The following is a 144,179-nucleotide window of genomic DNA, read 5'->3' on the forward strand; positions in this document are numbered from 1 at the left end:
TGGAAATTAGTGAGTGTTTATAATTACTTTTGACCAAATCAATATGAATTTCCACCAAGTATAAGAACTGAATCAATTGAATACAAATAAACATGGCATAAAAAATTATTGAAAAATAAAAAAGATATATTATATGAAAATTGAACTTTTTTTCAAATAACAATAATCCTCTGACTGCTTTACTTTATGTAATTTGAAATTCCTAATTTTTATATTACTTAAATGTGGTCCTACCTCTAAAATGAAACAAATATTTAAAGGTTATTCAAATTAAACGGGTTTATTCGACGAATATGATGTAAATGAAGCTGTAACTCCCAAATTATGACATTTAGGTTTAAGGAACATTAAATGAAAAACATTCAGCAGGGGCAGGCTGCTAGTCCTTATTAATTAATGGCAAGTATTTTGAACCAAAAACAAATAGTTTTACCATTTTCAAATGATATTTGACAGTACCTACATGTACTGAAACAAACAGCCCAGCAGAAAACTCCGAATTTCTTGTGAAATATTAAAAGAACCGGTACCAATACGTTGAGATCGTTCAGATAGAAAATTCAAACTCAAATGCAGAGCCATCTGTGACGATTCGTGAAGAATTGTTCGTACAAAATTTTTGTATTCATTGCCTTAAAATACGAGTCTGCAATAAAAAACAGGGGTTCCCATTTGACATTCCAAACTTGACACAATGGATCAATTTTTAAATAAGTCCTGATAATAGTGCGCCACTGACCAGTTACTATGATAGATAGGTACTTATACTGTTGTTGACCTTGAATACGTATTCAATCCATTCAGTTGAATATATTGTGAAATTTCATTCGAACGTGATAATGACATCCGACGAACAAAACAAATTAGTTTTTTGGCTAGATGGTATCTTCAAAAAAGATGGTTTCAGTGATCTCCATTATGATTTTCCAAATTATGATACGACAGGGGGTTACTCAGCTAACGTTATTTTCGTAAGCATTAAAGCACACAAGAACAATAAGAAAAAGGAGTTCGAAATCTTTGTCAAAGAAAGTAGAGATAAGGACATAATTCTGAACGACGATCAATTGAAATTGGTGTATTCCACTGAAATCAATTTCTATTCCAAGGTGGTGCCATATTATAAAAAATTTGCATTAGAGAGGAATACTTCACCATTTAACAATATTCCCCATTGTTTCGGTACTATTAGTGATAACAACAAATATATACTGTTTTTGGAAAACCTAAAGCCAAAAGGTTTCAAGATAAATGATCTAGAAAGATTGATTGATTTGGATCAAGCAAAGTTGGTACTCCAAGCATATGGCAGATGGCATGCTTTCAGTCTAGCCTGTAAAGACCAAGAACCTGAAATGTTCAAACATTATTATGAGTTGATGTCCCCTTCAAAAGCTGAATCAATGTGTGAACTTTTCATATGCAGCATGTTAAAGGAAATCGAAGTTGCTATTGATTTATTCAGGGAGAAGAATTGCTTGGAAATAATGAAGAGATTGGAATTTTTGAAAGAAGAATATCCGAAGATGTTTAGAGATTGCTTTTTCAATAAAAATGAAGATTTTTTGGTGGTGAGACATGCCGACTGTTGGAACAACAATTTTTTATTTCATTATGTGAGTGAAGACAATTACTGCATTTCTAATTCAACATTCGGGGAATCATTTCAATTGATCACTTTCAATCAATTGGTATCAATTCTGAAGAAGTTGGTAATGGAAGGAGCTGCACAAATTCTAGTTGTTGTTTCATCTTCAATTCTCCATTAAAGTTAATACCTACTTTTGTTGCTCATATTAATTTCAAATTGTTTATGGTATGTTCGTACTTCGTAATATAATATTTTGCGAACATAATATAAACAATTTGAAAATGGTATGAATAGAAAGATCGAAAAAAGATTCGAGAAAATACCTCTCGAAAAAAATCATTGCAGCACTTCGTCAAGTTGAGAGTAACTATTCGGTGGTACCTACTGTTCAGCAGTAAACTATATAATAAAACTGATCTAATAATTAGTAAGTAGATAGCGCATAGAGAGAGGAATCAAGTCTAACAAAAAGATGAGACGCACGATGTTTACACCGCGAGACCAGAGGCCCAGTCAACCTATGTGTTGATTGGTTCTCCATCGTGATCACGTGACATGAGGCTCAGTCCGTCTTTATGTAATATTGAATTCAATACTCCTCACTGCACAGTTGCGTGGCTAAGGGGTTACGAGGACCTTCCTAAATTTTTGTTTCCCCGCACCTCCCTGAAATAACGGACAAGCAAAATAAATACCATATGAATTTAACCTTATCTAGATGGATCTAGAAATTTAACGTAAACTAATTGGATCTAGAAATCTTGTCCCCTTGAAAAATCCTGGCACAATCTTGCCCTCCCCCCTATTCTTGAAACCTGGTGTCGCAACACCACTCAAGGGCGTATCCATACAGGGTGTTAGTATCAAGATCTTCTTTTTCTTTCGGGAGGTTATCGAAAAAAAAAATTTGACGACAACGTTTACTCATCTGTAATGTGAGAAAAAGAAGTTTGATAACGAAGTTTGAACCAAATTACTGTAAATAATTTGTTCTATTACCAATTCGGTTGTTCTTACCTTATACTGGATGTTCCTAAGGAACATGAGGAAAATGAGAGATTCCTTGGATAATTTCAAGGATAAAAAGGTCCCATAAACATGAGACCGCAAACGCTTTGTTTTCGAGATACAGGGTGATTCTAGTGTGTCGTACATTTCAGTGATGCTTATGTCAGTTTATATAAAATCTTCGCTACAGAGTGGGTAAATGAGTACCAAAACTTATAATTAATTCATTTATTATAGCTTTCTAGCTGGATTTTCCTGAGGATTACTAGAGAGCCGTTTCTATGCTATAGAAAATAGAAGAAATTGCAGGCGTAAGATTCATATATATTATAAAATTTAAAATAAATAAAATTCAACACCCCTTATCTCGGAATACGAAGCATTTGCGAACTAAAGTTATATGACAACATGTCATTATTTTTTTTATGTAGAATCCACCCCCTGAAGTTTGTCGCTCATATTTAATAACACCCTGTATATTATTAGATCATTGGTTCACACCATTTGGACCATTAGCTCCCAACCTGCAAATCACCTCAATCTTCAATGTGCCGACCGCTCTCCTCCAGTGTAACGTGTAACCGCTACTTAAACACCAGGGTACATATTTATCAGATTTTAACATGGTTATCAATTCTGATACATTTTTTCATTTTTAACATAACTGATCACTTTAACATTTTCACCTAAATAAATTTTTGTCAAACTTGTGAAATGAAAGGAAAAAATATCATATTGAAACACTCGGGGATCGCTCAAATTCAGACCACACAAATCAAAACAAAATTAGACTACACTCCGTGTCTTCTAAATGAACCATAGTTACTTACGTACATACATATGAACACAGAACATACGTACCGGATTTTTCACCATAATTTGACCCCCCTTTAACTTTGTTACTAAAAGAGGTACAAAAAAATGTTTTCTACAAAAGTTTCACGAAATCGACTAGTGTTTCTTAAAATGATTTCACAAAACGAAATATATACAGAGTGGGCAACATATTGATTTGCAACTTCATTTTTTCAAATGGAACACCCTGTATATTTTTCTATATTTGACTAGCTCTTTTTCCCCTGATTTCGAAAATATAACATATGTTTGGCCTATCTCTCTTATTCTGAGTACCACAGAGTTTCAAATTTTAAGAACCACCTGGCTTGCTCAGTAATCAGTTTTCAAGTGGTGGGCTGAACAACTCAAAATGCCCTTTTCTGAGTTATCTCGTTGGCAACAATATGACATATAGTCAAATTGGCAACGAGATAACTCAAAAAAGGTCATTTTGAGTTATCGCAGCCTCTACCACTTGAAAACTGATTACTGAGCATGCCAGGAGGTTCTTAAAATGGCCTTTTTTGAGTTATCTCGTTTTTTGATTTGACTATATGTCATATCGTTGCCAACGAGATAACTCAGAAAAGGGCATTTTGAGTTATCGCAGCCTACCACTTGAAAACTGATTACTGAGCATGCCAGGTGGTTCTTAAAATTTGAAACTCTGTGGTACTCAGAATAAGAGAGATAGGCCAAACATATGTTATATATTCGAAATCAGGAGAAAAAGAGCTAGTCAAATATAGAAAAATATACAGGGTGTTCCATTTGAAAAAATGAAGTTGCAAATCAATATGTTGCCCATTCTGTATATATTTCGTTTTGTGAAATCATTTTAAGAACAGTAGTCGATTTCGTGAAACTTTTGTAGGAAACATTTTTTTGTACCTCTTTTAGTAACAAAGTTAAAGGGGGGGTCAAATTATGGTGAAAAACCCGGTAATTTCCGATACTTGGTAGTTCCCCAAGCATTTTAAATAAACCAGTGAAACATATAATAGCGAATATTTTAATTTATTTATAACATATAACTTTATGAATTTTTTCTTTATATAGAATTTTTTCAAATTTTTCTTATATGTTGCTATAGTTCATCCATTTTTTTATAATATATTTCCCTATTTTTGTCAGTTTCAGTTTACCTATTTGTTTATTTTCCAAGACAATCTTTTCGTTCATTCACTTCTCATAATCAGTCCATTTAAAATTTTAATATAATTTCTAGTGAAATCTTATAATTTTGGCAACGTGCTAACATAATTTCTCGCCAACACACCGTCGAGATTTGTGGTTATTTAAATAAAATGAAGCAAAATTTTATCAAATTACTTAAATGTCCGTGAAATTTTGTCAATTTGCAATAAATGACGTTGCACGTGCGACAAAAAGAATAAGAGGGGAAGCGGGAAAAACACCACACATATTTAGCAATCAACAAAGGTTTCCTGGTACGGCTAACATTTTCCCACACTCTTTTATTGACGCAAATGCATCGAATAGTTTGAATGGTATGTGTATCTTCGGGAACAAATAAAAATACTAAATTATTCAACTGACTCATTTCAATGTAAAATGCTCCCTTTATCACTGACGACACTGCTTATTTTATAGATCCACAACATTTTGAATGACTCCATTGTCCACGTTCCACGTGTCGAATTCAACTGATGGGAGAAACTAAATTTGTGAGAACTGCATTTATTATAAAATAAGAAGTTTATGGAAAACTGATCGCAGTTTGGTGCTGAAAATTTGCTTTTTGGGGTTTGAGACAGTTAGGGATTCATCAAGCCAAGTAAAGCTTGATATTTTAAGAAACTACTTGGCTTGAAAATCAAGCTCGTGAAAAATTACATACTTGAACTTGACTTGATTTGAGTTATTTATTGCTTGACTTGATATCAAACTACTTGATATTACTTGAGCAACCCATTTCCGAAATGGCAACAAGTTATCGGCGCATATTTGACCTGAATCGAATCATTCTAACTGTGATGATTAAAGCCTTGTTTTTCATAAAAAATAATGGTTTTCTTTTTATTGCACCTTATCTTAAGCAACGCAATTTTCGATAATAGTACAATTAAAGGGGAAAATGCATGGGTGTGTTCTTGGATCTAGCGAAGGCGTTCGATACCGTTTCGCACAAAATATTACTGGATAGACTAGAAACGGTGGGTATGAGGGGTAACTGTTTGAAACTGTTGGAGGATTATTTGCATGACAGAGTACTTAGGGTCTCACTGAATGGGCAGCTGAGTGATCGAGGAATTTTGGGTATGGGTATTCCACAGGGTACTGTTCAGGGGCCGGTTCTGTTCCTCGTTTACGTCAATCAGCTACTTTTTTTGAATATCCCAAACTGTAAGATTTTGTCATATGCTGACGATACAATGTTGCTGTTCAGTGGGAAAACATGGGATGAGGTGTACAGAGGAGCCGAAGAAGGTATGGGGTTGATTAATATTTGGTTTCGATGAGCTTACTAAGTCTCCACACTACCAAATCTCGGTTCATTACGTTTTCCCTCATGAAGAACGGACAGCCTGATATATCATTATTAACTGTACATAGAGCTGACTGTAATAATTCTAACTGCACCTGTCCAACAATTGATACGGTTTCAAGTATTAAATATTTAGGGGTTTTCTTGGACCAACATATGAGATGGGATGCGCATGTGGAGTATTTGAGGACTCGACTTAAGTGCTTGGCATATATTTTTTACAATCTTCGCGATGTAGCAAATACTTCCACTTTACTGGAAGTTTATTATTCCTTGGTTGAGTCGGTGTTGAAGTATGCGTTGGTTATATGGGGTGGTTTATACGATAATGCTCTGGCGGGATTGCAGATCATTCAGAAGTATATTTTGAAAATTATCTTGAGGGTGGATAGAACGTATAGTACAGAGTTATTGTTTAGTGATTGCAACAAAATGAACATAAGACAATTATATATTTTTGAGTGGATAGTGCATCAGATAAAAAGTAATAGTAATTACTTAGACCATAGCTTCTCCACTAGATATCGATGTATGGAATCATTACGTGTTCCTTTTGTTTGCAAAAGTCATTTACAGCGTTGTTTGGAATATTTGGGACCAAAGTTTTTCAATGTTTTGCCTCCTGCTCTGAAGAATGTTGATTTAAAAAAGAAATGCAACAGACATAAATTGGCGGAATATATCGGGCAGAATTATGAAGAATTTTTGAAAGTGTTGAAATAGGATGCGTGTGTTTTTTATATTCGTTTATCGTTCTCTCCTTACTGGATCGAGTGTGAGAGTATGTATGAGATGAGTGATATGGTGGCTGAGTTATTTTTTACAGTTGATGTGTTCGGTAATTGTGAAACTCTGTGCAACACACAAGCTTCAGCTTAGGTTGTACAGATTTCTAAAATTTACATTTAATTTGATTGTAACTTTTAGACCGAATAAAATTATTGTTATTGTTATACATTTCACGGTTGGAAAAACTCCAGTGTTAGGCCAGGGGTGGCATAGCATAGCCAAATCGAAAAAAATGGTAAAGGAAAAAGTGTTCCTTTTCAACTCAAGAATCTACTGTTAGAAAATATGTACAAGTCAAAGACCCACCCTGTAGAGAAGTATTGTAATTTCAACAAAATTAAATCATTTTTGCTAGACGTTTTGTTTTACTTTTGAGGGCTCTTTCATTGTATTAATAAGCACAGCAAATACTTAATCTAGAAATCAAATATGCCCTCCGTGTCTCTCCTAAACATCTTTTTTATGATGTGCTTTTCTGGGAGAAAAACCTGACAATTCGCCTAAACTTTCAGAGAGACAATTGTAAGTTCCCTCCCAAAAATATCGGATATTGTGGCTTCAACATCATAAAGGAAGCTCATAATTTTTTTTTATGGATATGCTAAAAATCTCCTGATTTTATTTCTTATGAAATAATGGAATTTTTCATTTCCCTTCCCCGATATTGTTTCTGCACATATTTAACATTTGGTGGTACTTTTCATTTTTTTTTTCAATTATTCCTTTGAAGAGAGCATTAAACTTCTTATCACTCATCAATGCCAACGAAACATTTTTTAATTAATTCAAGAGGAAGAAGGGCACTGGCTTGAAGTTCAGAGCTTTTGTATGCTTATTCAAAGTAGTATTCATGTAATTTTTTCGAAATTTCGCATTTACAATTCAACCAATCGACTTATTTAGCATTATTGAAAAAAGCAGTTTTCCAAATTTCGTTTATATAGTTCACTCAAAATTTGAAAGTTATTGCCAGTTCTATTTTCGGATTCGGATTAATCAGGAGAAAGAAAGAACTTAAAATTGTGCACTCCATGATTTTCCAACTTCGATAATTCAGAATTTTGCACATACCAAGTGCATTAAATGCAGTTTTCCGAACACAAATATGAAGTCATTTGCGGTAGATGTGGATATTTTGTGTTGAATGCTCGGCATGTTTTTCCGAGTACTCAGCTGTTTTCAACATAACTTCTTGACCTGTGGTGACATCTGACATTCCATTATAACATGGAAGCACGTGATACTTAGGTACGCCATTAAGCTTTTTGGAACAAATTTTCCAAATTATGGATATTCTGTATTCAAATTCTTTGTCTAGTGAAAATATCTCGAAAACTATTTGAACCTAGAAGAAAACGAAATTTGCCCCTATTACGGATGATATAATGTTTTCTTGAAATTTAGTTTATTGAAAATTAATGCCGCATCTCTTGTCAATCTTAGCATGAACTCTACACCATACGTGAATTCCGTCGTTATTTTATACCGAAAAAATTCTAATCAAATCTGTCCATTCTCTGAAATTATTTCCTTGTAAAAACTATATGGCTGAATTTTTAGATAACTCATTTCATCAATGAATTTTATATGAACACAAAATTTCAATGCAATCTTACGTATAGATACTGTGGTATAGAAATTTTACAAAAAAAAAAAAAATTCAATCTCCCAATGATACGATTTCCACAAAATTTTGCATGAATATTCGTTTTACTATTTTGCAACTGATATCTGAATCTCATTTCATATCCAAATTTCAGATGGATTTCTTCTATTATGGAGAAAGTAAAATTTCATATGGGCATAACTCATCTGGAACCATAAAACGAATTTTGCTCATTAAACTTAACCGAGATATTTGGACCCTGAACCTACCTAGGCTGTTTTTTTTTCCGGAACAAGCGTGCAAAAATAAGCTTCAAGAGTCAGATTTATAAACTTTCGAAATTTTGACATAGTTAAAAAAGCCAAAAGGTTTTAATGACCAAAAATATTCTTTGACCCAAAAATAATGTTCTTCCATCTGCAGTCATATCGAGGCAAATCTAAAAATAAATTGATAATTAATTATTTTCAGGATGATCAATCGAGAGCAGACCAAGCAATTCTAATAGATTGGCAGATTAGTTTTATTGGATCTCCCTTGGCTGATGTTACTCAATTTTTATTATACTCTTGTCATAAAGAAACCTTAGAGAAAATAGATGATCTATTGAGGTTTTATTACCAATCCTTATCGGAAAAGCTTTTAGAATTGGGAAGTAATCCAAAGAAATGCTTGCCATGGAACACTTGCCAGAAATCTTTTAAAAAATATGTTCAATTAGCAGTAGGAGGAGTGCCTCTAAATATAAGATTCAGACATAAAACTGATCCAGATGAACAAAATCTTGCACAACATGTGAACGATGGAAGTTTCAATGTTTGGTGTGGAAATGAAATAAGAAATTCTGAAGAATATTTTGAAACAATGAAGGAAATTCTTGAACTTTGTATTGAAAGAAACTTCATGTAGTACTTCTTCCTCTTAGTGTGGCTAATATAGTGAGTACAATTTAAAAGAAGGATGTTCTATTCAATTGTACTGGCCCTAGAGAAAGTTCATAAATTACTCATGCAAGCCTTTACAATCATTTTGAAAAGTTAATCAATGACGTCACACCTATTGAGATTATTCTACCAAACAAAAACTTCTTACAGCTTGAAGCATTCTCAAATCTGGAAATATTTGCTCGCCTTACTGTTGCCATCAATTCACGATGTTGCCGATGTGTAATTCTGTTTATAATTCAAATTTGACATTATCATTTAATTCTTTCAAAATTGTTTGATAACTCGATTAGTATGCAATACCGTACAAATTCCACAGATACTAAATCGAACACAGAATTCTAAGAATGAGAATATTTTGACAAACAATTATTGATGTTGATTCAATTGTAAAACTTGCAAAGAATCCAGTCTGGCCGGAATGCTTCAAAAATTTTTTATGACGTAATTTCCCTGCTAGTATGAATTCACTATAAATGTTTGTCGTACTGATATCTTTGAACAGAAAAACTAACTTCTACCTATGTTTAAATGAGTGAAAACTAATTCTTGATATAGTATTAAGTAAAATTCAATCTTGGGATCTCTTCATTTACCTTTACTCTAATAGATTTGGAGGATTAATTTCACAAGATCATCAAAAAATATGGAAAGTTCATTTCTCAATTTAATAACAAAAAAAACCTGTATTCAATTTTATAATTTAAATGTATTTATTTTGGAATCAGAAATAAACTGTACAAATTATACATCATTTTTGTTTATATTTGAATATTCTCTTTTTTCATTCAAACAGACTATCTCATTTCCAATAAATAATATTTTAGTGTACTCAATTTATTCAGAGTACTGTTAACTTAAATTTAGTAACAGTATTATACAAATAAAACAACTAATAAAAATATCACTAAATTAAAATATATTATAAGAAGTACTTAGGAAATGATTATTGCACTAAAGTACCTCAAAAATATGATAACTCAAATTGTATTCAATTAAGCTATAAAATATTTATAGGAATTGAATTGATTATCAGAATACTAAATGCATAGAACTAAGTAAAAATCTCATATTTTCAGACTTTGAGGAATAGATATTAAGTTTGTAAAACATAGAAAACGGAGATAAGAGCTTAATTTCAGTAGGAAAAGATACACCAAACTATCACTGTTTCTTGAAAATATGAAAGATATCGATTTATGTACTCTCAAAATAGAAGTATATGAATTTTAAATATCGTTAGGACTCATTCACACTTCTTAGATTTTCTATATTTACATCTGAAATTTTTCAAAAAGTGCCTTGAGTTCACAATTGACCTATCACAATCAAATCATTCACTTTCGAGTTGCTTGAATTTTGAACGAAGGGAATTATATACCAAATATAAAATAATTCAAATTGAAATCAAAAATAGTAAAATTGTCTACTGCTACTCAACTCGTTTACATTTCTTTTCTTGAATTGATGAATGGATTAATGACATATTTTTCCCTTTTTATATTCATATAAGTATTGTATAAAATAAAATATTTCACATTCAACAGCCTAAAAACCTAAAAAAGCTACAATATAATGAAAACATATATTTACATAAGCAATCACATAATACAAGTGTATAGATAAGATCCCTGAAGATATTTCAAATAAATTACATATCTTCAATTGAGTAATATGATAAGAGATGTAAAATTTCTTAAGGTACATTTTTTTATAATAGAATGGACAGAATAATGTGTACTCCAAAAAGTTTGAAGGAAAACAAATCAATCAACTCCAGCAAATCCTTGAGATCCTTCTATTGCTTTCACTAATTTGTCTTTCAAAGTTGCATAACTTTCGTATGGAGGTAAGTCCAAACGATTAAAACTGAAAATAAGTTTTAAAAATGTCAATAAGCCATAATCTCCTGTCAATTATCAAGAAAGTAATAGAGACGGAAGTAACGCAAATTCAATTGCACAAAAGATGAAACTAATAGGAATGATGAAGATCACACTATGATTATAAAGCGACATAATGATAAATAAGAAAATCGGACTGGCTACAAGTTAACCGTAGAATGTGAGTAGCGTTAGATCAATTTTGCCCTTATCAGTATAGCATACTGATGCTATACTGTATATAGCAATATACAGTACTGCTTTGGTTGTGAAAATAAATGAAAAAAAGGGGCTTTTGACTTCAGGAGTAGCAACAACGCATACAAAGATAAATGCTACTGCCGGCTTTCAACCAAATAGCTTCTGTGCACAGTTTCTTTAGCAAACTCAGATTACACTGAATAGTAAAAATTCACAAGAAAGGCTTACGATGAAGCCATTTGAGACATGAAACGTCAACACTGTGGCAAAAGAATAAAATTATAAATCTAAAGAATAATAAAGACTAATACATCTAAAGAGACATGGAAGATTAAAGTTGAACAAAATAATAAAAAATGAAAGCGTAAATTTTTTATTTGAAGTGACTGAGAGTGGACTACAGCTAAATACTGTTAAGAATTTAAAAATGGAGGATCGTTTGGTCACAAGAATATTTCTATGAACATAATAAAAAAATTTATACATGCATTTGTAAATGCTATTATGTCCCATTATAAATAACATTGAATATAGGTGCTTTTCCCGATTGGTTAAAACTATTAAAAAACAATAATCAAAAAGGGTGATAAGGACATAATTGATAGTTTTCAACGTATCATTGTTTTGTTATAATTCTAAAAGATAATTAAAAAATACATGCAACTCGAATTATAGGATTTTTTAGAAAGTTCCTCCAAAGTTATCTGACAAATCAAATATAATGATAACGATTGATTCAGAACTTATTCATTCTTCATAAAGAATCATTAATAAAATAGGTGAATAAGAAACAAAAATGGAGGAAAAATATCATTCGAACAGCTTGTGGGAACATAATGTCGCGAAATTCCAAAAACAGCGAAATGAAACAACACAAAATAGATATATGAGCGTTATCAGAAACCAATCGCAAAGGTAAGGAAAAGGACTAGTCGAAAGAACTGCCCAGCGGCTGCGACATCATGAGCGTGCTCCATCCGCCAATTAGTACCCACATTTAGAATGGATGTCATCAGATATAAAAAGGAGGTGATAACTACAGAACCGTAAGGATTACTTAAAGTAAACAATTACATAAGTGTAATGAATTTGGCGGAAGACTATGGACGTAGGGGATGGAGAGATTATAGTAAGAACACAACTTTAATGTATGTTGTGAATAGAATGAACAAAAAAAAAACCTTTTCTTCCTACAAAGTACAGGATAAAATATCATTTGGCTTATTAGAAAAAATCAAACATAAAAATCAATTCTAAGCATGAGATGTGGTTTGCACATGAGTCATATGAGAATTAACGATTATATGGAGTTGAAAAAATTGAGGAATTTACATAACAGATTCATGGAAGGAAAATTACATTCAAATACATACTGAAATGAGAAATATCGCAACAGAAAAATGTTTTATTATTTTATAATATGATAGAAATCGACAATCGATTCGGCCCATTCTGATGATCCAACAGAAACTGAACTAAATATTTAATTTAACAAAGGTGGTCGAGTATCATGATGCCAACAAGAATGATACAGAGATAATGATGAACTTTATCAGACATGCTGTAGCCTGTGACAGTTTTTATAAATTCATAGATTGGACTGAATTGCTGAAGAGAACAGTGTGGCTTTAAACAAATTTGCTTTTTGAATTAAACAAACCAACTGTTATTATTATTGCAATTTAATTATGTAAATACCGAAGATGTGCACAACGTTCGTATTTCAATAGTTACCAACAAAATACCTCTTTGTACATTCCATATTTCATTATTGAGTTATTAATCTGTTTAGATAAAAATCACTTCATTATGATCTACTCAAATGGGAATGAAATATAAATGTCAATTTTTCAAGGAATTATAATATTTCGTATATTACATACAGAAAATTTGAACTAAATTGTCTTATAAAGAAAATATTTTGGGCCAAAATGATACATTGCTTGTTATTACTTATTGTTCAAAAACCGTAAATATTCAAATATAGAAATTACTTACCATGTATGTGCCCTTGGAAAGTTATCTGTTGTTCCCCACCTTTCTATTGTGAACAACTGAGGACCATTACTACCGTAAAGCTCTTTGAATCCATTCATTGGCACTCTTGACGTACCTGTTACAAATTGTAGTAACCTGGATCGCATTTCATTGCTAAACGATAAGACAGCCTACAAAAACAACAATTTAAAGATATGAAATAATCAAAGAATTAAGTTTGTTCAAAAAAAGATCGTTCCTTGATTAGAGCACTCTAAAATTTCGTGAATATGTCTGTAATTTTCGAATTTTGAGCCGAGGAAGGTCTCAAACGATAATATTCACTGAACTCACTGATGACAAATACGTGGTCAAACTCAAGTATGTCCGTCTGGTCGTAATCTTGAAATTCTCAGACAGAATAGGATCGCGAATGCCGCGGTTTAGTTCGGTAATGGCCAAAATCCGACTAGGGATGTCGAATGAATATGGCCGTTGGAAATTTTGTAATCCTGATCATTTCTAAACTAACGATTCGATAGGAATTAAATGTTGCATTTAGATGTGAAATAACAATTTCAAACTTCATGCAAAATATGTTGATCGCATTACCATTATCAGGAAAAATTCAAGAAGCCTATCGAAAAAAATACCAAATATTAGCATAGTATAAGGAATTTATTCTTTATACCATGATATTAGCTATAAGAGTGTATTTCAACATATTAAAACGGCAGCTTTCCTAAAATACTTTTTAGTTCATAAAATGTTCACACCTGTCCCTCCTGATAATTGCTGAGGTCACCGCAACCGCGCTTAGCATGGTCGGTAGGTACAACAGATTCACTGAGAAAATTTTAGGCTTTCCTAAAATATGTGTGATCTACCGTCCACTGGCTCTTAGACTATAAGAATTTCAATGCCTAGACCGACTCATCTCGAACACGTCTACTTGTACCCCCTTCTCTCAAAGCGATGTTGGAAAGGGGATTATTCAAATAACTTAATAATGTCATCTGTATTCGATTAATTGAATCCCATTTCATTAAAATCGAAACTTACCCGCCAAAACCATAATATCACAACATGGTGGGCATGATAATCTCCTTTGTATACAGTATTGTATTTCCAATCTTTCACATCAATATGTTGAATACCACACATCAATAATTCCAGTTCATTTTCATCGAAAATTTTTATGATGTTCAAAGGCACCAATTCACTGAAACCTTCCAAAAACGAGTTCATCTGTTCTTGTACTCTTCCAACAAATCGCCATTGTATGATACATCTGAAAAATTAGAAGAGTTTGTAAGAATGGGAAAAAAGATTCATTCGAGGAAGTTCCCAATTTCAATTATATTAATTTCAATCTGAAAGTAATAAGGATAGTTCATTTTCGTTTTTTATTGTAAATAACGAATCTTTGGAATTATCAGTTCATTTTTTTAGCTTCAGTAATTAGTAGATAAATACATTTTACCTGGAAAAAATTCCGAACTTAATGAAACTTCTACAAGTTGTGCTGTGGCATGACTCTGTCAAGTTATCCACCACGAGGAACCTGTCCTAACTTGTGGAATCACTAAGAACCTCCACCATTAAATTCTCTACAATTTTGTATTCACAGACTTTTTCGTAAACCCAATATCAATTGAGATACAGTCGATCAAAATAATAGTCCAGGGACAAAGCAAAAAAGTGGGGTCTGCTGGAAAAAATTCTGAACTTAATGAACCTTCTACAGGTTGTTCGGGGGTGTTGTGGGATGACTCTGTCAAGTTATCCAACATCAGGACAATGTGCTAACATGAGGAGGGACTGAAGAACCTCAACAATTTCGTTCATTTTTTGGTTTTTTGCTTATAACTTTCAACTCAATTTTCAAAAAAACCTTTATTTTCAAAGTTGTAGATAATTGAATTTCTTATAATTTTATTTCTCGAAACTTTTTTCTAAACCTTATATCAACCGGGATACAGCCGATCAAAATCAGAGGAATTTTCTCAAAATGTCAAAAAACGAAGGTTTTGACCCTCTAACTAACAATTACCAGCCGTTCTATGGTAATTATAGTAATTAATAATCAATATCGACATATTGAACATAGGAAGGGTGAAGTTTCATTTCGGAATTTTTTCCAGCAGACCCAATTTTTTGTATTTGTCTACTGGACTAGAAAGGAGGACAAACTCATTAATTCTAATCAAATGGTTATCAACCTGAATCTTTCTACCAGTTACATACATAATAATGACAAAAAATTGATATTATCCTAAACTCCACAGATGTTAAAAAAATAGTAGATAGTGCTGGTAATTTGGCATTTGATATGCTTTCTAGATCGTAATGTTGAATCAGTGAATTCCCAATGAATGTAAGCCCAGTTTCTGTATTCTTCTGAATATTGGATCAACTTCTGTTGACTAATAAAATAATCGGGTTTCGATAGAAAGGTTACACAATTTTCATTATTATTACGGAAAAAGGAAAAATTCGACAAAAATGTATACAACCATAATGTCGGCCATATCACAAGATCATTGCACATCAAAATTTATAAAAATCGTAAATGAGGTGTTCCATACTCAAAAATCACTCTATATACATAGTTATGATTTACGTAATGGCGTTAATGAATGTATTGTTACATTTTTAAAATTGTCTGAAAACGACAAATTCATTCGTTCATTTTGCTTTCTATTCGAAAAAAAAAATATATTTTTGCGAAAATGAAAGCATTACGAAAATTTCGAAACCGTCATCAAACAGAAGTGTAGAAATGTGTTTTTTCAAGAGCGTACCCACAATAATGGGAAATTCATAGATATTAATAGAAATAGACATAATTTTAAAATCGTCTTGTGCTTAGAAACTAAACGCCGTAGCATTTTCGGCACCATATAAAACTATTTCTGTTTTTCGAAAAAAGAATACATAAACTGTACAGATATAACTTTTTCTGTATATCTTATAGTGAAGGAGTAGTATTATGGGATGATCGAAATCTGGCCATTCTATACATGAGTAAATTCATAATTTTGAGATTGAGACAAAAACAACACTCACTTAATGTACTCGTCTTTATTGGAGTTATCTAGAGGAACGTTAGCACCACCTGGAATGAGTTCATGAAGAGAGGTCTGTCCAAAGGAATCTTCATCTACTGAAAAAGTCAAATCTAAATCCGATGGATCATTTTCTTTTATCCACAACAGCGATTTGTAATACTCAGAGTCCACTGATTCCATATCTTTCAAGTCAATAGCTTTTGCCAACATCATCTTGTAAAATGGTCTAATGAAAAAGGCTGAAAATATAAATTTTTATATCTCAAAATGAATAACAACACAGAGAAAATATCACCCTGTGGATTTGCTATCGAAATTGGCATGTCACATGGTGTGAACTATCAATGATAATATTTATGCCAAATTTCAGTTGAATATCTTGTGAAGTGTAGATACTTTAAGAGAAAAACTTGAAAAAAATTCCAACTTTAACACCCTGTATCTCGAAAACAAATGAGAATCGTATAAGAACATACGAGTTTTTTTGAATTATTTTCACGTGTACAATACGCTCCTGGAGTTCGGCCTGTTACTCCCAACTCACCCTGTATATTTGAAATATATTCCACCAGGTATCCATAGTTCACACATAAATCTCATCAAAATATTATTTGAAAACTTTGGAGCAAAAACTACTTCATCAGAATGAAGACTATCAAAAATACATCAATGTTACACCGGGTGGAGCTCTGTGGAACTGAGACATAATGTCCTAAGTCCAAATCCACTTGTCAAGAAAGAGATTTTCTGACTCATAGATGCCGTTTCACTATTTTTCAGTTGAGTAAAAAATTAATAGTGCTATAATTAAGATGGCGGTGGGAAGAAGTGATTTCACAACATACAATTGATTTTAACTTCCACAAGCCCTGAACTTGTAAGAGTCGGCATTAAAAACATCAAACTTAAGATATATCAACATGAGTACACAGTGATCACTTCAACAAGGCCAATATCACAGTGTTCACATAAGACTCTGGATAACAAAGAAACATCAATATGAAATGGAATGAGATAAATTACTTCGACTTCTATAACTTACAACTGTTACAGCGACCCGAATTTTGTAGTTCTAACTACATTTTCAAACTGGTGTATTACAATTTCATTTCATATACAATCTGAATAAGATTCTTTGATTTGAGAACTTCAAAAAATGGGGAATTCCAAAAGTCGATTTGTCGGTTCAGAAGATTTATGGACAGATTATGTTTGAAAATTTTAATGGACAAAAAGATGTCTAGTTTTCGTCATTTTGAAAACATAAATCATAAAATACATATACATTTTTCCCATAATTAAAAATCTAAAAATCCTACACCTGGATCGAAAAGGTCGAAAACTGGGACCATATTCTCGACAAGTGATCTTTCAAAACGTATACGCACAGTCAATGTTCAGAGCACTGAAAGAACGTATACGTTTTGAAAGATCACTTGTCGAGAATACGGTCCCTGGTCATGTTAAAATTCAATGAAAAATTAGAAGAAAAAAAAAGTGTTTTCGAACATATCAATATTCCAAAAAACCTTCTGAACAATCTGTAGGATTTCCTGCTTTTCAAAACTTTTCAAATCGATGAACCTCCCTCAAATTGTATGAAACCATTGAACACAAATTATAATTTAATAAATAAGTGATAACCATAATTTTTTATACGAATTATTACAAAGCAACGGATTACTCCAAGCAATATAACAGAAATATGTAATTTTCCTTATGTCTAGGAAAGTAAACTAAGCAAGTTGAAGTAGGAGAATCTCGTTCTCATTTCGATCATAATTTATTTCACTTACCATCTAGCAACTTTCCATGGTATACAGCCATACCAGCAACTCTTCCAATAAATTTGAAATAACTAAGATGTTCTTCATTGCACAGACCAGAAAATGGATTGATTTGAAGTGTGTAATTATCCCTGAGAATAAAACAAAATCATATTGAGTAATGAATCTCAAAAATAATAATATTTATTTCAAGGAATTCATCTCATTATGTTGTATACTCACATTGCAGAATATTCAAATAACCCATAATAAGGATTGAACATTTCTTTTGATATTAAATAGAACCATTCTCTAGCTAGACCACCGTAATCCAAACCAACCTCTCCTTCAAATTCAATCCATAATTTTGTTTTCAAAAGATCCACTTTTGGTAAATTGGTCATAATAGCACGATATGAGTCTTCTAATATACATCTCCGTCTCACCTTGATCTCATACTTATTAGGCACGTTTGTCTATGACCAACATAAAGTATACTGTTAAATTAATGTAAATATAATATTTTATGCTATGAAACAGATAAGCATATTTACGGACAATATAAACTGCATGAGATATAACACAGAATATTTTTCTCACCATTATTTCTCAAAATGTATTTTGAGCATGTCTTGTACAGGATATATTCATAGATTTTTGAAAATTCGATAACCTTTTATTTTAGTTTGTTTTTTCCAATTAAGCCAGTCTTTCACAATGGTTCAAACAAAAATTATGAATTCATTGATAGGATTCTTGAGAAAGGAGAAAAGGATGGTAAAGCAACCATATTCATGCACTTAGGTTTTTCGGTTAATTATTTTCGAAAATTCATCTACAGAATAGTCTTTGATAAGTAGGTGACAATACATTCAATTTAGTGGCATTTAAGCACTCCATTTCTACTAAATTTAATTTTAGTTTCTCAAATTTGCCGTGTGTATTTTTCCCTTGCATAGAGTAGACTTTTTTCACATATCTCAAAATAATTTAAAAAATTACCGAAATTTCTATCTGAACTTATTGATTTCACAAAAATATTGAATCTAACTTAATAACAGGATGTTATACACAGTGTATCATCACAGTATAGAAACTTGTTTCTATACTGTGGTATCATGAATGATTGACCATAGCCTAGTGGTGATTAGGCCACATTAAACGTCATTTTAAAGATGGTGCAAGAGAAGTCATAAAGTAACCAATGTTTAAATTTTTAATCAATGTTTAGGCAAACGGTGCTACTGGCCATTAGTTTCGGAGATACAGGGGAATGCATGAAAATTGGCCTTATTTCTGATATCCATAACTGTACGACTGTACGATTTTGTTTGAATTTTGAGGGTTTGTTCAACTCATACAACCCTTCAAAACTTTTCATGTAATTTTTATATTTCCATTGCAGTACTCAGATTATTGAGATTTTTTGTTTCGAAATCTATATTTTTAAAACATTTGAGGGGATTGTCGTTATTGCCATGAACATTCAGTGTAATGAATTCAATTTTTACTTTGAATGGCAAATTTTTTTTAAAAGAGTAGCAAATGAAATAATTTATGTTTTATGTAACTTTTTTTAAATAAAGTCCTTTTTTTATTTCTTTCGTGATAATATTAGATGTTATTAGCTGAGATTTTGTATTTTATTGCTTTTTGTTCAAGTCTTCTTCATTCTAAAACCCTAAAAACCTACTGAATGTGGAACAAGTTGCGTAAAATATGTGGCATGGCCACCAAGATCGCCATTCCTAACTCCTTTCGATTATTTCCTGTGCAGTTGTTTGAAAGATAAGAAAACATTTCTCTTCTATACTAGGAGAAAATATACGTGTGAATATCTCCTATGATGCAATTTTCCCCCTCAGAAATCCTTGAAAATAACTTATCTGCCACAATGTTATTTGACTGTATTCTCAATTGTTATGAATTGTTTCAAGTTTAGAATAGAATACAAGCAACTTGACTTACGGGTCTTTTAAGCTGATTCTTCATATATTCGTATTTCCGTTTGTAATCCCTAGAGTAAGGTATAGCTGGTCCTGCTATCTCTGGGTTTGATAATCTTGGATCTTCCCATTGAGTTGTTCGAGTGTCTGAAAAATAAAGACATGAGTCAATAAAGAGCCAATTTTCCATTACAAGAAACAACGCTATTCAGTAGTTATATCCCGAGTACTTGCTTCTCCAAATTTCAATTTTTTACTCCTTGCTATACTATGTATGTTTCACCAAAAAAAAGTCAATTTAAACAACTCCTTCTGGGTGTTGCAGTTTCTTTGTCAGTTAGTATAATTTTAAGAACAGTTGATTGATTACATAAAAATGAGTGAATGTACAAAGAGTATTGCAAATGAATTTTCAGCATTTTTGGTTTATTACAAGTTTTTCGTCTTTCTTTGAGTCCTTAACTTGAACTCAACTCAAAGCTGTTGCAGTTTTCTTTCGAAATATAGCAAAAGTCATATACTGCATACTAAAAAGAAAATATGCATACGAGTTAAATCGAAATCATGGTGTTCTCTAGATCATAAAACCATTCGAAAATGAAAGACTAATGGTAGCGTTCTTTCGAACCAATCTGAGTCATCTAATTAAGCGGAACTTATAGGTTACCAATTCATTCGTTTGAGATTGGTTCCCCACTTTCATTCTGACATCATCTTTCTTATACAAACTAACCTACCCCGCGAGGTAGTTTATATTACATGAGTTTAAGAAATCTCAGATTACTTTGATTAGTTTCCAAAAACACTACTAATGTAATAAGGACAACAGAATCTGAGTTCCCCAGCGATGATTTGAGGACAAGCCTTGAAGCGCATGTATTTTAAAGGATTATATCTTCAAATTTATCCGAGCAATGTGCGCATTCATATGTTTTTATAGAAAAACCTTCAGTTCAAAATTATCTCATTTAAGTACTCACTATGATCAATAAAAAATATTCTTCCATCACTGTGAACTCTCTCTTCCCAACCTTCTGGTAGAGGACCAAGATCATCATCTGGTTTTTTGTTGTATACTGGTACCTGAGGTTGATTAGGCATGGGACTCGCCCTTCCTGTTCTTGGATCTACCCACGAGGTAGTTCTGGTATTGTGATCAATAAAGAACAACCTCCCATTTGGCGCAACCTGTACGGACCATCCTGGAGGAAGGCCTTGCCCCAAAGCTTCTAGTGTAGCTCGTCGAGTATTGCTGGTCTGGGAATCTGTTGACTCTCTGCGAGATGAATTGGTCGAACCACTATCTGTCAAATCTTCACTCTGAAACATTCGAGTTTTTCATTTAATTTTGAAAACTTCAAGATAAATATGTCTTGTTTCAACGTCAAAATGTGCAAAAATTAATGATATACAAAAAAAACACTGACAATTTTACAAAATCATTTTTTATTTTAATCTATCTCGATGAATATTCCAAGCCCAGATTTCAATAAAGAGATACATATTTATAAAATGAAAATAAGTATTACTAAGCCAGTGTGTAACAAACTAAGCTATTAAGGCAGAAACATACTTAGTCGACGCAGAGCAGACCGACGTTGCGCACGAAAATATGTGTGCCGATGTTGCTTGGCCCTTCACCCGAAAATATTTCCTGATCAAAATAGCGGGGCGCTCCGATTATTTTTGAATTATTCTCCGTTCCGACTGTCCTGGCCTCCAACAATTGGCATCTTTGTGTCAAAGTACGAGGGTGAATCAAATATAAACAAGACTTTTTTTTGTGATTTATTTTTATTTCAAACGAAAAAAAGAATATAGTTTATTTTTCTACATAATCTCCTGTATTGAAAACACATTTTTCCCAGCGGATAGGCAGCTTTCCAATTCCTTCCACGTAGAAAGATGCATGTCGTGTCTGCAGCCAATTGCGCACGTAGGCTTCAACCTCATCATCACTATCGCTCCCCGCACATGGAAGTCACAGGGTGACAGGTCTGGAGAGTCAGGAGGGTGTTCCAATGTTTTCCACCCCAGTTGCTCCAATTTTTTTCATATTCAAGGCTGCTGTATGGGGGCGAGCATTGTCATGGAGAAGAACCACTTCCCTAATCGATAGGTCTCGTCTTTTGCTGCGATATGCAAGTCGGAACTCACTCAAAACATAGTAGTGAGACGCACTTATTGTCCTGCGCTCGTGCAAAAAGAATCGAAATACATCAATCCAATCACTTGGTACAAAAAAAACGGTAGCCAAAACCTTGCCGAAAAACGTGGCTTAGCTTTCACTGGTCCAGGTTCTCCTTGTTTTCTGCACTATATACTCGCTTGTTTAGACTCTGGGGTGTAGAGGTGCACCCATGTTTCATCACAGGTGATAATGTGAGTGAGAAATTGATCTCTTTGTTCCTGAAATCGTGCAAGAAGACACGTTGCGCAATTGACGGAGGTATTTCTTCCTCCGACATCGTCTCGGTGGACACTGAGAGAGTTGAGGAGGTAAGCCCATGTGCTTCCCTCATTCCTGACAAATCTACCCAACAACAAACAAAGCTGGAACGTTCTCCCTCCACTATCGTGTCTGTCAGGCGAAAAGTATCGTTTATATTTGATTCACCCTCGTCATAACCATGTTTATTACCCTGAGCTTGTCTTGTACTGAAATCCAAAGCTTTTCCGCATTGCTCTGCATCGAAATCCGAAATTCTCCGACCGCCCTCCCCAAATCAACTGATGTGAATGCACCTTAAAGCAGTCGGGAAAAAAATTCCGCCCTGCAAAATTTCTGTGCCGGATAAATTGAACGCAAATAGTTGACAAGGTCAGAGCGGAGAATAATTCTAAATGTGGCTTCACTCGAGCCACAAACTTTTCGCCTCGGGATTAAAAAACTAATTTAGTCTTTACATTTATAACATATTATTATTACCATTGTATTGACGTCGAAAACTTCACTGCGTCGTTCTGACCTAATGAGAAGGCATCGAAATCAGAAATTCTCCAACCGATCTGGTGTGAATGCACCTTCAAGATGCATTGCCTGGCCCTTCATGCCGAAAATACATCCATGTCAAAACAGCGGAGCGCTCCTCCGATTCCCTTCGAATTATTCTCCGCCCAGACTGAAAGGCTTCAACTATTCACGTTCAATTTATCGGACAGAGAAATTTCGCGGGGCGGGAATTCTCTTCCACTGGTGTGAATGCACTTTAATAAATAAAAAGTCATCTACCTCTTTTCCGAGTGTACAATGAAGGTAGATAGCTGACTTTTCAAACTGTGATGTGCTATTATATTATTAATTAATTTAGTATCTTTTCATATCAGCAACATTTATATACAAGGAGTTGTCTTGATATTGATGATGGACTATATGTTAGATAGATATTTGGGCTGTTTCCATCATCTATGCGGTTCTATCTATTCCGCATAGATGATGGAAACAGTCCAAATAACTATCTAACATTTATATACAAGGACCTTAGGTGTAATATACGATTCTACACTATAAATAGTCTCTTGCATTCTATGGAGTTTACCCACCATAATCAAATCGCTGTAGACTCATTAAGAGCAGTGAATTTCTAATACGACATATTGCACAGAATGAGAAGTTATAGAATGGATTGTGATCTCAGTTAAAGATTAATATTTGAAATGTTAATAGTCGACAGGTCGATAGACTCATTGAAGAATATCCAATAGTATATGTCATCTACCTTATTGTTGAGGATATCTGAAAGAGTGAATAGTTCTGAAAGTGAAATAAGAGCTAATTTTCTTCAACCGGTTAAAGTAACAAAATACTTATATTTTATCATTATTATTATTATTATACAGGGTGTAACTAAATAAGTGTAAACCGTTTGAGGTGATTCCTTATCGAAAAAAAGATAGGATCTTTCATACAAAGAAACTTCATTGGAGCATCCCTTGTTAAGATACAGCCCCTTAAAGGGGGTACATAAAATTTGTATAACAATTTTTTTCACAAGCACTAAAAAAGTAACAATATTGAAATTAACCTGACGTTTTCTACTACCAAAAAGACACTTAGCCAGTAATTTATTTGGTTTACCCCATGGTTGTAAAGGGTGGAAAACGCAACCCCTATAATGTATTTCCAATGTAGCTTTTTGTCTTATTATTTGTTTACCATTTAAAAATTTATTTCCGATAGCCTGTTTCATTTTAAACAAAAAATATCTCTTGGGTTTTTTTGCCCAAAATAAACCGGTTTGCAGCAAAAAATTATTTTACTTTTATTTTATTTTGGGGAAAAAACCCAAAAGACATTTTTGTTTAGAATGAAACAGGCTATCGGAAATAAATTTTTAAATGGTAAACAGATAAGACAAAAAGTTAGATTGGAAATAAATTTTAGGGGTTGCGTTTTCCACCCCTTACAACTATGGGGTAAACCAAATAAATTATTGGCTAAATGTCTTTTTGGTAGTAGAAAACGTCAGGATAATTTCAATAGTTACTTTTTTAGTGCTTGTGAAAAAAATTGTTATACAAATTTTATGTACCCCCTTTAAAGGGCTGTATCTTAACAGCTTAATTGGGATGCTCCAATGAAATTTCTTTAAATGAAAGATCCTATATTTTTTTCGATGAGGAATCACCTCCTCAAATGTTTTACTTATTTAACCGTGAATTAGCCTTTTTACATTTTTAATTTTCATTCGAAAATTTAGATCATAATCCAATTCACCTAACTTTTCCACTTAAGACCAACATTTTCATAATTTTTATCAAAATAACGAAGCTGGTTATTTTATGTATAAAAGTACAGTTGATGGAGATTGAGTTACAAAAAAAATTCACAGAGAAGTCTTGTGCTTTTTTTATATCTTTTTTAAGATGGTCAAGTCGAAAATTCTCGTTCATAAAAAAATTCATAACTCGAGAGAAACTCACGAAAACCGTGAAAAATCGCATAACATACATGGGGGTGATTCGAATAGCCCATGACACGAGTTGTATTTATATGATTACCATTTGAAAAAAAACAAGTTTGTGTTATAACTTCCAAACTATTTGCAATAAAAAAAAAATCACACTAATTGATTTTATCAAAAGAGTGCCTGTAGAATGTTTTTGTTTCATGTTGATAGCACCAGAAATAAGAAAGTTATGAGAACTTTTCATTTCACGCACTTTTCTCTTATAGCATGAAAAAAGTTGAATTTATGAGGTTGCGGTTATCACCAAATTAATTCTCTCAAAAATACCGATCCCGAAAATGTGCCATTCATTTTTTTTCTAGCTCAAAGGAATTCTGAGATCTCCTCACTAGCCAATGAATTTGGGACAACCGATACATTGTGGAAGTTCATTATTGATTTTTCTCTGAATAATCTTGAATCCTGTTTGCTATCTTCTTGACAGATTTTTCAATAAACATGTGTACCAGAAATATTTATCCTGAAAAGTTCAACTTTCAGGACACTGAGGTCATGATTAATAGTGCAGTTATATTCTTAGGAGTGGTACTGGACAGGAATATGAATTGGCTACCACACATCGAATACATAAAAAAAAGCTCAACTCTAACATCTATACCTTTTTGAGACTAAGGAATCAAGTTGATGAAGATATACTCAAGGTCCTATATTTTTCAAATTTTCAGTCAATATTGTCATACGGCTTTATTTTCTGGGGAAATTCCCCCTTCAGCAACCGGATATTTGTTACCCAAAAATGGGCTTTGAGAACAATATAGACTGACCTACAGGCAATCCTGCCGTGGAGAATTTAAGAAAAATGGTATCATGACAGTGTACGGATTGCTTATTTACAGGTTGCTGCTATTCATTAGAAAACACCATGGCTACTTCTCAACATGTGATAATACAAATACCACAAGAGTGCATCCTTATATTTATCCGATTCACAGGACAACGGCGATGGAGAAGACTGCATTCTACAGTGCAATTAGACTCTACAATACCCTACCTAGAAAATTCCAAAGTGAAATAAACTACAACACTTATAAAAAGTCAATTTTCAATTTCATTGTTCAATGTGAACCATATAGTATTGATGAATTCATTCAATTTTGTAGTACAAAGGATTATTGAGTTTTCTTTTTTTTCTTCAATTTGACTTGTTTCACTATTTGATCATAGTTCACTGTGGTGTAATTGCTGAAATCAATTAATTCTATTTCTATTCAAATATTTTTGTTTGTATTCATTTTATTGTCGTCAAGTAAACAAAAATTTAAACGTGTAAATAGTTTTAAAAGAATAATAGATGAATTTTTGATTATTCGATAAAGAGTGAAATTAGCCCAATATTACCAATAATCAATGATATAAAATTATTGAACGATAACTTATGTAAAATGATGAAAATCATGATGTTCGTTTCAAGAAATTGAATCAATATATTCCAGTCAAAATTTAAGCCACATACAAAAAGCCACAAGAAATTGAACTAAAATGGTGGATGTTTCAAACCAAGCACATATCCATGTTGGTACGCAACAAAACAATGGAAGCGTGGCACACAAATATTTACGCACCTCTGTGTTGCTTCCCATTTCCCCACCATCGTCCGTATTCAACTGTATCCTAAACTCTGGATATTCAACGGAACCCCGCCTGGTACTAGCGTTGCTCTCTGCAGATGCATTGTATTCAGAATCGCTGTGCTGTTCATAAGTAACAGGATTTGTGGCTTCTTCATGTTCGCAATTTTCCATCGCGTTTAAATTGGGATCAGTCTCTCCATTGGTCAGATTATCGACCTGTCCATGATGGAGTTACATGCAAAACAAAATGCCCACATGCATGATTGATGATTGGGTGGCTGATCGGCATGTTGTTTTAGGGGATATATGTTTAATAGTTAAAAACAATAGCTAACCAAGAGCGTTTATGAAACGAATGTTGTCATTTAGTTAGTCTACTCCATTTAATTTAGTATAAAAAAACAAATTTTCGTACCAGTATTCTAGTCACCATAAATAATTTTTAGGTTTCAACATTTGAGATCATTACATCCCATTCAGATCAATCGTGTTAAATTGAATGTCCAAAGAAGTTTTATTATTCAATTATTAGTAGGAAGTGGTTTTTAGTACTGACCTAATAATCTGAATATGAAGTTGTCCGAGTTCAAAGAGGACATAATCTTATTACTTATAGAGGTCAATTCTACTGATATTGTAGCATCCACAGAATCCTTATGACCATTTAACGTATGTTTTGACAACAAAGTTGTTATCTTCATGAACAAAATACTTACCAATTTACATGAATACCAACAGAGGGATCTCAAATTACTGGAACTAATGTATCCGAAAGTTCGTTTAAACTGATTTATTAAAATGGACAATTAGGCACGATGGAAAGTAGTGAAATGTTCACAAGAACAGATAGAGGGGTTTTTTCCAACCTAACATACATCAACAACCTCTTAGTAGAGGCGTATTGAGTGATGTAATTGGAGGTATTATTTAGCTGTAATGGGGGCAGGGGTAGTTTGCAACCACTCGGTAGATGTTTATGTAAATTTGGTATAACTAAATATGTTTCTGAGCATCATTGTCAAAAGGTTCGTTAAATATTCTGTGGATTAGATTGTGATTACAATAATATCTCTAGTCCCAAAAATCTATTGTGATCCTCTGGTAAATTGACTGAGATTCAATATTTTTGTTTGGATGAAGATTGATAGAATAATTGTAGTGGACCGTAAACCTTTCCCTAGAATACATACTCTCATTGAAATAAGAATATACATATTCAGAAAATTAAGTTGAGGCAAGAAATCAGTATTGTTTTATTGAACCAAGCAAACATATGGCAAAAATAAACCTGAAATTGTTAAAAATTTTCAATTCTCTCACGTAAAACGAACATAAGAAGAACTAAATCTTCATATAGAATATATTGATAAAGAGTTTCAAATTAGCTGTTAGCTCATCCATCAAATGGAACAAAAAATATTTCAAGACGAGGACGGACATAGTATTTATTTCATCTCATTTCATTTTTGTATGAAACAATATACAATAGATTTTTATAAAAAAGTTATTAATATTATCTTTGGTCTCATTTTAATGAATATGACCTAGTTTATCAATTGTTATGTAAGACGTTATTTTGAAGTTATTTACCGTGATATTAGGATAGTACCTACTACCTAAGTGCATATTTTTTTCGCCTCCAAGGTTGGATGCAATATCAAAAATTCAATTTATTGTAGTTATCTCTTGTTTATTTAACAAGTTTTTAGTGGTAATGTTGAGCTAATAACTAGAGTTTTTATTATCGTCCTTTATACAATATTTACATTGTAAAATTCTCTAATGTCCACTAATTAGTAAAAATGAGAAAACCATATAAAAGCCAAGACTATAAAACGCATATAATAAATTCGATTTAACAAGATGGGTATATTTTAGCACTATAGAGCCTTTAGGTACAAAATAAACAAGCTTTCTTAAAATTGTTTTCAGTATCATTTTGAACTGGTTTCTTTGGAGGCTATAATCCTTTGCATTGTGAGCTTTGAAAATATTTTAGTGTTTTTTTTTAATACTACCCATTCAATTTCAGCTCAATTATCAATTTCAATAATTTTGTAATACACTTTTATTGATATATGAAGAAAATATACTTATTGATCAATTTTAAAATGGCGTATTCATATAAAGATCAAATATTTGATGATGAATAAATTAAATACGTACTATCTATAATCATCTCCAAAAGTAACACCTCATTCCAATATCTACAACATGCGCAATCCACCTTGTAATAATAACCTAACTTATTTGAATAAGTTGAATAAATGCTTATAGTCCAAGAGCTGATGACGAATTTTGGGAAGGTATTTTAGGCAAGTTGAACGGAATAAAAAATTTTATTTAGACAATTGGTGAATCGCGAGTCCGATACAAAAAAGTAAACCAAAAAAATATATTTGAGGCACCTAGATTTCTTTATTTTTTAGCCTATAACTGATCCAGAAATAATAATACTAGACGTTTTTGTATCTTAAAAATTCTACGTCAGCTTTCCGACTATTATTGATAAGTACTATTATAGTGACATACCTGGCTTGCAATGCTAGTAGTGTCCCCACGATCACGATTCTGCTCATCACTTATATGGTACCTCCTCTGAAATATTCGGGCTTCACTATTCTCCCTCTCTTCCTGTTCCTCTTGTTGAATGCCCACGTTGGTACTATAAAAAAAATTATACATATAATTATAAATATAAAAATAAAACAATATAATTATATATTTTTTTGTTATGTGTATAGGGTAGTTAGATGCACAATCTTAAATAATTTTCATATATATAGGATGTTCAAGAACAAAGATATAGACCAAATTTACACTCATTCCATTGTAACATTCTGTATATGAATTCATAAATGGAATCGCAAGTTCAAATATTGATGAGTTTCTTCAGATCACTTTATCCTTAGAAGCACCAATCACGAAAAAATGACGAATTGAAAAGATGGAGTTTTTTTTTAATGATAATAATTAATGAAGAAAACAGTTACGCCGCCGATACAGACAACATGTTTTCGAGTAGAAATATTGGCTTCTTCTATGCAAAAAAAAATTTCAACTCTATATTATACAGAGTGATCATAACTGATATTCAAACATTAATTACCAAAAATGGTCCAAAAACTTTTTTATTTCAAATGAAACTCCCTATATTTTTATATCTTATTGAATGTAAAAATTAATTTCATTACATAATAAACTAACCTACAAAGAAACTGCAACACCCTGAAGGAGTTGTTTAAATTCTTATTTTTTTGGTAAAGCATAAATTAAAAATAATTTAATGCAAAAATGCTTTTACTGAGTGAATCCAAGCTGTTATGGGCAAAATACTTTATGTAATTTAATAGTAAATAGTATAAAAGCATTTCAATAAAAAATAGAAATTTTGAGTTTGATAGTATCTATATTTTACATACAAGTTTAATCAATCATTCATGTCATGAAAAGTTCCAATAAATAGTGATTTTAAAAAGTAATTTACACATCGGTTTATAAATTGGTTCCAATTTTGAAAGTTACAATACAACTGTGATGTTAAAATTCTTCATATACTAAATGGATTCTTTGAATTTCATTTCTGTCTTATTATGATATAGCTCTCCCATTCACTAAGCTACACTATGTAAATTTATGAATTAGTTTTTTCTGTTTTCTTCACCAGTTTAAACACCACAGTTAAAATGATCCATAAGAGTTATATGATAAGAATTTTGCAAGCAGGTTAGTATCCAGTGTCCATCTAGAATGCAACAATTTTTGAAGAGCCTTTGGTGAAAAGGAATATGCATATTTTAATGATCTTCAATGGGATCTTTCATGGGCGACTCTTAAATGAATATATATCTCTTCATTGAATTTCCTTGAAATGAGATAGCATTTCACTATATTTTTACTTTATGTGGGATCCGAATTCTTAACACCCAACTGAATGATACGCTACTGACTTGACGAGACGAAAACTACACGATCCATCCTAAAACGGTGGACCATGCAGTTTTATCGATATAGGGAGACGTAAGGGGAAGAGGTACTTGAGACTTAAGACTGAGACTGGAGCACGATACAAGGGGACGAAGGTGGTATTCGACGTTAGGGAATAGACAGACATAGTAAGAATTCGACGTTAAAGAATAGACAGACATGGTTAGTATTGGACGTTACAGATTAGACGGAAAAGGTTGAAGAATTCGAGGTGATAGACGCATATGATTCGACGTAAAATATATTAGACGCAGCTAGTTAGATAATTCGACGTAAGATACAGACGGATCAACTCGAATAATCAGACAATTAGACGATTAAGAATTATACGAAATAAAATAACTTCGATAGTTCGATAGACGAAAGTTCAGTGGCTGTACATTCAATTGAAGTTGAATTGTACAAAGTGTAAATAAACAATAGTTAAGTACCGGCGGCCTTTTTATATAAACCCCTAGACAACGATATAAAAACCCTACATTTATATAATCTGAATTCCAATTTATGAAACTATGACTGTCTGCGTCCCTTCGTAATAATCGTTATTTTGAAAATTTAGGATCTTTCGGATACAAAAATGATGAAAATAATTTAAACTGGTTATTTCTATGATGAACCACAGCAATTTTTAGTGATATTTTTGTAACCAGAAATAAAGCCGCGACTAGACGTTCAAGGCCTACTTCGATGTCAATAATTTATGAATGGACTATACAATATTTAAGTAACAAAAATTGTTTATATGAAAAAACCTTCACGATTTTTTTCTACAAATTCAATCATTTACTCCTTGCTATATCATCTATAATTTACCAAAAAAAAATCAAAATTTAAACAGCTCCTTCTGGGTATTGCAGATTCTTTGTCAGTTAGTATATTATATACCCCAACCCTTTGATATTTCTCTTGAGATATTTCGATACTATTCCCGTGGTTGAAATGATTATTGGGATAGTTCTTGTTGGAAGCAATCTCCACAGACGCTTCATATTCAATATATGTATGTTGAAATTTTTTGACCTCTGTTTGATGCATGTGTTGTTATTTAGGATTACTACGTCGATGATTATTGGTGTTTCTTGATCTTTATTGACTAATAGCAGATATCAGAAACATATCAGGAACAGTTATGCCTGTGAGAACTGTACGGTCCCATTACTAGTTTATAGTATCTTTGTATCTTTATAGTATCAATTATAACATTTTTTGAAAAACCGGTAACTGGATGATTTTCGTTGAATCTGCTTCTAAAAACTGCATTGAAAAATATAGGGCGTTCCATTCAAGAAACACCAAACCTCCTCTATATCTTCAAGCCTTTTTTGTCAATTATTTTGTTTATTATATTATTTCTCCTCGGTTGGTAGCTAATTTCAAAGTCCCCTTCACACCCAGCATTTCTGCACAGTACATGATAAGATGCAATGATTGGAGGTTCTGGTCGTTAGAAAAACTTTTGAAATGAACGCCTTTTTCGTTGTACGTAAAATAAGCATTTTATAAATGAGATTTTTCAAATTGAGAAAGAGCAATACAAATTATTAATTTCAAACAATCAAGCATATGTGTCGATGAATCTCAGTATTAGCATCATACATTTCAACGTATGATACAAGAGAACAGATAAAAACCTCAGCAAAAACTCTGTCTCCCCGTATCGATGGATGTCCTCTGTATAGGTAGAAGATGCCTTCTCAGAGTATCTGTGCCTTAGAATTATATGACACATCAATAGATATGTTGGAGCGATTATCTGCTACAATGAATACATTGTCGCTCTTCTTGGTCTTCTAGGCTAGCAACGGATGGAGTATACCACGTCATGGAGTGCATCTTACTATAAAATCTGTGTTGTGTTCCTCTGCATTCATTCGCGTAATATTGTGATGATTTACGTTGGTTTTTACCAATTATTTTTTTGTTGTTTGGGGGGTTGAGTTTAACACTGGGTACAAAGTTCATTTCTAAATATGAAGTGGAATTGATCAACTGCTCTTTACTTAGAACCTCGGAGTTCGGGATGGTTTATATAAAATTATGCAAACAACCTCTTTTGTAGCCAACTTCATACTCTTCCATTTTTGAGACTTCATTATTGTTTAATTCATCGAGTTTGTCTATTTCATGTGTCTTCCTAGTAGACCTGTTTGGGTAAGTGTTAGTTGAGGATCCTGAACAGCACTTTCAGCAGTCGGAGCAATTCGTGTTTTTCTTCTAAAATATTGTATTTGTAGAGTCATACCAATGTGTTCGATTCTTGTCTCCTCTGCTGTCATGTCCAGCGTTGGTTCGAACCTCAGATAGCGGCACTATATTTCTATTTCTCAAATTCACAATCATTCATGGGTTTCTCTGAGTCGTGGGGAAGACGTCCTTTGATCGCTTTTTACGATCTGAAGACTTCTTGAGCTGCTTTTCACGTGGCTTCCTCCGTAACCCTGGACAAAAATCTTTCAAGAGGTTTTAGCTTTATTGGAGAAATCACGTAAAATTTGCTAAGGGAATCAGTCCATTCAGCTCTCCTGATAGGTGAATCCCTGTGGATTTCCTACCGCTTTCATTAAAATTAATGAGGCAAAATTCAAAAGCTCAATGCTTTAAATAAATACTTATTCTAAACTGTCTAATGTAATACTGTAATGTATCAAAATAAATGAACAAAAACAAAAAATAAATTTATATAAAACAGTTACCTGACAGTAGGCCTCTCCCATTGGGTGGTTCTAGCCAAATGATTTACATAGTAGGTCCTCCCATTAGCATCTTGTCTTTCTTCCCAACCAACAGGTAACGCCAATTGAGATTCAGTTGGTGAATTCGTGAATATTGGCTGAAAATATTATGAAAAATGTTAATATCAAAATTTGTATAATTTATTTGGAAAAAGGGTAAATATATAGTTATCGCTTTCCACCCTGTGGAAAATTCTGTTTAATGGAACTTACAGTATTTTGGTCTCCTGAACAAAAAATTCCAATGACAGGAGGAATAAATTTGAGTGAAATTTGATGAAAAAAAACATAAATGAATATCCCCGTTTTTCTGACTTTAGGGCCAGATCTCCAAAACTAGTAGAGACCGTTAAAAATTTCATTGGAATTTTTTGTTCAGGAGACCAAAATACGTAAGTTCCACTGAACACAGGATGGAGTGAGATAACTATATATCTACCGAAACAAGATGATCAAGTTTCAGTATCAAATTGCCAAGCGAACTCAGTAATAGGGCGAGTTCGGAATGCGAACCAGCAAAATGTCTGAGAAAAAGCGCTGCATTTTATGCTTAATCAGAGAGTTACGTTGAATTTACGAACGCTATTTCAACGACAGTTCAGGCATTGATAAATAATGTATATTGTGTAATACATAAATAAAAATTAAGTATCTGTTTTATTTCCCTACATATTATAATAAGGATATTTAAATATTGCCCCAAAAAAAGTTTAGGTAATACAAACAGTAGGAGATGGAGTCATTTTTGTGGCCTTTCAAAAGATATTAGAATAAGACAAACACCAAGTAAATTTAAAATAATACCTAATCGAACAAGTTCAGTATATTATGATCTAACTTAACATCTTGTGGGAGATGAAACATATCAAAAAATATATCTGTCCAACAGAAGCAATCATGTGCTATTGGGCGCATTTTCTGAAAGTACTAATGGAGCAGAAAAATCTCACCATAGGGAGGATAATATTATTATTAGTGTAAAGGACAATTTTGTTTTGGATCTGGCTTCATGTGAATTCAAAAATAGATATTAAAGATTCTCTTTAAAAATTATAAGGTTCATAGCAGAAACATATTCATTTGAAAAATATATGTTTGTATTGTTTTCCGCAAACAATTTTTTTGAATGATCATTACATACAACAATATTTATTCAAGAAATAATTTTTTCAAATAATTATTAATAATATTTAAACGATTCTGTTCATTGAATCATTTCTTCTATCATTTCCATAATTCGAGCCTTAATAACAATTCAATTTATCCAAATACACATGTTAAATGTAGGAGGTTATGTCAAATAACAAACCTACGGACGTTTTCTGAAACAACATCAACGTAAAATTCAACAGCTGTCAATTCTACGGTCAATAGTCATTTGGGTTGATGAAAGTAAGGTTAACTCCTTTTATTTGAACCAAAGATTGATTGAAATAGAATTGAATTGAACAAAAATTTGGGTCTTTCAGAAACCGGGGGCTAACCTAAGTTAACTCGACACTGACAAGACAACCCCTAGAAATTACTGCCTAAACATTCTCTTTCTCAGCACAGATTCCGATGAGACATCATATGAAGCAGCGCTGAATTCAAGAAATGTTAAAAAACCCCAATGATTTCCATCATTCGCTGAACCATCGGTAATTTACGAACGATTTTTTGGAATCGCCCTTAATGCAGATTCGACAGCGTTGACTTTCCGCACTCGCCCATAGGTATGTAAATTAGTAGTACAAAATAAAAAATGGAGCTAGTGAGAAAAATAATGTTCATAAAAGTTTCTTATAGTTCAATTGTATGTATAATATGTCAATAATGTATGATAATTATCAATTCATAGGGAAAAACATCGAATTTTGCAACAACGACAAACAGGAGAATTATAAATACTTTTATTCTAGTTCTGATAGTAATCTCTCAAATAAGGTGATTCTCTAGACAAGTAGACATTGAAGACATCAAACTGAAGAGAATTAGGGATTTGAATGTATGCTTTAAGCCTTTAAATATTGGTTGCAAAGATGATATTTCCCGAATAATAGTGAAATTATGATTTATTTCTTCAATAATATGAAAAATATTTTGGTGATATTCAACATGATGCTCATCCAGTGACGGCTCGTCAGGGTCGGCAGGGTCGGCCGGGCCGACCCAAAAATTATCGGGAAATAGAAAATAGTTCTAGATATTCAATTCATTCAAACTCAATCGGAGTTATCGATTTCGATATCCAAATTCCCTCGGTAATGAATATTTCCACTCAGAACAGGAAAATATAACTTATACCGGCCAATATTTTCTTTCGGACCCACCTAATATTCGATTTCCAAAGCATCCAGCGTTGTTATTCCCTTTCATAAATTGCAACAAACCACAATCGTAAATGGTTACTTTTCGTAACATCACCCCAAACAAGTTATTCCAGAATTGTACGTAACACCGTAACATTAGGTCTGAAATGTAACACAAATGTTACAATTATACAATTGCAACTCCTGGAATGTCACTGAAAGCATCTCATCACGTTAGGTCGGCCAAGAGCCGATTGCGGAACCAGCGCTACCGAGAGCGCTACGTAAAGGAAAAGATACTACGACATACGCCCAGAATACGTCCACTCAGTAGAACGGCACAACAACTCGATGTTAGGTCGCTTCCCAATACACAGGGTCGGCTGGCCGGTTATCCTATTGCAGAGTGTCAAGCAGCAACTTTTCACAGTTTATTTCAAATATTTGATAATTAAATGAATGGTTAATCATGAGACATTATGTCTTAATCAGAAAAGAACTTATTTATGCCGTTCGATAGTAGCTATTGATTTTCAGATCATGAAAATATAATTAATATATTCAAATGAATGGTTGATTATGGGATATAACGTCTTAATCAGAAAAAAAACTTATTTATGCCGTTCGATAGTAGTTAGGTATTGATTTTCTGATCATGTACTGGGACAATGCTATCTTCGGCAATTCAAATATGCTGAATGGTATTACGGAATTCATTTTCTCAAATAATATTGTTTCCGATGTTCCTGAATTATATAAGTTATTTTGTATGATTTTGTCCCTGCCACCAACATCAGCGTCAGTAGAAAGAAGTTTTTCAGCGCTCAAAAAAAATAAAATCTTTCAGTAGGAACATGATGTCTCAAGACCGTTTAAATAACCTGGCACTGATATCAATCGAAAGAGGTTTAGTTAAAGAACTAGCCAGAGGAAACATTTTTTTCGAGAAAATAATTGATGACTTCGCGACAAAGAAAGATCGTCGAATTGATGATCTAAAAAATGAATAAAGGGTACGCAAGCTCATACATTTTCGGCCAGAATACATGCGGTCATTTCCACAATATTTTTTGTGGTCTTTATAAGATTTTTTTATATTTTATACATTTATTTATATGTTTTCGTGAGAGGTTTTCTCTATGTTTATTCAAATATATATTTTATGTTGATAATTGAATATTTTATTATTTCTGTTTTTTCAAGAGTTTCATTTTATTTCAGTTTTCATTGATTTGAGAACTACATTTTTATATTGGGTTATAATACGGCTATTCTAATTGAGGTTTCCCATTAAAAACAAAAAACCAACGCGTCCTCTTGGGTGACGTGGAAATCTATTTGTTTATATATATTTATTTATGTAGTTATAAGTATGATAAGGGTTGTGGGAAAATTTATATATATTTATATATAGTACGACTGTTATCTGGAGACAATATTTATATATATATATATATATATATATATATATATATATATATATATATATATATATATATATACACATATATATATATATACACATATATATATATATATATATATATATATATATATATATATATATATATATATATATATGTGTGTGTGTGTGTGTGTGTGTGGCCGACCCACATCTCGAGGGCACGAGCCGTCACTGTGCTCATCGTACGTCAATTCACTGAAAAATATTCAAAAATCTTAGGCCCGTGCTCAAAAAAAATTGAATTTCGTATTGGATTGAAAATATCACCCGGTTTATTTGATGACAAAGTTTAGAACAGGAATTCGAAAAGAGTGAGAAAATTTATGTCAAAAATACCTTTTCATAAAGCTAAGGCATATTATGTATAGTATATCCAAAGTCACTTGGAGGAAGCCTGAATATTTCAATTATACAAGGGTTGTCCAAGTTTTCAGAAATTCCTTTGGAATTTATGAAAATATTGCTATCAATAATATTCAAATGAACCCCGGTATTTAGCTAATCGTCTAGGAAACAAGAATGTCCCGATTTGATTGATCTTATTGGCTGAATATTTCCCCTCGTATTCCCCTTTCCACTTTGAGAGCGTTTTTGGTTACACTCATTGGCTGCATTTATCACTTCTCAATTACTTTCTAATAATTCGCATAGACCACTGTGGTCCATAGGGGTATTATTGAAATGCATTTTTACGTAGTTTTAGTTCGTTGTGTGACTGATGCTTTTAATAATTTCGACTATGATGTTTGGCACAATTCTATGGCTCATGTGAAAAAAGATGAATATTTCGCAAACAAATCTATTCCTTCATTTACTTTCAAAGTCAGAATTGATATATGACGGGTTCTGAAGAAATTAATTTGGCATCCTAAATATCTTCATTCCACTGAACGAAGAATTGATTAAAATCAGATTAACCAACAAATTTTTCAGTACATTTTCTGATTTTAGCAATGTTATTACTGGTTTGAGAAACCATGTAGAATAAGCTCTTAGTACGTCAAATTAGCAGCTACGTAACCAGATCGAAAAATCGATCAAGTATTTTATAGAAAATAGAAATATTTCACCATTTCCTGCCATCAATCGGGACAGTTTTAATAATAGGTTACATAGATCTTTAAATATTTATTCTGATTCTGAATACGAAAAATTTAAGAGTTATCGAGAAAAATTTTGAACTGAGGAAATACTATAATTTCTAACTAAGTGGAGTAGTCTATGACTTGGCCTATGACTTCCGGAAAACATAGAAACTAAAATCGAAATTTCTAAATTTGACATTTCATGAAATGTCATTAATTATTCGTAATTGAAAATTTTATTGGTTTATGGATTTTCAATCATCTTAACAAATAATTTATTACAATTCATGAAATTTCGGCTTTTTAGTTTCTTTTTATGTTTTTTGGAAGTCATAGACTACTCCATTCAATGAGAAATTGCAGTTTTCCTTAGTTCATGTTTTTCCTCGATAACTCTTATAGTATAGGATTTGCTTGAGACCCCTCTCTTTTTATATCTACGTAAAATTGACTGAATGAATAAAAAATATAGGTATTTTCCAAAAAACTCTTCATAAGATATCTATAGGAATCTCTTTAACTTATGAACCGTTGAGCTTATACTCAAGTATTGTCATATTGCTGAAATGATCATCAACCAAGCTATCCGATAATGCATTAATATACTGGGTGTGAAATAATAAAGTAGTACTCTGTTTCCGGTATAGAAGGAAATTGTATAAATTTTCAGCACAAAATTATTATTAGTTTTCCATAAACGTCTATTAGGTCATCGCGGTGAATCACCCTGTACATCATTATCATTTAGCCTTCTGCTTGGATGTCATTCAAGGATCTCAAGGTCATGCACCTATTCTACCCTAGTTTGTCTTATCTTCAGACAGAACAATTCCGAATTCATCTCAAACATTTTCGTGCTCTTATAATTCTATGCAACGATCAGTTCATCATCGTTGATAACGTTCTTTGATAGAATATTACAGGTCGAGAATAAAGAATAATCAAATTATAACACCGTAGAATGACATAGTTTCATTTTGGATGTAACAGCAAAAGCTACTCACGTCACAAATTTTCTGAAAATATCGACATCTGAGTCCCATACATACGCAAAAATATTATTTTCAACTCAAGGGTTCGAAAAGTGTGCGCCTATGGTTTATGACTGTTTTGCAATTATCTCTGGCCGAGCGTTTTTATAGACTAGTTCAAGTGACTTTGGATATACAATACCACATTCATACCATATTGAAAGCAAAATATTTCAACATTTTTTATTCATTCGAAAAAATAATATTACTTATACAGGGTGATTCCGCAGGAGACCGTCAGATTTTAGGAGAAGTTTACACTAGTCAAGGCAGTTTTTTTGAAAACGGGATGTACAGGGTGTTTTTTCAACCTTCAAATTTAATCTGAACTTATCATAATTCCCACCCTGTATTTTTTGCAGAAGTGTTGGAATTATTGAAAGTAGACAATCATATTGATCTACACTGAAAATTACATCAATATTGATCGAGCCATACCAAACTTATGAATAAAAGAAAAATCGGTCGAATCGGACAAATCACCCTGTAGTGTAGACTCTCAATAAAGGCCCCAACCATAAACTAAACATTGTTTCGAAACTGCCTTGACTAGTGTAAACTTCTCCTAAAATCTGACGGTCTCCTCCGAAATCACCCTGTATATCATCAACACCAATTTTAATGCATCTAAAAAAAGTCTGACTTTCAATATCTCAGATATCTGTCAAATACTGAAAATTCAACTCTATACCTTTTCCGAAATAGATAATATTCAGCATTCACGCAGAATTACATCTATTGAAACCTTCAGAGGTGAAAAAGGTGAAATAAATCGTTTCGAGTTATGCATGGAAATTTTTTCGGCGTAGACAGGTTTTTCAAAGGGGATTGAAAATAATTCGAGTTATCGAGGATTTCGTGTTAACTGTATTATCGTTATACAGGATGTCCCGGGAAGAATGCGACAAACGAATAACATGAATTGAGGTCATCATGGAGGACCCTTCTCAAGAAGATTCAATCGCCTGAGTGCCTTCGTTTGGGATATACAGGGTGATGTTCATCTTATGAGTGAAATTTCACTATTGAATAACTCTTCAACTTATTAACCGAATATTTTCAAATTTTGAAGTTAAGTCGCCCTTTACTATCGCCTTTCTACAATATTTCTGAATTCGAGTAAATCAGATCCGGACTAGGAAAATTTCAGACTTCTCCTATTTTCGTCAATATTGGATCACCCTGTACGTGAACATCATGATTTTTTTTTTCGTTTTCGTAACCACAAAGAATTAATTCATTATGAAAATTCTAAATCTCTACTTGGCACAGTCATACAGGGTGACCAATAAACATTCCCTTATGAAAGAAATTTCATAGTTCAATAAATCTTGAATTTCTCGATAGAATTATTTCGAAATTTGCAGTTATTTCACCCTTCACGAATGCTTCACCTGATTTTTCCTCAAATTATTCAAGAAAACTTCTAATCAACAAACTGGATAATAAATTGATCTTGAAATCAATGAATCAAAAATGAAATAAATAAAATATTTTCAGTTCAGCAGGTAATGTTCTAAATCGTATCCTTCCAATTCAATACATTTTTTAGCACGTTGATATAGGTGTTTCACAGATTTCGCTATGGTATTCGGTTGAAATTCAATAATATCGCCAACATCAATAATTCTTTGGAGCAGTTGCTCATTACTGTCAGTCTGACATAGACCTTCCCATAATAAATAATCCAAGGGTGTCAGATGAAGGGATCGAGGAGGTCAAGCCACATTTCTATTCTGCCAATCGATCTGTTTCCAAAAGTCTCGGTCAAAAATATTCGCTCACTTTTTTTGGTTAGTGCGCATTTGCTCCATCATGTTGCAGCCACAATGTTTTCATTATTAAATTAGGTTCCAAAAATTTTCATAAATATCTCCCGTCTACCTATTTTCAAAAATATTAGGGCAAATCAAACGATTATTGTAGATACCGCACCAAACATGAATCGAGAATTTAACTTGGGAATTTTTATGTATCACTGATTTTGGATTATCCTGAGCCCATAAAAGAAAATAAAGCGAATTGTTGATTTCATTTCTAGTGAATGGCGAACTGCAAAATTCCACTCATAGGGAAATGTATGACGGTAACAAGCCGGAGATTTGCACCATTTGCCCACACATTGATTTGAAATTTAAACATCGATTAATTTCTGATTTCTCTTAAGAAATAATCGTTCTAGCATCGTGCGAAAACACTGGCGTTAAGTCAGGAAATTTTGACCGTTCCCCCATTCATGCGCCAATAGGGATCCCATATATACCTATATACTATTCTGTGATAGCCAAGGGCTTAATTGACGCTTGGATTAACGAACATCCAAAAGCTCCTGATTTCATGTCAGTGTTTTCGCTTTAGATCCATGATAATCCATTTCGCATGTTCCACAGATATTCATAATTAAATTGTGTATACCCGTTTCAATCAAAGATTTTTTTTTTTTATCCATAAGAAGTAATTAAGGAAGTAATCTAATTACGTACAGCTGCACTTTCTTCCCTTCCATCATGTATGATTTCCCATTCTCTTTCTGTTGAATCCATTGAACTTTCTCCAGATGGTGGAGCTAATTCAGGACTGTCAGGAAGAAATGCATGGTAAATTTCCAGATATCCTTTGACTCTTGACCTGGCACTAAAAAAATATGTCATAAAATCACTATTTTATATGGGTTCAAAACAATTTTGAATGAAATAAAGTAAGGCTATTAAGAAACTTCTAAAAAATAGAACTGAAATTGTAGTAAGGATAATAATTCGCAGAATATTCAAAAGCGTTTAACGAACGTTTCGACAACGATATGGTCATCTTCAGAAACTAAAAGTTAGTAACTGAATTTGCGAAAACATGTACCGGGGGCTTAAACCGTATTTCTACTATTGATTGTTGGAGGTAACTTTATTTATTCTGATTGTTATGAGTTTCGTCTATTCGTTTTTTTTTTTTTTTGAAATAGCAAGCGCTCTTGTCTTTTGTTTTATTCACTGTTGACGGGCTCCTTTAGTGTTTTCATTCGTTTGTTCACTATTTCTCCAATAAAAAGTTTCAAGCTCATGTATCTTGAAGAAACAACCGCTGTTCCTATTGCTGCGTTAATATACCTTGAAATACTTCCTTTCTTAGTTTTTCCTATATTTTAGTATTTGTATAGGTAACTCCCGAGTAAGTAATATTTGATATAAGCTATGTATTTATGGTCTTCAACTTATTTTCCAATGATAGTTTGCTGTTTGGGTTGAATAGCGGGTAGAGCCGACCATGCAATTGGCTTTTTCCTGTTTTTTTCTAACTGTTTGCTAAAGTTAAATTTTTTGTCTTAAGTTCATCCCATATATTTTGCCTTTGTTTCATTTTATCGTCTGATTTTCAATCTTTACGTTTCCTGCTTTTTCTCTCCTTACTGTTGACCGCTAAAGAAGACTGCAACTGTTTTTGTCGTATTTATTTTGAATCTCCATGTCTTAAAATATTCCATCAGTTGATCTATGCCTATCTGTATCTACACCTATATCTATCTGTTATTGATTTCAGTGTTCTACTACAACAGTTCACAGCGGTGTCGCCGGTGTCATCTATACACAGGGCAATCTAGTAAATATTCATTTTTGGTATGTCCGATATACATATGTTGAAAAGCGGCGAACAGTCCTATGACCGATCCTTGTGGTACTCCGGCTTCGATTTCTCCCGTACCGGCAGTACCATCTTTATTCACCCTGAATTTTCTGTTATCCAGGTACGATTTCATCAACCTCATAGTTTGGTTGGAAATGTATGGATCTTCATATTACAGATCAGTCATTGGTATCACTTTTTTATATTTAGTTTGGTATCTTAGATCTCGTTTTTCTTCTATTCAACACTGACGCAATTCTCTACTGTGATATGTCTTCAGAATCTGTTCCTTTTACTTTTTTGTCCCATTCTTCGTTCAATTCTTGTCGAACTTTACTTTGTAAGTCAATTTAATCAGTTTTTTCTTCGAATTTAATGTTAGTCCATACCGTTTCCTCGCTTTTTTCTTTTCCGCTAACAAGATTCCCTCGTTCAAAGGTAGAGGACTCTTCTTAGGTATTCGTTTGATTTAGTGGACGACTATTTTTTTTTTTTAGATTCTCGATTTGATTATCTATATGTACTTCGTTTTCTATTTTCACACTTCTAGTTAAATTTTTTTTTAATTTCACCTAATCAATTGATTTTCAATCCGCGGGTAGTCTGTCTAATTCGATTTCCAATTTCAAGATCACTAAACATTGATCCGATGAAAGATCCATCTTAGCTTCGATTACATAATTCGTTGATACGTATTTCATTACTGATTTGTTCAGTACGTCCATCTTACCTGAGGTTTCATGGATTTGAGTGGGATCTCCTGGATCAGTTTGTTTCCATAAGCGTTTTTAATTTTCTGCTGTTCAATTCTGGATGCTTTACATTCCTCTCATTAGAGTGGATCGTCATTTTTTTTATAATATCTGTTTCTTCTATCCCGTTTTTTTTTCGGAGTCGGTATACAGAATAGTAGTTGATTTCTCCTGCTTCTTTTCTGACTCTCGCCCTTTTTTCTTCGATGTTCACATCCAGGACTTCTAGTAGTTCGTGATTACTTATTCCTCATTTCACTGAGCTCTACCTCCTTCGTTTCTTTGTTGCCTGACCTTTTTTAAACTTCATAATTTCTTATTTTGGCTTCAAGTGAGTTTCACCCAAAAGAAAGAATATCAATTTTATTTTCTTCCAAAAACAGAATTAATTCTTGTATTTTGGAATAACGGAATTTGCGTTCCATATTGCAATAATAAGTCGCATATACTTGATATAAGATATATATATAAATTTTCGAAAAATTCACAAACTAATATTCCATATTTTTCAGATAATTTGTGTGATCATAAAATTTTAGTGACCTTAAGTTTTTGAAAGAATGTTAAGTAGTGATATTTATTCCACCTTTTATGTAGGTATTGTTTGCTTTTGATATTGTCATGAAAAGTAAGCTGCAAGTTGTGTTCATTCTTGTCTTAGGAACTTTCTCTCTTAATTCATCACCCGGAGATACACACAAAAAATAATTACATTATGCATCCTCAACATAGCGCAAATAGATTTTTTTGAAGAATTTTATGTATTGTCATAAGATGTTCGTTGTACAATCCCAAGAAAACTTCACCAATCTTAAACCCATCTTTTCATCCTTGCTCATTTCGTGTTAGTGTAACAACTACTAAGAAGTTTAGCATTTTAATTTTCGATCTGAATTTGACCACTATATTCTTCAGTTTATTTGGTGACTTGATTGGTATCCTAGTTGCAAAGTCGAATCTTTCAGGGTTTACCTGCTAATTCATATATATGTATCAATTTTGATGATAATATCAAGTTCTCATTCTTTTTTTCCGGAACATTATTATATTATTATTTTCTCTCGAATGCTGCTCCAATTTGTTTATACGATAATTAAGGCCCTGAATTTCTATTTTCATTGATTTATTTTCTGTTTTATTTGATTCACATGCTGAAGCATGTGAGAATGTCGAAATTTGAAGATTTAGTGAACTAAATTCTCAAATTTCGGTTTAGCTGAGTTTGATTGTATTCTCCAACATCACATCCATGCTATAGATATGTTTATATGTTGTTGCATACATTTAGACGATGGATTGTTGTGGATAATAAGAGCTGAATTATCAGCAAACTTTTGCATGCATGGGATGGCTGTGCACACCAGAGGATTAATGAATAAATCAGGAGTACTTCAGTGTGATATTTAATTTCAAGTGAAAAACCCAAGTGCTTTCGGTCTAATTGAAGACCATCATCTGGGTTTTCCTAGAAGGGCAACTGAGGTTGTATCATAATCATCCAATAAATAACATAAAATAATTATCCGTCCAGGAAATTATCATAATTGTCAGCAAGCAAGTACAAGTATTACAGCAATAAGTAATGACAAGCTCAAACTTCAAAAAATATAAAATCTTTTCAACGACGCAATTAAGTGGGTCACAGACAATTATAGCAATGACAAATGACATAAATATTATAACCTCGAGAAACACCAAGAAAGACAGGGAAGAAACATCTCAACTCTCAACACATTGTTAAATATGCTGACAGCAGGATGACCTGAAATAAATGTTCATAGGCGTAGTGGTCTAAGGGGAATCTTGAAATCACAACTCACATAAAAATTTCTAATTTTAAATGGAAACAAACAAAACCAAAGAAAATAAAACGCCCAATCGACAAGGACTTTAAGAGTTACATCAAAATCAAAAACAATGAAGCAAAACTATTGTTCAAATTCAAGTTCACTTGAGTGTTCACACAATTCATGTTTGAGTTCAATTCACATACTATTTCAATATCTTCTAGGAGATTCTCATTTTAATGTTATAACTATTTGTTGCAATCCCGTGGAGGATCTTGGAATTGTGGTTGGGGCTGAATGAATGACCTGTGAATTTTTGGTGGTGACCAAATGCTGATGACTTCAGGTGTTCTTTCATTCTTCCAATCTTCTTCTAGTCTGTCCAACGTATGAGACATTACAATCATTACATCTCAACCTATAAATGCCACTACATTGTAACTTATTCAATTTATCTTTGGAATTACATGAAACATTTCCCAGGAGTAAGGAACTAGAACAAGAGATCCTCACTCCCTCACACAAAGCCTCAAGGATGCGCGAAATGGCATTAGAAAAATGTCCTAAATAAGGAAGAGAGAAATATCACCAGTTTAAGTCAGGAGGTCGAGTAGAATTGACCAAATCTCGTCTTCTTATGGACAATATGTTGTTACTGAGACTGAGTCGAGAAAACCGTAATTGGTCTAGAGATGGAAAGGTCCAGGATATTGATCTTTCTATTAACTTCGAATTTAAGGGTGAAATTGATGTTGTGGGCATCGTCAAGAGAACCATTTAATATGTCAAAGGTGTCGTCAACATATCTATACCAGCAGACTATCTGAGTCCAACTGCTTAGGATAAGTATCTTGAATTTTTTCTCAAGAAAGCGGTCAGCTAAATTATTGTAGCATATATACTTGCTTGTTTGTGAGCTATTCTACTGAATTTTTATTGCCATAAATGTCATACTAAAATATATTATACAGAATTGGAGATAGGGGTGAGCTTCACGAGAGGCCTTGTTATGTTATAGGTTGATCTTCATCAATATTAATTATTTCTTGAAGATGAATCATTCTTGAAGAAAATAAAAGCAACTAACAGGCATTTTGAATACTGCTATCATCACTGATTGCAGATAATCAATATGGATAAAAAATTGCAAAAATGTCATATTTCATCTTCTGACATTTTATGGATGAGCTTGATTTTGTAAAGGTGGACTTTTTTAGGTGCCTAAAATATGACAACCTCAATCATTTTTACATGATTAGTTTACAAATTCTATTCTTGCACCATAACTAGTATTTTTTTGGTCTGAAATTTAAAAATTCACCACTCATCTGTTTCTGAAATCAAATTTTGTCAGGCCTGTTTAAACATCCTATAAATCAAAACTTCAAGTCACCTACGAAATAAAGATTTCAATTTCAATTTCAATAAAGGGTGTCCAAGAAAGAGAAGGTAAAGAAATTACCGAAATTTGAATTTCAACCAATGATAGTGATAGTATTCATTGGTTCCATATAAAGAACAATCCAAATGAAACTTGTCCACTGTTTTCTGGATTATATCTAAACAACGCACCACACAGTGCCACACTTCCCTATTTGAAGTATCAAAGACATTCAGAAACCTGAACTGTTAAGATTCAAAATATATATTGAAAACAATATACAAATAAATCATAAACAACTCAGAATAGTCACTGTGTTATTTTCAAAGCCCCATTCACTCTTTAGTACCTCATTAATACCGGTCTAATTTAAAAAATACACAAATTTGAAAATCTTTTTAGCAAATAGTCATCTATTTTGGATGGATATTTCATGTTTTATAGTTGTAAGAAAATAGATCTACCTGAAGAATCGACTAATATAATAATTAATTCAACAAATAATCTTAAGATAGTGTTATAACTTATTTTGAAAGTAGTTGGGCATATTTTGAATAACCATTGCTTCATTTCCCATTATATTGAAGAACATAGAAAATCAAAAGATTTTTCATTTTCATATCAAAATACTTAAATAATTGATTGTAGTATCATTTGCCTATCAGAATATGGGAAACTCTGTTACTTGAAATTAGTTTATTATTAACCTTTGCAAAACTCATGCCAAAATCACCTAAATAATTAAGTTAATAATGCTCTGATACAATGTATTCTGAATTTCCAACTTGAACTCATGTAAAGATATTAAGGCATAAAGCATAGTGATAAGGATGAACAAAATGCAAAATACTTATTATATTTCATAACAGAAACATTTCTTGTGAAATTTTAAGCAATTAAAATGTATAATTTAATCTTAATGAGTAATGTATATGTGTAGTACTTAACTCAAAACCGTATGACAATGAATTCAAAATTTTATCATGCTTATGTATAAGATAAAACATCAATTACCTTCTGGGCTTCAGTAAATATTTAATTGGTGGAATGACTAGATTTTCATACTCTTTAGGCAATGACATTAGGCTTATTTCAACCATTCCCAAAAAATCATCCCTTGTTAATCTATTCTCATCAAATACTTGCAGTATTAGTTTATGCTCAGTTGGTTTAACCTACAACAAAAATAAAATCAACAATGAGAAGTTTTTAAGTGATTGTTCAATCTAGTACACTCACACCAAATATAAATTCCTCGTTCCATTCAGGATTAAGAGTCTGAAATTAATGTTGACAATTTATATTGAGGAATATTATTGCACATATCATTCTTTACCTTTTTTTTCGTTTTTGTGAGAACTGCATCAATAGTTTCATCTCCACTAATAGTATTCAAGTCTATTCTCACATAAGGATCACTACAATAAAATAATTGAACCCAATAATTCCAACTTTATCACACTCAGCTCACCTTGCTCCGAAAATATCTTTTTTCATAAGTCCTTTACCTCTTATGATTCTTAGTCTAACTTTACTAGTTGGTTCCTCAGTCTTAAATATAGGGAAATTTATTTATATATGCATCAAGTATTATGAAAGAAATCAAGCTTTTCATATATTATTTCGTATAAAATGTTCTTAACTAATATCAGTACACTCTATATTTTGTAACATAACAAATTATCAACCCCTTCAAACTGGTTAATGTAAATATCAAATGTCAAATGATACTTTAACAATACTTACATATCCATCAACTCCTACTTGAGGATAATATCCAAAAATTCTATCTGAAGCCATATGAAACAAACGAGTTTCCGAAAATAGATTTAAATTAAAACAAATCCAAAAAATTATCACAGTTTATGAACTAACTTTCCACATCTGACATTTCACTTTCATATCATATTAGTCTGTCACATGTCACAACATCACAAATCTGTCAAAATAAATAACAACAATAAATTTTCTGTGGTAATTTTTCTTGTTCTTTTCATCGTTCAAGTTCAATAAAAAAATCGGAAATCTTCCAAAAACCATGAAATAAATATGTTTTAAAATAGAACATACGTTCATAAAGTAAGAAACAAGTTCATTATCTAGAGAATAAAATTCTGCAAAAAAAAATCCTTGTTTGTTTATAGAGAATTAATATAAATATAAAAAAATAGAGATGCCTTTTTCACCACCTTTCTGAACTCAAACTTCTTTAAAATTATGCAACGCAACAGAGTCACCTGTTGCAGTGTGCAATGACATTTCAAACGTCGAAATTTTTTATAATTTAATTTTTAGTTTTCTATTTAAGTGTGCCATGATGGTTTCGATTCATGCCAATTGACCCGTCTAATACTAGAAAAATCGAAATCCCGTCAAAAATACTAAATTGCGTTTTTTATGAGCAAATAAAGTTCATCGTAATCGATTTTGGGGTAGACTAAATATTTCCAAATGAAACCATATTGGTACCATGGTATCATTTATTAGTATAATTAATAAGGAATAGAAAGGCTTTGCTAACGGTCGAATGGAAAACAGCCTGAATGCCCATAAAACTCGGCATATCAGGGCAAATAATTAATAAATAGATATAAAAATAGTGCTAATACCAAGTATTACGTATGCAGGAGTTACCTGGTACAATACGAAGGACAATAATAATGATCAGTTGCAAAGTACACTAAATTCAGTAATAAGAACAGCGGTTTGTGCCCCATGGTATATAACTAACCAACAAATCAGAGAAGAACTGAAAATTGAAACTATTGAAGAAATAGTCAATAAGCATAGAAAGAAGACAATAGAGACGCTGAAAGAGCACAAGAACAAGGAATTAAGAAAGATAATACAATTTAAAATAAGAAAGACCGATAAGAGGAAATACCTCTTTCAGGCTCTTTCGAAGAACTAGATAGAAGAAAAAAGTGACATGAAGTAGGGAGGAAAGCCTCCTGATCAGACAAAAGCAGAAAATAGGGAAAATGAAATTAGAGGCGAAGGGAATGTAAATTCCGAACCTTAAACAAAAAGAAGATCTGAGCTGAGCAAATAATTCAATTGAGTTCAGAGAGTTCAGACCAGTCTACGAAAAAGAAACTACATCTATAACATATGTTCAACACTTGCACTGACAACGAGAAGATTAAAGATTTTCACATCTGTTACCGAGACCGTCGAAAAGGTACCTGCAACGACCCAAGTGACCAACGACCCTGAGAATCGATTAGACAAATTATCATCTTCTTCAAACTCTTTTAGTGGGTTGAAACTACTTTAGTCACAGTATAAGGACCACAACCCACAACCTCAATGCACTTATGAACTCGCATAGCTGTTTCTTGAAGAACGTTTGCTAATTGCTGGGCAGTTATACTATTGATTGCACGTCTTACTCGTCATAGATAAGTAGATATTACTCCAAGTCTTCGCGGGTTGTAACGGCGGTTGCGTAGACAATGTTTTTTAAATGACTCCAAACAAAGAAATCAAGATGTGTCAAATCAGGTGACTTTGGAGGACATCGCACAGAACCATTCGTCGAAATTACGTTTTGTTCGAATGCCTGTTCAAGGTAATCATTTACTATTCTTGAATTATGAGGAGGAGCTCCATCTTGTTGGAAATACATTTCCTGTCGTAAATGGGCAGGTAATTCAGTTAAAGTGTCCTCAATTCAATTTTGCAGAAATCCTAAGTATCTAGCTCCATTCAAGAGTCCTTCAAATATTATTGGACCAATGATTTTACGACCGAGTATTCCAAGCCAAACATTGAAACCGAACCGCACTTGAAAGTTACCTCTCCACGATGGTGCGAGAGGGTGTCTCTTGGGCATAGATCGCTGGATAGCACATAGTAGTGACTAGTGAACAATGGAAGTTTTTAAAGAAAGAAATCAGTGTCTAGACCAAAGAAATATAATATAATTATATTATATTTGGTCTAGACACATTAGACATAAATGGAATTAAGAGTGTTATGGACTACCTGAATCTGCGTCTCAAAGAACTAAATGAAAGTGTTCCTAAAAGTGAAAAAAAAAGAGAAAGTGAAAGTGAAATTAGACTACCTCAAAAGAAAAGGAAAAAGACTTCAATACAAAAACTTGTATTTTTCCTTTTCTTCTTCAAGAAGAAAAGCAGATATTTTGGACATAGCTATAAACAAAAACATCACAGAAATTATAACAACAGAAGTAAACAACGATACAACTTCAGACCATCATCCTGTCAAAATCACTATCGAGGTGGAAGAAACGAGGTTGAAAAAATTCAAACACGACTGGATCAAATTCGAAAAAATCTGAACAAGATAAATGAAATAAAAAAAAAACAAGAACAGCTCGAGGAAGAAGTCAAAAATTTAGAAACTACCATTAAAATCACTTTAGAGAATTCAACATCAGAAATTTTTTACAATTGAAACAAAAACCAAATTGCCAGAGGAAATCGAAAACCTTATAAAACTAAAGAAAATGGCAAGAAAAGAATATCAAAGAATTTAGATCCCAAACATAAAACAGTAATCAATAAACATGATCAAACAAGAATTAAGAGACCTCTATAATAGAAAATGAAACGCCAAGTTAGACCAGCTGACACAGGATAACACACCACCCTGGAATATCGCTAAGGCTCTAACTAAGGAAAAAAGAACCAACTCATTCTTAAAACAAAATGGTCAAACAATAACAAGGGCGTAGTTTTTTTTTCTTGGGGGGGTAATAAAAAAAAATTTTTTTTATGACATTGTTTACTCATACTTATAAAAAGAAAAAAGGTTTGATAACGAAGTTTGAACCAAATTACTCGATTTTTTTTTTGATTACCAATTCGATTGTTCTTATCTTATACTGGGCGTTCCTGAATTGAAGTTACGAAGGAAAATGAGAGATTTCTTGGATAATTTCAAAAATAAAATGGCCCATAAACATGAGCCCGCGAAAGCTTTGTTTTCTACAGGGTGTCCCGTAAAGACCACGTCAAACCGAGGGAGAATGTAGATCAAAGGATAACCCACCTGCTATGACAAAATTCCTATAATAAAAGTCTTACCGTTTTCGAGATATTTTTTTTTTGAAAATAATGAATTTTTGCCTCTTTCAATAGTTTTGCCCTTACGGTTGGTACAATTTTACATCTTTCTGGTTAATTTTTTCAGTAAAATATTGCTGAAGAATGATGTTAACGTTTACATTAAAAACATCCTCCGCTGTTTTTATCCAAATGGGTACGTTTCTGACAAAATCAAGTTTGTCAATTCTGGAAAGAAATTTCGATGTTGCATTACTTAGTGAACAATGACAATTGTTTACGTGCGAAAATATTACTCGCATAATTGTTCACCTCAACGAAATTCAATTTTGCCGGCAAATTTTGGAAAACATCATGCAGATCCAGATTTTTTAATAAGATCATTTGGAGCGACGAGTCTTCCTGTACCAAGAATGGGTACATGAAGACCTTAGTCCTCTGGACTTTTAATATTGGGGCTGCCTAAAAGACAAAGTATACGCAACACCCATACGTGATGAAGCCGAATTGCGGATGCGTTCTCTCAATTCGGCTTCATCACGTATGGGTGTTGCGTATACTTTGTCTTTTAGGCAGCCCCAATAATAAAAGTCCATAGGATTTAGGTCAGGTGAACGAGGAGGCCAAAAAATTTCACCTTCTCTTCCAATCCACCGATGGGGATAAGTTCTATTCAAATTTGCGGTAACTTCGAGTCCGTAATGTGCTGGGCATCCATCATGTTGAAACCACAGATTACGTCGCAGCGCCAGTGGCACATCTTCCAATTAAATAGGCAGTGGTTGGTTAAAAATTCCAAATAATTGTTAGCGTTCAGTGATGGCGGCAGTTCGATCGGGCCCAAAATTGCACCATTAAATATTCCAGTCCATAAATTGATCTTGAATCGATATTGTGATCTATCTTCTGTCATCTAGTGTGGATTTATAATATTCCAGCTATGCAAATTGTGGAGATTCATGTACCTATCCTTGGTACAGGAAGACTCGTCGCTCCAAATGATCTTATTAAATCTGGATCTGCATGATGTTTTCCAAAATTTGCCGGCAAAATTGAATTTCGTTGAGGTGAATAATTATGCGAGTAATATTTTCGCACGTAAACAATTGCCATTGTTCACTAAGTAATGCAACATCGAAGATTTCTTAACAGAATTGACAAACTTGATTTTGTCAGAAACGTACCCATTTGGATAAAAACAGCCATATCTTTTTTTTCGAATAACAAATGACTTGTGTGATACCTCTTTGAAATCACTATAAAATAGACAATTTATTGGTGTAATGTGCAGCAGTAGCTCGGTACATTTTTTTTCCACTACGATGGGCTCAACTTCATGAACAAAATAATCCACTACCAAAATTTCCAATAAAAATATTTCTCATAGCCTCCCTTTAAAATTTTCGGAGGATGTTTTTAATGTAAACGTTGAAATCATTCTTCAGCAATATTTTACTGAAAAAATTAACCAGAAAGATGTAAAATTGTACCAACCGTAAGGGCAAAACTATTGAAAGAGGCAAAAATTCATTATTTTCAAAAAAAAAAATATCTCGAAAACGGTAAGACTTTTATTATAGGAATTTTGTCATAGCAGGTGGGTTATCCTTTGATCTACATTCTCCCTCGGTTTGACGTGGTCTTTACGGGACACCTTGTAGATACAAGGTGTATTTTTTGTCTCAATTTTTGTGATGCTTCACCAGTTTATCGAATCTTCATTAATCTTCGCTACAGAGTTATTAAATAAGTACCAAAACTTATTATAATGATTTAGATTTTCCTGAGAATTATTATAAAGAGCTGTTTAAATTTTTTTCTCGAAATCGATTGCAGATACGAAAAAACTTCAACAAACGAAAAGTGTAGCACAGAACCAGTGTTTCTTTTTAATTTTTTATAAACTATCAGTTGTTCACAAAAACATAATTCTGGAGGAAAGAAGCGTTTATGTTATAGGCCTTTTTTTCTTAAAATGATCCGAGAAATCTGTCATTTTCATTTGTACCTCTAATTTAGAAACAACCCGTAGATATAGTCTATTCAAAACTGATGTCTTCACAAATAAATTGCAATTTGAATGAAACACAATTAATTGTAAAACACAGCTCAGACAATTTTTCGATGCGAATTACTCAGTTCAGTTCTTTGATAACTACAGTATTGAAATTTTGTAACGAGAATGATACAAAAAATATAATAAAAATAATGGGTAAGTGTATACCGATAACGAATGCAAAAATCACAGATGGCAAATGAGAGGCGATGCCGAGAAAGCGGATAGATAAAGGAAAATAATAAACCTCGGACAAAGACGAGCTCGTAGTGTAATAAAAGTACTCATCTTGAAAGCGATAACAAACTCATAATTCGTATAGGGGACCGATTTTTTACTGACGTGTCGATTTCAAAGGAAAATAAAATGATTATCGTTGGTTCATTCCTAAAATTATATATTTTGAAATCCTTGGGGGTGCTTTAGTCTTTCGACTAAACAACTGGACAACGCTGGAACTTTATGCTGACGAAACAGTAATCTTAGCGTCGTGCAGATCAGCAAACGGAGCGGTCAAAAATTGCAACAACACATCAACGAACTTACAACCTGGTACAAGACTTCAAGAATCGGCAATAATTTTCAAATATAAGAAAAATAAAACAAAACCAAACAACAAAATAACAATTAACAACTACGAAATAGATTGGCTTAAAGAGGTAATATATTAAGGAATCACTCCGAATGAAAATCTTACTCTCAACAGACACATCAACAACATAGGACAAAAGGCAAGGAGGATTAAAGAATATTTATATCGTCTTTTGAACAAAAAAAGCAAATTGGACGATTCATTGAATCTGAGAATTTACCACTCAATTTTAAGACCCATAATGACTCACGGAAATGAAATACTAATTCTAAACAAAAACAAAATAAAGGAACTAAAAATATTACAGAATAAGACACTAAGAGGCGCTCTAAATGAGCCCTGGTTCGTTAGAAACGAGGAAAAAAGACTAAAGACAGAATCACCAAAAATAATAGACCATATAAAGAAACTGGCGGAGAAATCCTACGAAAGAATGAAGGAGCACACCAACAAAGGAATAAGGAACGCATTAGGTTATGACCATAACGAGAATAAAATGGTCAAACGGCTGAAGACCGTACTAAATCAAATGAAATAATCAACTAATCAACACATCGCAATAAATAACATGATAGCAGTAAGAGAATCCAATTTCTACACTTCAAATACATTGGACACAGCACAGGACGTGTTTGCATCATCCTCCTAACCATGCTGATATTGATATAATAGCCGATCCTTATTTATCTATTAAAATTTTTTCTTTTATCTCCTTGTGAACCAAATATATCAACAAGTCTACTGTTGTTGTTTTTTTGCACATTTCCATACATGATTATGTAGCCAGCAGTAAGTCTTCTTCTCCTGAAATGTTAGGTGTTGTGGTGATAAATTTTTATTGATTCGCCTTCTAATTTGATCTAGTTGATTGATAATAATTCAAATCTCTAATTCAAACTAATAAAAACGCTTTTTTCATCATTTGCCATAGTTTTTATCGATTTATCTGTAATCAAATCGATTAATTTTTATACAACTAGCAATACTCATTTACAAGGTTGTTTACAGGTGGCGAGGCGTTACCTTGCCACAAGCCCATAGAACACATTAGTATTCGTCTCAGAGTTATAAACATATGTTTTTTGTTTATTACTCTATGGTATTTGTATACTTTATGAAATGTCAATAATACGTCTCGCGTTCGCGTGTCACATTTGCTTTATGTGTTTGACATGATTATATCATCTGATATTACAGTTATTAGATTACCGGATCTTTGAAATGTCCAGATTATTTTGTTGACATTATTGAATGCTCAATTTAACATAGCATGATAAGTATTATGAACATATAATGAGTTGATAAAGAACAAATTCAATTAATAGTTGAATACGATTTCTTAGATAAGTGTCCTTGAAATTGATGAATAATGCTGTGGCTAGAAAGTTTTTTTGCAGCATTAGGAAACTACGTCCGGAATCCGGATTGTAATTCAGAGAAATCGCTCCGTAATTCATCTGAGTACATGTCTGTTGATTTTAGATAAAAGACTCGCTCTGCTCGCCGAAGGGGCTCCGCCCCTTGGACCCCGTCACTATGCCGGTAGATCCTTCACTGGGTATCCCTCTAGAAAATAAAAGTTTTTTTTTGGAAACCTTGTATCGTAAGCTGATTTTAGACGATTCACTCGGTATACTATGCTGATTCTAGGGTAGAATTCTATATGACTTCTTTCCTAGAACATACCGTTTCGCCCCTGCTCACATGAAAATATTTGATGCAAATAACTTTCCATGACGACAAATCAAGGGCGGTCCTAGCCTTAAATTTTGAGGGGGTTCGCCGTTAAGGGTTTCGAGTTTTTCTATGGTACCAAATCCCAGATTACACCGATATCAAGCTTAACCTCTCAAAAATATTTATATTTAGATATTTATATGAATATTTATACAGGGTGTTTCAAGTTCGAAGGCGTATTAGACGTTTCTGGAGAACGGGGCCGATTTGAAATCTGAAAATTCAGAATATGACATTGTTCATGATGCCCTATTCAGCTAAAATATTTTAGAAGTTCTGGCACTTCCGGTTATACAAGAATAAAAAAAAATTCTTCGAAAAAAACATTTTTTTTCATTTTATGTCTCAGATATTATCAAGATTTCCATTCTCAATTACTCTCTGCTAAAATTATTGCGTTAGTTCTCATAGTTTTCAAAATATTAAGAAAAAACCTTAAAAAAGAGAGAATTTCCATAGTCAGTATCACGTGAATTATTTTCACTGTGAATATCCTATGCGTAGGTATACTCAATTCACTTTCACAAACTAGAATGATGTTGGAATATCGTGCATATCTTGAATTTGAAAAATATCATCACAGGGTGTTTCAAATATTGTGCCAAAAATTGTGAACAAAATTTGTTCATAACTTTCGATTTTCAAATCTGAACCCTATTTTTTTGTGATTTCGTTGAATTCTACGGTAAAAAATAAGGGTAGTGTTCAAACATGATTGTGCTCTCAAATTCAATAATTCAAGAGTTATTCGAGATTTTATGAATTTATGTTATACGTAGGGTCAATTTCATTCAATCTGTTTCTAGAGTGCGTTTCAAATATTCAATTATTTCAAAGTGACAGGTGTACTCATTATTGAATCTAGAAGATTATAATTTGACGATATGAATCCCCATTATTCAAATAATGAAATTCTGGATCTATTCCATATCTACGGTGAATGCAACAGAATTGTTTCGAGAACTTGTCGAGCATTCAATCAGAAATATCCACATTTACCACCAATTGACGAGAAGATAATTCGGAAGGATGTTTCAAACTTTCTGTTACTCCCTTTTCATCACCACACTGATTTTTTCCTGAATTCATAAAATATATTCTACCGCTTTTTCATATGAATAGAATTGGCACACAGGAGTCCTGCATGATTTTATTTCATTTGGTAGGTAGAGGTTTTTTTCTTCTAGGTAGGTACTCCATCTAGTATAATGGATATTCATGAAGTATGCAACATCCTTTCAAGAAGATGAGGAAATTTCTAATTTAAAATTTGATGAGTTCTACCAATAATTCTATTGCATTCATCGTGAATATGGAATTAGATATTTATAATACAAGTGCAGAACTTATTGATATTCTTCCAAGAGTTCAAAATGACCGAGTAGTAGAATGAGCCTTCTGTACGAGTTTTAAACATTATGTTCCCGAATTCACTGCCTTTTTATTGAAATTGACGGAAATTTCCATAAATATCTATTAGTGATTTTTGCATTGAAAAATGTTGGTTGGCAGAACAGTTTTCTGTATCACAAATTTGACAAATAATAGATAAATCCGTTCCAGTCTATTTTGTTCCACAAAATGTGCCGGAAAGAACTGATTTGCCACTTAATTAGAGAAAAGTATATCCAGAATTTTGTCATTTGAATATCGGAAATTCAATTCGTGAAATCAAATTAGTGAAGCTTTGATAATGAAAATACCTGTCACATGTAAAGTAATTAGATATTTGAATTTCTATGGTCATAGAGTATTATTGCTAGTCTGTCTGGAAACAGATCGAATAAAATTGACCCTACGTATAACATAAATTCATAAAATCTTGAATTATTGAATTTGAGAGCATAATCATGTTTGGACACTACCCTTATTTTTTACCGTAGAATCCAGCGAAATCACAAAAAATAGGGTTCTAATTTGAAAATCGAAAGTTATGATCAAAGTTTGTTCACAATTTTTGGCACAATATTTGAAACACCCTGTGATGATATTTCTCAAATTCAAGATATGCACGATGTTCCAACATCATTTTAGTTTGAGAAAGTGAATTGAAATAGGCAAAGGATATTCACAGTAAAAATAATTCAGGTAATTGTGACTAAGGAAATTCTTTTTTTTTTACGGTTTTTCCTTGATATTTTGAAAAGTATGAGGACTAACACAATAATTTTAGCAAAGAGTAATTGAGAATGGAAATCTCGATAATATCTGAGACATATAAAATGAAAAAAAAGTTTGTTTTGAAAAAAAAATTTTTAATTCTGATATAACCGGAAGCGCCTGAACTTCGAAAATATTTTAGCTGAACAATGTCATATTCCGAAATTTTAGATTTAGGCGTACAACTTTGGTCCTGCCGTTTTGCAATAGCTGGCTGTAACGGTAAGTGGTAGTCGAAATGAATATATCGTAGATGTCATACAATAAGTTTAGTTATTTGTGAACATAACGCCATCGACATGTTAGTCGATTTGTGTCTGCATCATAAAGTTATTCACGATTAACCATGTCAGCTTACGAGCCAAATTCTCGTCATTTGAGGGAGGTTTTAATTTTCTACTGAAATATGAATAAATCTGCGGCTGAGGCTCATCGAATGCTCTCAAATACCTATGGTGAGGCCGCTATTAGTGAAAGAACGTGCCGAGAGTGGTTTCAACGCTTCAAGAATGGTGATTTTGATGTCGAAGACCAGCATCGCGGTGGAAGAGAGAAGGTTTTTGAAGATGCAGAATTGGAGGCAATACTTGATCAAGACTCATTTCAAACGCAACAATAGTTGACAGGATCATTAGGACTACAAGCCATTTCAAAACGCCTGAAAGTCATAGGAATGATTCAGAAACAAGAAAAGTGGGTGTCGTACGAGTTGAAGCCGGGAGGTGTTTGAACGGAGTTTGTTTGTTTGTGAACAGCTGCTTTCGAGGCAAAGACGGAAGGAATTTCTGCATCGGATTGGGACTGGAGACGAAAAACGGGTTCATTACGATAATCCAAAGCACATAAAATCATGTGGATATCCCGGCCATGCTTCCACGTCGACGGCTAAACCGAATATTCTCGGTTCTAAGGTCATGCTCAGTATTTGGTGGGACCAGCTCGGCGTAGTGTATTATGAGTTGTTAAAACCGACTGAAACGATCACAGGCGATCGTTATCGAACGCAATCAATTGAGAGACAAACCGCCGCAATACGACGAGAGAGTAGATGAATTGGTTTTACTGCGTGACAATGCTCGACTCCATGTTGCGAAAGTCAAGATATACTTGAAAAAGTTGAAATGGGAATTCCTACCTCACCCGACGTATTCTCCAGACGTTGCTCCCTCGGACTATCACTTGTTTCGATCAATAGCACACAGCCTGGCTGACCAGCTGACCTATCTTATGAAGAATTAAAAACTTGGATCGATTCGTGGATCGCTTCAAAAGATGACCAGTTTTTTCAATTCGTACGCTGCCCGAAAGATGTGAGAAAGTATAGTGATCAGCGATGGGCAATATTTCGAATCATAAATGTATAACCAGTGTTTTACAATAAAGCCTCAAATTTCGGTAAAAAAATTTGTGCGCTTATGTATTTGTTATATTATAATATATTTATTAACTTATCACGATTTTAGCCATTCAGGTAGAAATTTAAAAAAAAATAGTAAATCTATTGTTTCATAAGAAAAAAAAAAAGACAATTGGCAAGTATAACACAAAATCTAATTTGGTCTGTGAACCCTTGAAAACATTGTAATCACAGCTTCGTCGTCAACATCAATGTCCCTGTATATGTTCAGGAGGACTAAACTGAATCCGATGCCAATATCGAAAAAACCGGAATAACACCATATGAACTACCATTTATTCATCACGGAATAAGCCGAATTTTCTGCTCGAATAGCTGTGCGAAAATTATGAGTTTCCATACAGTTTTATAATACGTCATAATCTCAAACAATCTATTAATATGAATTTCCACCAAGTAAAAAACCGATCCTATCAAGAAGATCTGGCATACAGGCAACGTTGCAGATTATTAGACCTAATATTAGGTCTATGCATCTGACACACGTTACGTATTAAACATGATGGCCGCCGCCATATATAAACAATCGATAAAACCATCGATTTCGACGAAAGAAAGGCATTTTTATTTCAGGGAAAGCTTGAATTGTGATTAATTAATCATTTCTAACGAGAATCAGTTAATAAAATACAAGAAAACTAGCTATTAATGTGGATAACCTCGCCTTCATTAAGCCAATTTCACAATTAAAAAAAAAACTAGCTGGATTGAAGAATTTATGACAGCGGATTTGTGATCTAAGACCCAAAATAAGTAAGTCTGCAAAATTTCATCACTTTTGAATCATTATTAAAATTAATTCTATATAGTAAACATTGTTTTTCTTTTCAGAAGATGGATTATTTTCGTTTGGATGGATAATTATACAGGATATTTATTTGTCGAATATCAATTAGAAGTATCTAGAGATGTTGGACCAATTCAAGTCTGAAAATTGAGATTAAAGCTTCAAATTATTAACTAATTTGTAAAGAAATACACAATATTTGATCAACAATTATATAGGGTGCATATATTTAAAGTAGTAATTAGACATTTTGAAATTTGAAATTCTCATTTCTCTAGAAATGGCAATTTCTTTCTTTTTTAAAGAGTTTGGGAAAAATGCATGATCAAAATGTGAGAGTTATTATCAGTCAATAGAAATACTACCTGAAAAAGAAACTGCATTCAATGTTTATTTTCAGTTTTGACAAATATTGCATTTACATAATCATTCGATAAGATCTATGAAAAGACCTACAGTGAAATTTTGTTTTAGGAATATTCAGTATAGCTATAATAAACTGAAAAGGGGCAGAATGAATAGATCTACCTTTCAAAAACCCATGGCTAATGTTGCCTTACAAACAATCGTAATAATATCATATATTCTTTGAGAAATCAGGTTATAAGAAGTCCCTCATTTCCGAGGTTCATCAATACTTTTTTCAGTTGAGCAACAAATTATACTTCTATTTCATAATTTATTAAGAAATACAATATTCGATCAACAATTATATAGGGTGTATATATTTAGAATACAAGGAAGGACACCTTTTGAAATCTAAAAATTTGGTTAATAGTAGGTTATTTTCCATAATTTATAATATTGAAAGACCAATTGGACATTCCTGAAGAACTAAGGCGTTTTTAGAATCTGAAAATTGTATCGATGAATTTTGCATATTTCTTGAAGGTATATGGACAAAAATGATTTTTGTGGGTTCTGGTGAATGATCAAAGGGATACAGGTAACAATTTCATTAATACCAGTCGCGATGTAGTTATCATAGATAAGGGATGATATAGAAATTCCACTAGATAATTCTGATTCAGTGGAGGACAGCTGAATTCAAGCTTAATAATCGTGATGGTTCGTTACGTTATAGAGCAAGCTTGTAGCTCTGGGTTTTACTCAGAAGTAAATTGAACAGGGCAATATATATAGTAAATGAAATTTTGACAGATATTAGTTGAAAAAGATCAACAATTGAGCATTGTATTTACATAAAATCAAAAAATAACTTGCTAACTGTTGTTGCATTGTACTTGGATGACTTTTTTGTTTTAACAAATGTTAATTCTGAATGAATATATCTGATAGAAAATTTAAGTGATAATTTTATCGTAAAGAATTTAGGGAAAGCTAAAAATGTTTAGGGATGAATATCACTAGAAATTATGAAAAAGGTAGTATAGTAATTGTTTATATTCTTCAAATATGTATTGCAATAATTCAACATGTCTAATTGTAAACATATGAAAACTCCTTTGAAAACTTAATTGAAATTTGATTCAACAAAAGAGAGTTGTAATAATAGGTATATACATTTTTATAAAAGTTTAATCATTCATTCATGACATGGCAGGTATTAATAAATAGTTACCTTTTAAAGTATTTAATACCTACATTGAATTGCTGGAAAATTCATACCAATTTCGAAAGTAACTGCCATGTCAAAATTCTTCATATACTGAATGATCCTTCAAATTTTATTTCTGTTGTAACATTTTGACTAGTAATTCAAGTGAAAAATTCGAACTGATTTTATATATGTATATAGTATAGCTATAAATGAACAACCTGAAAAGAGACAGAATGAATAGACTTGCCTTTCGAATACCCATGGCTTATGTTACCTCATAAGCAAATTTAATATCTAGGTAGAACCTTTTTGAGAAATCGGGTTATAAATTTGAGAGTCTCTTAATTTCCAAGGTTTCAGTTGAACGACAAATAATATTATGATAATATAACAGGGTATATATGGTTGAAATTATTCGTATGAAAGATTTCACAACGATTTGATTTCTTCATTATAAATTCAACAGCACTGCACTCAAATTCTTCAAAAACTGATAGGTCACTTATATTTTTGCACTCTTCAGTCGTAAAAGTGTATATTTTAGATATTCAAAAAACACATGGAAATTTTTTGAATGTCATCTGACTAACTTGGCTCTTTTTCCAGTAATAAAGCCAATTGTGAATTATCTATAAGGAGTTTTTCTATCTGTTTAATACATGATCGGATGAAGCTTCTGTTCTCTTTTGTAGTTCCATCTTTTGTCGCAATAGATTCAAATTCTCACGAAAGAGAATGTAGTTTTATAGTTTGTGGAAAATAAACGAAAAATTCCTGAAATAAAGTAACATTCATCCAATGGAATCAATAATTATACAAACCCTTCAAACGAACCTGAACTGAAAATGCATTCGATGATATCAATGTTCATTTCCAAATTTTGACAAATATCTATCGAATTTTCGATTCGCCGAAAACTTTGCATTTTATCTGTCGGCATTTATTTAAAGAATAACAATTTTGGAAACTGCAAACTTTTTCAAGAACTTTCATATATCGAAATGGAATATTTATTATTAACATGACACTGACAGCCAAATTGTCCACAGATACCACAGAAATATGGGACTTGAAATGTCAAAATGATCCGAAACACCCCGTATACTCGAAAACCGCGGGGAGAATCGAAGGTTTGGGATTTTTCCCGGGATCTCCAGACGATTTTGAGGGGGGTCTAATTCTTGTCATTTTTGCTCTAGATGGTCCCGTTTGGGCTGTGATTTTACGTTTATAGTTTGACGTATATGTGCAAGCGGTTTTATATATACTTAGATAATTAGTTTCGGTTGCTACTCAATTTTTATTCCCAGTGTTTAGAATACGGTTATATTTTGGAATGGGGAAAGAGATGAAGAAACAAAAAGTTAAAAGAAATGAAAATGAGGGGTTCTCCAATTTGATACAATTCTTCCAAATTATATTTGTATTATTAATTCTTTATTTAATAGCCATAAGTGAATTAGTTATAATGAACGTTCATGTGTTCTTTTCAAATATAGGAGTAAGTATTTTGTAGGTGATTACTGTCCATAATTTTCAAGATGGTTTTTAAATAATAATAATGAAAGCAAATGCTGTCTGATTTTACATATGTATTTGACAGATACTTGCAATATTCTATATGAAACTATAACAAAGTTTTCGTATATATGTATCAGTAGTACCTATAACTTAAATCAAACTTGGAAATTCTATTCATCAACATTGTACAGGAATACTATCAATTAACTTCTTTGCAATGAGGTAATCTTTAATTCAAGTGAAATGTTGATAAATACTGGAAATAATAATAATTCATGGTCCACATTTGTTATATATAACTTTTCGAATTTAGTATGTGGAAGCTTTGACACAACCTATTTGTAGTTATCAAAATAACATCATCAAAAGCTATGCGTACCATTTTCGTCTAGTGTTGAACATATTTCCAGAATTGAGAAACATTAGTAAAACCTGCTACTTTCGATATCAAATTTTCTGATTAATTTCGCGTTTTTTTCTATCTTGTCTTTTTTGCTGGGTATGTTATCCCTTTTTCGCCATTTTTGAGTGCCTAGGCTCTTGGGTTTATGACAGTTGAAATAAGATTTCTTTGGGAAAGTAGTAAATGATTTTTAGAAAATAATAATTACTTAAATTTTTATTTATTGCACAGTCCGGGCATTATCATTCGATTTTTCAGTTATTTTTTTCATCAGCAAAATTCAAAGGGACTTTTCGATTGTTTATTCAACTGCTGATGGTAGAATTTAGATACCTAGGTAATTTTTGTATTTATTGCAAGTAATAGGTGTGATATCGCCTGAGGGATACTATTAATATGACGTCAAAATGTGTTTTAGACATCTATTATTCGGCGATTATTCGCATATTGAGACACGATCGCACCACATGTCGTTGTGCCGTATTTTGTGAAGAAATTATTCCCGAAGGGCATCGCAAACTGAAGCACTGGAATTAAAGGTAGATAACGACTCGTGTCGAATGCTACCGTAATGCGAGTAATTGTACAGTTGTGTTGTGATCTATCAATACCAATAGCAGCGCGCATTTTGGATATTGTGGATTCTACACGACACCTGTGGAAGGAACACAGCTTCCATGCAAGTGCAACTTGAGTTGGCTAGCCGATGGAAGAGCAATGTTCTTTAGCAGTCGTTGATAAATAGATATGATTACGAAAGCTCAAACAAGAATGGATGAAATTTTGAATCAATGCGTGGTTATCCACGTGAGTTTTCTCACTTGGTCACTTTTAAATACAGGGTGTCCCGGGAAGAATGCGACAAACGGATACCATGAATTAAGGTCATCATGGAGGACCCGTATCAAGAGGTTTCAATCGTCTCAGAGCCTGCGTTTGGGATATACAGGGTGATCTTCGTCTCATGAGTGAAATTTCACAGTTCAATAACTCTTTAACTAATCGACCGAATAATTTCGATTTTCGATGATTTTTCACCCTTAACTATAGCCTTCCTTCATTATTTCTGAAATTTAAATCAGATCCGGACCAGGAAATCAGATCCGGACTTTTTCTATTTTCGTGAATATTAGATCACACTGTACGACTACGTGAACAATAAGATTTTTTTGCCTTTTCGTAATCACAAAAATTTAATTCAATATGAAAATTCTAAATCGTCATACAGGATGATCAATTAACATTCCCTTAAGAGTGGAATTTTGCAGTTCGCCATTCACTAGGAATGGAATCAATAATTCCCGTTATTTTCACGTATGGGCTCAGGATAATCCAAAATTCATAAAAATTCCTAAGTTAGATTCTCGAAATGAATGTTTGATGCGGAATCTACAAGAATCGTTTTATTTGCCCAAATATTTTTTAAAATACTTAGGTAGACAGGAAAAATTGATCTAAATTTTTTGGAACATAATTTTGTTTGTTAGAAAACATTTAAATGGAAACATTGTGGTTGCAACATGGAGCTAATGCGCACTAACAAAAAAAAATTGCGCGATTATTTGACTGAGACTTTTGAAAAAAGATGGATTAGCAGAATGGAAATGAGGCCTCCTCGATCCCTTCATCTGACACCCTTGGATTTTTTTAATGTGGAGGTCTATGCGATACAGACTAACACTAGGGAGTAACTGATACAAATAATTTGTTTGCGATATTATCAAATCACAATCGAATACGATAGCGAAATCAACGTGCTCAAAAATGTATTGAAATGGAGGGATACCATTTTGAACAATTTCTGCCGAACTGAAAATATTTTATTTATTTTGTTTTTGATTCATTGTTTTCAAGATCAAATAATCTCAAATTATTTGCTGTTTTTTGTTCTTTTCCTCATCCAATTTGTTGATTTAAAGTTTTCTTAAATAATTTGAGAAATATTTAGGGAAGGCATTCGTGTGAAAAAAACTGCAATTTTCGAAATATCCTTTCCGATAAATTCAAGATACCTATCTTGAACTATAAAATTTTTCTCATAAAGAAATATTGATCACCATGTATGAAGGAGCCAAGCAGGGATTTAGAGTTTTTATTATGAATTAATTCTTTGTGGTTACGAAAACGAAAAAAATCATGATATCAATGTACAGGGTATTTCAATATTCACGAAAATAGAAAAAGTCTAAAATTTTCCTGGTCCGGTTCTGATTAATTCGATTTCAAAAATATTAAAGGAAGGCGATAGTAAATGGTGATAAAACTTCAAAATTAGAAATTATTCGGTTGATCAATTGAAGAGTTATTGAACTAAAAAACATTTAAATATGTTTATTGATCACCCTGTATGACCGTGCCAAACAGAGATTTAGAATTTTTATTATGAATCAATTCTTTGTGGTCACGAAAATGAATAAAAATCATAATGTTCACGTACAGGGTGATCCAATATTCACGAAAATAGAAAATGTCAGAAATTTTCCTAGTCTGGATCTGATTTATTCGATTTCAGAAATATTGAAAGAAGACGATAGTAAAGGGTGACAAAACTTCAAAATTTGAAATTATTTGGTCTATTGATTAAAGAGTTATTGAATAATGAAACTCCACTCATGAAATGAACATCACCCTGTATATCCCAAACGAAGGCACTCAGGCGATTGAAACCTCTTGATACGAGTCCTCCATGATGACCTTAATTCATGATATCCGTTTGTCGCATTCTTCCCGGGACACCCTGTTGTATTGAAAATTTCATTCAGAAAAGCGATACTAGAATTTTCAAAACGAGAAATTCAATTTTATTTCGTTCTGTAGACTGGTGCTGAAGGTTCAGTTTGAATTGATAGGAATTAACATCAAATAAAGGCCACTAGCATTCAAATGAATTGTTCTTTAAATTTACATATATATTCAGGATGGGCCACTTCATTCAGAAAAGCGATACTAGAATTTTCAAAACGAGAAATTCAATTTTATTTCGTTCTGTAGAAGACTGGTCAGTTTGAATTGATAGGAATTAACATCAAATGAACCGTTCTTTAAATTTACATATGCATACAGGGTGGGTCACAATTGATGGTGTCCTAAAAAGAAACGGAGAACGGTCAACGGAAAGTAATAATAACCATCTTTATTCCAAATCACCCTGTTACAATATATGTATAATTGATCAAATGAAATGGTACAGTGTCAAGGAAAATAAGAATAAATTCATATGCAACAAAAATCATCCATTGAGTATGGTTCCATTTCAAGCAGAAACTTGAAGACTTCCTTCTTGAAATTTTTGATGTTGTCTATTTTTTTAATACTAGTCGGTAGTGAGTTGAATAACTTTAATGTTCTATATCTAGCATGCTTCTGCGAAGTAGTAAGATCATGCCTGGGATATAGGTACTTTAAATTTCTAGTTTCATAGTATGCCTTCTTATTTTCATATTCTTCAAATAGATGTTTATTTTTGAACATAAAAATGAGGCATTGCTGGATGTATATGCCATATAATGTGAGAATCCCATTTTCTTTGGAGAGATCTCTGCAGGACTGCCTGTAACTGGTTTTACTAAGTAGTCTTAGGGCTTTTTTTTGTATCTTGAATAATGATGTTATACAAGGGTGGATATAGCTCTTTTTCATGGGGGGGCGGTAGTAACGATTCAAAACCAATAATTTGCAATGAAATTATTGCATGAAATGTTTTATGTGCACCACGTTGGGTAACTTTCTTTCAGGGTTTCGATATTCATGGGGGTGGGGGTTAATTACCCCCATTATTTTCAATTTTTTCAATTAGAATGACCTGCATATCATAAGATGTAAAGAAAATGAAATTTCCTTTCAGAAGAGAAGATATATAAATGTAATGTAATGTAGTTAAAGACTAAGGAGTCTATTTCGATTCAAAAATGAGTTTTTTATCCCTCACATTCAGTTCATCACCAATAAGGCTTTCAAAATGCTGGGTTTCATAAAGAGATCATTGAAGGATTTAATGATGTGAATGTTTTAAAAACAGTATACTGCTCAAATGTAAGGAGTATTTTAGAGTATTCAGCAGTGGTATGGGCGCCTTATTATATTGTCCATAGACAAAATATTGAACGGGTACCGAGGAAATTTTTGAAGTGGGTATCGTATAAGACTGGATTGTCAATGTCATCCGAAAATTATAATCAAGAGATAATCGGACTACGATCTTTGGATTTGAGAAGAGATAACCTCACGTTATGCCCATTTTCAAACTTGTGAATAACCTCATCGATTGTAATTACTTAATGAGCAGAATAAATCTCAACTGTAGTCCAGCGCTCCTATAAGATCTCGAGAGGTTTTTCACATTAACTTTGCGCCAACAAATTATAGTGTCCTCAGTCCATTATCTAGAGCTCTTCGCCTAGCTAACAAATGTCAGGCTGATATATTTTTGGTATCTATATTCACCCTTCGAATCTCAAGCTTTTACTAGTCCGCTGGCATCTCAGATCTGATTTTACCTAAGGCCCAACAATAATAATAAAAAATTTTTTAAAGTGTGTATTTCTTGAAAGTTCGACTTTATGGATGAGTGCTTGTGTATTTTTGTTCTTTATAATTCAATGAAATGTAACGTTAAATGGCTTCGCCGTCTGATTAAATAAATAAAATAAATGAATAAATGTTCCTATACTTCAAAGCAGTTTAGCAGTAGATAGGGACAGACTTGAATCCAGGCTAGTCCCTAGGGCGGTTTTACACCCCCATAGTATGTCTGAAACTGCCCGGAAGAAAAAGACTATTCTCAAAATAATAACGAATGTTTTTGACTTTCCCTCCCTAGATGTTGAAATTCTACCCCAGAGAAAATTGTCTGGATTCGACAAAAAAAAATTCTGTTTGAAATATGGAAAAATGTTTCCACAAAAATTTTTAGAAAATCGAGTTCATTCAGAAAATGAAATTCAATTTGCCTACCGAAAAAAAAATCTCGAACGTTGCAGGTTTTCCGCCATTTTAAATTTTGAAATCAAGTTTGAACTATCTAAATGGCCTCATTGAGTGACATTGAATCACATGAAATTTTAGTCGTAACTATATTCGTTGAAACAAAACATACCTAATGTTCTGCGTATGCAGATTTCTACTGGTAGATTCCAAATGATCTTCTTCCAATTGATACGTCCTCATTAATTAATGGGAAATAATTGAGTAGGTATTTTGAACCAAAACCAAATAATTTCGCCGCATTTTCAAAAGATCAATGACAGTAGTAGTGAAAATAAACAATTCAGCAGAAAATGTCCGAATTGAAAATATTAATGAAACCGGTGCACTAAGGTCGTTCAGACGGAAAATTCAAACTAGAATAAGAGCCATCTGTGATGAATCGTGAAAGAATGTTCATACAAAAATTTTGTATTTTTTTATGTATAATATGAATCTGGAATAAACAATAGGCGTTCCGATTCGAAATTCCAAAGCTGATCCCCGTAACGCCTCAAGAGGGAATTAAATGGAAGAGGATCAGGCAAAAGTTGGTTTCCCCTTAAAATCATCAACCTTTTATTCGAAACATTTCTCCGTGAGATGTTATCTTTTCGAAAAATTCTACTGACTCAACTTAAAAAAAATAACCCGGTTCCCATATAAAGGTTGTTCCTGAATTGGAGGTACCAACCTCAGTACCAACGAAAATGAAAGATTCCTCTGGTTATTAAAAAAAAATCCTATAAACATGAGCCCGCAGTCACTTTGTTTACGAGATACAGGGGTTAAAATTCAATTGTTTTCAGTTTTTTTTTCATATCCTTCTCTTAGCAAGATATTAAACTTGAATATTGTATAAATATACCAATTTGAAGTTTTCATGATGTGATATCTTAATTTCCAAAAAACAAAAAAAATCTACAGGATAATTTTTTTTCTGAAACAGTGGCCGCTTCTTTCCTTCAGAACATTTTTTTGGTGGATCAATCTGATAGTAAAGAAAAATGTAAGAAGAAACTTTGGTCCAGTACTACACTTTTTGGTGCCTTGTAATTTTGTCGTATCTTCTATCGATTTCGGAAAAAAAAATTCAAATAATTATTTAGTAATCCTCAAGAAAATTCAAATTATTATGAAGAGGAGAAAATAAAAAAAAAATGAATTGATCGACGATTCTTCACGACCAATGCGTATGAATTTCCTCATGTTCTTTGGTCAGGATGCACATCTCTGACATCTCATTAAACATTCTGCATGTTCTTTCTACATTTGATCGTATTGGCTGAAAAAAATATTATCAAAACTTCTGTAAGTATATCATTTATTGCCATTTAAATCATTTTTCATGAAATAATTGTTATAGAACTCAAAAATGTTTTATAAGCGATTCCGTTAATCAAATCACCATAATTTAAAAGTTCTATGACATTTCATGGAGTTCTGCAACAAGTGTCTGCCAATATTGCCTTGCCATTGGAATAAAAACTTGCTTTTAATCAGGGAACCTTACAATTTAGGTATAGGAACATTTATAACGTCTAAAAGGGAATTTTATTTTCTTTCAATACAGCTTACGATATGCAGGTCATTCTATTTGAAAAAAAAAAACATTTCAGTATTTCTTGTGATTTTCCACAACCCTGTATGATTAGGGATGTATTTTATCGAACATATGAATGATACACAGGATATTGGTAATCCATACCAGAAATTTCAGCTTGAAGGGTTAAATTATGTTTATTATGTTACTACATTTTTCAAGATACAGAAGAGTGAGTAATCAATTTAGGGTGATTCAAAACTTGAGGAGAAAAATTAAGGAACGTATATTATATATAGTCTTATCAGCCTATATATATTCTTGATCATGGTCCATGAAACGTTCACCACAAATTCTTATTTTTAAAGGAAATTCTCCAAGAGTATTTATTTTTTTGAGGTAGGTACTCACTATATGTTTTTTTTATCTACGTAGATATAATAAAAAAATTTCCATTTCGACATCAAATTCAGATGTAGAAAGCGAATCGAGGTATTCTAAAATTTTAAAGCAAAAAAACGAATTGAATTCCACCGGCCCAGATGTACAATGCCATAGCCAGGGCCATAGCAAACTCCGCAATATTTTCTAGAGTGGTCAACGGAATGTTGAAATATTTACCCAGTACATAAGTAATATAAGTTGTCTTGTAGTATTTCTATGCGCGGCATGCGCAGTTGTATATTTATTCTGTGTAATTGTTAGATAGGCCATGTGCAAGCACTGCTCGCTCCTTTCTCTCGTTGGCCGTTGTTGAAGAGTATTATTGTATATTTGTCAGTGTGTTTACTACACAGTTATTTCCTATATTTTATTAAAGACTTTTAATTATTAAACAGTGCGTTTAATTTATAACAGGTTATGTGCCCAGGTGCGTTCTCATTGCGTGCAATCTAGACTTCTTATAATAGTTTATCGGTCGGGAACGTTCCACTACGTAAGTACATTTATATATATTGTGAAATAGTGTTGTGAAACAGACGAACAATAATTCAAGATGGCAGCAGTTAATTATTTCGCCAGTGTGCCAAAGCTAAACGGACGCGAAAACTATCAGGAATGGGTATTCGCCATTGAAAACGTGCTAGTACTCGAAGGGTTGGATAAGTGCATTGATGGCAGTGAATTGGACTCCGTTTTATTAGCCAAAGCAAAGGCAAAATTAATATTGACAATGGAACCATCGCTTTACACCCACGTGAGAGATGCAAAAACTCCTAAAGAAGTATGGACGAAACTTAAAAATCTGTACGACGATGGCGGTTTTACCAGAAAGATCGGGCTTTTAAGGACCAGCCAGATTGGAGAACCATGATTCTATGGAGAGTTACATAACTCAAGTCGTCGAAACATCGCAAAAGTTGAAAAGAACGGGCTTCAACATTGATGATGAATGGGTCGGATCATTACTCTTGGCAGGCTTACCCCCGAAATATTCACCGATGATTATGGCTGTTGAACACTCTGGTATTAAAATAACAACAGATGCCATTAAATCGAAATTGCTCGATATGCACGCAGATGGCGGTAGCCAGGGGCATGGAGAAGCGTTTTCTGCTAAAAGTAACGCACGAAAAGGGAAACAGTTCCAGAGGTGGTCCAGAGATGGCGGAAGAAGCAGCGATTCGAACAGTAGGTCGTACGTCAATGAGAATAACCCATAGAGAAAGGAGGAAAAGAGTGACGACTCAGCGGTAAAATAAATAAGCGTGATTGTGGCGACCTTATGGGCAGGGATTGGAACTAATGATGTTGATTCTGCGCATTTGGCTCCTTATTATTTCATAATTCCAAACAACTCAAAATTTGAATGAAAACCTGCACCGAAAATTGTGAAAAAACTGTAATATCAATTACAGTTTTTTCAATATTTCAGTGAGGTTTTGCATCCAACTTAATTTTTACTCAAGTAATAATACTCAACGAATTTTGACATACTTTTTATTGCACATAATTATACAAATTGATATTTGTGAACAGAAATTAATTGAATAATTGAATCAAATTATATATATCGTATTGTACCACTTGAATATTAAAGAAGGAAACATTTCATTTGAAGATAAAATAATTATTTTTGTGATTACTGACAAATATCCAGGAAATCGAAGGATTGATTGAGAATTGGAATCTTCAATTCTTTGGCAGAACTCCAACGTAAGCCTTTTGAAACCTGGAACAAAGTGAAAAATTGATGGTGATCCTGAAGAGACTTTTATTGAAAGTATATTAGGTGATAGCAATAGAACAATATGAAGTGAAAATATAGCTCCCTTTTCTTAAATCGACACAACTGCTCTCTTCGACATTTAGGTACTAATATAAAAAAAAATTATCTTTGTTAAATGACTCTTTTTCTTGATATTAATTTGATTTTAAATGCCTGGTCTTTTCTTCACAGAAAGGGAAACAGTATCAGTATTCGGTTGGTAATTTCTGATCCTATCTGAACTTGAATCTGTTAAACTAGTACTCGGCACATAATTAATTAAATTATTCTGATCTTAAAGCAGTGCATAATTTGGAAAATCTGGCAGGGATGAAAGTAAAAGTCTTGTTTTAGGTGTATTGAAAAAATTGTCCTCACTGATATGGTCCCCACATATTTTACTCATACTCATATTAATATTTGCTGGATAGAACAGCTTCAATTGATTTATCCCATTCAAAAATTCTATTTGGAGGTCTAAAACAGTGCTTGTTCGTGGTTGAACCCCTAACAAGTTTGGATGCAACATGAATAGATAATGTTATGATAAAATGCTGATCAGTTATGACAAAAGGTGCTTTATATTTATAATTATCATACTTATACGAAAAAACTAGAAGATATATGCCTAAAATTCTTCAATGCGTTGCCATCAAATATTCAAACGAAGGAAAATTTCAAAAAATACGAAAAATACATACCTACATGATCATTTATTTCAACTGGAACCCTCTAAAATTTAGTATTTTTTTATGTAAAGAGTTTTTGACATTGTTTCATTTGTTATTTTTTTGTAAATGAGAATCTTCTGAAATAAAGATTGTTATTATTATTAACAAACTTGTACCTGCAAGAAAATAAGAATCAGGAGAGAACTGAAATGAAACACAAAAGAGAGGTTGGAATTTACGCCGAAAACATTTCATCAGTAGATACAGTAGATAAGGATGAAATATGTTTTTGTGTGAAATAGCGATACATTAGTTCCTAACCCTGTCCCTCGGGTCGCTAGCATCAACATTTCAAACGACTGCACGCAGTCGTCAGTCTTCTCTTTATTTGTCTATGGAATAACCAAAGATTTGAGAATAACGTAAACAAAAAGGATCGTAGTAATATCACATGCTTCAAATGTAAGGAAAAAGGACATTATGTGTCGCAGTGTCTAAACAAAAACAAACTTACGCTTTGAGTGCCGTGTTTGCTAATGGTTCTTTTAGCAACACTGACTGGTATATTGATAGCGGTGCCAGTTTTCACCTTACAGCAAGTGATAACGATCTCATTGACAAACGGAAGCCAGAAATAAGAGAAATATTATGTGCGAATGAGGCCAAACTTGCAGTCGAAAGTGCAGGTGATGTCAGAATGGAAACTATGGTGAGAGGAAAAAGTGTTAATGTACTTTTACAAAACGTACACTTCATTCCAGGACTAACCACGAATCTGGTCTCTGTTAGCCAATTAATTAGAAACGGAGCCAGAGTAAATTTCCATGACACAGGATGTGAAATTTTTAATAAAAATAACGTTCTTGTTGGAGTAGCTGATTTGAAGAACAATGTATACAAGCTGAGATTGAATAACAAGAATTCAACAGCATTGTTGGCCGCTCCAATGGTTACACCAGATCTATGGCACAGGAGACTAGGGCACATCAACTCGGATTTCTTAATAAAAATGCCAGAAGTAGTTGAAGGTATGCCACCGTTCAAACTTGGAGAAAAAATACAGAAATCTAATTGTGAGGTATGTTGCGAGGCAAAACAAAATAGATTACCGTTCCCAGCAAAAGGAAGTAGAGCCAGTGACGTATTGGAGATTATTCATAGTGATGTCTGTGGACCTCATGAAAAATTATCTATAGGAGGCTCAAGGTATTTTCTCACATTCATAGATGATTACTCAAGAATGTGTTTCATCTATTTTTTAAAATCGAAGGATGAAGTTCCAGAGAAGTTTCACCAGTTCAGATGCCTAGTGGAAAAACAGAGGAATAAACGAATAAAAATTCTGAGAACAGACAATGAAGGGGAGTACATTGGTAGAGATTTCCAAAATTATCTCAAAAACAATGGTATTGTTCATCAAAGGACAAACAGTTATACTCCAGAGCAGAATGGTATGGCAGAGAGGTTCAATAGGACGATTGTAGAAAGAGCAAGATGTTTACTCTTCGACCAAAACCTAGGTAAGCAATTTTGGGCTGAAGCGAGTAAAACTGCTTGCCACCTAATCAATCGTTCAGTTACCTCTAGTATTTCAAAAACTCCATATGAAATGTGGCACAACAAAAAGCCAGACATTAGTAGCATACGAGTATTTGGAAGTACCGCAATGTCTCATGTTCCAAAAGAGAATAGGCAGAAATGGGATAAAAAGGCCGTCAAATGCATCCTTGTAGGATTTGATGATCACACCAAAGGATACCGACTTTATAACCCAAACAGCCGAAAAGTTTTCATCAGTCGAGATGTCACAAAACTGGAGAACATAAAGAAGAGTGTTGCTCTAAACATCGAAGAACCAGTTCAAGAGGTGACAGATTCAGTGGGAGTCTCCGCATCAAAAATGGAAGATTTCAAAGAAAATGGTCAACCAACAGATGAACTGGACGACAGTGAACCTGAGACTACTTCAGGTATATCAAACGATCAACCTAGAAGATCTCAAAGACAGAGAAAAAAGAAGGTGGATCCAGACTTCGTAACATATGCATGTGGTGGACATAACAGTGCAATAGGTAATCCGAAATCTGTTTCAGAGGCTTTATCCAGTCCTGATAGTATTTTTTGGAAAAGTGCCATCGAAGAGGAACTACAGTCTTTTGAAGAGAATCAGGTATGGGAATTAGTTGAAACGGAGAGAGATGTCACTGTTGTCGATTCAAGATGGGTTTTCAAGAGGAAGTCCAGTGCTGATGGAGAAGTGAAATATCGAGCAAGGTTAGTCGCAAAGGGATTTACACAAAAGTATGGAATTGATTACAATGAGACTTTCTCTCCTGTAGTCAGATATTCCACTCTTAGAATTTTATTTGCATTAACAGTCAAATTAAATTTAGACATAAGGCATAAGGTTTTATATGCTCAGAATCTGATAAATGTAAAGTTTTGAAGCTTAATAAGGCAATTTATGGTCTTAAGCAGTCAGCTAAGTGTTGGAATGATAGAATTAATTCAGTATTATTAGAATTGGGATATACTAAATCTCAATATGAACCTTGTCTTTTTTCCAAAAAGGTTGAAAATAGCTTTATAGTCATAACTTTATATGTGGATGATTTTTTCATTTTTTCCAATGATGTAATGGAAACTAATAATTTAAAAGACGAATTAAGCAAAATATTCAAAGTAAAAGATTTGGGTGTTGTCAGAGAATGTCTTGGTATGAATGTTAATTATGATAATGGGAACAGCTCTTTGTGTGAATTTGTTCAGTGATAATCAAGGTGCAATTAAATTATCTGCGAATGATACCTATCATAAAAGGTCAAAGCATATTGACATCAGACATCATTTTGTTCGACAAGTTATTGCAGAAAAGCAAATTGTATTGAAACATTTACCGACACATGAAATGCCAGCTGATATTTTAACGAAAAGTTTACCTGCTGTTAAACATAATAATTTTTCAAAAATGTTGGGCATTCATGATATGTAGTAGTTCTTAAGTTTCATCATGTGATTTTGTTTTTTATTTGTACTGTGTAAGTGGGGGTGTTGAAATATTTACCCAGTACATAAGTAATATAAGTTGTCTTGTAGTATTTCTATGCGCGGCATGCGCAGTTGTATATTTATTCTGTGTAATTGTTAGATAGGCCATGTGCAAGCCATGCTCGCTCCTTTCTCTCGTTGGCCGTTGTTGAAGAGTATTATTGTATATTTGTCAGTGTGTTTACTACACAGTTATTTCCTATATTTTATTAAAGACTTTTAATTATTAAACAGTGCGTTTAATTTATAACACGGACCACCCCCCGAATTTTTTTTCTAGCTACGGCCATGCAGATGTGAGACCTATTTTAAGTCATAAACCCAAATGACTGATTTACAAAAATACCGAACACCTAATACTGAGAGTTCATTACTTACTTTGAATTTATTTTTTCAGTGGATGCTGATGATGGTTCAAGGCTTATTAGTATTCCGAGGGATCAATCCAATACTAAGGAAATTCTTAGGAAAAGACACCGTTTTCATCCATTGGGTTATAGAAACAATTGCTTTGATTGGTGCAACCATGGGATTCATTTGTGCGTATCAAGATAAAGTGAATAAAAACAAGGAACATTTCATCACATGGCACGGAATCTTCGGTCTTACAGGATTCTCTTTCTCCATATTGAGTGGTATAAACGGCATTCCTACTTTGTATAGGAAGGAATTGAAGAACTATATTTCACCAAAATTGAACAAATTTGTCCACATCTTAACTGGCACAATAGGGTTCTTATTTGGCGGGCTTTCCTTGATAATGGCCTGCTATACGAAGTGGTTCGCTATGAGGACCACACACAGTTTAATTAGTTTTTGTATAGCAATATTTTTAGTAGTCAATGTCGTAATTTATACACTACTCAGACCTTTTAACAAAGTTCAGAGCAATTGGAAAAAATTAACATCCAAAGAATGAATACATTCAAATTATTACAAACAAGTATTATTTCCACAAGAGACTTGTCGAAAAACAAGTGCATAAGAATAAAAGAAAGGAATTATGTAATTTCTTAAATTCAAGATTTATAAATATAAAATATAAGTGAAATCAATGTAAAGCTACTCCGCAAAATGTATGTACATGTCTGACTTTCTCACGTTTGTTTAATTAACCAATGAGGAGCTCTAGTCAAATTCGAGTTATCGATAATCCGACCTTGACTCTTGACTCTGATTGGCCTGTCAAGTTCGATGTTTTCAGATTTGTGTTTGTGACAGTTAAACATCTAATATAAACAATTCTACCGAATTTTAGATTTTTATTAATCACATTGTTTTGTTCTACAAAATTCCACTTGTTATCAGAGGCGACGCTAGGGGGGTTGGCCCAAGTTCCACCCCCTAAAATTTTGTTCTCCTTCCTAAAATTTGCCATACTAAAGCTAAAATAATTACAAGATCAGCAGAACTGTAATTATCGTATATTATTTCCTTGCCCCCCCTGTTTTTGAAAGCTGGCGTCGCCACAGCTTGTGATTGAATTTGTCTTAAGTCTGACCTTTATAATATAGTACACTCAACTGCTTGGAACTACCACGAGTGTTGTTTTCTTCATTGAGTATAGAATAACAGGAGGGAGCATAAGACCTGAAATTGAGAGAATACATTAATTCATCCCAGGAATAGAACAATGAAAAGAGGATAAAAAATCAATCAATATCTTCCGTCTGATGGAAAGTATATCCATTTCATCGTTAATCTTTGTCATTTAAAAACTTATAAACATATTCGAATTTGATAAACCGATTCCCATTTCTTGTGAATTGCTTCTTTGGAAAATTCAAATAGAGCGCCCGAATTAGGTCATACATTACAATAAAATGAAAGGACATCAAAATTTTAGGAAAAGAGGAATTCACTAATAACTAAGAAAACATTTAGCATAGAGGAATATTATTGGATCTATTAGAAGAACTTGTGAATGATAAAATGTGTGGAAAAATAATGAATTTATAGACCGACTGCTAATTCTTACTAATCTAGAGTGATTTAGGAAACTTACTTCAGAGCAGAAAATGAAGTATCAAAAAAAGTGATCTGTTTAAATTCAGGTCAATTCATGGTTCTCTCATCATCGGGAATCATAAATATTATATTATTGTCTCTTATAACGAAATATGCAGTGAAGAATCCAGAGCGGGCTACTGTGACGAATGTAAAATTTCTTCATCTTCTTTCTAAGGCTAGGAACATAGTGAAGCGACCAAGAGGTGTGAAGAGGATAGCAGAAAGGATAGCGGTTCCCGATAGTAGCGGCGATGACGAGGTCTCATCTCATAGTGAGGCGAACAAGAAATCAAGGCGATAGTCGAGTTTGATTATTACAGAGGAGGCGCGTTTCCGAAAAATAGATTTATACTGTTAGAAAATTCGTTATTGAAACTCTGGTATGTAATGAAAAATGATGAAAATAGAAGAACTTGTAGTGTTCACGAAATTAATAAATCTAGGAAAGTACATGGTGAATTTCATCACGTGTATAAATAATTAAGCGATCATCCAGAGAAATTTCTCTCATATTTCCATATGAATATTGCAACGACTATATTCTGGAAAAAACTGAATCTAAATTAATGAAAAACTGGACTTATTTCATTCGCGACCCTATCACTCCCACGGATTAATTTATAATTACTTGTTTGTTTCATTTCATCCGCTACAGCATCCCATAACTTATCCAAAATATATCAATTATGATGTTGAGCATCTCTCTGATTCCACAAATTACTTTTCACAAATATCGAACTTATGAATGCGTCAATATCCAATTTTATTTATTAATTGCGCAGCCGCGCGGCGATGAAGGAAAACAAACTTCCCCGATCTCGCCTCTATCCTCGCTTAACCGCCTCGCGCAACCGCATTCGGGATCGCTGCACTATGTACTACCCTATTAGAATATATTTGTTTGAATTCGCCTCTATCCTCTCTACTATCCTCTTCGCACCTCTTGGTCGCTTCACTATGTTCCTAGCCTTATATGGGCTGGTAGTTCATATAGGTAGGCTTCTGCCTGTTGATAATTAGTCAGCCTCTTCCTAGACGTCCAGCATTCTTTCCGACGTTTCGGTGGTCTCCCCTAGGTTCACTTCCCTGTGGGTTTGTTCTGCCTTGCACCTTTCACCAGTCTGTTGACCGGCATCCTCTCTATGTCCTTATTCCAGTATTTTCTCATCTGCCTCACAAACTTTCCCACGTCTTGAATCCCTCTTCGTTCCCTTAGTTCCCCGTTTCTCATCCTGTCCCGTTATTATCCTCATTTCTGTCGTTCTATGTGCTGCCTATGTTGAGATATTTTTTTTGGCAATGCTTGGAGGCAGAGAAATAGGCCTATAACTAGATAACTAGGTTTTGTGTCTAGCCTTTTTTTAGAAAAGGAAATATAAGGGTCTCTTTTTAATCAGAGGGGACGTTTCCCGATAGGAGAATTGGATTGAACACTCGTAACAAAAGGAGCTTTGCTGACAATGGGGCAGTGTATACATTTTGTATGACAGACCATCTAATCCTGGAGCAGACTGTTTTTTTATTTAGAGCCAAAAGGAGCATCTCTTTTTTCTTTGACCGCTGTGGCAATACCGTCACCCCACCAGTGCCCTTGAAAGTTATTATTAGAGAATTTACGCTGAGGGAGAAATTTATCTGCAGCCAGAGTAAGTAAATCAAGAAACTTTTCTGAATATTCATGGGTAACACAATCGCTTAGATATGAGGTATATCCCAGCCAATCAGCTTTCTTGAGATTGTATCTAGGGTGCTGAAAAATTTTTTATAGGACGACTTTGAATTTAGGGGCTCTTTGCCAAGTTCAACGAGGACTGAAAAATGATCACTACTATCATACTACTATCTGGGATTACTGACCAGGTAGACACTAGAGAAAATGATGGTGTACATATTGCAAAATCAGGTGCACTGGCATTGTTACCTTGTAGTGTAAACCGAGTGGACGTGCCATCATTCAGTAATATGAGATCTGTTGAAAGCATTAATTAACGTGTATGCTACGGCAGTGGCCAAACTTCGGAACGAAGACACCACCTGAAGAAGAAGAAGCGGATAATTTCGTATCCATCCATTGGCAACACTGATCTATTTTATTTTTGTGATTTGTTTTTGTTTCATACACAATATAAGAACTATACTGCGTTCGGCAAATCCCCACCGGTGCGGAGCGTGCTGTGTAAAGTGTAAACGGTTCATAGGTCACGTGACCACGGAGCGATAGGCGCGTGCGTGTTTTGCCGAACGATGACGGAGCTAACGGAGCTGATTTCGAGGAATTTTTGAATGTGTTTTGTGAAAAGAAAAAAGCAATTTCGTCGATTGAAATTATTGGAGACGGCCAGACTAGATCTAGTTTGTCTCCTCGTGATATCAGGATGTATTCTACATGATGTGTTTATCTTGAAAGAGTTGAAAGGAGATCATCCTGAGGATATTGTTAATGAACCACTGAATGAAAAAGTTGGAAATTTTGTAGATATCGAAAATATGAATAATCAATCAGGGAACCAATTAAAAGAGAGTAAAAGGAATTTTATATATAATGTATTCTTTGAACACGGATGAAAGATTTCTTCGCTGAGATACAATTATGTACTTCGTAAAATGAACCTTCATTTTTGATGATAATATTTGTTTCCTAATTGCCTTTAACATATACAAACATAAGAAAAAAGTCTAAATACATAAAGAGATTTTGCATAATAAGTTTATAATTCATGATTATTGTATTTCCAAAATTCTCAGATTCGTGCATGATGTTCAAAGACAACCAATGCATGTACCTATTTTCAAACCAATCTTGAAATCAAAAATTCCTATCCCACACAATTTGGCGTACTTCTTTTCTTCATTTTTATGCTAATATTATTGTAATCTATGGTCCACAGTTCGCACCCCTTTCTCCGTCTACCTAGGCGGGGCGAAAGGTTAAGCACCGGTGCATTCGGTTGACATTTACCGAACGCAGAAAAGTGCAGACGGTGCGAAAGATGTGATTTGCCGAACGCTTAGGGAGCTTACGGTGGTGCGAACGGTGTGACATATACCGAACGCAGTATGTATAGTTCCTATCTTAGAACATTAATAATTTATTACTACGTTCGGTATATGTCACACCGTTCGCACCATTCCCACCGTAAGCGTTCGGAAAATCACACCTTCCGCACCTTTCGCACCGTCTGCACTTTTCCATTAGCACATAATAAGACTGGGTTTCTCCTCATATTGTATTTCAATGTTCTAATATATCTGAAATCCTTACATGTGATTATAATAATCCTTCAAAACCAACTAGATTAAAGTTAAATTATGTTCCTCTCCTTTACTGCAATATCAAATTTATCATCCTCATCATCTCTATGATTCCAGAACTTCCCCAAATGTTTCATGTATGGAAAATATTTATGATTCTAACAAAAACCATCTACGTGATCCAGAATTATCATATCAAATTAAAATGAATTACTAATTGATCGCTATTTATAATTTTTTTTTTCATATCTCCACCTAGAACCTCCAAATGAGCTGAAAATGAAGTACCAAAGAAGACCTGTGATAATTAAAGTGAATTACGAAATGAGCACTATAACGTAGGACGATAGATTAATCCAACTGAAGATTTTTTATCTTTCATGTATGTGTAGAAATTTGAATATTGGTTCAGAAATGTACCAATTCAGTGGTTTATCAGATAGAATTTTATAAAATAGGTATAAATAGGTATTTTTTTCCATTCAGTTATAGTGTTATTCTCTCAATATAATCAATATTATGTATTGATTTTTATAAATAATTACAATTTCAAGCAAATATATAAATTGACTTTGATGAATAAAACTTATAAATGATATTTTTTGTTTTAATTTCAAAATTATAGCAACATAACCTAAGATAAATTAAAAAAATATTCCAACAATTTCAATGAATTGCCATGCCTTCATATCCAAATTTTCCCGCCATGTAAATCACTCAGCGATGGCGGACAAAATATCGACCATATTGTTGCCTTCATTTAGCACGGCGTTAGCAATTCTTATTCTTATATTCTGCGGTTTACACCGCACGCTCCGTACCGGTGGGGATTTGCCGAACGCAGTATATCTATATTCTAAGGCCGGCCATCCACGTACAGTTGAAACTGTCAGTTTCGACTGAACAGTTAAAACTGTCAGTCGAAACTCTACGTGAGTGGGTATTTCAGTCTCAGTTCAACTCGAATTTTTCAACTGAACAGTTCAACTGAGAGAAATGAAATTGTTCATATTTTTAACTGAAAGGTTTAACTGAACTGACAGTGTGTGGGGGTTCAACTGTGGAGTTCTCAGTTGATTTCGTGTCGAGCAAGGGTGCGCATCACAATGTCGCGTAAACATAACCAGGTTATAGTCGATTTTATCGAACTATATAGGTCGGAACTTTGTTAATGGCAAGTGACATCGGCTGATTATCACGATCGCGCCAAAAAAGATGCGGCATACAGCAGACTGGCGAAAAAGTTGGAAGAAATGGAACCTGGTACGACCAAGAAATCGGTGCTGTCAAAAATAAACAGCTTGAGATTTGCTTCTCGCAAAGAAAAAAAAAAGTTGAGGCTTCGAAAAAATCTGGAGCATCTGTGGACAGCATTTACAAAGCTTTACAAGTTTCTGGTATTATTTTTCCGAGGGCTTGAGGGGATATTCTTGTAGAAAATTTCAGGCACTCATACGAGCGTCCTGTGGCTAAAGATCTCAGAGTAGCAGCTAATCTTTCATGTGGAGATACTGCAGTTCTCATGACTGTATATTTTTTCACAATTAAAGGAGAAACCAACAATAGTAATTTTTGGTACACTGTTTCAGTCATGCGCAAATAATTGAGAAAATCTAATGGTTCTTCTCCTAATTCTCTCAATAAATTTATGTGTGAAGATAAATTACAGTGACTTTATTACCATGTAATATAGTCACTGTACTGAAAATAAGAACGCAGCGCTAAGGTGAGCAGACGTAGAACTATAAATGTTGACATTGGAGTGTTTTGTTCTATCAGTTGTGTGTGTATTTGCGTTATTAAAATTTGATTTTACAATGAATATAAAAACTTTTCTTCTATAGTGAACAAGTGTGGTACTGTGAATATAATATTTTCATTTCAGGTAAAGGCGGTAGGTATCATCATTTGTTTCAGTTCAGTCTAGTCATATTGAAAGTTATGCAAGGATGGAAGACTTGTGCATATAATATGTGAACGGTCCAATCAACATTATTATACTACGGATTATAATAGTACCTTTTTTAGGTCCAAATGGCAAGACTGAGTTTAGTAGAATACTTGGGGTATCTTAAAAGCACAAACACTTCTAGAAGTGTTTATGAAGGTGAAAAAGTTTTAAATGCTGGTCACATAATAAAAATGTTATATGTTATTTGCATGACTAATAAACTTTAGTTGAAAGTTTTTTTACTTATCCGAATTGATCATTTCACGTTACCCTTCAATTATACAGTCCCAAAAAAATATTACAAATGCTAATGTATTGAATATTTTTAGGAATACTACAGAAAGTCGCATATCCATTTTTATTTATTTATTAAGAGATTACTCAATTTACATAAAATGTTTCTGAAAATAAATTTATATCACTAGGCTACTTAAAACTACTACTCATGTTGATACCTATTTATCGAATTATATTATTGCTTGACTAATGAATCATCAAAAATAATGAGAATTCAATTGAAAATATTTCACTTATGAAATGTATTTATTTTGAAAATATATTCTGCATATTATACGACTATTCTAAAATAATTAAAATGTGATAGAGAAGTATTATCAGTGTGCCCTGAAAAAAAATATATAGGATTTCAGAGTATATGTCCAAATATTTCTGAGGAATTTTTCCAATATTGTGTAAAAATACCTTAGATTTGAAGACAATGTATCTTTGGCACAATTCTTGTGAAATGCCAAATAAAACAGATAATGCCACATATGAAAGATCACACTTCAATTTTGTTAAAACTAAAACAATACGCTGCCTGATTGTTAAACGATGTGATCTTTGATCACTGTAAATAGATTGTACTGCTTCTACTATTGTATCTAATAGTTTCATATTATTGAGACCAGTAAAACTGTTTAGAGCACTATCTGTTGTTATCAGGTCACACAAAGAAGATACTTTAGGAGTATTCACTTGCACTTCGAAATCCTTGAAAGTTTTAGGCCCATTACAATCAGGCTGATCCTGAAGAAGCTGTAAGCTACTACTTGAACATTCAGGTTCTTCCTTTGTGGTAGTAGATCCAACACGAAGATTTCTGGAAGGCACTGCAGTCTTTTTCAAACATTTTTTCTGTGTAGAACTGGAATCTGTGAACTATTATTATTATTATTATCCCCATAAATATAATCTAAAATTTTATGTGCTATCAGTGATTACCTCGATAAAAATTATCATCATCGATAAAATGCAGGGAACATACTTTCATATTTCTTGTCACTGGTTTATCGATTTTGAATTTCAGTTGCCAAACTTTTGTCGATCCATCAGCACTTTACTCCCCGATTTCCCTTCCACCCAAACACAATATTTATTACAAGTTTGAGGGAAAGCATGGAACTTGATATTTGAACTTTTTTTTCCCAGGAAGAACTCTGAGGAACTGAACAATAGTGATTCGAACGACTCAGAACTATTGAAATGATTAAAAAAAAATATAAATATTCGTAGAATATCACACAAAAATAAAGCAGAATGCAAGAACCTGACTACCTCTGAGGCAAGAACCATGTCAACATTTCTAGTTACTCTGATTGTTACCAGGTGGCGTAGCGCTTATGTTGATTCGCCTATACTGTTGTTTCATACATAGACGATAGACCATAGAACTCATATGATTTTATATTTGAATTAGGTTTATGGTTTCATAAAACTTTCCTCTTATAAGCAAAAACAAAACATATTCGAATTTGATAAGCCAATTTCCCTTTCTTGTGAATTACATCTTTAGAAAATTCAGTAATTTCGATTGCTAAATTGTGAAGATTGTCATGAATAAAAAGGGGTGAGTTTCATTTATTCTACATAATTAAACAGATACTCGGAACAGACTGTGCTAACGTGCTTTTTTCGTAACAACCCTATATTACTTATATAGAATGTTTTTAGCGGTGATACGATTTGTCACGTTTGCCTAAAGGAATATTCCAGCAAGAAGGCAAAAAATCGTCTTATAAAACTTTTGTCTTGAAGAGCCATTAATTGAAGTAAAAGCTAAGCATATTAAGTTCCCCCTCTGTCCTGAAGAAGAAAAAAAGCATTTGTAATCTACAACGAATTAATAAATCATTTACAGGAAATTCATGCTATTAATATTGAAGAATTTTATCTCTATTAGAAATATGGAAAAATTTGAATCTTGGAGAGCACTTGACAATGGGAATTTTGACTATATTACTACTGGTTGGAAGGGAAAACATGTTCATTATAATTGCAATCACAGTAATACTGAAGGTTAGTTCTTCTGGGTATTGCCATATTTAATTTATCAACACCATAAATATTGTATTGTCTCTCATAATGAAATATGCAGTGATGAATACAGAGCAGGCTACTGTGACAAATGTAAAATTTGTATACACAAATTTCAATGCCATTGCTCTGAATATACTATTAAAAAAGCTTTATGTAAGTACATACAAGCTGTTGCTTTGATTGAAAAGAGTAGCGATATTGTTTCAGGTCCAGTATCAGTTGATTTAGATAAACCATCTACTTCTACTAGTTATGGAAATGAAGAAAAAAAATCAGGAACATACTTTCCTGTAGATGAAGATAAAAGACGTGAAGTAATTTATGTGATGCATTCAATTTGATCAATCATTCTAATGTGGCATATATTTGTAGAAAGTGCATGGAAAAGCTTGTTTGCAGCTGAAATCAATTGATGATGAAAACTTTACAAGATCACTAGAATGATTTCGAATATCAGCAATCAATAGGAAATAAAAAATACTAAGAATAATAAGAAAAGGCAATTAGAGAGCCAGTCATATTTTCCAAGGAAAACATAAACTAGATTGAAGTGGAAAAGTAAATGTTTTCAATATTTGTGATATACGAGTATACAAGTGTTTCAAGTTCGACGGCCTATTAGACTTTTCTGGAGAACGGGGCCGATTTGAAATCTGAAAATTCGGAATATGACATTGTTCATGATACCCTATTCAGCCAAAATATTTTCGAAGTTCCGGCACTTCCGGTTATACAAGAATTGAAAAAAAAATTTTCAAAAAAACTTTTTTTTTTCATTTTATGTCTTAGATATTATCAAGATTTCCATTTTCAATTGACCATATTCACCGTCGCCATATTGTTGTGCGACAATACCAACTACCCAGTGTTCCCAACGGAGAAATATTGAGTTCACTAGAAAAATACCACTAATATCAAAAATACTATCAGCCATAGAGATTATTCTTTCACTGACTATTTCCAAAAATGGAGCGAAGCCTTCATTTATAAACTCGGCCACAGTTAATTTGTTCATAAAACCACCTTTCACTAATGTTTTTATTTCCAAAAGGTGAAATTTTTGCGAAATATTGTCCCAAACAAGCCTATCTGGCGTAGCAGCCAGAAAAGGTACACATAAACTTCACTTATAAACTTTATATTGTGGAATTTTTCTAGTAAAGTCAATATTTCTTCGTTGGGAACACTGGGTAGTTGGTATTGTCGCACAACAATATGGCGACGGTGAATATGGTCAATTACGTCTTTCCTAAAATTATTGCGTAAGTCCTCATAGTTTCCAAAATATTAAGAAAAAACCGAAAAAAAGAGAGAATTTCCTTAGTCACAATTACGTGAATTATTTTTACTGTGAATATCCTATGCGTATACTCAATTCACTTTCTGAAACTAGAATGATGTTGGAATATTGTGCATATCTTGAATTTGAGAAATATCATCACAGGGTGTTTCAAATATTGTGCCTAAAATTGTGAACAAAATTTGATCATAACTTTCGATTTTCAAATTAGAACCCTATTTTTTTGTGATTTCGTTGGATTCTACGGTAAAAAATAAGGGTAGTTTCTAAACATGATTATGCTCTCAAATTCAATAATTCAAGAGTTATTCAAGATTTTATGAATTTATATTATACGTAGGGTCAATTTCATTCGATCTGTTTCTAGACAGACTAGCAATAATACTCTATGACCATAGAAATTTAAATATCTAATTACTTTACATGTGACAGGTGTTTTCATTATCGAAGCTACACTAATATGATTTCACGAATTGAATTTCTAATATTCAAATGACAAAATTCTGGATATACTTTTCTCTAATTATGTGGCAAATCCGTTCATTCCGGCACATCTTGTGGAACAAAATAGACTGGAACGGATTTTTCTATTATCTGTCAAATTTGTGATACAGAAAACTGTTCTGCCAACCAACATTTTTCAATACAAAAATCACTAATAGATATTTATGAAAATTTTTGTTAATTTCAATAAAAAGGCAGTGAATTCGGGAAAATAATGTTTAAAACTCGTACAGAAGGCTCATTCTACTACTCGTTCATTTTGAACTCTTGGAAGAATATCAATAACTTTGCACTTGTGTTATAAATATCTTATTCCTTATTCACGATGAATGCAATAGAATTATCGATAGAACTCATCGAATTTTAAATCAGAAATTTCCACATCTTCTTGAAATGATGTTTCATACTTTATGAATATACTGGAGTACCTACCTAGAAAAAAAAAACCTGTACTTCCCAATCAGATAAAATCATGCAGGACTCCTGTGTGCCAATTCTATTCATATAAAAAAGCGGTAGGATACATTTTGTGAATTCAGGAAAAATCATTGTGGTGATTAAAAGGGAGTAACAGAAAGTTTGAAACATAGGACTCAGGAAATAGGGATCTTGGCTTCAGGACTGCTAATAGGGTGAATAATACACTCAGTTTCAACTGTCAACGTTTCGATCCTATTTGGGATCTTCTTCAGGACTGTGAAAGTATTTATTAAGAATTATTGGACAAATGAACAATCTGGTTACAACAATACGAAAAACAATACACAAAATCATTTAAAAAAAAACGGTCTTATAGGCTTATACTATACTTCTATATACAATCATCAATAATAGTGAAAGACAAGAAATGACTAGGATTCAGGTGGAATAAGGTTATTTTCTTTTCGATTTTTTATTATATTATTATTATGAACTGAATCATACTTTTTCCTCCACGGTACGAATAAATATAAACACTCACCAATTTAGTCATATGTATTACGATGCGGGTGAAGTTGTTGAATTCCATTAGACCTATGTTGAGGTTTTCTATTTCGTCAATAATCTTATTTTTAATAGTGGTTTTTGTCACGAAACTTATGCGGTTGTTCTCTTTGCTTGGCTGATATGATACTGGACGGTGGTGTTTTGTATTCGAGTATAAATATGTTATCATTGGATTTTCAAACATGTTCTGATGATATTCTTACTGACACGGATTCATTATATTTATTTGATTTCTCTTAATAGATTGTTGTAAATTATACTTAATTTTTGAGTATCTGTTCTAATATTCATTGTGTCATGTATGGAAATGTGTATCATTTCACTGATACATCTTTTATGATAATTGCATTCTTTATCCAAAATTTTCACTTCATCAAAGTCCAAATTATGATGTTCTTGGAAGTGGTGCACAGCTAGAGCGGTTTTCTCATTTTTGTCTATATTCAACAACTTCACCCGCATCGTAATACATATGACTAAATTGGTGAGTGTTTATATTTATTCGTACCGTGGAGGAAAAAGTATGATTCAGTTCATAATAATAATATAATAAAAAATCGAAAAGAAAATAACCTTATTCCACCTGAATCCTAGTCATTTCTTGTCTTTCACTATTATTGATGATTGTATATAGAAGTATAGTATAAGCCTATAAGACCGTTTTTTTTAAATGATTTTGTGTATTGTTTTTCGTATTGTTGTAACCAGATTGTTCATTTGTCCAATAATTCTTAATAAATACTTTTACAGTCCTGAAGAAGATCCCAAATGGGATCGAAACGTTGACAGTTGAAACTGAGTGTATTATTCACCCTATTAGCAGTCCTGAAGCCAAGATCCCTATTTCCTGAGTTGAATGCAAGGACGAGATTTGTTGGATATGGGAGTTTGAAACATACTTCCGAAATATCTTCTCGTCAATTGGTGGTAAATGTGGATATTTCTGATTGAATGCTCGACAAGTTCTCGAAAAAATTCTGTTGCATTCAACGTGCATATGGAATTGATCCAGAATTTCATTATTTGATTCATATCGTGAAATTATAATCTATGTGCTTCAATAATGAGTACACCTGTCACTTTGAAATAATTGCATATTTTAATTTCTGATGAATACTGATTTGAAACGCACTCTAGAAACAGATTGAATGAAATTGACCCTACGTATAACCATAGTATAAGGAAAGGATAGTAAGCCAGTGTAGTGCTTTTTTCGATTTCGTTGATGTTGAGCGCCATCTAGTTGTACTCACGTTTAACTCGAATTTTACTGTCAAAAATTGGTCCGTAAAGTGGAGCCCTCTGAAAAAATTGGTGTTATTTTGAAGAACTAAAATATTTGAAATAGAGTGGTCAGAAGATTTCTATATTTTGATATTTTTTCTGCTCTATAATAAGCATTTACGCCAGTGGCGTGTATTTGTGATAACTTAATAATAACATAAAAATTGTTGGCAATGTCATGCGACCCCTTTTCAACCACGCCACTGAATGAATTATCGTATTATTTCTGCGCCATCTATAGCTCATGATTCAGTGCCATCTATTATCGAGTTACTTCTCCAAATCCAACTACAGTAGCGACCCCTGGTGATTATTTCCTTGCCGTCAAACGGCGGTTGGCTTACTATCCTTTCCTTATACTATGGTATAACATAAATTCATAAAATCTCGAATAACTCTTGTAATATTGAATTTGAGAGGATAATCATGTTTGGACACTACCCTTATTTTTCACCGTAGAATCCAACGAAATTACAAAAAAATAGGGTTCTAATTTGAAAATCGAAAGTTATGATCAAATTTTGTTCACAATTTTAGGCACAATATTTGAAACACCCTGTGATGATATTTCTCAAATTCAAGATATGCACAATATTCCAACATCATTCTAGTTTCAGAAAGTGAATTGAGTATACGCATAGGATATTCACAGTAAAAATAATTCACTTAATTGTGACTAAGGAAATTCTCTCTTTTTTTCGTTTTTTTCTTAATATTTTGGAAACTATGAGGACTAACGCAATAATTTTAGCAAATTGTAATTAAGAATGGAAATCTTAATGATATCTGAAACATAAAAAGAAAAAAAAAGTTTTTTTTGAAAAATTTTTTTTTCAATTCTTGTATAACCGGAAGTGCCGGAACTTCGAAAATATTTTAGCTTGATAGGGCATCATAAATAATGTCTTATTCCGAATTTTCAGATTTCAAATCGGCCCCGTTCTCCACAAACGTCTAATAGGCCGTCGAACTTGAAACACCCTGTATATAATTAACTATATCTACATAAAATTCTCTCTTTCAGAGATTCAGATACCGTCCATGAAAAAGGTGGAGGAGACGGTGGTGTAAAATTTCTAAATTATTTAAATTATTTCCAAGTTAAAATGAAATACTTTGTATTTAGAGGATCCAACACGATATGGTTACCTTAACTTGTATCAAGTACTGGATGTGTATCATCTGGTTTCCCAGTTATCACTTCGAAATACCACGCTGTAGCAGAATGAGAACTTGATCCAGAGTACAGAATGGCGATACGAAGGGGTAAGTTAGTCTGGGTACTTTAGCATATCTGGTCAATAAGCACGTAGCATAGTTTTGATTCCCAGATGAAACAGTGTCAGTTTGCAAATTTCATATTTTGGTTCTCGGCTGAGACAGCGGAAAAATCTAGCTTAAGCCAAATTGAAGGCGACACTCGGAGTCGGAGATGGAAAAGTAAGAAGGAAAAAAATTTTAACAAATGATTATTCTGGGAAATTTCATGGCGGACTTGGGATAAGTACGAGGTTAGGGTCTTGAGGAAAATTTAGGAAGAAAATCAGTATCTCTTAGTAACTCATACTGAGAAGAGTTTAAAACTTATACGTCGGTCTTATACCGGACTTACAGCAAAACAATCTCTTTTGAGTATTAGAGTAGCTTTTCGAAGATCAAGTCGATTAGAAGGGAAGTTTAAGTAGATCAGAGAATTTAACAAACTTCAAGTATTCGAGAATAAGAAAGAAAGAATTGTTTGGGTCTAAGAAAGGACAAGTTAGGTCAGAAGTAGGTAAAAAGAGGTTTTTGATAAAGTTTTAGATTTATTTATTATAGAAATAGATTATCTCGGAGTGCGCGAGTCGGGAGTGAAGTTATGAAAAGAAATTACATATTTCGGGTGATACAAAAAGAGCAGGATTTAACCCTTTCCGACATGTCGTACACTACAGTGTACACACATTTCCATTGATTCTCATTTCCTCCTATAGCTCGTGTTTATTGTGTATACTGCAGTGCTATGATGTATAGGGGTGAAGGGGGCAGGTTCGGACACTGTTTTACAAATAATTATATCTCTATCGATTGTTAATATTATCAAGTTGTTGAAATTTCATCAAATAAAGCCTTCTTGTTATATGCCTTTTCATTATCATATACGTGCAAATTTCGAATAATTTTCCAGAAAATGTAATATTAGTGAATTTGGGGAATTGTCCGGATGTGCCCCATGGCGGGGCACTTTCGGACATGAATGGGGTAGGTTCGGACGAATATACATTTTGGAAATTTTGCTTTATTTTCCATATAAAATTGTTGACAAAATACTATGAAACATTAATTAACATCGTAACCAAAAAAAATTACATTGAATTGAAGAAAAGATGCCGTTCTTGAAGTCCCCGGTGTTGTCATGGGCTTAGGTAACTTTGATACAATGTCTTTCCTCTCAATATATGAAACATCCTCAATTTCCGGGTAAACAAATCCTTTTATACACTTCTTCAAAAAAGTAACTTCGAATTCTCCATTTTGCATTACATCGATCACTTTCCCAACATAATGTAAAGATCTTTTTTTTGTCGCGAACTTCACTAATAGATAATCATCTCTTAGGATTTTCTCGTCATCCAAAAGTTCATTGAGCTCATCATCATCACCACTATAATCTAAATCCATATCAGAGTCGGACCAATCATTTCTTATTTTTTTCGTGGCAACTGAAGGTAGATTTATATCAGAATCTGATGATGAGATATTATCTGAAACAACTTTATTCTTCTTTCTCCTCTTTGATTGTTTATTAATTTGCATTTTCTTTGGTTTAGATTCAGGCACCAATTTTCCCGAAGTGTTTGTTTTCTTCACATTCATCAATTTGGCTTTCCCTTATTCTTCTTTTCTTTGTTTCTCACGAGTACTGGTGTAAATTCTTGATTTTCCCTTTCTCGATTTTCTGTTAGTGTATCTGGGACAAGCCTTTGGTAAGGGTATCACGTCTGATGGTTTGACAACAGAAACAACAGAAAGTATATTAATTTTGGGTTTGGTAGCTTCATGTATTATTATATTCAACACATCTCTTACTATATCTTCTACTTCATGATTTTTGGGTGAGCATTGAATTTCTTCATTGGAATTAGGCCGAACAACAATATTTGTATCGACTATTTTTGTAGAAGACTCCCCATTCTTGTTTTCAAGAGGACGGTCTGTTGTGAATGAGGCACAGAAATCCTCGTCTTTATAAACTAGGGAGTTAATAGGCCATAACCCAGTACTGTTGAAACTACTTATAATGTTACTGGGAGTGAATGTTTGCAAATACGGCTGTGCTGACAACTTGGCAACATCATAAATAGTTATTGGTTTATCAGGGTTCGATAGAATGAAATCATTAAAAGAAATCTTGCATTAGGATTTGAATGGACCATACACTCCCTTATTCAGTGGATTCATTTTATGTGTGCAATGTGGCGGGAACGACAATAATACAATTCCGTGTTTCCAAGATGGCATCAATAGAGACGTGTGTTTCGTGATTATCCATCAGCAGCAGAATTTTTTTAAGAGGCTACTGTTTGTATATTTTTGTATATGCTCTAACAGTTTGAGAAACACTCTTGTCGACATCCATCCCGATTTCTCAGCATAACCAACAGCCCCAGGAACGGCACCGTACAAGAACTGATCCTTCATCCTCACACGAGGAAAGATATAAAGAGGTGGAATTGAAGCCCCGACAGCCGATATTATTCCACACATCGTGACAAGAGATCCTCGTTCAGCAGATACGCATTGTCCTACAGCTTTTGTTCCTGTTTCTGCTATCACTCTCGGTGCTTGAAGGACTGTGGTTATACCCGTTTCATCAGTGTTCCATATACGATCTGGTGAGAAATTACATGTCGCCTGCACTGAAGCATAATTATTAAAAAATTCCTCCACATTGGCTCTGTTGAAAGCTGAAGCTCTAGCTATACTTGTATTTTCAGGTTTGCGATTGGAGAGCCTTGGATGGCGCTTCATAGAACATTACATCCAGTCAATTCCTGCTTTTTTGTTGATTTCCCAATTTCTCGGAATTTTCTTATTCAGTTTTGAAGCATATTGGAAAGCCAGTCCACGACAGAGTTCTTATGTCAAGCCGTAACATATCTTTGAACACTTTTTGAGATATATCTCCAGCTCGTGAGAACACTTGCCGTGTTGCATATTTTGATGAAGCAAATTCTTTCTCTGATTCACCACCTTCATTCCCAGAGTCTTCTATGTTATTATTGGAACGTTTTTTAGCTTTGACAACTCTGTCAAATAAAGTTGATTTAGGTATATTGAATCTTATTGCAGCATCTCTTAAAGACATACTCTTGCTGATAACATTCTTCACAGCATACTTCTCTAGGAATTTCTGGCTGATTAGGACGTTTCTTCTTGTATGTTCTCACCATCCTACAAACAGTAAGAAGTTACTGAAAGATCATGGGGCACATCCGGACAAACACGAAAATGAAGCAAGGGGCAAGTCCGGACAGTCCGAACCTGCCCCACATCTTTTGTTGGAACGTGCCCCATCTGTATAGAGCTGAGTTTTATCGTCACAATTTCCTCAAACACTAAACAATCCTTATACTTTTTTGAGGTTAGATGAATAAAAATATGCGTTCTTACTGATAGACTCATCATTTCTTACCTGAAATTCACTCCTTGAGGTGTACTTTTTGGGAACTTCTGAACATATATCCACTTTTCACTCAAATTTATGGAACATGAGCCGGCGTCAACGATTCCAAACTGTTTACAGAAGCTTTTGTCAATGATTGGTGAATCTGGTGTAATTGCCAGGCGGTAAATTTGAAATGTCCGGAAGTGCCCCATGTCCGAACCTACGCCCTTCTCCCCTACTTCAAATAGTAGGTTGCGCGTCAAGTACGGTATCAGTATAGTGACTTAATTAAACATAGTGGCTACAATTCGTTCAAATTGAGCCCATAGACTAACTATGATTGAGCCTAAAAATGGCGAATAGGGACATAGAACCATAGAACTTAAGAATACAATCGACTGATACACGTCAAAATCAAAATTATTGGGCCTGATATTATTTGATTGTATATAGAACGAATTTATTCAACTGAAGAATAATACAGTGACTAAATTAAATGGGCCTTACATTTTAAATATCCCAAAAATCAGGTAAATGGAGAATGTAAACAAAAAGCCTCCATATTTAGGCTCAACCAATCAAAAACGATACCACGCTTGTCGCTACTGTGGGTAATTAAGTCACTGTAGGTATCAGATTCATTTATAGTTATCGCTTTGAATCGGCACAAGTCCGAGGAATTTCCAGCTGGCACAGTGTGAATGTTTTTTGACGAAAATTTTCAACGTTTATCGCTTTCAAGGAGACTTTGATTTTTTTTTTCTATTATTTTATTGCGCAAGGTAAGTGAAGAACAAACTTTCATATGAAAATTACGAAGGGTACATATATGTCGAGTCTTAAAAATAGGATTTATCACTTTTATATACTTTTAAAATTTTTCCCACTTTCTTTTCATACAGCATACGTGTTTCTACTCTCATTCTACTGTTATTCTGTCCACAGAATTCTAATATCCATATCTGTGAAATATTATGACATATTCTTTTTCTTAATGATAACAAATATAAAATATTCTTAATAGCCAAAACTACAAAATTTCCACAACGTTCAACTTATCCCTAAGATAACTCAATTGAACTTTCGGCAATGCTTTAGTAAGCATGTCGGCTACTTGTTTATTACTTGGGACATATTCTAGTGATACTTGATTATTATTAACACATTCTCGAATTAAGTGGTGTTTCACATCTATATGCTTTGTTCTTCGAGTCTCAAGTGTTGATGCCATTTTTATACAAGGTTGATGACCCTCAAATATTTTTACAGGATGTATTTCGAAATTTAATTTTTTTTTCAATAATTTGCTTACAAAGAGCACTTCAGTTAAAGAAGATGACAACGATACATATTGGCCTCAGCGCTTGATAATGATACTTCATGAGTTTTCCAAAATATTACATTGTCATACAAGTTCAAAATAAATCCTGATATAATTTTTCTATCATAACTGTCATTTGCAAAATCTGCATCTACCTAAGCTGATAAAACATTACAGTAATCTTTTCCATTTGATCTTTCAAATTTCAAGCCATAGTTTTTAGTATACTTCAAATATTTAAGTACATTTTTGAGATTTTTCCAATGTTTCAACTCATAACAATTTTGAAATCTACTGAAAAATGTTACCGAGAAACATATCTGGACGACTACAAAGCATAATAACAAGATTGATTTTTTTTTTTTATTTATTTATTAACCCAAAGGGATCATGAGTGATCCATAACAGGCATATTTTACAATATAGTAATAGTAACAATAACAAGTGTGGCAACTGAACAATTACTTAATTCTAATCACAGTAGTCTTAAAATAAACAATTCTATTGACCAGAATTTTATACTGAGTATTATATAAAATAAATATTATTCAGTCTTTTTTGGAATAATTGATTTTTCACTTTATTTGTGAATACCTTCAGAGTATCAGAGCCTTTGATGTCGTTTGATAATTCATTAAACCAGGTGGCAGCTTGGTAAGTTATTTTCCTCCTAGGAATGTTTCTGGCAGTTGGCAATATGTAGATGTTATGTCTGGATCTTGTATGGTGGGTATGCACATCTCTGGCATATCTAAGATTAATGCCAGTATCCACTAAGTTGTTTTTAATCTTGTAAATTAACTTAACACTGTCCTGGTAAATTAACTCATTAATTTTCAAAAGATTCATGTCATTATAAAGTTGCATGGTGTCTGATGAAAGTGGTTTGTCAAATAGTACCTTGATGACTTTATTTTGTGATATTTGTAGTTTATTTATTATCTGGGCAGTTGTTTGTCACCAGAAGGCTGGAAGTAGTACAGATGTGAAGCAACAAGAGAATTATACATTTTGTATTTGGTAGTGGTGTTTAAATATTTGGAGTTACGTCTAATGTTGTATCTGATATAATTCAACTTTGCAATCAGATTTTCTACATGTGATATTATTTGTCGAATTTGTTTCATAACCTTCAAGATTGAATTTTAGTATGTATAAATTTCCACCAAGTTTTCCTTCAACCAAAGTTCCTTTTGATGAATTTATTTTAACAATTCCATTTTTGAAATTGACTTCAAAACCTTTTTTCTCAATTCTTCTTACTGACAATAGGTTGTGTGTAAGTTTTGTGCATACTAGTACATTTTGTAGTGTAATAGTTTTTCCTTCTTGCGTTATAACCTTCAGGTCACCTTCTTTTCTGGCTTCCACTGTTTCTCCTACTTTAGTAACTTGAATACTATGGTTCACATTCCTCACATTCATTCGTGCTTTTCCTGTGCTTGACATATTAAGTGGTTTGAGGCACCACTGTCGATAATGAAGTTTATCCTTACATCATTGTTTTCTCATAATTTTCACTTCAGGTGATGAAAGCAATCTCATCTTCTTTTGTTAAATGACATTCATTTTTATATTAAAATAATTTCACGGTATTCAGACAAGTTTTTCAATTGATAAATAGGTAAATAATGGTTTAACGTCTGTGTATTAACATATTAAATTAATTTCACGGCATCCAGACAATTTTTCAATTATGGAAAAATTACCTCCCCGAGCGGCTCAAGTTGCTAGAGCGTCGAACTAGTTATTTGGAGGTTGCGGGTTCGAGTCCCGATCGGGGAGGTACTTTTTCCAGAATTGAAAATTTGTCTTAATGCCGTGAAATTAATTTAATACACAGACTTCAAACCATTATTTACCTATACATTTTTATTTTTGTTTTAGGGCATTCTGACCTCTTATGACCTTTCAAATAACAATTGTAACACTTGAATGGAAAAGTGTCTGATTTGCTATTGTTGGTTTTACTATTCCCATTTCTGTAACCAGTTTTTTTTCCAACCTAGAAATATTTGTGGAGAATCACTATTATTGTTTGGTTCATTCATCTGTCTTCATTCAGAAGTTCAATCTAAAGTTATTCCTGCAGGATTTTGAGTAAATATAATGTCGATTGCTGTGACTACCGGTTGATATGATTCTGTCATTGCTGATAATAGTTGTGTTATTACTTCGGTGGTTCCTATCGTACCACCACAACTTTTTATTTCCATTATAGGGGAGAGCGGGGCTGAACGTGCCGATTTTGACAAATTCTCATATGATTCGGATAAGAAAAGTACTATTTCTGAAAGAAGTAGTTCATCATAAGCCAAATTTAATCTACAATAAGAATTCACTCACAGATTTGACACAATTTCAATGGTTTTCAAGAAAAGGTCATTTTTTTAAGCAAAGTCGGGAAGGCACTACCAACCCCACTTTGGGGCGAGTTGTGCCGTAGCTGAGGTCGGTTGTGCCGTTGATAATTAAAGGTGTTTTACGTGAATGAAAATTAATTTAGGATTTAAAAACACAATTTTTTTCAACAATATATTTATTGCTTATACTTTTAACTAATCAACATAACTTAAAATTCAGTTACAGTCGAACCTCTATAACTCAAACTTGAAGGGAAAGCGAAAAAAGTTCGAGTTATGGAGAGTTCAACTTAGAGAAATATCCAACACATACTTTCCAAAAAAAATTTATTACCTCATAATAATAATATAACAAACTAAAATTCATTTCTGATAACTTGAATCATCCAAACTAGAATATGATCTTAAAACAATAACGAATTAAAAAAAATCAGTTATTAAAGTTTGCCTAAATGTTTTATTGTTTAGACGATAGGCTTCAAATTTCTTGCTTATTTCGAATATGAGAGTTAAATCGTCATCAGTTGCAGCCTCATTCATTGAAAACGCAAGCCGAATGGTTTCAATTGCTTTAGCAACTTCAGCGTCAGAAGGCTTTTGTCTTGCAGCTCCTACACTGTCATCTTCATCGTCATCTTCAGGTATGGTCTCTGAAAAATTTTCCAAGTCTTCTTGTTTATTGTTCACATATTCCAAGATCTCATCCTCTGAAGGATTTTCACTTGTTATAAGATCCACGTCCACATTTATATATTCCTCCAAAGAAACCTTATCATCAGCATTCAATACCTCCAAACATTTAAAAACAGACTCTTGGAGATCTAAAGCTACCTTTTGTTCACTGGTCATAATTTTTTTCAATTCTGATAGCGGCAGTTCGTCTTCATAGTCATAGAAGTTATGTGTCCCAAAACCAGCCTTTCTGAAGCAGTTTTGAATAGTCTCCTGGGTTAAATCTACTCTCCACACTGCCGCCGACGTATGAATGCAATCCAAGAGATCAATTTTGGGGATAGTGCCATTGGACTCAAATCCATCTAGTACTGTTTGTAAGATCCTGCGTTTATAATGAAATTTGAAACTTTTTATAATTCCCTGATCAAGAGGCTGTAATTTTGATGTCGTATTGGGTGGAAAAAAAATCAACTTTATTGCCTTCAATCGATGATCGATATTTGGATGAGCAGGGCAGTTGTCAATCAGTAATAGAACTCTACGATTTTGAAGTTGGAAATGTTTGTCTAGATTCAACAACCACTTTTCAAATATCTCACTCGTCATCCAGGCCTTTTTGTTACTGTAATAAGTAAGGGGTAAACATTTCACTCCTGCGAAACATCGTGGCTTTGCGCTTTTCCCTATTATTACAGGTTTCAATTTCTCACTGCCACTCATATTTGCTGCTAATAAAAGAGTCACCCTTTCCTTGGATAATTTGCCTCCGTAACATTTTTCATTTTTGAAAGTTAAGGTTTTATCTGGTAAGCATTTGAAGAACAACCCAGTCTCATCTGCGTTGAAAATATCGTCAGCTTCGTAAGGAGCTAAAATTGTAGGAAGAACATCTCGAATCCAGTTATCACACTCTTCTTGATTAACAGCAGCACTTTCCCCACACGCTTTTTTTTGCAATACACCATGTCTAAAACGGGAAAAATAAACATGTACTCATGTATCGAACAGAAACAATAAGAATCATTACCTTTTTTTGAATTTTTCAAGCCATCCCGAGCTAGCCTTGAAATTTTCATCTCCCAATTTTCTGGAAAAATCTAATGCCTTCTGTTGCAAAATGGGCCCTGAGATTGGCAAATTTGCTTTTCTTGAAGCTTCGAACCACTTGATCAATGCAGTGTTCACTTTCTTCTTAGGCTTATTTCGCTTCACTACACAAGGGTTATTCACTTCTGCACCAAACTTAGCTATTGTATCTTTGTTTTTTATTATAGTGCATAATGTACTTTTCGGAATATCATATTCTTGGCAAATGATTTTTCTGTTGACACGATTTTCCACTTTTTTTAAAATTTCTAACTTCTTTCCGATCGTTAAAGACTTCAGTTTACGCGGCTTCGACATCTCACCAACTCCAAACATATTTCATTCCAGAATCAGATTGGTGTTATTGTTATGATGTTTCATTCGCGGTATTTCACACTTGGTTGGGGGAATACCCTAAAATGTCGGTAACGCGAGCATCTCAGCCAGCTACGCTGACACCTTGTGGCAAGAAGCCAAAACTCCGATTTGATTGTTTTCGAATGTTCGACTTAAAGAGATCTTTACTCTGAACGGACGCATCATTGAGTTCGAGTTGAAGAGGTGTTCGAGTTATAGAAATTCGAGTTATAGAGGTCGAAATACAGGGAATTTTCGAGAATGTGAAGGGAACGCTCAGAGAGTACGAGTTGAAGAGGGGTTCGAGTTATAGAGGTTCGAGTTATAGAGGTTCGACTGTATATATAACAATAAGCATAATAATAAAGAAAAACATAATATCTTTACTTATTTAGCTATTGCAAATATAAAAACACATTTCAGTCAACAATTTGAACTTATTTTTGAACAAATGAGATCAATTATTGAATATATCAGTCTCTCAGGACTACATTAAAAAAAATAAAGAAGATTTCTTCCGAATTGTAAATTAAAAAACTTATATTTGGTCTTTTAGAGAAAACAAAACCAGTTACTCTATAGATGACTGATCAGAATAGCAATTTGGACATACAAATGCTGGGCTTTCTTCATCGTCAATACATTGTGAATGGGCCCAATTCTTGCATTCTATGCATTGAATCCATTTTTCTCTAGGGGCAGAATTAGAATATGCGTCACAACATATGATGCAATACCAATCTTGTTCCTCATCAGAAGTGTCATCATCTTGCAAGACTCTTCTCTTAGCGGGGTTCTTAGTCGTTCTTTTTGCTTGTTTACCTTGTCCCGTGCATTTTCCTTTACCCTTCTTTGTAGTTTCAATCTCTTTTTTCTTCTTTTTATTAGCATGTTCTTCGGCCAAAGCATCCTTCTCTGGAGTGTCCGTAAGAACAGCTGTCTTTCTTTTACGTCCTTTATTGCGTCCAACTAATCGAGGAGGTGCTTTAGGCAGTGGTCTTATGAGGTCTGGTGAGAAAATTATTGTATTTTCATCTCCCGCGTTGTTATCAGCTGATGATTGAGGAAGTTGGAAGCTGCAACAAGGGGTAGTCTCCTGAGAGCATTGACGTCCCACATGTTCTGGATTACCTGATGGTTCAACGCTGCAGTCGCTTTGCTGTAGAATTGATGGAGTAGTCTCAATCTCTATATTGCAGCCGACATTATTTGAGTCATTAAGATATTCAGCAGTCCTTTCTTGATTGTTTAGAGGGACAGGAAAGTGGTCTGTATCTTGTGAGGGTCGATTTTCTGGCATCGGGCGGTCAGTGACAGAAGACGGCGCATAATCTTTGTCTGTGAAGATATTTGGGTCATAGGGCCAAATGCCAGCCTTTTTAAATGCGTTGCTTATATTGATAGGAGTTGCTGCAAGCGGCAAAGCGTATTTTACAATACCTGGTATTTCATAAATGCTCATAGTTTTCCCGGGATTAGTTCTCAGCCAGTTGTTTTGAGCTTTAGAACAGTATGCTTTGAATGGGCCGTTGACACCAACATCCAGGGGTTGCAGACGGTGGGTGCAGTGTGGTGGGAATGATAATAATATAACAGAGTTTTTCTTGGCCTTTTCGATCACATCAATATCAATATGAGATGAATGATTGTCTAGTAGTAATAACACTGGTTCATCAGGACTAGGCTTAGTATGCTTTATGAAATGATCCATAAACACTAAGAACTCTTTGTTTGTCATCCAACCGGATTGATTACCAGCCCCAATACACTCAGGAGGACCACCTCGGATAAACAGGTCCTTAAATTTCAAACGCGGGAAAACAAACATCGGCGGAATCGAGTTTCCCAGAGCACTCACCGCTAGCTCAACAGTGACTAAAGTTCCACGTTCAGATGAAACAATTGCTCCTACTTGCTTTGTTCCTTTTTCAGCCAAAATTTTTTTCGGTTTTAACACAGTTGTGACACCAGTCTCGTCCAAATTCCATATACGTGAAGGAGTAAGATTATATTTTGTAATCAAGTCGCCAAGTTTTTCGAAAAATTGATTTACATTATATCTGTTGAACGAGCTCGCGCGTCCGGCACTGGTAGCTTCTGGTGTTCTTATTGCAAGAGTAGAGTTCCTCTTCAGGAAGTTTGTAAACCAATCCTTGCCAGCCTTACCATTGGTATGCCAAGATGGTGGGATGTGTTGAACATTAAACTTCACGGCACACTGGTAAGCAAGTTGTCGTACTTCTTCTGGTAGAAGACCAAAATAAATAGAGGCACTTTTCAAAATGTACTCAGACAGTTGTGCCTCTTGATCTTCACTAAACACCATTCTAGATTTAAAACCAACCGAAGGAGTAAGTCCACTTTTAATTTTTTTGACATACCTTTGAAGAGTTGTATGGCAAATTTCCAATTCACGTGCAACTGTTTTTAATTTACGTCCATCCTTGATGACTGCATCAGCCGCTCTTTTTAGAAGATCTTGGGATGTAGTTCCCCTTTGAGTTTTCCGCTTGTAATTCCTCATTCTGTCAAAGACAATAAATACAGGATGAAGTATCATGGCAAAAAGTATTTTATATCTTCCACAAGTGCTCGCATAAACTTAAGTATTACAGAAACAATGAAGGTTGCCGTGGGGTTGGTTGTGCCGCGGCACAAGCAGCCCCCCATGAACGGCACATTTTACCCCGTTTATGCGAGTGTGATATTTTGCCCTACATATAAATATCAAAGCGCTCTAAGCATTATAATCATACTGCATAACAAACTAGGATAAACGACAAACATTTTACTAAAACTTTCATATTAAAAGGACGAAAAATGCCAGCTTGTGACCAAAAAGTATTGAGACGAAAATATTTACTTACGTAGAGCTCGAATACACACACATGCACTGACACCCTGTCCCTTCGGCGGACGGAATTAAACTGGCATGCGCATGTCCCGGACTGTTAGGCATTACGTGAATAACTGCTATCTTATATCTATCTCTTTCTGTTTACGAGATATTCGCGTCGGCACAATTTACCCGCGGCACTTTCAGCCCCGCTCTCCCCTAGTTTTCTCAAAATCTACTATGAAATCATCCAACGATTATTTTTCCGAGAACTTCATATTCCTCAATTCATTCTGACATTGCACCAAGTTCCTTTTCGGGAGTACGTTCCTTGCAACTCTGACATGATTTCCCTTGCATATTTCTAGCTTTTTATCATGTCCAATATGTTGTCAGCAATACACTACACTATTATGTTCCTTGCTTTCGTATCCTTCTTCTTAAATTTTGCAAATTTTGTCGGATCACTTGCGGATTCCATTTCTAGGGCTTTCAAAACTTCATAATGCTCCAATAGTAGTCTTAATCGAAATTCCCAGTTCGAAAATGAGTTTCTATCGAACAGTTTCACATTTATCAGAGCACTCTCAGTGGCCATCTTGGTGTTCCAGAACTTTCCCTCGTGAAGTCGTATGAGCGAATTTTCCTTTTTAGATATTATTTTCCACTTTTGATTTGTTACTGGTTTACTAGGCCCATAACCTGTTGTTGCCGAGGTGTAAATCAAATGATTGTTTTGTATATTTCTATACGATTTGTAACGAGTATGGTTCTAATTTATAATAAGCTCTGGTTCATTTACAACTTTATTTAATATGTATTTCTTTATGTACAGTTATTATCTCACAAGTGTGTAATACCACGATTCGTGTATCAGGTTATGCCAGGTATGCCAGGTACTGTGTATCTGTGTAATTCATCGATCACAGACTACTATTAACCATTTAGGGCTACGTTCCATACCTACCACGATTTATTGATATAAGTACAAAAACTTGCTGCTACTGCTGCTACTCGATATAATGTCCTGCACGGTGTCGCAATCACTGACAGTCAATATAACAAAAATTAGAATCGTTCTTCTTCTTCAACAGTTATGAGGGAGGTCGGAATATTGTTATTACGAGAAAAAGATTTGAATTTGGAAAAAGCGGAAAAATTGCATTTTGCATCTAACGACATATCGCCGTTCCGGTGAAACAATGACGTAACTGAAGTTTAATGAATTTTTCAGGAGAGAGGAAAAACTGATTTGAAATTATTAGATGTAGGTTTTGAAGAAGTGAATTCATTTCATTTGCAACGATTTTATGAGAACTAAGAGTTGATCATGGATACATTCAATTGATGTAAATTTGAATTGAGCATTGTAATAACTTAATGTTGATTTTGTAATTATGTCATTGTTTCACCAAAAATGTTGAATCAAAATGCAGCGTTTTTGTCAATATTTTTAATGGGTGAGAATCAATAGTAGGTACATTTAAATGATATGAGTTATAAAACAGAATCATAAAAATACTTATAAAACTCGGGAATTATTCTGTTGTCAACTAAACTCTTCAGATCTCTTTTTTTATTTTCTGTTATTGTAATTTTTTGTGTGTAAGCAGGTTTTGTTTTAATTTCTTTGATAGGCCGTAATTCGGAAACACGTCTCTTCTTTGGTCTGAATATTATTCTATCCCATTCCTTTTGGTTGAAACTTACTTTGTAACGAATAACGTCGCTTCCTTTCTGAAATTCAAGTTGTCTTACGTCACTTATTTTAAATTCTTTCCCATCGACGTTTTTCGATAAATTCGGAGCGATTTCTCCATATAAATCTTTTAAATCAAAGAAATTATTGAAATTCATTTCCTTCACAACAAGAGGATTGCCTCTTTTTTTTGAATTTCTTATTAGTGAAATATATTGGTCGGGCACGTAAATTGGCCCTGAGTTTTTAGCCCTTTTCAAATTTTTCTCCACAATACTATGTACAGCATCACCCTCGTTCTGAGTGTGCCCGCGAACAAGATATTTATGCGTAATTGTATTAATATTATACGCGTCCACTGCATATAAATAAGCTGCGATCATATATCTGAAATCAGATAGAAAAGTATATTTAATTTAAGGATAATAGGGTATTTCATGAAATACCTATTCTTTTGCTGGCCTCCACAGTTGTCAGAATAAAACACTATGTCGACACCAGGGTTCGATTTTGCAAGTTCTTCAAGATATAACATTATGCAGGTACCAATTTCGTTAACTCCCCTGTGGCCTAAACCTTCATGCCAAAAATAGCAGAGAGATTTATCCCTTCCAATTTCGGTTACCTGTAATATCAATTTGATTGAAAAACTTCAAATCAACAACCTACAACATTACCAAAAATGTTTTTTTTACTTACAGTAAAATTGTAGCAATTCAATCGACTTTTATAAAAAAATGCTGATGATTGCCCAGTTGGGACAGGTAATACAGCCTGCAGATCGTATACGGCTAACACAACTTCATTATTTTTGGCTCTTTCCTTGTCCTTGTCCTTTTCTTCTCTACTTAATTTTTTTTCTTGTAGATGTTCATTATATTTATTCTCCAAGGCTTCTTTATCATCACCAACTGAATTCTTGAAGGACTCGCAAAAATCACACTGATCCTTTTTAGGTATAAAGAATCCTATATTGTATTCAGTATTAAATATTCTCGCATACATATCATAGCTGGCAGTTGTTTCTCGGGTAGAAGATCTTTCACTTACATAGTGCCTATGTAATTCAGCAATCGAAAGACCACCGTCAATGAATTCTCTTGTAGTATCCTTTCGGACATAGTGACTCTCAACCCTTGGAATGGCATTAATATGGTCTCGTACCGACTTCACTATTTCTTCATCCGCCTTTTTATGTTTGCCGTGCTTTCCTCGCTTATCTTCAGCTACAATTCCAGTACCTGATAATTTCGACTCAATGACTGTTCGGAGTTTTCTCTCAGTTATTCCAAGGGTACGGATTAAAAATAATTTGCATACGCGAATTTTCCCTCCATTAACGACAAGATAAAATGCACTGTTTGGTTTACGGGGCACTCCAGAGGTGACTCGCCTATATTTAAGTTGAAGTTGTTCAATACACGAACCCAAGAAATCTCGTTGTCTCTGTAATGAACCCATTCCCCAATACTCCCTGAAAATCTGAGCTCTTGCATTCTCGGAAAATTTCTTTGAACATGCTAAAACGCATTTATCTGGACAAGGTGGTGCCATCTCCTTTGCCGGCATCAGTTTTCCTGTTCTGGACTTATAGCTCTTTCCACTATTCTTTAAGCTTTTGGCTTTTACGCTTGCCCAATTTTCGGTTCTGCGTAACCTCTTTTTACCTTTTTTACGTTGTGGGGAATTTTCTTTGCATTCTATAGCCTCTGAAATTTTGGGCAACTCTTGGACAATTGTTTCAGTTTCTGCGTCTATAGAGTTTAACGAACTGCCTAACGAATCGTTGTCACTTGCAGGCTCGTAATTGTCACTCGAACCTGCAGAAAAATCGCTTCTTGAACTTGTCTCCTCACGGTACAAATTTTCTTTAGTTCTAGTTATTCTAAGTTTGATTGAGCCTTCATTTTCTATGACATAGTTATTAGAAATATCAAGTAACGTATTTTCTTCAGGATTTGAAGTGGAGCATCCAGGCAGTGCAGAAATAACTCTTGAATTAGCTTCATTTTGATCTCCAAAAAGAGCGAGATTAACTATCTTTTCGGCTCTTGAATTCATATTAAGTACCTGGTTCAAGACTTGTATCTTCTTAAAGTTTCTGTAAAAAAGTCAAACATAAAGTAACAGTGGAATTTTTAATTATTCGAACAAAAGGAACGCTGTAGCCTTATTTTTATTACAAAAATCTTTTTGACATAAGATCAATCAACGACATTATTTCGAAGGAATAACGTCAAAAAATACATTTATGACATACCAAAACATATGAATTTGGATCAATATTGCCACAAAGAACAGTTGTGACATAAAAACTAAAAAAAAATAAAATAAAAATGACACAATGTACACTTACGTCGTTGTTCTCCTGAACTGGTGCACACAAATTTCAACTATTACGTTTAACTATGCAATTACGTCGTTTTACCACTAAAACAGTAACTCCTCCCGGGAAGTCTAACACGCAACTGACCTATGTGTCGTTATTTTCCAAGATAAAGGGGTGAAACTTCAATAATGTAACAATGACGTATTTGCCATCTTGCGGCCGTTGACGGTTGTACACTTACGTCGTTCTTTTTCCGTATAGATGCATCAATTTAGGACCTAATAGTGCTGTTGAGTCAAAATGTCAAAAATTTGCAGTTACGTCATTGTTTCACCGGAACGGCGATATATGTTAAGATTGAAAAAAGAAACTCTAATAATTATAACTATAACTCATGAGGATTTATTTTTATCTAAACAAGATTGAGTTCTATTAAATATAAGTAGCTGTAAAACTGCTTCTTCCCAAAAAGTTTTTTCCATTTTTGCTTGCAAAAAAATTAGTAGAGTTTGATTAATTCTCTCAGCTACTCCATTTACTTGTGGTGAATAAGGAGGAGTATACAATATCTGAATACCTGCTTCCGAGCAAAAATTCTTCCATGAATTTGAACAATACTCTCCTCCATTATCTCATTTAATTTGTGTCAATTTATTACCAAGTAGAGTTTTAACCTTAGCTTTATAGTTTTTTAAACAATTGAGTGCTTCATTTTTGTTGTCAATAACATATACTACTGAGAACCTTGAGAAATCGTCTATAAATGTGATGATATATATATTTTCACCATTAGATTCTGGGGTAAAAGGTCCACAGATATCTGTATGAACTAGTTCTGATACTCGACTTGACTTAGACTTCCTCGAATGAAAAGGTAAACATTTTTGTTCTGCCAGAACACAAACCTCATAAAATTCATGTTTTGACTTCGAGTTGAAATTCATACCATATACTAAATTCAGTTTATTCATATTTAAAAGAGTTTTGATAGTTCACATGGCCAAATCGTTAGTGCCATATTTCCTCATCTTGATTAATAGCTACATTAGCACTTTTACTACGATTACAATATTGATACAAATGAACTTTATAAAGATTTCCTGATCTTTTACCTTCAAGATACAAAATTTTATTTCTTTTTACTCTTACGGAGCTATTAAAACATATTACTTTAAATCCAGCATTCTGAATAGTTGAAATCCAGATTAAGTTTACTCTTAATTTAGGAACACATAATACATCTTTAAGAACAATAGGTGAAAATTTTTCTTCCACCTTACTTAACACTCAGACATGACCTATACATGTTGCTTCCATTGTTTTTCCTTCTTCGGCCAAATGGATTATCTTCGGTTCTGGAAATCGTCTCTTGTTGTACATCACCTCTTCGTCATTGATGTAATGATGAGGGGCCCCTGAATCTGCGTACCATTCCATTCTTGTTGATGGTGTTTCTAAGCTTGTACCACATAATGCAATTGGTTCTTGATCCCATTCTGATTTATCACTCGGAGATATTTTCTTGATGTGTTGTTCATCTTTCCCTGCATAATTGGCCTGTCGTTTCATGGTAACTCTGTGTTCGATCTCGTGAGCTTTTTCTCTCGATTTACTGGTGTACATGGGGCGTGATTAGGGTGTTGCCAATTTCATTCCTACAGGCCATGAGATTACCATCCGAGGTCCGGTCCTTGTGTACTTAAGTCAGGGAGTGTGGGCTGGTAAACAGATTGGGGTGCTGAAGAAAACTGTGGCTGCAATGATGGGGTTGGGTATTGCGGAGCTGTACCAACAATGCCGGGCAGAGAAGGAACCGGAGGGTGCTGGAAGTAGCTTTTGAACGGATCCACTCCTGGCACTGAGGGTCCTGGAAGTACTGTTGCGGTGTACTGCCCTACGGTTTGCTGCTGAGGGATCACAGGAAACTGCGGAAGACCCCTTGGAGCGCTGGTGGAGGGAGCTACAGGAGGAGGTGTACTTGACGGGAGACTTGCAGGATACGATCCAGCAACCGAGGGAGGACTGAAAGGAGCAGGATTTACTCCAGGAGATGGAGCGACAGGTGGAGAGGGGATGTTGCCTATTGAGTTGATGTGTGTCTCAAGTATATCAAGCCGGGACAATATAATATCGGATCCTTGTTGCTGAGAAGTTACTGGAGCCCGAGATGTGGTTGAGTCGATTTTGAGTGTGATGGTATGTACTTTCTGCAGAAGAGACATTATGTCTTGAGTTGTAGGGATGTCTGCATGAGGTGTTACCTCAAGGTCATCTTGTAATGTTTCAGCAGCCCCGATAAACTTTGACATCTGGTGGACAACTACCATATATTCGTCAGTTCCAAATGGTGCTGTGAGGGCGTTTAAGGTGATATGGTTAGAGATATATCGAGAATAAACTTCATGGGTCATCCAGCGCTGGAAGCTTTTGAGAAACTTCCCATGGACCGTCGCTCTGATGAGCCCATTTATACGTGCCTGGTCTTGCACTGGCAGCTCTGGGTTTGTTTGTATAATTAACTATCGTGGGGTAATGATCTAGGTTGACACTAATAACACACTGTTTAAGTAATATGATTGTATATTACATATAAATAGATAATTTAAGATTTAAAAATGAATAATTATTAGTGATGCTGTTAAGTTGTGTATTATGCTTGTTTTACGATTGGAACTGACCGAGAGTGAGCTTTTGGGGTGGTGCGTCAAGCTCAAGGAATGCTGATTATGGACATGGCATAAATGAAGTCATTCACAATCGATAGGAATCAATATACTCTGCACTGTGAAGCTTTGTGCCCTAATCTATTGCAGTTGTAACATTTGATTCAACGTTCACTCTTAACATGTCCTGATTTACCACATTTGAAATATTTAATATCTTTCCTTGCAAAAAATGAGGATGTAGTTTTATTTATGACAGTTTTATTTGTATTGAATTCTAGAAATCGGCTCTTTACAAATTCCATTTTTAGATTATCTTCTGAAAGTGTTCTTATAGCTGTTAGTACACTTTCATATTCTGCAGGCATAGACAAAAGAAGAAAACATGCCATTTCACTTTCATCGAAATCACTTCCAAGATTTTTCAGTTCTCTAAATATTTTATCTGATTTTGCAAAATGATCTTGCAGATCTGATGAACATTCATACTTTAGTTTCATCAACTCTTCTAGTAGATAAAATTTGGAACACATACCTTTTTTCTGAAAGATGCTTTCTAATTTAGCCATCATATCTATTGCATCTTCAATTCATTTAACATATTTCAGATGAGAATCTACTACACCCTGTATGATGATCATTATTGCCTTATTATTCTTTTTCTTCCAGGAATCAGTTCTTGTCTTCAGGAACATAAACCATTGCTTTTTCAACCTCCATAGCTTTTAATACTGTTTCCAGTCGGAACTTCCAATTGTCGAATGCTTCTCCAGCAAATGGAATTATTCCATACTTATTTTCAACTTTCTTGTTCTCCATTTCGTCGACCACGTGTTTTTCGTTCTTCTATCTTACTTATTTTCTCGTTACTTTAACATTCAACTCCAACTGCTTTCTTAGTTCCGCTTATCTGGGCCCAAAACCATTTGTTAGGATTGAAAAACGAAACTCTAATAATTATAACTATTTTATTTAAGAACAAGATTCAACTTATTACAACTTAACCACTTCGTAGAGAGCACGTTAATAAAATCTTTTATATTTTTCCACCGAGATTAATAAGTCCTCTTTTTGTTCTTATATTTCCATTTAATAATTCTTCAAGGGCTTTAATATTTATATCATTGGAATGTTGTATCTAAATATTTAAAATTCGCTGTTTGTGCGAAACCTAGTGGTTCTTTTCTTATATTCTCGATTTCTTTCTGATATTCGCTAATTATTTTTTCAATCTTAATTAAATCAATATGATATATTAATTGCAAATTTCTATTTGTAATAAATGCTTTCCCAAGTTGCATAGGTAAAATTTTATTTTCAATGGGAAAAATTTCTAAGGTAAATAATTCTATGATAATCTTAAGTAGTGTGAGAGTCATGATGAAATAATTCATTTTCAATCTGAAACAAAATTTAAAATTTACTTTTCGTCGTTTCAAAATTTTCTTATGATAATAGTATATTATTCAACGAGCGGTAATGTAGGTCATAACTCACGAAGATGATGTTTGCAGCACGAGCCGCAGGCGAGTGCTGTAATTCATCAAGTGAGTTATGACCATTACCGCAAGTTGAATACTATACTTTATCTACGACTATATCAATAAATACTAAGAAAAAAATACAGACTTAGAATAAAGACAGAAGGAACGGAAAATAAACATAATGTGCTCGATCCCGTACAAGAGAGATGGAAACTTAGTGCTACCAATCACAATTGAACTAGCTTCGGCTAGCTCGAATCCAGTACAGAGTATAGACATAGAAATTTATTGAAAAACCTTAATATTTGCCTATAAAAATGCATTAAAATATACCAAAAAATATTCCCTGTAAACGATTACTTAATGATCTTACTGCTACACCAATCTTGAAATTTTTTTCAAACTCCTTCATATTTTTTCGGGCAATTAATTCAGTATGGTAACATTAGCTGTTTGTCTTTTGGAAATGTATACCTTTATAATATTTCATCTTCACTATCTGAATTAATCGTTTTCAGCAAAACATTCACAATAATTAGATATCAACTTAATTTGAAAACGTCAAAAGTGACATTCCCTCGGACATTCCTCCCCTCAATAACAATAATGGAATGTTCCCTTTCGGCCAATCGAATAGAAGCAGAGAAGTATAGAAGCACAGATCCATATATTCCGATTTATAACAGTGAGTTATAGTAGTGAGTTATTATAAATCACGCTGTTTGTTAATAGATACTATTAATTGCTCAAAAGCAGTTGAATAATGAGTTTATAATCCAATAGGAGTAGATAAATATGTTTATCTACTCCTATTGAATTATAAACTCATTATTCAACTGCTTTTGAGCAATTAATAGTATCTATTAACAAACAGCGTGATTTATAATAACTCACTACTATAACTCACCGTTATAAATCGGAAAATATGGATCTGTGCTTCTATACTTCTCTGCTTGTATTCGATTGGCCAAAAGGGAACATTCCATTATTGTTATTGAGGGGAGGAATGTCCGAGGGAATGTCACTTTTGACGTTTTCAAATGAAGTTGATATCTAATTATTGTGAATGTTTTGCTGAAAACGATTAATTCAGATAGTGAAGATGAACTATTTAAAAGGTATACATTTCCAAAAGACAAACAACTAATGTTACCATACATTGCCCGAAAACATATAAAAGAGTTTGAAAAAATTTTCAAGATTGGTGTAGCAGGAAGATCATCAAGTCATCGTTTACAGGGAATATTTTTTGGTATATTTTAATGCATTTTTATAGGCAATTATTAAGGTTTTTCAATAAATTTCTATGTCTGTACTCTGTACTAGATTCGAGCTAGCCGAAGCTAGTTCGATTGTGATTGGTAGCACTAAGTTTCCATCTCTCTTGTACGGGATCGAGCACATTATGTTTATTTCCCGTTCCTTTTGTCTTTATTCTAAGTCTGTATTTTTTTCTTAGTTTTTATTGATATAGTCGTAGATAAAGTATAGTATTCAACTTGCGGTAATGGTCATAACTCACTTGATGAATTACAGCACTCGCCTGCGGCTCGTGCTGCAAACATCATCTGCGTGAGTTATGACCTACATTACCGCTCGTTGAATAATATACTATTATTCTTATTATCTTGTATACGATGTGAATCATGTGATTTCTTTCGTATCTATCCTTTTGAATGCAGGATCAAGTTTTCTTGTGATTGGAGCTTTAATATAAGTCGGGTTTTTATTAAGAGGGTGATCTTCTTTCGCAGATCTCTTATAATTCGTTGTTTCTAAGCGAATTAACTGTTCATCTCGCTGTTTTTCTATTTGTCTCGTAATGTCATTCAAATTTTCAATATAATTTTCTACATAATTTTGAACTTGTAATTATGAGTACGTTTAATGGGTAAAGAATAATTTAAGTCTGCTTCAATAATCTGCATTGGAATCATTTCTAAACTAGAGTGATTCGAATTATTATAACTTGAAGCTTGAGCTAATTTATTTTGAAAAGTAATGTTTTTACCTTCAATAGTTCGCAATTGTTCTATTAGTGTCGAGTGAAATCGTTCTAATGCATTTGAATTTGGATTATAATTTGCAATGTAATGAATTTCAATTTTATGCACTTCACATAGATCTCGTACAACATTATTTTCTGTTCTAGAAGATGGAAACTTGCCTTCAGTTCCACTTCTGAACATTTCTTGCTTATGTCCTGAATCTTCTCATATTCCAAAGAGAAAGACTTGCGAAGAACACAACGAGCTTTAGGCGCTTTTTCCATCTTGAAAGTTATTTTATATATTCTCTGTCCTGTCACGGTCGCCAAATGTAACTTTCTCAAATGGTAAAACTCAAAATAGTGCTTAAAACTGGAAATTATACAAATTTTTCTTGGACTCTGAAAGAACGTGACTGTTCTCTCTTTTATTTTTTATTCTGACAACTTTCATCAAAGCATACTATAAATAAATCAATACAACTCAAAACGCAACAACCATAATGACTGAAATAAATTATTAATATATCTACAATTTCTAATCCGTTCTTCTGAAGTAAGGGATAACATTGTCCTAATCTAGAAAATGAATCTATTATACTTAAACAATATGTTTGACCAAATCGTATTGTATCGCAATAAAGATGAGAAAAGGGTTTAGAACCAATATGATTAGGGTTATATTGTAATTGAATTGGTGTTCTTTCGTATTTACTTTTCTGCCAATACTCACACGAATTTATATAATTCTGAACATCTTTATTCATGTTCAGCCAATAAAATTTCCGTTTCAAACTGATAAGATTATTTAAAATATAATGTATAGGGACTTTTTGGTCTAATATATTCTTTAATAAACTTGTATAAATCGCTTTCGATTAAAGGACCCCGCACGTTTAGTATGGGAAATGGCTTTCCGTGAATTTGGCTGAATTTTTGATATGTTGTAGTTCTTGATGAACTGATCAGAAAAGTCCCTAACTACAAAGCTCAAAAATGGACAGTTTTCGAGATATGGAGCTTTGAAAATGGATTTTTTGCAATTTTCGGGGTTTTTGCTCATCAATCGTCGAGCTCTCATTTCTGGTTTTGATGGAATTTGGATGTTCGGCGGCCAGAACCTGACTGAGAAATGATCTTCCTTGGTTATATTAGGCACCACCATCGATAATTTTTTATACACTGCTCCACATTGGCTATGAAATGAGATACAAAATCCAAGATCTTCCATACATCTTTTCATGCCACAAGATGACGCCAGAATAATTCACATGACCGAGAAACGACATATTGTGAGATTTTTTTTAAGAGAGACCATAATAACTGAATCCTCATATATCTGATGTCCAATAATATCGAATATGTTAGCCGAAATGTTCATATCCAGGCATCGCGAGCTGTAATGGGGGAAAATGGGAAAATCATAATCATATATCCTCAGCGATAACAATTGTGATCACTATTGATGTCATTTACATATGATATGTGATTTGTTTCTCACAAATCTCGATAATCTGACAATGGAGTGCCAAGACATTTTCCTCAGAATGTCTCGAAATTGATGATAGCATCTCACAGACAAACGAATCCGTGAAAATGTCTGCAGTTTTGATGCAATATAGTACTATATGGGTAGAATATAGAAGTCCAAGTTTTGGAAGCTAACTATGAATGGAACTTCCGATATTAACCCACGAATTCTTGAAAATTTTTTTTTTTTCTATGAACTTTTTGAACTTCACATATACTTACGAATGAATACTATCTAATAATATGATCGTTGGCAAAATGAATGGGTAGATCAATCAAAAACAATATAATAATGAGAGTAACAATTGATCACAATTGTTATCCCTGAGGATATATGATTATGATTTTCCCATTTTCCCACATTACAGCTCGCGATGCCTGGTTATGAACATTTCGGCTAACATATTCGATATTATTGGACATCAGATATATGAGGATTCGATTATTATGGTCTCTCTTAAAAAAAATCTCACAATATGTCGTTTCTCGGGCATGTGAATTATTCTGGCGTCATCTTGTGGCATGAAAAGATGTATGGAAGATCTTGGATTTTGTATCTCATTTCATAGCCAATGTGGAGCAGTGTATAAAAAATTATCGATGGTGGTGCCTTATATAACCAAGGAAGATCATTTCTCAGTCAGGTTCTGGCCGCCGAACATCCAAATTCCATCAAAACCAGAAATGAGAGCTCCCCGATTGATGAGCAAAAACCCCGAAAATTGCAAAAAATCCATTTTCAAAGCTCCATATCTCGAAAACTGTCCATTTTTGAGCTTTGTAGTTAGGGACTTTTCTGATCAGTTCATCAAGAACTACAACATATCAAAAATTCAGCCAAATTCACGGAAAGCCATTTCCCATACTAAACGTGCGGGGTCCTTTATGGAAACAATAAGTTTTTCTCCGAATAATTTAATTTTTGTAACATTGTAATTAGATGCAGTTTTGAATATTATCTGTAAATCAGATGAGTTAACATTTCTTTCTGTATAAGGTATTTCAAAAATTGGATTTTCAATATTTCTATGAATAGTTATATCGTCATGAATAATAACATTTTGAGTTTCAAAGTTTATATCACCTTCGATTTCATTAGTTAGTTCATCAGTATCATTATTTTCGTATTCACTCGCATTTAATAATTCTAAGCATTCATCAAGTTCTTCGTCAGTAACTTGATCAATCACTGGAACTAAATCATCTTCAATATCATTTAAATCTTCAATTTCATTCAAATCATTCATTTGGGAATTCAATGTTTCAATTTGATTTATTTCATTATAACCTTCTCTGGGTAAATAATATACAATCGCTTACATATTTGAATTGAAAAATATTATATATACTTTATCGTTGACCATTTCAATCGGTCCAAGCCGCTGGCAATGCGCGGTAATGCGCGGTATTCTGTTTACATAATCTTTCAAGATTCAAAATCGCTTCAAATACATCTTCATACTTGGGTTTATCATAATAAAATTCTTTTGTGATTAAATAGTAAATATTCCGATTATTTTTTCGGATCGCGGCAACTTCGCCTATAGATGTATTTTGAGATTTTGAATTCTCAATTTCGCCATATTTATTTTTGAAACATAAAGCTATTCCCTTATTCATGTGGAAATCTCGTAGAACACAATGTGCTAATGCGAAATTCTTTTGGGAATTGAATAAATTTCCTTCTTCTTCTTTAATGTTCGGTGAATCTTTGATATCGTTATTTTCTTGCGTCGTTATAAAATTTTCGTAAGTTAAGTACTCTTATATAACAATCCTTTTCTATATTTGATTTCATGGTCGAATTCTTCTAATTTAATTCGCCATCTCATTAATCTTGAATTAGGTTCCTTTAGAGAAAATAACCAAGTTAATGGTTTATGATCCGTATAAATTATAAATTTTCTTTCCTTACAAATAGGGTCTAAAGAATTTACACGACCATACAATTGCTAAAAGCTCTTTTTCAATCACACTTTATCGGGATTCAGCTTCATTTAAAGTTCTGCTTGCGAAAAAGCAATTGGAAGATAATACTGAGCCTATCGCATATCCGGATGCATCGGTAGTAGGAACAAAAGGTTCATTGAAATCAGGATATCGCAATATAGGTTGATTTAATAAATATCCTACTCAACCGAGGAAAGATTTGATTTCTTTCGGTGTTTTAGGAATTAAGAATTTAGGTACTGCCTCTATTTTTTTTTGATTATGTTTTATTCCTTCTGGATTTATAATGTGTTCTAAAAATTCGATTTCTGTTTTAAAGGAATGACATTTAACTAATTGAATTTTCATATTATCGTTCATAAACGTTTCGAATAAAGTATAAATATCAGCCAAATACTGTTCTACTGTTTCTGAAAAAATAATTATGTCATCCATATAAATATGACAAATTTTTCCTATATAATCTTTCAAAGTATTATTCATCGATCGTTGAAAGGTAGCTCGCGCATTTTTTAAACCAAATGGCATTCTTAAAAATTCGTAATGTCCATTATCTACAGTAAAAGCCGTTTTTTCTATTGACTCTTCGTCCATTTCGATTTGATGAAAGCCTGAAGCAAGGTCAAGTGTCGTAAAATACTTTTTTCGGCAACCTTTTTCTCTGAGAAAGTAGCATTTCCTGGCCTAGTCCGGAAAGTACGTTCTTCCCGGACTAGGCCGGAAAAGAATCATAGAATCCATAGCAACCGAGATAACGGCTGACAGTTCATATGAAATTAGTTGTCAAAAATTTGCATGTTTTTTTATCGCAATCGCAATAAAATATGTAAAGCAGCAGCGATAGTGTTAGGTATTCTACACGGTTGCCGAAAAAATATTGTACGCAACACGCCGGAAAAAGGTTTTTTTGGACTCACAGACTTCCAATTCGTCCAAACAAACCCTATTTTTCGGACTTGTTACGTAAATTACTATTTATTTCCTAATTTATCTAGGATACTATCAATTTGGGGTGAAGGATATTTATCATCAATTTTTTTATCATTCAATTTTTTATAATCGATGACCATTCGCCATTTTACTTTTCTTTTGATAAGTCCTCTTTCTTTGGGACTATAACTACTGGGAAAGACCAGGGGAAAATACTTGGTCGAATAATATTTTTATCTAATAAATCTTCTTTTTGTTTTTTTACCTTCTTCTCTGTGTACTTTGGGATATCTATAAATTCTGCAATGAACCGGAACATCATCGGTTATTCGAATCTTATGTTTGATTCTACAAGAAAAAGATGAAGGTTGGTTGGGTAATTGTAAAACATTTTCATTTGTTTGTAAAATTTTCATAAGTTGATTACTTATTTTTGATTCTAAATGAGAAAGATCTACAGGGATTTTCGTTGGATTTTGACATACTTGTTGGTATTTAAAGGGAACTTGACAAAATTCATTTCTTAAAATTTGATTTTTGAAATCTAATATTAATCCATACTTATTCGAAAAATCTGCTCCTATGAGTCCGTCAGAATTCTTATGAAATTTGTATAAAATGAAAGGATGAAAATCGTTAGTTTTAAATTCAGAAAATAAAGGTAAAAATATTATCAGGGAAATTATTATAAGCGAATTTAGGATCTATCAAGCATACTGAACAACCACTATCAATCAATAATTTACACTTAGGGTTTTCTAGTTCAATATACGGTAACTGATTGGTATTGTGTAGGGTTGAATAATAATAATAATATGTGGTTTTTGTGGATAATAATAATATATATTTATCCAAAAAAAACACATATTTACAAAGCAAATACATTTGATATTGAATATGTCAATAATACAAAAATAATATATTCACTAGCATTTACGCATAAGATATTCATCAATAGAATAGTAGCAATTTGTAAGCAAAAACTGTTTTAAAGATTTATCAAACAAAACTTTGCTATCTATGAATCTTAATTCGATTTGAAGTGCATTATATAATCTAATTCCCAATTATTTATGAGATTTTTCGTATCGGGTTAGTCTGTGGTATGGAACTCACAGGTTATGTGATTGTCTTTGTATAGTATTCATGATTGAAATTCAAATGTAAAAATTCATTTATGTGTTCTTCAACGTATTTCAATATTTCAAATATATAGGTAGAAGCCAAAGTTAGAATTTTAAGTTTCTTAAATAGTGGTCTACAGGAGGTTCTGATAGGTACCCCGCAAATGAATCTGACTGTTCAATGGTTATGCTTTTTTTATGGGCTGAATCTGACAAAGCGGTAGACAAAATTTTGTTACGATTCTGGCTGGCACATCCATCGGAAATTAAAACCAAATTCTGAGTTGTATCTGGTTGTTGTAATTACACTAATTCCTTGAAAAACTTCGATTAAAATACTTTGTGACAGCTTTCCAAGAATTATTTTATTTCAATATCGTTATAATATCTCTATAGTAACAAAAACATATCAAATTATATAAAGGTAATAATTGAAACGATGAAATAAATCCATTTCCAACATTCTCCCCCCGCAAAATTATTGAAAACCATAACGTTTCACCACACGTCCTCTTCTCGTAATTTTGATTTTCTCCTCTTCCTCTCTATTCCTTCGGCTTCCCTCTAAATTCATCACTTCATCTTCTACATTCTTCAATTTTGGTAAATCTTTAACAATGCGAACCATACATTCCCACCATCCTCCCCACCAGGCAGCAGTTGGTGTATTGAAAATCCATTTTATTTTATGCACTGAGGCATATGTTGATACCCCATCCCAGTCGATTTTTTGCAATAGATTAAATGCGCCAACAAAATTACCACCATTGTCTGAGTAAATAGTGGAAACTCTTCCTCTACGAGCTGAAAATCTTCTAAGTGCTAAAATAAATGATTCGGTTGAAAGAGAATCAATTAGTTCCAAATAGATGGCTCTATAAACTGCGCATGTGAATGAGACTATCCATACTTTCGTTTTATCTTTAAGGTACAGAGGTCCAGCTAAATCTATACCTACAACACTGAAAGCTGTTCCACATGTTATTCTGTTTTTAGGTAGGGGAGCAAAAGGTGTCTCTATAGCTTTACTAGTATATCTTTTACATACAGAGCATTTTGAAATAACTTACCTCACAGTTTTTCTACCTTTTAATATCCAAAATTTCTCCCTGAGAATACTGAACAATGTTTGAACTCCTGTGTGACAATTCAGTATGTGATATTCTTCTATGAGTCTATGTACCAAAACATGCTTACTAGGAAGTAGAATAGGATATTTAAAATTCTCTTCGAAGTCTCCCAGAATGAGTCCTGTCACGGTCGCCAAATGTTGTATCTACACTAATTCCTTGAAAAACTTCGATTAAAATACATTGTGACAGCTTTCCAAGAATTATTTTATTTCAATATCATTATAACATCTCTATAGTAACAAAAACATATCAAATTATATAAAGGTAATAATTGAAACAATAAAATAAATCCATTTCCAACACTGGTGACCCATCAATATAATCCACCAGACAGCTTGCGAATTAATTCCCGGTAATTCCTCCATCCACTTCATGCCAAACGTACATTACCATCATTTAGTTCACATAAAGTGAAGTTATGCAAAATTAGTTTTTGCTCATAGTACATGGATGAGGCTAAACTGATTGGACACAAAAGTTTACTCTGCAAATCTACAGTTATTACTTTTTTCTTGTTAGACGCACTTTCTTTTTCTTTGTTTTTCTCAACTTTTGCTTGGTCCTTCCTTAGAAGGTGTTTCTCATATTCTTCCTTGGTGAGTTGACCTTCCTTGAAGCTTATACATATATCGCATTGATCTTCTCTTGGCTTGTGAATTGCGATGTTTTTTCTTTCAAAACAGAATCGAATGTGGTCTTTTTGGCAGATTTGTAGAGCTTGATTGTTGCACCATTCTTGATACAGTCCTCATATGATTTTTTCATCTAAAAACAGGTTCAACATAGAGCTTTTTCGAAGATTGTCTACAGTAGTGACTTGGTACTTTCGGTAATGTATCCGGCCAAGTACTAACTGAATATTTGTCATTTTCTACTTTGGTTTTACGTGAAGTACGAGGTCTCTGAGTTACTTCAGGTTCATCAACTTCTTCTTGGCTATTTTCAGTAGATGTTTCTTCACGCAGTTTAGCCCACCTTTTGAAGGTATCTTCTCCTATACCTGAGGTATTTATGAAAAATTTTCGGCATACCCTCTGTCTTCTATTTCCACAATCTAAGAAAATATCATGTCCAATATTTTTCTTAAGGTGACGTATATTTTCTCCTTGTTTCCGGCGGCGATTTACTTTTCGAGTGATAACTAATCCTTGAACGAATCCCTTTTTCTCAGACCAGGTTGTCATGCCCCAAAATCTATTGAAGGCAGCTTGACGATCTGCATCGCTGAGTAAAGCACAGCAGAAACTTCTTGGCGTTTTTTTGGATGGGACAAGGTGTTCACGATTTTTCATGGTTCTATCCTCAGAGGAAAGAAAACATAGAGGTGCCCTTAGCTGTAAAAAGCGTTGTATTGTAATCAATTGCAACAGTATGATGATAAAGTGAGATAGAAAAACAACAAACCTGCAAAATTGACAACTAGAGGAGCGGTAAACATTTCAGTGGCGTAGTCAATGGTTTCTTAGTAAGGATTAATATTACAAAAATCGATATTGTACTATAATCAGAATATAAATGACTTACATATTTCAAAATGAAAACCAGCTAGTTTCATTTTTTCTTTAAGAAGTAATGAGATATTTGAGTAGATATCTTATGGAAACAGTAAATAAACTGTCGTAAAATACAATGTTTTTTATCATTTTTTGGTGGAAAATTGTTAACTTCAAACAATAAAGCAATATTATCAGAGGAAATGGGAGATGATTCCCCAATATATGGGACCTGTAGCTATCCTAGTGCACCTGAGGATTCGAAAAAAGCATCGCAATTAAGTGTTAGCTAAAGTGGAATAAGAATAACCTATTTTTCCTGAATTTTTTCAGCATATTTTTTTGTAAATTACGAAAAGTGCCCATTCACAATATTTCTGATGTAAACCCATGTCAATGAGGAAATAATAATGCACATATTTATTGGTTTATTATATAACTTTACCTAACGTTCACATATATTGGGTATAAAAACAGAAAAAAGTAGTTTTAAAACATATAATTATTTATAAAATTTTGAGATATATACAACACAACACAGTTGACAGAATAACATAATATGACTTGTGAAAATAAAACAACTCTACTTACTGATTCCTGAATAAAATTGAATGAGTCAGGCGAGATCGAACTCTTTCTTTTTCCCTGATAAATTGAGATATTTCATGATGAAACCTTAATTGAAAATATTTTTCAAAGATAATATCTATTAATATATTAAAATGATTACTTAAAGGTTCATCATCAAATATATGATCAGAAAAGAGGTCAATCATAGTTGGTGGGATATTTTCTTTGGTTTTAATCTTTATTGAATTTATCATGAAACTAACATTTTTCGATATCATATTGAATAAATGTTTGTAAGTTCGAAAACATTTTTCAATTAGTTTGCAAAATTGGATTACAAACTTCGAAGCTCTCGTTAGAGCACCAAATGTTTTCCTCACTTGTAATTTGGAAATAATATCCTCACTTTCAATTATGCTCAGGCATTGTGAGCAGCTGATAGTTTTTTTAATTTTCTTCACCACAAATCCAGCAGCATATGCAATGACATCCTCACAATATAAGGTTGAATTCCATAAATTTGGATTTGTATAATATTCATCCAGATCATCTGGAACAGACCGAGTTGCTACATCCTCAACTTGAATTACTGGTGAAGCACTTGAACAATGTAAAAGGGCCGTGCTATCGAGAGCTATAGCATTTGCACTTTCACTCCCAGCAATTTCAGAATGAATCAATAATTTTTTCATTACACTTTGAAATTGCAGGGATGTCGGATTATTATTATAGCCCCCCTTGCTACGAATACAACTGAAAAATATCTCTAAATGATCCTGCGACAATTTATATGTTAAAATATATTTCAGTTGTTTTACATTGTTCACTCGGTATGTATACATTTCTTTGAGGCTTTCTATGCATATTAAGAAACCTAAAAACCCTACCCTTTTTTTTGTTGTTAGAATATTCCTTCCATATATTTTTAAATTTTTTATATAATCAGAACAATCATCCATGAATTTCAAATATTCTTTTTCAGATCTTTGTGACAAAGGCTTTTCAAAAGGTTTTTTTGTAAAATTACTTCTAGAATTAAAAATATCGAAAAGGTTGTTAAAATTTCTACAAAATGTTGCAGTAGCTGTTGAATTTTCAAATTGAGGTAATTTTAAATCAAAATTCAAAAAATCCAGAGCTTCTGCAACACTTTTACTCAGTGTTTGGACAGCAAGTTTAACCTTCATTTTTTCCCCCATCCACATCATGTGCCTGGCTCTTAATTTAGTAGCAGCATGCAAGTGGCATAACTTTTCTAAAAATTCCCAGTTTATTTTATTTCCATTTCTATCCTCCAAAATTTTTTGACTGCCCAATGAATTTCTAACTAATTTTATCATGTGACTAGCATCAAGAAAAATGTATACTTTTTCATGAGTAATTGAATGAATAAAATACGTTTTCAAATTATTAACATTAAAATTTGCACCTAGTGCAGATGCCATTGCCATATTTGATGGAGCACCATCAAATGTTATTGAGGTAATAATAACTGAGCTCTTATGGAGAAATTCCAAACAATTATTCAATATACTAGCCTTCTCTCTACCAGTTAAACCATTGGTTAAAAAATAACCAACAGGAATAATAATAATAATAATATATAGTTTATTGAAAAAGTACAATTTGTATAAAAAATCAATAACATTTAAAATATTGTTTCAATAAACCGCAAAAAACTCACTAAGGCAGATTGCCTGTGCGTGAGTTGTCAGGATTTAAGATATTGGCTGCTATACTAATACTAATTCTATTTTAAAAAATGTGTATAAACAAAATGTAGACAAGGAACAGATACAATGTAGATAAAAATCTATAATACTTATATAAATAAAATGTACAAACAAAACATTGCACACCTACAAAGCGTGCACAGATAAAATGGTATAGATCGAATGTGCACTAATGAAGGCATATATATATACAATATAAAACGCAAGATATAAGAAGGTACCAACATAATACAGTGTCACAAATGTTTATTTTCTCATGTTTATTATTTTGACGAGTTCATTTCTCGGGTACTTTGCAATAAATTCATTCAATTTTTTCCTGAAGAGGCGTAGATTATGAAGTTCTCTTAGACTTTTGGGTAGAATCTGATACATTCTCGGTGCCAAATAAGCAAAACTGCGTTGGCCAACTGTTTTAGCTGAAAATGGAGTTTTGTAGCAAGTGCCATGGTTCCTCGTGTCATATTGATGTGTCAGAGATTGTAGACTTGATTTATTTTTGAATTGATGTACCACAATGGAACGATAAAACGACTGCTTTATGTCGAAGATTTTTGCTTCTGTGTAGAGAATATCTGTCGGGTAGGTATGAGGTTTTCTTAAGATTATTTTCAAGATTTTTTTTGTATTATACTAATTTTTTTGAGGTGTGTGTTCATTGCTCCACCCCACCCTATGATACCATAGTTTAATCGTGAACTTACTAAAGCATGATAGACCATTTTGAGTTTGGTTGTGTCCAGAAAGGTTCTCAGAAGTCTAAATTTATAGAGTAAACACCTGAGATTTCTGCTGAGGTTATCTATATGTTTATCCCATCTCAAATGTCTATCTATAATGATGCCCAAATATTTGATATAGTCGGTTCTTTCAATCTCATAATTCTCATCAATTTTCAGTGTTTCATAGTCTGGTAAGTTTCTATTTAAGCAAGAGAATGTGATATATTTTGTTTTTTCGAAGTTAATTGTCAATAAATTATAATCCATCCAATCTTTGATAGATTTCATGTCATTTTCAGCTTGGTCTTTGAGTTCTTTCCAGCTATCAGCTTGATATAAAATGGCTGTATCGTCTGCGAAACTAATTATCTTTCCACGGCTATCCAACTCAAGTAGATTATTTATATAAATAGTGAATAATATAGGCCCCAATACAGTTCCTTGTGGGACTCCAAACTTTACCTCGAAAGCGTCACTTATACAATTCCCTATTTTGACATATTGTTGTCTGTTAGATATATAGCTCTTCATCAGATCAAGCACATTGCCCCTTAAACCAATGTCTTCCAAGGCATCCAATAATTGTGGGTGGCTTACAGTGTCGAAGGCCTTTGCTAAGTCTAAGAAAACGCACAGAGTTGGCTTACTCCTATCCAAAGCCTCATAAATATTTGATACAAGCAAAGAAATCGCATCCTCAGTGGATTTGTTTGTCTGAAATCCAAACTGTCTGTTTGAGATAATATTTTTATCTAACACATATTTCTCCAGTCGCTGTTTGATAACTTTTTCGAAAATCTTTGCAATGTTTGAAATTATGGATACTGGTCTGTAATTCACCATTTTAGTCTTATCTCCGCTTTTGAATAGGGGCTTTATTATTGCTTCTTTGAGACTTCTTGGCCATTCTCCCATCGAGATGGTTTGATTGATAAGGTAAGCAAGTGGTTCACAGATGTGACAAGAGATACATTTCAAGGTTTCTGCCCTCAGCCCGTCTAATCCAGGTGTTTTATTATTTTTTATTGTTTTTATACTTGCCTCTACTTCATGTTTATTCGTTGGTTCCATGAACATTGTATTTTGATTAATATGTCGTAGTGGAAGCGTCGAGGGTTTTGTTATTTTGTTAGCGAGATTTCTTCCTACATTTCCATAATATCTATTGAATTCATTGCTCATAATGGCGGGATCTGTTACTACCGTATTATCTTCCAGTTTTATCTCGTCAATTATAGTTTTTTTTTTTTCGTTATTACTTATTTCATCTATTACATTCCATAGTTGTTTTGAATTACCTTCACACTGCACAACTTTGTCAGCGTAGTACCGTTTTTTCGCGATTCTGAGTAGGACTCTTAGTTTATTTCTGAAGCTGACAAACCTGGATTTTAAAACTTCATTTTGCTGATCTCCTTGTGAAAGTGCATAGAGCCTTTCTTTTTCTCTTATACTCTTTATCAATGCTCTGGAAATCCACATCTGTCTTTTTTTTTCTTTATGACGAATTTTTTTTGTTATAGTACTCTCTTCTATTGCCTCATTCAGAATCTTCCAACTACTATTCAAAGAAACCAGCATAAATACCAAAGCTTCCCTGACCTCTTCCGAATTCTCAGTGTTATCATTTAAACCCAAATCTACATATCCATATATCTTTTTGCCATCCCATTCAATTTTTTTCCGGATTGATATTTCATCAAACACTAAATTGCACAATATTTGATGACCCTTTTGGGCAGCATCCATGCATTTTATTTTAATAGCAGAAAGAGCTTCTTCCATGAAACCTGGAGAAGCATTAACGGTGGAATACCACTTTGCAAGCGTTCTTGTATGTGGTAACACATTCGAAAAAGTTCGACGAACATAATTGTAGGCCTTCTTCGAATAAAAATTCAGAGTTAATGCAAACTGCCTCAGTTGTGGTGAGAATTTCCTTTTTCGTTTTCTCAATAAGAGAGAAAACAGTTGCTTGGCTGATTCCGTCATTGAACTCTGTAAAATTAAAGTATGTGTTTTATCAATTGAATTTAAGCAATGAAAAATATTTACATTCAAATTCATTTCAGCACTCTCTGAAATCCAGTTTTTCTTTCTCAAATCACTTGTCAAACTTTCTAGTGAGTATATTTTATTATCCCTCCGTCTTCTTTTGGCTTGTAAATTATTTATTTTTATCTTCAACTTGTTGACTGTATTTGTAATGATTTTCCAACAAATTTTTCGCCTATTTGGATCCTCCAGATCTTCATATTCTATGTCGCCAAAGAAACGTGGCATATTGAGTTTACGCCTACAATTTTTCAAATTAAAACTACAGTAAAATCCGTTTATAATGACATTGAAGGGAAATTAAAAAGACGTCATATTAACCGGACGTCATATAAAGAAGAATTTCGGAAAAATAGATGGTATTTTTTCTAGGGGGTTTGAAAAAAAGGCCCTTAATTGTACGATTCTTTTAATAAAAAAAAATAATAAAAAAACATCGTCTATTACAAAAATACTAAATATGTACAATATGTAATTTTTTTTTATTTTTTACTAAAGAAATCTGTAATTTTAGTTTGCATCTGTTTTTTCTTGCAATTATAATAGAAGCTCCTAATACCATTATGCAAGGTAGACATGGCCCAGTTCAAATTATCACTTTCCATCTGACTGTGAACAAATTTCGATAGTAAGTCTGCAGCTTTCAGAGCTTCTTCTGCTGTAGGCGTTCGATCTTCTTCGATTTCTTCTTCTCCATCACTTTCATACTGCTCATTTTCTGTTATATTTTTGACAATATTTTCATCTGTGGGTTCTTCGTATGTCATAAGGCTGCTGTCAATGTCAACATAATCCTTCCATACTTCCGGTGCTGGTAACAAATCTGACTTTAGATTTCGTACCCACAAAGATAAGGGTAAATCATCTTCATCATCAAATTCGTTTTCTTCTATTTCTCGGACTGGTAAATCGTCATAGGTTTCAATGAGTCCTGCATGTTTGAAACAGTTGTAAATCGTACTTTGTGAGATCTTATTCCAGGCATCATTAATCATAACAATTGCATCAAGAATTGTTATTTTCATAGGACTGTTTTGATTACAATCAAGGCCATTAATCATTTTAAGCACAAGATTTTTTCTGAAATTGCATTTAAGAGACCTTATTATTCCTTGATCCATTGGCTGCAAGACTGATGTTGTGTTGGGTGGTAGGAAAGCAAGTGTTATAGATTTCAAATCTGTAACATTAGGATGCGCCGGGCAATTATCAACCAGCAATAGAATCTTTTTCTTCTTCTTCACTAGGTTGCGATCCCAATCTCGAAGCCATCTCTCGAAAAGTTCAGACGTCATCCACGCTTTACGGTTGTTTGCATAATCAACTGGAAGCGACTTAACACTACTGAAACATCTTGGTTTTTGAGATCGGCCAATAACAAATAATTTTTTTTTCACTGTGCCGCTGAGATTTGCTGCTACCATGACGGTTAATCTCTCTTTGGATAACTTTCCTCCACAACAATTTTCTCCTTTAAATTTTAAAGTTCTGTCTGGCAATAATTTATAGAAAAAGCCTGTTTCATCTGCATTAAAAATCTCTTCATTAGAGAACTGTCTTCGCAGATTTGGCCATACAGTCGTCAGCCAATTATATGTGGAACTCTGATCAAAGGACGAGGATTCACCGACAATTTTGCCCGACACAATGTTATGTCTTACTTTGAATCGACTTATCCAGCTAGCAGAGCAATTAAAGTTTGGGTTGCCAAAACCAGAGGCGAAAACATTGCCCTTTTCTTGTAGCATAGGGCCGCTGATAGGTATTCCTTTATTTCTTGTGATTTTGAACCATTGCAATAACGCTTGATCAATGTTATCATGTTGTGATTTCCGAAGCTTTTTTGGTTTTAAAACATTTGAATTGAATGATTCCTTGATTCGGTCCTTGTTTTTCAAAATCATTGAAATTGTCGAATGACCGACACCAAATTCTTTTGCGAGAGCTGAATTGGATTCTCCATTTTCTAGTCTGGCTAAAATTGCACCTTTCTCCTCAATACTGAATGCTTTACGACGTTGCGATGTCATTTCGGCACTATCAACGCTACCTCTCAACGGTATCGACTAGACTGAAAATTAAAAACGAACATGTCGGTACGCGTACCTATATCACGTATTCAACGTCCTATGGAAAGGGATGGATTGGTTAGCGAAAACGATCGAGCCGTCACTATAACCGAAAAAAATTCTTCGAATTAGGTCATAAAAACCGACATGTCATTATAGGCGAAGTCATTATATCCGAACAATGTTACAAGGAGTTTTATATGAAAACTAAACTTAACACTGCAATTGCGTCATATTAAGCGGTTGGTCACTATAGCCGGCGTCATAATAAACGGATTCTACTGTATTTACAAGGAAAAATCTGATGCAATTAAAAAAAAATTAAGCAGGCTGAGAACTTACTTTTTCAGTGTGATATTTGAAATTCCAGGACTAGATCGTGTAATGACTGATGGAAAATTTTCTTCATCTACTAAAGCCTCAAACCTAAAAATTGTATAATATTTCAAATTGCACCCAAAATTAGATGTGTTGAATAGATTATATTTTATGAAACATCTTATTATGAAATAATTATTTCTACCTACTTTCTTTTGAGCCCCCCAGCTGTGCATTTTTCAGTTGAAGGAGCAGCTTTTTCGGTTGAAGAAGCAGCATGTTCTTCAGGAGATGACTCAAAGCTAGAAAAAAATATTCAAATATTGAGTGACACCTTCAGTTTGACTTCAAATTATTTCAAAAAAATAAATAATAAAATAAATTCATATATATAATATATTTATACCTTCCAAAGACAATATCCGCTGTTAATGTCCTCGAACTTGCTGAACTTGCAGTTTCGGTACTGAAGGAATTTTTGAATGCATATTCTACGCCTATGGACTCAAAACGTGAACTTACCTATGATAGGTTATGTTTTCATTTCCGGATGTTTTACACACTATACATGATTTTCGAGTATTTACCATGATTAAAATTAACAATAAGTAACTTAAAATTCACAAATTTGTACACACAAACGCCGATTACAAACGTGAAATTAAAATGTTTCAGTTCACCACTAACTCACCTCTAGTTGTCACGTGCAATAACAACAACAGAACCGTGTTGCCAAATCCACAGAATATTCGCAAAACATCTATGCCACACAACGGAGCAAAGTTTACTTCTTCCTTAGAATGGCAACGCAGTACATTATAAGTGTTTGTAAACAAAAATGTAATAGCGATGTCAACAAATGCTATAAGACACCTCTATGTTTTCTTTCCTCTGAGGTTAAACCTCTCGGTAAATTGTGACACACTTTTCCATTAACCACCTTATAGCACATGTAAGATTTGCCGGCAATCCGACGTACCCGGGCTAGAACTCTTCCTTTATTTACCACTACGACATTTACATTTCTAATTCCAGTTCTTGGTGATTCCATCCTTCTAGTCCTAATACCCACCGAATAAGCACTGGATGTGTCACTTTCTTTGTCAGGAACGTAATCTTCATCATTTGCTTCATATAATGTCTGGTTTCTGTCAATTTTCCCTGAATTTCTTGGAGCTTCAGATTCATGGTTTCTGGTACCTTCATCTGAATTTGTACCGTTGCCTGACTATTGGTTCTCCATTTCAACTTCAATATTAGGAATGCTATTCAGAACTTCCCCAGTGTATTCATAATTTTGAAGTATGATTAATTCACATTTTCAACATCTTCCACATTTGTATTGGCATTGCTGAATATCAAACTTTCGCACTCTCCAAATGTAATGAATTCATAAATCTCTGATTTTTCTATGGGATCGTGTACTTCAATCAATTAATTTTCAGCCCCTGCCGAATCAATTTTTGCACTGCCCAATTATTTTCGCTATGATCAGCGTTATCAATGGAGTGTGTCAAAGATGCACGAGACAACTCGATGAGATTTTGATGATTCACCTCACTCGAACTCAAGTTTTCCAAATGTTGAAAATTATCAGTAACCCTCTTCTGTTTTGCGAGCTCAACCATTCTTTTTCCGCGACTGAACATCTACAACAGAAACAAACAGTAAGAAAATATACAATATGTTAATACAATAACCTAAAAACAAATAGGTATGAACGATCAAAATCAAAATATTATAAATGATCATACGAAACAGCTTCTATACGAATAAAAATCCCTAAATAGTGATTCGAATGAGTGATTTGGAGTTTTCAAATATATTCTCGTATAACAACGAATCCAAAGAATGTTTTCAGATAATCACAGTTATTGCGCCAATTGTACTACTCTTGAAGATCAGATACATATCTATATATACTTATGTGATCTCCAAGAGTGCAACTGGTACGTGAATGAACGAGCGCTTATTTCTAACTTCCCGTCAGTACAATTTATTTTGTGTACCGCATTACCGCTCTATTCAATGATTTGAAATATTTTACGATCAAATCATATACCATGAAGCAAAATTTGCAATGTTGTTTTATTTGATATCGTAAAATTATATATCATTCGGAATGCCTACAAAATTTTCTCGGTTTTATTCATGTCTGCTGCTTTTTGACTAATTGCCGCTACAACAAAATAAAAATGCATGGAAATCGAAATTTTTGCTAACAAACTTTCCTCTCTTATGATATTATATACGATTAATTCACTCGAATACTCGTTAGTATTGTCAAAGTTAGTATTTGTCAAAGTGACAAAACAGTAAGATTTATTTTACATGTTTGTAAAAAGAGTGTTACAGTTTTGTAACTTCAACATCGATAAAAAAGGTGCATCGTTTTATATCACTGATAAAAAACTCTCCAGCTAGAAATGATGTAGCCCATGTTTTTTTTGCTGAGCTATATAACACATCTATTTCTACTATTAAATTTTCGATTGCAATATTGAAAACTGAATTTCTTCGTCAATTCATCTAGCCAAAAAGCAATCGATCTTTTGTCGAGTTCGGATAAACATTAATTTTACAATCCAAACTAGATTTCTTTATAGTAATTCAACTCGAACAAACAATACTAGATGAAAACAAGAAAGCGAAACTGGAGTGTTTTCGTAAGTAATATCATAAGGGCATCTAATTTTTCCGAAAAGAATCGAAAAAACACGTTGCTAAGTAATATTTTGACAAGAAGCATGAGTGCTGGTGGCAACAAAAATCCGAATCGAAGACGAGGATTTTTGCACCTGCACGAATGCTTTTTGTCAAAAAATATTACTTTGCAATGTGTTTTTTCGATTTTTTTCACAGGAAAAATTAGATGCCCGAATGGTATTTGACAAGACTATTTCCTGAGTAACAGATTATTCTGCATGCATTACCTATGTATAGGTATTGATTTGAAAACTGAAAAACAGATACTCAATTTTATTTCATCCAAAATACTACAAATTTAATTATTTATGGTACAATTAAAATATAAATTGCTATTTTGGTACACGGTAGGGGTATTGTTTGAAACTTTTGTTGATTCATTGAAGATGTGGGGTGTAGGTACATCATTAATGTAATCTGTTGAGTGAGAAGCGGGAGGAGTGACTGCAGGATCTTCTGTTTTCTGCTTTTTAGCTGGAGGTTCTGAGGCGTCACTTCTAAGGGTGTTTATGATGTTGGAGTAGTGCTCATTATCCATTTGCAGATAAGGTTTAATTGAGTTGGCTGAACTGTGGCCAGTAATTTTAATTAATTGTTGTTCACCTACCCCTGCTTTAGCTAAGTTACTGACTGCTGTCGACCGCATAGAGTGGTTTGTTATTTTTATTCCTATTGTATTCAATCCTGCCTTCTCTGCCGCTTCTTTAGTCCATTTCGAAAGTTCATTTTTTCCCACTGGAGTGTTTTTGTACCATCTACTTGAAAGTTCTTTGTTCCATGATGGGTTAATCGTTAAGAATAATCTATCAGTTGTTGTTCTAGATGAACGTTCAACCATCAGAATTTTAAATAAGCGGACTGGACAAAAGGTTGGGTTCTTCGTGTTAGGGACCAGCCATTTACTTTCGGCCATTTTTTTTTCTCCACCCTGTGACGTTTTATTGAAGAGAGGATTATATTCTACTCTTCCTAAAAAGTTGGATTTTTGAAAATCAGTTATTTAAAAAAATGTGTATTCTACCTGTTTTTATCCCAGAATTATCCACTTCCTCTTTAAAATAATGAACTTTGCAGTTTACTGCTTCTCCACCTCTCCAGGCAAGTTCCACTGAAGCGATATGGTAAAATTTCCGTTGGAGTCCTGCTGGAGTGTTTTCATCCCATAATGAAACCATTGCATAATACTCATCCAATTTCAATGAAGCAGAGCTGCACTTCCTTTTATTTGCACACGTCTGCAAATTCCTTCTTTTCGCATTACGAGCTTCCCTACTAGACTTAAAGATAATTTCTTCAAATGGGTCAAAAATTATTTTCCACTTCACAAAATACATTTCTTGCATTTTTTTTGCAACGGTGTTCCACATTGTCTTCACAACTAGTTCTTTGTAATTTTCACCGTTTTCCTTCTGTGAAAATGTGAGGATTTTTCCGGGATTTTTCAATAATAATAAGAACAATCAGCAACACTAATATTGTTTATTCCCTTCCTTTTACCATCGTTACATCAACTCGTACATTTATGATATATTGACTTACGTCAACTTCACTACGGAACATAGAAGAACATAAAATGTCATGCTTGAACCTTAGAATACAAATTTACTTACAACTTGACACACCTCCTTAAATTTGTATGACAATAATAATTAAACCCTTATTTCAGGCCTAATGCCTTCCTAAATTTTTCAAATTTAACATAGCCTAGAGCTTTCGTCAATATGTCTGCAGTATTATTCTCTGAATCAATCTTTACTACATCTATAAGTCTGTTCAAATAATTCTCATTAACAAAATGAAAATGTGTTTCAATATATTTAGAGTTTTTCGTAAAATTCCCATGTTTAGCTATACTAATAGCACCTGAATTATCTTCAAAAATTTTTATTGGTTCAGAGAATTCAACTCCAAAATCAAAAAAAATATCTTTTACAATTTTTAACTCACTAACACATTCAGATAAAGCGACATACTCAGCAGACGTAGAGGATTTTGTTACACTACCTTGTTTCTTTGACTTCCAAAAAATTACATTGTCATACGTTTTAATTAAGTAACCAGTTGTGGACTTTCTGTCATTTATATCGCCTGCCCAATCGGCATCTACATAACATTTTAATATTTCAGAATTTTCATTTTTATGATACATCAACTTTAAATTTTTTGTTAGCATTAAATACTTGAGAACTCTTAGGACATATTTATAATGAGTATCATCATAACAGTTTTGGAATCTACTTAGGTAGTTAACACTGAAACTTATATCAGGTCTTGTACCTGAACTAATGTACAATAAAGCTGCTATCAAATTTCTATATCTAATATTTTCATTTTCTGATTCTGCAGGTAACAATTTCAAATTTTGTTCCATTGGCGTTGCAAACAATTTAGAATTTTTTAGATCATACCTTTCCCCTCATGAATTTATATATTTGGTTTGGCTAAAGACAGTTCTCCAATTTTGAAGTCATAATCTATATTAATACCTAAATATGTCTTAATAATGCCTAAATCTTTCATCTTGAATCTCTCTTGTAACAAGCATTTTATTTCATTCAACCTTTCTTTATCTCTACAACAAATCAGTAGGTCATGAACAAAAAGAATTATGTAAATATCATTTTCTTCTTTCAATATATACAAACAGTTATCATTTTTGCTTCTTTCAAATTTCAAATCTCTTAAATATTCATCGAAACAGTCATACCATGCTCTTGGACTCTCCCTTAGACCGTATAAAGCTTTATCAAGTTTTAATACTTCATCCGTTCCATCCTCAAAACCTGGAAGTTGTTTTACATATACCTCAGATTTGACTTTGCCATTTAAAAACGCTGTTTCCACAACCATTTGATGAATAATTAACCCATTATTACAACAATACGATAGAAGTATTTTGAATGATTGCATTTTAGCAACTGGTGAATAAATATCATCAATAAACTCACTCTGTTGATATCCCCTGACAACTAATCTTGCTTTATAAACTTCACCATTTTTTATAGTATAAACCCATTTTGTATCAAGAATTTTTTTGTCTTTAGGTTTTTCAACAGATACCCATGTTTTATTATTCAGCAAACTATGCATTTCCCTAGTCATAGCTTCTGTCCATTTTTCATGATTTTCATTTGTCATGGCTTCATTATATGAATTTGGAATGTTCGCATTTACATAATTAACATAAACAAAATCATTATCATAGACAAAATTGTCATCGTTAAATTTAGCTGGTTTTCTTTTTACCCTAGTTGACCGTCTTAAATCATTTTCCCTGTTAGTACTATCCTCAGAATGTTCATTTTCATTTAATCTAATTTCACTAATATTTTCAAACTTGTTTTCTGAATCAAAATCTATATATGTTGTTCCTTCTTCTATGAAATCAACATGTCTAGCCACTATTATTTTATTATTCACTAGAACTCTGTAACCAACATTTTCATACCCTAACAAAATTCCTAAATCCGCTTTTATATCCCATTTTGAATTTCTTTTTTGTTCTGGCACTCTCACAAAAATTCTACTGCCATAAAGTTTCAAATATTTTACACTAGGTTTTTCTCCAAACATTATTTCATATGGAGTTTTATCTTTGACAACTGTATTAGTTAAAATTCTGTTTTTCAAATAAGTCGCAGTTTTGATTACCTCTGGCCAAAAACGATTATGTACTTTAGCTTCATCTAACAAACATCTTGCCATATCCATTATATCTCTATTGTATTTTTCTGCTGTACCATTCAATTCATGAACGTACGGTGGACAAGGTTCGATATGAATCCCTTTCTCGCTCGCAAATTTAGATATGTTACTATTCAAGTATTCTGTACCGTTATCACATCGTAACTTTTTAATTTCCTTATTCGTCTTATTTTCAATCAAATTAACGTATTTGACAAAGCAATCATAAACTTCATTCTTTGACTTAATAACATAGACTTGAGCAACCTTACTGAAATCGTCAATGAAAGTTAAAAAATATTTTTCGCCGTTCAAACCAGTAGTATAATGTGGGCCATTTAAGTCAGTATGTATAATTTCTAGAATTTCTTTTGCTCTGGTTCTTTCATTGTTAAATGATAAATTATGCATTCTATTTTTCAAACATATACCGCATTTAAAAATGTCACATTCTAAATCACTTGGTAGACCTTCTAATACTTGTTTTCTACACATAGTTTTCAAATAATTAAAATTTACATGTCCTAATGTTCTATGAAATCTTTCTTCTACAGAAATATTATTCTTCGATGTATAGTTTATTTCCACTTTAATTATTTGGCTTGTCATATGATATATACCATTTGTTCTGTATGCTACAGCAATAACATAACCCTTATCATTGTAAATTTTCGAGATATTACCAATTGATACAATTTTGTTTTTCTTTGTAACTTTTCCATAACTAATTAAATTTTTATCCATTTCTTTCACATAGAAAACATTCAACAATTTATTTTCAACTATGTTTCCAAAAACATTGAATCCATGTAAAATAGTACCTACTTTAGTTGCTTTCAATATACGACCATCAGCTACTTTGACACTAATTGGTGTTTTGAGAACAATACATTCATGAAAATATTCATCATTATTGACGATATGGTCTGAACATCCACTATCTAACAACCACTCGATTTTATCAGTGCAATTATTTGCTTCAAGTAAAGAGTATTCTGAATTAGATTTTACCTCAGTAACCTCTGTATTGAAACTGCTCATACCAGCTTCTGGATTTCTCTGATGCCAACCACCTGTTCGATGATGTTGACCTGCACCTCGACTATTACTGTTGTAACGACTACCTCGACTACTACCATTTCCTCGGTTCTGCCAATATTGTTGAGAACCACCTCCTCGATATTGCATACCTCCCCTTGGCTGCCAAGAATTTCCATTCGGCTTCATATTTGGGCATTGAGCTTTGAAATGTCCATACCTTCCACATTTGAAACAGTTTCGTTCTTTTTTTCTTTCGGTCTTGAATACGCTTGCACTGTGTTTACCAGTTTCTTCTTGTTCTTTTAGTTCCATCATTCTGATTTTACTTTTCACAAAATCTACATTTTGTTCATCTTCTTTCAACACATCGACTAAGTCTCCAACATAGCTCAATGAACTTGGTAACATTTTGATCATATAGCTCAGATTCTCCTTCTCGGTAACAGTGGCCCCAGCACTCTTTAACTCATTGATAAGTTTTTCAAATTCGGTGAAAAATGTAGCAGTATCTTCAAAGTCTTTTAACCGCAATCTTTCTAATTTATTTCTCACACAAATTTGTAGAGCTGTCGATTCCTTCAAATACATCTCATCAAACTTCTTCATGATCTCGAATGAAGTTTCTTTATCTTGGATAAATTGTAATTGATCATTACTAATTCCGCTATATATTATATTGATAGCCTTCAAGTCCTTACCATTCCATTCATCTTCTTTGTCGGTCGTTCTAATTCTTCCGGATACGACGTCTTGACAATTCTTCATTTTCAGGATCATTTCAATTCTTCTCTTCCAGCATCCATAATCTTTTCCATCGAAAATGGGAATTTTTACAATTTCATCGGCCATTTTGTCGAAGCGTCCTTCTGGAATATTCTGATTCTTGAAATAAACTAAATCTGACTTTACCTTCAACTATTCGATTAATCGTAATGAAATTTTCAAACCACGCTCTGCTACCATGTGAAAATGTGAGGATTTTTCCGGGATTTTTCAATAATAATAAGAACAATCAGCAACACTAATATTGTTTATTCCCTTCCTTTTACCATCGTTACATCAACTCGTACATTTATGATATATTGACGTCAACTTCACTACGGAACATAGAAGAACATAAAATGTCATGCTTGAACCATAGAATACAAATTTACTTACAACTTGACACCTTCATATTCCACGCCCAATCTTTCAGAATTAGGTTTAGTTGTTCTAAAGTTGTGTTTTCCATAAGCTCATAGTTCTTTGCTTTGCAGAATGTCATGAACTGTTTCCATATTGAAGTATGAGTTCTGAGGGTATTATACGGTATACTTTTCTCAATCGCCAGATCAATATTAGACAAAGAATCGCTTCCAAAGCGACTCATTTTCACGATATAAGCTGACTAACTAGCACTTGACAATAAAATCAGAAAAAATTGTTGAGCGTCGTTTTCTGGTATCCTTGGAGATTATAATTACGTTTGTTTTCAAAGGTATTGTAATTTTTGGTGACAACAACTGTCAAGTTTTGCCTCGGGTAAACGCGAATAAACTGCTGACAGGTTCTGCCAAACAGTTTTTCCACCTAGAAACCATTTGTAATTCAAAATTGCGCGTTTCTGATTGGTGCAAATTACGACGAGGGAAATAGTCGTAAGTAATTGCACAAGAACATCAAAATTACCGATAATTCTGCATGACAGCGTGTTGTCATGAAAATGACCGAATGCAGTTTTTCAAAGAAAACACGCTGGAATGCGAGATTATCCGGTTATTTTGATCCGCGAGTGTAATTCGGGGGAATATTTCCCGAATAAACTGTTACATCACTTGTCAAACTGATGTAGAATGGAATTGCTATAAATTCGAACTGTGTAAGATGCATAGAAACTATGCATCTAGGAACAGAACAATTATCGCAGTGCTGTTTCGCTTCCTACAATGCAATTATCGCTGTAATTTTCGATAATTGTCTCCATATATATATATATATATATAGAATTTTTGACAGGAGGGAAATATTCGTTGATATCGTTTGTTATCGTAGAATTTCTAAGCAATCTAGTTTCCGTGGAAAATTAAAGTCATCACCTCAAACTAGGTTTTAAAAATATTTGAAACTTGTGAAAACTGTGCTTGAGAAAATATTCCAGTCTCATTGTCATGTTTTTATCAGTACCCTTTAATCTCAGCTTACGTGAAAAAGGTAAATCGATAAATGATCTCTCATTTATTTGAAGGGAAAAGAATGGAATACTTTTACTTGATTGAAATTTGAATTACTTACAAAAATGAATTTATTTTGAAAGTACAAAAAGTCTGCAAATTCTTGTCAAAGGTAAACAAATAAAATAGACATAAAAAAAATGAACTTCATTTCCAGAACAAACAAAACATTCAACAGATAGTATAAAAAACAAAATAATATATCTAAAAAAAAAACAACTCAAATTAAAGATAGCGAAAACGTGCAATTTATCGTTCTTTTCATCAATCTGTATGGTTTTTTTGTTTCTTCGAATATATATCGCACCTCCGGTGCGACACTGTCACTTATGCAAAAATGTAGTTTCTCAGAAAAAGCTTTTTAAACTTTGACACGTCACTAAACAATAACTGTAAAAGATAGAGATGAGATAAATAGTTTTTACTACAATTTCAATTTTTAACTTTACTTTTGGCTGAATAATGGTCACTTAATACCGTAAAAAATATACTATTCGATTATTTAAACATTTCAACCCCCTCAAAAGTGACGTTATGGCACTATCGAAAACTTGTAACTGTAGTTATGTCATACTGAGTTATGAAAAAACGAGAACAGAATATTTACTGATTTTTATTCCAAATCACAAACATACACAGTTGTTAATAAAATAATTAAAAATTTTTAGAAATGAACAAAAACTTTTTGACAGTTCTACATTGCTGTAGTTCAAAAATAATGAAAAACTCATAACATAACAAAAAATTGTTTTCAACACGTATCACAAGTTTTATGAAATCAAAGGAGATCTTTGAAGAACTTCTCATAGTATCTTGGTACTATGTTTGTCTCTACCAAACTCAAAAGGTCGCGCTTTTTGCGATCTTGTTATAGCTATCTTTGAGGTATATGCTGGTTTCAAAACGACTTCGTTAATGCGAACATTACCTCGGCCTCGACGTAAGATATTTCTATTAGGTTCTATTATAGCTTCGGCCTCTTCCCAGTTTTCAGTCTTGTAGGTTGTTCGATATCGATAATTATTGTCATTTTTTATGAACTTAATACTCACTATTTCGGAAGTTTTAATTGCATCCCCCTTAACATTTTTGTTCATGTTGAAATTTATGTTATCTGATAACGCCTTTAGATCGACGAAATCACTGTAGTTCATTTCTCTCACTAAAAATGGCTTTCCTGTCTTTTTTGCTCCTTGAATTATGGATATGTACTGTTCAGGAATATAGATGGGCCCAGATTTTTTTGCTCTAGTGATGGCTTTTTCGATTACTGAATGTGCTGTATCACCTTCGTTTTGCGTGTGTCCACGTATCAGGAAGTTGTGTTGTATGGAATTTATGTTTAATTTTGTTACTGCGAAATGGTACATTGCAAATACGAATCGGTTTTTTTGCTGCCCGCAACAATTATCCGAATAAAAAATCACGTCACATCCAGGATACTTTTTAGCAACTTCTACTAAATATGAGTACACACAAGATCCTATTTCGATAGCTCCCCTGTTGCCTAAGCCTTCATGCCAAAAAAAACATGTAGTTTCTTTATATTTTGAATTGGAAATGGTGAAATTGTAGCAATTCGGTCTTGATTTATAAAAAAATGCTGAGGAATTTCCTATAGGAAATGGCAGGACAGCTTGTCAGTCGTATGTACATACTATTTTTGTACCTTCAGGATCTTGACATTCTTTCATGTCTCTATCTTTTTCAGCCCTACTCAAGCTCTTTTCTTCTTGGTGAGCCTTATATCTGCCATATAATTTTACCTTTTCTTCTTCTGGTGCATTTTCGTATGCAACGCATTGGTCACAAAGGTCTTTCTTCGGCCTGAAAAAACCAATATTGAAACCGTGATTGAAAATGCGTTGGTAGGCGTCGTAATTAACAGCTGCTTTATTATTTTTTTCCTGTACTTCCTTGTAGTTTCTGTGCAATTCTGCTACAGTCAAGCCACCGTCAATAAAAAGCCTACTCGTGCTTCCCTCAAATAGTGGCTTTCTACTTTTGGAATAGATTCAATGTGGTCTTTGACGGCTTTTATAATTTCTTTGTCCAATTTGCAATGCTTCCCGTGTTTTCCCCGGTGGTCTTCGGGAATGATACCGTCATTGAGTTTTTTAGCATCAATGACAGTTCGTATAGTTTTTGGTGAAATACCCAAGGTGTTGATTAAAAAAGTTTCACAAACCCGTACTGACCGACCATCGTTGAGTAAATAAAATGCAGAGTTACCTTGTCTCTGGTATCGACGATTCACTTTAATACGACGGCTTGCAATCTCGAGTGGTCTAATGCAGGAATTCAAAAAATCACGGTGTCTTTCTATACTACCTAGCTCCCAGTAAGAATTAAAAATTTGTATTCTTTTTTCTTGGGTAAATTTAGATGAGCAAGCAAGCCGACACTTATCTGAACAAGAGGGACCAATTTTTCTAGCCTGTACTGTTTTGCTAGTTTTAATTGATTTATATTCAACACCAGAATTCCTCAATTTTTTGGCTATGTTTTTCTTCCATTTATGGGGATTACGAGAACGGTTTCTACCCCTTTTTTTAGGTGGTGATCTTGGTTCTTGATTATCAACCTCATTCTCAGAGTTACTATAACTAGATGAACTACTTGAATCTGAGGAACTATTTGAAGATGAAGACGAATTAGATGGGGGCTTGAAATCGTCATCTGAATTGGTACCAGAGTAGTCACCAGTTGGACATCCAGATTCTTCTTCTATTGAATTTTCAATTTCACTAATAGCATTATTACTAGTTGGCGAGTTAAGAGTTTTTGGAACAGAGTAACTGCTATCTTGATTAATATCAAAAGGTGGAGCTGAAGATTCGACAGGTTCATTTCTTGCAATGGGCGATGTTGCATGTGCCAGTGATACCAGTTTTTTTCCCCGAGACAGCATTTTTTTATTCAAAAAACAACTGAAAATAAGTGAAAACATTCGAAATAAATAAATTGTTCATACCTACAATCTTCACAGTAACGTAAACACTATTGGTTACAAGCAAAACGACTTAGTTGACACAATGGCCCTCATTATATAGAAAAACATAAGTTTGAGACCAGGTGATTGGTTTGAATTGAGTGGCACATTCATTTAAAAAGAAAGAAGAATTGGAGAAGCAAAGTCATTTATCAACTAAGGTCATTGTAGTACAATACTAAACTTTAAAAAGTATTAATATATTGGAGAAATAATGTCACAATTGTATCTTGGGTCACTATTGCTCCAGAATCAAAAAAATAATATAACACAATTACCTTAGTGACAGTGTAGCTCTAAGGCACATGCGCACTAACGGGGGGACCGCATACAACTGACCAATAAAACGATGTTGCTCCCAGCGTAACCGTGTTTCGCGCCAAACCACAAAGACACCGTCGCCCTCTTAGGAAACTATGCGTACTACAGAAGTAACGTTCTCGCACCAAGTAAAGGGGTGCTTTAGGACCACTTATACATATTTAACTCAATTTTGCATTTTTTGCATAAGTGACAGTGTCGCACCGGGGGTGCGATATTTTGAACAAATACTTTAATTTTCAACCAGTCTTTATTTTCTAAGACTTCCGGATCACTACTTTTCAAAATATCACATTCAGCCCTTTTTGGAGGAATTTTATTTCGAATGTGTCCTTGGAAATTATTTTTTACAATATTTTTTTGTTCTGTGGTCCATTTCACCAATGTTCTCTTTTTAGGTGTTTTAGTAATTTTTTTCTCTTCATCTATCTCAGTTCCACTTATCTGTGTTTTTACACCAGACGGTTCGCTATATGAAAAATTCGCATATGTATCGTCCTCACATTTATTGTTTTCTCCGTCACTTTCCTCGCAGTTTGTGACTTCAAGTAAATTTTCCTCCAAATCAATATCTATTTCATCAAGTGTCTTACCCTTGAATTCACGAAGATTTTCGCCTTCAAGCAAGAGGAGGAGTTTTGAAATTTTAGCCGTCTGGTGGATATCATCTGGCAGTCTATACGAATTTTTATGGACACCTATCGTGTGTCCCATAAAAGTTGCCAATTGATCCACTTCTGTTTCATTGAGGGAAAACAACTGAGATAATGTAGCTAAATGTTTGCGTAATCTAGTGCATGTTATTGCAGAAGGGTTTTTCACTCCGCTAGCACGTGCATAATTTTGCAACACTTTGTAGCCTAAAATGGTTGTCAGGAGACCCAGTCTTCCGAATAAATATGGATTTCGCTCATCTACTAAATTTTTCCTTACAGACAACAATAGATCGATGTTTTCTTGTACATCCTTGCTGAACAAGACAGCAACTCCTCGTCCTCTTTTCCCTCTTATCACGACCCTTTTGAAATTTTTCAATAAAATTTTTTCTGTTGCCGATACAATTGGATCGAATTATTCGTATTTAGTTGTTCCCTCCATGGCCTCACAATTTACATAGCAGAAGTCTTTGCAGCTCACCAGGTCTTTTCCTATTTAGTACAATTATTCTACAATAAATAGTTTCCAATAATATTTTGAAAGCAATCTTATTACGAGGATCATTAGTTAACATGGTGACTGCTTCTTTGGCTTTTGAAATCAAATAATTTTTTAGCGTTTTTAAATCCTCTGCAAGGGGATCAATGGTGATCTTATTCCATTTTTTCATATTCAGATCTGAACCTGCTTGGCTAGATATTTCAAATTTCCAGCTTGAAGTTAATAGATGCTTCATATTTTCTAAGTTTACCTCTGTTTCTGTCGAGGAAACTGAGTACTGATTTTTCAAGTTGTGTAGAATGGCTATATCACAGCATTGCTTCAAAGATGTCCCTATATTCATTGCTGAAGTTGGAGCAGCATATGAATGGTTTATATGGTCGTATTTAGCCACTGATTTGACAGCATCACAAATGGAATTAAAATATTTCGGTTGTAATGCGTCAAAAAGGTAATTATTTTTGGCTCTTTTTCCCTAAGCGCCATTAGAAGCCTTGATAGTTCTCTCATTTTGCGTGAAGTGACATTTATGAAATGTTTCTCCCTGTGTATTCTCAGGTATTGCGCTCCGAATGCAGAAATGAGTTAATCTCTTTTCGCTTCAAGGCTTATTTTATCAGGAAGCATCCTAGGAAAAACCTCGTTTTTTAGTCTATCCGAGTATCTATCCGAGTGGCCATATTATCGATGAGGGTATTTTGGCCCTCTGCTTGTGAATTAAGACTATTTTTACCAATGCATTTCTTCCTGTGCCTATATAATAATTTGGATGAATAAAATCCAAGACAATTTGAACAGGGTAATAAATTTCTATCTTTCAATATAGGCGACCTCATTGGTTTGAATTTTTCATGTGAATTTCTTATATAATTCCCTCTCTTCCTTAATCT

General features: G+C 33.4%; 7 protein-coding genes and 1 long non-coding RNA gene across 12 annotated transcripts; 3 read left to right on the forward strand and 5 right to left on the reverse strand.

The window, feature by feature from the left end:
* The first annotated feature begins 792 nt into the window (after positions 1 to 792).
* Positions 793 to 10,038, forward strand: LOC123675743. Its single transcript, XM_045611635.1, has 2 exons — positions 793 to 1,616; positions 8,812 to 10,038. Exons 1-2 carry the CDS (start codon positions 840 to 842, stop codon positions 9,247 to 9,249), a joined length of 1,215 nt encoding a protein of 404 aa, XP_045467591.1. The 5' UTR covers positions 793 to 839; the 3' UTR covers positions 9,250 to 10,038.
* An 817-nt stretch (positions 10,039 to 10,855) lies between these two features.
* On the reverse strand, positions 10,856 to 48,718 carry LOC123673525 (E3 ubiquitin-protein ligase Nedd-4). 4 transcript variants are annotated; one of them, XM_045608441.1, is made up of 17 exons: positions 48,542 to 48,718; positions 48,267 to 48,346; positions 48,132 to 48,213; positions 48,035 to 48,073; positions 47,810 to 47,970; positions 41,744 to 41,894; positions 33,350 to 33,486; positions 29,202 to 29,334; positions 26,661 to 26,885; positions 21,109 to 21,448; positions 20,151 to 20,275; positions 18,426 to 18,658; positions 18,213 to 18,334; positions 16,415 to 16,655; positions 14,408 to 14,636; positions 13,367 to 13,536; positions 10,856 to 11,153 (listed from the first exon to the last, which is right to left on the reverse strand). In XM_045608441.1, the coding sequence occupies exons 1-17, from the start codon at positions 48,593 to 48,595 to the stop codon at positions 11,051 to 11,053; spliced, it is 2,625 nt and encodes an 874-aa protein (XP_045464397.1). In that variant the 5' UTR covers positions 48,596 to 48,718; the 3' UTR covers positions 10,856 to 11,050. The 4 variants fall into 4 exon arrangements, with proteins under 4 accessions (XP_045464397.1, XP_045465845.1, XP_045465167.1 ...); XM_045609889.1 differs by lacking the exon at positions 26,661 to 26,885 and having other exon boundaries at positions 48,542 to 48,716; XM_045609211.1 differs by lacking the exon at positions 48,542 to 48,718 and having other exon boundaries at positions 48,035 to 48,075; positions 48,133 to 48,213.
* Positions 48,719 to 55,607: 6,889 nt separating this feature from the next.
* On the forward strand, positions 55,608 to 77,747 carry LOC123683397 (transmembrane reductase CYB561D2-like). Its single transcript, XM_045622413.1, has 3 exons — positions 55,608 to 55,963; positions 63,409 to 63,639; positions 76,893 to 77,747. The coding sequence occupies exons 2-3, from the start codon at positions 63,475 to 63,477 to the stop codon at positions 77,412 to 77,414; spliced, it is 687 nt and encodes a 228-aa protein (XP_045478369.1). The 5' UTR covers positions 55,608 to 55,963; positions 63,409 to 63,474; the 3' UTR covers positions 77,415 to 77,747.
* Positions 77,748 to 84,491: 6,744 nt separating this feature from the next.
* LOC123671725 lies at positions 84,492 to 92,170 on the forward strand. The gene is made up of 5 exons (XR_006746164.1): positions 84,492 to 85,557; positions 85,662 to 86,006; positions 86,235 to 86,341; positions 86,400 to 86,585; positions 91,127 to 92,170. It is a non-coding gene; the product is annotated as an uncharacterized LOC123671725 (long non-coding RNA).
* A 6,574-nt stretch (positions 92,171 to 98,744) lies between these two features.
* Positions 98,745 to 100,888, reverse strand: LOC123671727 (tigger transposable element-derived protein 4-like). The gene is made up of 2 exons (XM_045605722.1): positions 100,137 to 100,888; positions 98,745 to 100,076 (listed from the first exon to the last, which is right to left on the reverse strand). Exons 1-2 carry the CDS (start codon positions 100,529 to 100,531, stop codon positions 98,855 to 98,857), a joined length of 1,617 nt encoding a protein of 538 aa, XP_045461678.1. The 5' UTR covers positions 100,532 to 100,888; the 3' UTR covers positions 98,745 to 98,854.
* A 120-nt stretch (positions 100,889 to 101,008) lies between these two features.
* Positions 101,009 to 103,602, reverse strand: LOC123671726. The gene is made up of 2 exons (XM_045605721.1): positions 103,420 to 103,602; positions 101,009 to 103,077 (listed from the first exon to the last, which is right to left on the reverse strand). The coding sequence occupies exons 1-2, from the start codon at positions 103,509 to 103,511 to the stop codon at positions 101,124 to 101,126; spliced, it is 2,046 nt and encodes a 681-aa protein (XP_045461677.1). The 5' UTR covers positions 103,512 to 103,602; the 3' UTR covers positions 101,009 to 101,123.
* A 1,214-nt stretch (positions 103,603 to 104,816) lies between these two features.
* Positions 104,817 to 107,765, reverse strand: LOC123671728. 2 transcript variants are annotated; one of them, XM_045605723.1, is made up of 4 exons: positions 107,444 to 107,765; positions 105,787 to 107,188; positions 105,534 to 105,712; positions 104,817 to 105,474 (listed from the first exon to the last, which is right to left on the reverse strand). In XM_045605723.1, exons 2-4 carry the CDS (start codon positions 107,146 to 107,148, stop codon positions 104,886 to 104,888), a joined length of 2,130 nt encoding a protein of 709 aa, XP_045461679.1. In that variant the 5' UTR covers positions 107,149 to 107,188; positions 107,444 to 107,765; the 3' UTR covers positions 104,817 to 104,885. The 2 variants fall into 2 exon arrangements, with proteins under 2 accessions (XP_045461679.1, XP_045461680.1); XM_045605724.1 differs by lacking the exon at positions 107,444 to 107,765 and having other exon boundaries at positions 105,787 to 107,391.
* A 19,401-nt stretch (positions 107,766 to 127,166) lies between these two features.
* Positions 127,167 to 128,820, reverse strand: LOC123671858 (tigger transposable element-derived protein 4-like). Its single transcript, XM_045605797.1, has one exon. It carries the CDS (start codon positions 128,818 to 128,820, stop codon positions 127,273 to 127,275), a length of 1,548 nt encoding a protein of 515 aa, XP_045461753.1. The 3' UTR covers positions 127,167 to 127,272.
* Positions 128,821 to 144,179: the final 15,359 nt, after the last annotated feature.

The sequence above is a fragment of the Harmonia axyridis genome, chromosome 1 (genome assembly GCF_914767665.1).
Source record: "Harmonia axyridis chromosome 1, icHarAxyr1.1, whole genome shotgun sequence".
NCBI lineage: Eukaryota > Metazoa > Arthropoda > Insecta > Coleoptera > Coccinellidae > Harmonia > Harmonia axyridis.

What these genes read in the sequence shown, in the direction of transcription:
- LOC123675743 (XM_045611635.1), top strand. Translation starts at nt 840, where the DNA reads ATGACATCCGACGAACAAAACAAATTAGTTTTTTGGCTAGATGGTATC. An exon ending in ACAATTTTTTATTTCATTAT is followed by an intron (nt 1,617 to 8,811) that starts GTGAGTGAAGAC and finishes AATTATTTTCAG; the next exon opens with GATGATCAATCGAGAGCAGA.
- LOC123673525 (XM_045608441.1), bottom strand. Translation starts at nt 48,595, where the DNA reads ATGGCTTCAGATAGAATTTTTGGATATTATCCTCAAGTAGGAGTTGAT. An exon ending in AAATGGGAAGCAACACAGAG is followed by an intron (nt 21,449 to 26,660) that starts GTGCGTAAATAT and finishes CGAATGTTTCAG; the next exon opens with AGTGAAGATTTGACAGATAG. An exon ending in TTATTTGAATATTCTGCAAT is followed by an intron (nt 18,335 to 18,425) that starts GTGAGTATACAA and finishes TTTTATTCTCAG; the next exon opens with GGATAATTACACACTTCAAA.
- LOC123683397 (XM_045622413.1), top strand. Translation starts at nt 63,475, where the DNA reads ATGGGGAAAGAGATGAAGAAACAAAAAGTTAAAAGAAATGAAAATGAG. An exon ending in TGTTCTTTTCAAATATAGGA is followed by an intron (nt 63,640 to 76,892) that starts GTAAGTATTTTG and finishes TTATTTTTTCAG; the next exon opens with TGGATGCTGATGATGGTTCA.
- LOC123671727 (XM_045605722.1), bottom strand. Translation starts at nt 100,531, where the DNA reads ATGTTTGGAGTTGGTGAGATGTCGAAGCCGCGTAAACTGAAGTCTTTA. An exon ending in CTTGAAAAATTCAAAAAAAG is followed by an intron (nt 100,077 to 100,136) that starts GTAATGATTCTT and finishes TTCCCGTTTTAG; the next exon opens with ACATGGTGTATTGCAAAAAA.
- LOC123671726 (XM_045605721.1), bottom strand. Translation starts at nt 103,511, where the DNA reads ATGCCTAACAGTCCGGGACATGCGCATGCCAGTTTAATTCCGTCCGCC. An exon ending in TGTGTGTATTCGAGCTCTAC is followed by an intron (nt 103,078 to 103,419) that starts GTAAGTAAATAT and finishes TGTCTTTGACAG; the next exon opens with AATGAGGAATTACAAGCGGA.
- LOC123671728 (XM_045605723.1), bottom strand. Translation starts at nt 107,148, where the DNA reads ATGAATTCAAGAGCCGAAAAGATAGTTAATCTCGCTCTTTTTGGAGAT. An exon ending in TGAATTGCTACAATTTTACT is followed by an intron (nt 105,713 to 105,786) that starts GTAAGTAAAAAA and finishes TTGATATTACAG; the next exon opens with GTAACCGAAATTGGAAGGGA. An exon ending in GGAGGCCAGCAAAAGAATAG is followed by an intron (nt 105,475 to 105,533) that starts GTATTTCATGAA and finishes ATCTGATTTCAG; the next exon opens with ATATATGATCGCAGCTTATT.
- LOC123671858 (XM_045605797.1), bottom strand. Translation starts at nt 128,820, where the DNA reads ATGACATCGCAACGTCGTAAAGCATTCAGTATTGAGGAGAAAGGTGCA.